We start from the raw sequence: 140,030 nt of genomic DNA, 5'->3' as shown, positions 1-140,030 counted from the left end.
CCCCCCCCCCCCCCCCCCCCCCCCCCCCCCCCCCGGGGGCCCCCCCCCCGATTTTTCTTGTTTTTTTCTTTTTTCTTCATAGGAAACCACAGTTCTTTCACTGCTTGCCTTTTGAAGAGATTTCCCCCAACCATTCAATATTGTTCAACATTGTTGGCTGAAACCTAATCTGCACTTTTTCTTCTTTTTCTGAAAAAAACACTGAAAATCTCCAACATTCCCAGTTTCTACCTCAGTGAGAGATCTGTTACTTCTCCTTTGTGTAAATTGTCCTTGCTGCTCTGACAGACAGGAAAACAGACTGTGGACAAGTCACCACTCTACAGGTTGACCACACCTCCAGGCAGTTTTGATTAATAACCATTAGTCTTGGACCAAGGTCACAATTGCCACTCTGAGTGCTGGAGGTGGAGTGATTTACCCCCAGTGAGAGGCCCATACAGGGCTATGAAGCTCATTTATACTTAGCAGTGGTCCCTGGGTGATCTGTGTTGTGGCCCAAGAAAAACATGTGGAAATTAAAATCTCTGTAGCTTTCCCTCTTCCCAGGTGTTGGGTTTCTCTGCGAGTGATGACTTTATCCCCTTTTATAATCAAAGCCATCTTTTCCCTTTGTCCTTTGTTCTGCCCTCCTGACACTCCCACAGTTACTAATCCAAGGAATAATCCAGTAGCCCAGACAGCAGGATGCGGGGATAGGGAGCATCAGCCACCCTTGCAGATGTATCAGAATGCCTCTGTGAATTATGAATGTTAACGCTTGGTCATCACCTACTGGATACTGTATTTTATCTTGATAGGCTGAACTGGTGAGATATCTCAGGGCTTGGCAGAAGAACGGACAGAATGTTCCTTCCTGAATGGCTGACAAGGTAACAAGTCCATCTGCATACCAGAGAAACACCACCAGCAAACATATCCAGCTGTGGTGGCTCCTGACTTGATTACAAGCAATCCAGTATTCAATTGCTTTTGCTTCATCGGAATCCCTGCTTGAAGAAAATAATACACTTAGTGCTGATATATGTTCCATGGACTCAGCTGTTTGCCAAGTGTGAGCTTTCTTAAGATAGGACACTAAAATATTGGTAAGATGTCCTGGGTTTCTTTCATTCTTCAGCTTTATTCAGCTAATGATTGTATTAAGCAAACTGATCTGACTGTAAGCCTGCACTGTTTAAGAGCTGAGACAGAAAAGTCACATCTATAAGACCTCCCACCCCCTGATTTAGAAGAGAGAAGGACAAGATCTGTCTTAGAAAAGAAAAAACTCCTAAGAATTAAACTTTAATAAATATGGTAGTTCAACTGCTGCAGAATGAACCTGGAAGAAATATACACATTGCCAAGTAAATCTGATTTGAGTACACATGCACAGAAATTGTTCTGGTTTGCAAGCCTTCTTGTCTCCTGTTTCTGTTTTCTGTACTACAACTATTTTTCCAGGCTTGTTTTGATGGATTTTTTATAGTGTTATTTCATTCCTGGACCTAAAAGAAATATGAACGAGAAGCAAATTTCCAGCACTGTTGCAGCTGAGAATTTCACCTTGATGTTGAAAAGCTGCTAGATCCAAACTTGGACTGAGAGAAGTAGGAGGTCTAGCAGGTGCTCAGCCACAGTATTTGTAAACTTTCTTCTCTTCAACCTCATAAAGAAACAGAGTTTGTTCTGTTTCAAATCATAAACAAAAGTGATAATACTGGAGCACCGCCATTTTTTCATTACTCACTGGTAGTAAAGATTCAAGGTAGATGATTATATTCCTTAGAATTGGTTAATAATGTTAATAGCAGTAGCCATAACAGTTGGGATACCTTTTAAATACAGGAGGACCGAAAGTCCCAATGAGAAGCCTCGGGATGGCTCGTTGTATCCAGGTATGGAGGCAGTGCAGAGGCCCAGCAGACCGGTGGAGCTGGCACACTGCCCTGCCCAGGGTCACCACAAGTCCCTCCAGCACTCACACTGTCCTGGCATTTCCCCCAGCCCTAGGAGATTGCATTCAAAGGCAGATTGTCTTTGCAGCTTGGATACAGTCCCTGCAGCAGTGGAATATCCTGATTATTTTTGCAGACTCAGAGCAGTGCTATTTTGCCATCTCGGCAGGCCTGATTTCATGCTGTCTGAAAGGTAGTGCATAGGTTAAATGAGGCTACTGTGCACTGTTTGCCTTTCTCATCAAAGAAACAGTGAGTATTTGTGATCTTGTGCCCCCCAAAAGCTTAGTGGCCCTTTCTGTGGTGATAAATTCCTCAACATCAGCCTCATCAGGATCTAACAGAAACAGAAAAAAAAACAATAATGACCAAAACCTGCCAAAGGCTGTCTTGTGCAATTCCTCCCTGAATCCCCAAGGAAGCAAGATGGGAAACCAAGTTTTTTGCACTGTTTCTTCCATAACTGTACAATACTACAAATAGAATTGAAGATATTTAGCAGCAAAAAATTATTAAAAAAAAAAAAAAAAAAAAAAAAAAGAGGTTTTGTGCTACTGGATTTTTTTTTGTTTTTGTTTGCTTTTTGTTTGGTTGGTTTTTTTTGTTTTTTTCCTTCACTGCACGCTTTAAGGACAGAGATGTTCCTTTCCCAGCTTTATTTTTTTATGTTCAGGTACATGGAGTATCCCCAACTCTACAGCCTCCAGACTGCATCAATGAGGGCAAATGGGATGTCATGAGGGCAATATCTGACAGGCCATTATTGCTGTCTCCACTGAGCCAGAGCTGTCAGGTGCATTACATTGCATTTAGGACACGATAGAGATGGCTCAGGACAGAGGATATGGGCTGCTGGTGTCCAGCAATCAGAAGAGTTGCACTTTCTGCTCATTTCCTGGCAGGTGTGTGCCTATCTTTCACTGTTTGATTTTGTAACTGGGGTGTCTGGTCAGCATCCCAGGTGCCAGATGAAGACGAGCAGCCTTTTTTATGCTTACCACATGGCTGGAGGATTGTGCCCATTTCTGCTGAATATGAACTTTGCAACTATCCCTTGAACTTGTGTCAGCTGGAGATTAGATGACTGCTGCCACAGAGCAGTGTTTGAGACTTGTTTGAGACTGCAGGTACCCAGCTCAGCCTCCCACTTCTGACAAAGCATTTCCTTCCATGAATACATCAAATGTGGACTCTCCGTGGATTTGCTCTGGCAACAGTCTGACTACCCGACTCAATTTTTAAAGTCAGTCATAGATAGCCCCTCTTTCCTAAGAGATGCCCTCTTTTCCCTGAGGAAGCCTGACAGGGCTGCCTTAGCAACGTGCTATGGCTGAGCCCTGCTGTGCTAAGAGTAGAGGCAGAGCAGGAAATTCTCTATTAGGGTTCAGTGTCTTGAAAATTATTTTCCCCCAGAGCCACATGCAGTCAACTGTCTCTGAGAGAGAATTGTGTTCCTCTTCTGTGAGGAGGTGGGTGGGAGGGCAGACAGACAGAAGCACTGCAGATGGCAGAGGGGTGAACTCATTTCCTTCCTCCTCCTCTCCCTGTGTTTTGGGGCTAAGCTCAGGGAAATGCAAAACAATCCACTTAACGTGCTCCTAAAATCTGCCACAGGTGCCAGAGTACAGGAAGGGCTGTCTTTTATGAGCAGCTACATAAAGAAAAAACCCAAGCATGAAAGAAAAGGAGAAGTGGATTCTCAAGACTTTTGGAAACAAATATTGTCTATTCTGGCTGCTACTGCAATTAGTAAGAAAACCTTTCCATAATGCTTTATGCCCAGGTAAGAATTTGCAGCTTTCATTTGTTCCAGTAGAATTTCTGGAATTAAACATTCCAGAGATATTTTTGCCAAGGAACAACACAACTTGTCCTCAGTTTGAACAGTCATTCCTACATTGACTTCAAGATCAGCACAAGATGGGGAAATATAAACTGTAGTTATTAGGGAATATGAATGGTAGGGGTCAGTTATTTAAGCACTATGTTGGTTTAGCTATGAGACTAAAGAAACACAACGGCTAACGTGAAAATTGTAAGAACAGATAAAAAAAATACATCAGGCACTGAAAGGAATAGAAGTAATGATCAGCTAAAATTCCTCTTAGCTCTGTTTTCTCTAATTTCTGGGATGCTCTGTGATTCTTTGATCAAGCACACAAAAAAACTTTTAATTATGGCTGTGACAAATATGGGCATAATTGATAAAACAGAACTGTAACATTTGAGCTGCTTGTATAGCAACTGGCTAGAAAGATGCAGGGAATATATGTGCGTAAGGGAAATATGTGATGTGCTGGGTGGTCTTTGCTCATCCTCCAAAAATGCCTTGTGTTCCTAATTTGTCGACTATCTCTATCAATTATCATATTTATTTGAAACAGTTTTAAAAGCATGAAGCATTATGTCAATGGAAAAAGCTACTAGATGTTCTCTGGAATCTTTCCATTCATGTCTCATCTGTAAAAATTACATCAGACTGAGGAAAAGGAAAATGAGTCAAACAGAAAGGCATGCACAACAGGTGAAGATCAAACAGGGTAGCACATTTCTGATGTGCGCTTCTCAGTTGCAGAACACAGTGAGTGTTCCCTGAAGGTCTGTCCTCACTCATCTCAGACCACAGAGGGGAATGGCACTGCTGAAGGGCCCTTGTGGTAAACGTCCTTCCTTTTATTTCCATATGGCTTCTCTCCACTCACCTTCACTGTTTACATCTTCAACAGCATGGCAACAAATGAGACAATTCAGGCAGGATCACTGAATCACTCTACTTGGAGCTGGAGCTCACTTATTACACCACTGATTTCTCTAGAGTTAAGGTGCAACTGATAGAGTCTCCATGTTACACGTGTCTCTGTCTCTGAGCCAGTCACTACAATCAGCAGTGCCCCAAATGCAGCTGGGCATTCCTACAGTGATGACATTGAGCTGAAGTGACAGGACAAAGTGGCACCTTAGGAGAAGACTCACTTGTAAAGCATAAGAAAATGAATGGGTGCAAGAGATTTGTTTAGAGAAAACTAAGAATCCAAGACCCATTTAAAAAGCCAGTGAAATACAGGTTGGTGTTGACCTCATTTTGGAAGCATCCCTTCTGACTGCTTTACGCAACCTACCAACAAATTGGTGTGCCTCAAAAAATGCACTAATGCTTTTAATCTTCATGGGGTCTCCAAGCTGATTGGTGTTAAATAAAAAGTAAAAAAAAAAAAAAACGAACAAACCACTGCATAGCTGACAGGCATTTAAATAAATGAAACTATAGAACAGTGTGTACTGAGAAACAGAGATATTCAGAAGACTTTTCAAGTTGACAGTTGAGCAACTTAGCAAAGTATGCTGGTGACAGTACGGTAATCATTTGGTCCAGTTCATAAGAAAAAAATATAAGGAAAAAAAAAGTTTAAAAATATTATTTCACCTGGATAAGGAAAAGAAACAAGGATTTATACTGTTCATATTTTCCAAAACCTTTAAATCTGATTATAATACATTGAGCTCAGTTGCTGTTGATAAAAGAGAAGGAAAGAAGAGAATTACTTCAGATGTCTACTGCACAATGCTAAAGTTTGCATTGCCTTTAGCACAGTTGGCAAAAATTGAGGAAGACAAAAGCTATGTCTGAATCTAGTGAAAGTAAGGGAAAATGGTCAGCAAAGCACTGGTTACCCATGATAAACTGTTCAGAGCCCATTACATTTCCAGACCATTGAGATGAGCTACAGGAAAGGTAGGGGGAAAAAAAAAAAAAAAAAAGAAGAAGCATGAAATAAAGATATGATTTCCAATTATGTCTTACAATGAATAGAAAATCCACACAATGGAATTGAATGGAAAGAGAGAAACGAAGAAGAGAATATGAACCACTGGTGGTACGCCAAAATATTAGTCATCTCTTGAGTCTACCCTGAAAGGTTAGTGATATTTTTAACACATTCCTATAAGGAAAAGAATAATTTCCTAGCAGAGGTAATTTCTAGATGGTCATAAACTCTCTCAAGGGAAGCAGAAGTCCCAGCATTGAAGTCAACAAAAGCTCAGCAGAGGAAGAGGAATAGGAAATCTGCACAGGAGTTCTATGGGCAACCCCAAGAGGGAGTTGCTGCAGGATGGGAGGAGATATGGAGAAGCCTGGCCAAAAACACCTGCTCAGTAGGCAAAGATCCGACTGAGAAAATGTCTACAAGGAAAGGAAGTAGAAAACAGATATATGCTCCCTAGAGACTACTTCAGGTTAGACTGCAGTGGTGACTTCACTGTGGTGACAAAGAGAGAAAGCTGTCGAAGGGCATTTTCTTCAGAGAGCTTCAAGTTGCATTGGAACATGACCAATTTACGGAAGAAAACATCACTGCTGCTGCAAACTGAAAACACTGGGTTTTTTTTAATTTTTATTTGCTGAAAGACTGTGTGTTTTATTGTTCCAGAATTGTAAATCACAGCACATTGCCCAGAAGACGAAGGAAAGCTATGGTTCATGAGCTAGATGGCAGGCCTTAATGCCTTTGAAAGGAAATGAGCCTGTGAACAGAACTCATCAGTCTGAGCATGCATTATGCCAACAACTCATCCAGACACTTCCAAAGTCACAAGTTTTTGAGTGCTCCAATGTACTCTGACATGCCTGGGAGTTAAGGCTTCCCAGCATCTCTGGATGAATCTCTGAGTACCACAACAATTTCATCTATTGGCATCTGGAGAGCACATCTCAGTGAACAGCAAAGGCAGGAGGTCTGATACTTGGCTCACTGGGACCGGTTAATATGTTAAACAAGTTTTATTGCTAGGCATTATTTAAAATTGGAAAAAAATTAATAGGCTCAGTCATTCAATATCCTATAAGTAAACACACTGTTTTTCAAGAAAAGGGGGAGAATGCTTCAGAAGAGTTCAGGAGGGAAGAAAGAAATGGGATAATGCTAGTCTATAAACTCAGTCTATCTGTTCCACAGAATGATTCATTGCTATAATCAATAGGCATGGAAACTCTTGAAATTAAGTAAGTAGATATGATTCATTGCAAGATTTGAAGCTAAGTTTTTTCTAGTACCTTTGATTTTCTATTGCTGTCTGCCTTCTCAATAATTAGCCTTCTCTCAGTCTATTTCTCAGTCTATAGACAGTTGAAGGGAGGGACTGTTTTACAAGACAGCATGCATAGCACCAAGCACATTTTTAATACATCATAAGTATATTCATATTGGAGGAATTTGTGTGGGAATCTTCTTTACACAAAGAAATATGGTTTGGAGCTCTATTTCTTTAAATTAATCTGTAGGGTCTTTCCTGAAACTTGATCTATATGATTCCTAGCAAGGATGGAAATATTTTGTTATGCAGGGATAGGCGACAAACTTGAACTAGGAAATTTAATTTAACATACCTCATTCATGTTCTTGGAAAAGCTGACTGTGACTTTACATGGTGTTGATACAACAAAGGGATTGAAACCAGTGTCTAATATACATTTCCTTGGTAATCTGATGAACAAGAGGCAGCCAGAGTTGCTTATTGATAGAACTGTTTTCATGTGCTAAAATTAAAGATGTTTTTAACTGTTTTATGAGTTTGGGGCCATGATTGGGACTAGAACTGATAAACACATAGCAGGACAAAAACAGCTGTTTCTCCTTGGGAGGTTTTAGGCTTGCCTTTTTTTTCAGTATTGCTTCAGAAGATCTTCAGAATCTCAATATTACCTCTCACCAGAATCCAAAGCTTTGTTTGAAATTTAATGCCACCTCTTTCAGTCTTCTTATGACTTTGATGCAGTCTTTCACTTGATTTCTTTGAGGTTTTTGAGCATAATAAAAGATTTTGATTACAATAGGGTATGACTTCTGGATTAATAGTTTTCACTCAGATCAGAAATTTAAAAGGAATTGTTGCAGAAGATTTTTTTAATTCTCAGTTGGAATTTCTGGTCTAAAGAAAATCAGCCTATAAGAGGGTGTGAATAGGCCAAAATTTAAGTATTCATTTGAAGTTCCAGGTTTCTTGTGATGTGGGTTGTAAAACTCAGCCTGACACGTAACGGATGTGTTCAAGACTCCATTATGCTAATCAATTTATAATAATCTTATTCCACATCAAGAGCAATAGGCACAAACTTAATTGGACTCTTCTAAACAATGCCGTGACAAAAACACCAAGTACTATTTTTTCCAATATTATCAAAAGCATTCAAAGAAATGCAAATGCTGCTACCTCCTATCTAGCCTCTGTGATGTCAAAGACTAAATCATTCTTGGGCTTAAGGTAACTTCATTAAACGAGGTCAGGAAGATCATTTCAGGAAAATGACCACAACTCAGTGAATTTGGAATTTGTGAATCAAATCTGAATGTCAGCTTACTGAAATGTTCAAGCATCTACTAGGTGAGTTAGACTTAGCACTTTTTCTACGGTTTCAGTAATTTTTATGGTATTTTCCGTAACTTCATAGTGAATTACAGTTTCTAAGGATAAAATTCTTGCCATAAATAGATTATTACAGTGCAAAGATAAGTAATCATAGAATTGTAGAATCACAGAATCATTAAGGCTGGAAAAGACTTCTAAGGTCATCTAGTCCAGCCATCCACCTACTACCAATCTTGCCTATTAAACCATATCCCTTAGTACAACATCTTCATGTTTCTTGAACACCTCCAGGGATGATGACCTCATCATCATGGATGGTGAGTGCCTGACCACCCTTTCAGAGAAGAAGTTCTTCCTAATATCCAATCTGAACCTCCCCAGGTGCAACTTGAGGCCATTACCTCCTATTGCTAGTTACCTGGGAAAAGAGGCTGACCCCTGTAACCTCAGCACATCCTCCTTTTAAGTAGTTGTAGAGGGCAGTAAGATCTCCCTTGAGCCTCCTCTTCTCCAGACTGAACAATCCTACTTCCCTCTGACACTTCTCATAGAACTTGTGATCCAGTCCCCTCACCAGCTTTGTTATCCTTTCTTGCTTATTTTCCCGTTGTTTAAAAATTCAATCTTTGCAAACAAATGTTCAGCTTCCTTTAGACCACTGAGTTTGTGATAAAACATGAAATGCTCTTAAATAACACCAAAAATTTATCATAAATAGTATTTGCCAGTTCCAGATATTTGTACACATCATATACCAGATACAGAGAAGTACACACAGTCCTCTGAAGTACAGTATTTTTCCCACCCATACAGGAATGTGTGCTACTCTTTGCTCAGACCAAAATATTTCCCAATAAATGGGCTTACAATGATTTTCCCAATCCTTAAATGCTTTGTTTCCTAAGTCCTTGCAATGGGGTCAATCTCTTGGAGGTGTAAAACTGTTGGCTTTATTACAGTACTCAGCAGCATGCACATCTAAGTTGCAGGAGCTCTCTAGAGCTAACTCTGAATCAAGATGCTTTATCATCTCTCCAAGCTCAAAAAGTCAAGTTTTAAAACATGGGAGAAATTGTACAGTGTTGCTTTTCCAAATTTCAGGAGAGAAACTCGGAAACTTTAATGCTCTTCAGGTCTGAAACAAATTTTCCAAAATTACTAGGCCTGGAATCCTCTCTCTCTTCTCCACCCCATCGTTCTCCTGGGCTTCCACTGTTTCTGAATACCTTCTGCATGGCAAGGCAGTGCCAGAATATAGTGGTCAGCCATTCTATTTATGTGAACACGATATTTGCTGAACAGAACACAGAGCCAGATATTTCGGGGTTCTTTTAATTTCTCTCATTTCCCTTTTTCTTGTTTGTTTTTTTTTTTCCACTCATCAGTTATGCACTGAAGAGAGGTGGAACAGCAGCCTTCCAGAAAGGAGCAGAGCTAATCATGGGAGTGTCACGTCTATTTAATTAAGTTTTTCTTTTAAAAAGCAAGACGATCACATCTGCAGGACTCTGACATTCAATTACATTAAAAACCTACTATTTTCCACAGAGAAAATTGAATGCAATGATGAAACTTCTCTTATGGGTAACTTTTTTTTTTTTAACTCACATTAATGATATTTCCAGAGTAAGTATTTTGTTACATGGAGAAGTAATAAAAACAAACGAAGACTTTTTCTTTTTAAAATTTATAACCAAGTGGCAATCTGTCATCTCAAATTTGCAATTACATCAGAAGTTTCTAGATAACTCAAAGAATCATGGTTCCTCTTCTGACACTGAAGGTTTTACACGAAGCAATCTTAACAATCTTTACAAATCTTTAAATACAAATCATGCAAAATACCGTAGCCCAATTTTAATACACTGATAAATTAAATTTATAGCTGTTGATGTTTTGTAGCTCTAGAGATTCAAAGAGGAGGGTAAAACTTCAGGCCCAGAGCATAACATTCACCTGGGCTATGGCAGACATATGCTGTGATAAGAGATTCATGTACCTGCTCTTTCTTATTTTCTCACTGTTTTCTCATGTTCCTTCATCTCTCTGAATCTGTGTTTTTCTCTGTTTGTGTTTTAAATTATTTTTATAATTATATTTAAAAGAAAAATTTTTAAAAATCTTTGTGTTATTAAATACTAAGTTCTTTAATTAATTGATTTGATATATCTAATTTTGAATCAGGAACCTTGCCAAGACTCACTGAAATGCTTGAAGATCATCTGGAAGTTTGAAAGGAAACTTAGTACATTCCTGTGGCTTTGGGACTGTAGAAAGATGGTTTGGGAACCACCAGTGAAAACGGATTGTGCCTGAATGCCCATTTTCTCTGAACTAATAGCATTTCCCAAGAAAGCTAAAAAAGTAGAATTTTCAATTTCAAATTATATGCAAACCTCTTCTTTGTGCATCTTGTTTTTTGTCAAAAGGAGAAAGAGAATTAAAAAAATATTGTAACCTGGTTCTCAGACCTGCCAGGCTCTCTAGGCATTACCCAAGTTACACCAATACCGCATCTGCAGATTTTTTCATTTTCACTATTGACAACGTTTTTTCCAGCCTGAACATACTGGTAAGCCATTACAATAAGTTAGGTCAAAGATAGCACTGGGCACATTTTCAAAGCAGCAGATCACTTACAGCTTGCTAGGACTCTGGGATTTTCAGAAACCAAGAACGGAAATCCATCCCCAGTTCTGATTCTGAAATATTCAACATAAGTGCTTGAAGATGGTCTAACAAGTAGAAGTATGTGCAGCTGGCAGCTGTGCATTGCATCCTTTTAGAAGGTGCCTCTGCCAAAAGGCACTGGTGGCCTTCAGGGAAGATTCCATGCCTGGCTCCATTGGTACTCTATTTGCAAGAAGGCATGCACCAATTTTTGCTGATGTTTAAACTAACATTTTCATCTATAAATGAAAAAATATATATTTTTAAATGGTTAATAACACAACCTTTGATAGTTAAAATGGATGCAATTGTTTACCAGATGATAAAATTAAAATGGCTCAAGGACAGTGTTTCCAATACTTGCTCTGGCTCAGCTTATTTCATGGGCATCTGCACCCCAGAAGAATAGAAATACAAAACATCTAATGAGTCTGCATGCTTCATCAATATTCATTTGGAGATGCTGAGTTGAACCCCTGCCAGGAAAGATATATGACCTACATAATTGGGGATTTCACATCACCCGCAGAGATCTGGGAGAATTTCAGATTTAAAGTGTTTACTCATGCAGCTGAAAGCTGTAGAACAGAAAATGACAAACTGCTGTACTTCTATTCAAGACATACAGAGGCAGATATGCAGTTCTGGCAACTCTACCTACACTTATCATTGCTTCCACATAATCCTGCAGGTTTGGTTGGGTTAATTTCTACTCAACACAAGGAGTAGCAGGTAGTATCCATGATTTTCTCAGTCATTTAAAGTAGGGACTAGCAGCTCTAGCAAGCAGTGCTGCTGAACATCCACAATAGACCTCCTTCTATAAATGCTAAGGAGATAACTGAAGAGCGGGAGAAGTCCCAAAGAATTTTCAAGAGCTAAATGTTTAAAGATGTGAGGACACCCCTACAGCATTTTCTTTCTCTAAGTTGTCTGTGTGAATGTAGTGAATATTCTCACCAAGAATACAGACATGTTCCATTTGTTTTATTACCAGTGCCATTGAACTCCATCTTGCAATTGTGTCGACCTCCCAAGGAACAGTGGATGTTTCTGTTTTCAATAGCCAGGTCACTGGCAACAGCTGCCTCCAGCAGCCTGTGTCCTGTTTGGATTGCAGAGTGAGTGATCACCTCACTACCTGTCTGGGAGGTGTTAAGGTCGGACACCCTACAGTCATTTGTTGCACAGTTGACCTCTTTAAGTTGTGATCTTCAATACAACACTCCCTGGAGAAGGAGTTGGTTGATAAATATGAGATATCCACTGTGCTGTGGATCCTGGCATACCAGGAAATGTATTACTTGTGATAGATATTTAGTCAAATAAGGTACCTTTTTTTCTCCGCTACCCTCAGTGCCAGAGAGCAGCAAAAACAGAGCCGCTCCTTAACAGAGTACAGTCCTCAAAGGCTAAAAACCCCTAAAGGTCTCTGACGCTTGGGATATTGTGTACCCTCTGAGTGCTGGGCTCCCAAGACCTTTGCACAGCCAGCCAACAGCAGTTAAAACACAGCAAAACTGCAAATACAGCAAGAAGTACAATAATAGGTGGCTTTGGGACCATGCCATCTTCATCTATGGATGTATTTTAAAGGTACTGGGTGTAACTGTATTTCTGCCTAAGGTGGCCTTCAGCACACAATTGAACTCAGTGATAAATAGTTCATTTGTTCAACATTTGTTTGAAAGAGAAAAAAGAGCTCTGATTTCATGGGAACATGTAACTAGAAATCAAAAGTGTTCTGGTTATCTTGGCTATCACAACCTTTGTTTTCTCTGTTTGTTATTAAGTGCCCACCATACATTCAGTATTACTGTTCTGGTTTTGTAGCCTCTGATTTTATCCTTGAGAAAGAAAATAGTGAAGAAATAGAAAAGTTCAACAGATATATGATACGAAAGACAACTTGGCACAGCACAGTAGCTCTGAATGAAAACACTCCAGGGTAGCTTGTCCTGTAAAGCTGAATTGGCACACTGTCCTCTAACAACCCAGCTGTGAGCAGAACAGTCACAAAGACATTTTTTATTCCCTTTTGTGACAATGAGTAGCTGGGCTTTGAAACCTATAGAACCTCTGATATGAGTTGGCCTCATCTGAGAAACAGCCTAGGGAAATGTGCCTGATACCTCTCTGGAAGCATTCAAGGCCAGGCTGGATGAGGCTTTGAGCAACCTGGTCTAGAAGGAGAAGTCCCTGCCTATAGCAAGGGGTTGGAACTACATGATCTTAAAGGTCCCTTCCAACTCAAACCATTCTATGATTCTATCATACAAGCTTGTGTAACTCATATCTGTTATTGGATGTCTGTTCACATTTACTGGACACAGGCACCCCTGAAAGACTCATAAGTTTGCATCAACGTCCCTTCCTATACATGCCTGATCCTGTACTTTCAAAAAAGGTATTTTTCAAGACTGAGTGTATCATTCTGCAAATATTGTGAGCCCTTTTAAAAAGCAGAAGTGTGATGTCCCAGTGATTCCACTGTGCACGACTATGGCCTTATGGAGGCAATTAGAAGCTAGATTCTCATTTAAAGTACATAACACCACTGTAACTCCCATGATTTCAAAGTATTTTTTCAGCATTTTCAGCACTTACCTCAGTACCAGAGAGAGAAAGTTGGACCTTGCACATTTCAGTAGTTTCTTAAAAAAGCTGTCTCATTTTGTGTCTTTGCAAAATGAAATCTTACAGATACCAGCTCATAACAAATACTACTGGAAAGGACATCAACAGCCCATGTCCACCACCAAGACAGACACAGGTCAGTATTCGTAGGTTTTTGTCCAATTTACTCTTAAAGAGTGTCCTGTTGAAAAAGAAGGCTGTCATCTGTATCAGCATGTCCCACAGTTTGAACTGTTAGGAATTATTAGAGCTTAAACTGTAACTTACTTTTCTACAATTTGATCACCTACTCCTAATCACAGAATCACAGAATTGTAGGGGTTGGAAGGGACCTCCAGAGATCATCGAATCCAACCCCCATGTCATTGTGTCAGCAAACAAATTAATCTCAATTTTTCAAGAGTTTTGGCTATAGGTAGACACAGAAACATCCCACAGCCCTACCTCTAAGGTCTACAAGAAACTCCAATTCATTTAACCTCCCCATGTTCTAAACAGTCCTCATTGTCTTCCTGTGGGAATTCAGAAGCCAGACCACTGATTTTCTCTTGCAGACCTAAATAAAATAAGGCCGTGACATTCCCAGGAGCTAAGTGGAAGCTTATCCCAAGATGCACTCTTGTTTATACACCACAGTCTGTTGTTTGCCTTTTTCCACTGCATCTTGATATTGTTGACTCTTGCTGGGCTTGTTTATGCTAGCATGTCCTATTCCTTGACATCCCTCACAGGGTAATCCACATTGCACATACATTGCATGTGATGAAGAGCAAGAGACTCACATACAGGCCAATTAAATGCATCTTGAATACATATCAGAATATGTTTTGCAACCTGAAACAAAGGTCACGTTATATCACCTTGAAGGGTGGTCACTGCTGCCAACAGTCCAGAGTCAGTACTGACCTACACAAGGATCTAGTCCCTCTTCCTGTCACTGTGTGCCTGTGGCTGCACTGGCATCCCAGCTGCCTCGGTTTGGGGAGCACAAGGTGGCATTGGGCCTTGCAGCTCACATATCTTGTTTTCCATCACTTGTGGGAAAAGAGCCAGGTACAAATCTCCTGCAAGACAGACCTGCCCCATCAGACACCTGCTAATCCAGGGGGGATCCGGGGCTTCTTGTAATATTTGAGAGTGTTCTTATAATGGATTTTGCAGTCATTTAGCTTCCTCATGCTTCATGTTCAACCAGGCTGATTTTCTTCTCTCCTACACACGATCATTATGTGATGTGGAAGGAAAGGAAGCTCCACATTTCCTTTCCTCCATCTAGATTGTTATTGCCTCTAGTCCTGCTCCCATCATCCTTACACTAAGGGAAGAGATGCATTGCAGCCATTGCAAAGCCCCTGCTTTGCCTCACACTTACTCTTTCATGGATGCAAGAAATGGTACCCACTTCAGAAGTGGAACTAACAGCAGCTGGGCACTGAGAGATCTCAGCCAGTAGTAGTTATTGTTTGTCATATTGCTATTTACAAGGTGAACTTGCCCTATGTCAAGGCTCAAATAAAGGATCAAGCTGTTTGAATTTTATTTAAGTCCACACTACGAGGGAGGTGGACATTAGCAGATTGCAGTGCCCAACGTGAAAGAGTAAGCAGAGTAACAAGGAAGTGATTTGCATCAGACAAGGTAAGTAGTTCAAGACAACCAAAATTAAGCCAATCATTTACATTCACAGTGTTCTTGAGTTCAGATCTTCAACAAATATATACTAAAAATGAATTCAGAGAAAATAATGAATTTTCTTAAGACTAAATCCTATTATTCAATATTGCTAGGAAATATAGACCTCGCTGATGCTGCTAAATGCAAAAAGAAAAGAAAAACAGACTGGGAGACTGATAAAAGATGAAGCAGAGGTGGCACAACATTACCCCAATCTTAATTATTGCAAGGGTAAAAGAATAAAGTCATTATAAGTGAAGAAAAATAGTCAAACTAGAGAATAAGGCATAGATGGGTAGATACCATTTGGCTTTCTTTTCTCAATATTGCACTGTTAAAGGTCTCATGCTTCCTAAGTATTTTGAGACCATACACAGTGCTTCCTCATGAAGAATTCACACTATTTTTTGTTTGCGTTTCCTGTATCCTAACATAAAAATCTTCAAGGCTGTGGTTGGTCTCTTTATTGGAAACATGGTGGGTGGGGAAGGATTTCTGAACAAAGTAGCTCCTCAATTTTAAATGAAGCAAGCAGACTATGAAATAGTGGTAAACTTATTCCTCACAAGTGTTTCAATATTATTTAATGTTAAATATAAATTGTGTTAATATTGTTGTTATTCTGAAGGTAATTAAAATGTGATTTAAACTAAGTAGGGGTAAAAAACAGCCCTTAGCTGCCTGTAAACATCTGACCAAGGACAGTGATCATGCACGGGAGCAAGACACGTTAATCATACTGATTTTCACTTAACATTCAGCAAACTCATTCACCTTTGAATGATGACTGTGGTGATGGTCATTCCTGAAATCAAACTGAAGATAATAAAAGAAAAATCATGTCACATACTTTTGTACTGAACTTAGAATACAATGTACAGAGAGATTGCTGGCTTAATTACTTGGCTACTGAGCTAGAATTTTCTCCATATGAAACCACAGAATTTTCTCAGTACATCATTTCCACATGTGCATGTTTTACTATCCCCATTCCTTGATCCAGCAATTTAAAATACATTCATATGTGAAATAAATAAATAAACAAACAAGGAAATGTCTATCTTCTTACCTTAAAATGTCATTCAGCATGGTTCTCTCACCAGTGTGAGCTAGAAGCACCCCCAGAGAATCCCTGGTAGGGAGCTGTTGGGAATCAGATCAAGAGGCTCTTCTTTTTATATCAATTCATTTCTCTTATTACGGGTACAATTTCTCTTTCCTTGTTCCAGCCATATTAAAAACGTCTCTTCCTTAAGTGTCTAAAGTCTGGGCTGACCTCAAGACATGAGCATCTCACTAGTGTCAGTCAGAGGTGTGCTACCACAGCAAAGAGAATAGCTGCTGAGCTCTGAATTACCGGCTGTACCTCCTCTGCAAGTGCTAATAGGTATTTTAAGGTTGTCCATGGCTCAGAAAAAGAAGTCAATACTTCAATCTCACCTATAAACACATCTGCCTGACACTTCCAGGACTCCTCATGTAGGAAAAGAACATGTCCACACCAGTATTTATACTTAAAGTTTCTCTACATTCAGTCCAACCCGCTCTGGTTGCTTCTACACTTTATCTTGCAGGCTGTACCAAAGCCACCTTTCTAGGAAATTGCCTGAAGATGACATGTCTCTTCTTCTCTGTTTTATTTAGGGATAATAGCAGTGCTGAAACTTAATTATAATGCTTTGATTTACTCCTAAAGTTAATAGAAGATATAGTATTTTTTTGCTTAAATGAGAGAGAGAGAGAGAGAGAAAGGGAGAAAGAAAGAAGGAAAAAAGGAAAGAGAGAGAGAAAAAAAAAAAATTACTGATAGAACTGAAAATTAAGTTTCCATACCAGTGACTCATTACGGATACCACACAAGCAGGTACCTCCAGTCAGGCTTCAAAATCAGCTTCCAGGTATCTACCATCCTGTAGATGTTAAACTGTCTGGAAATGAAACAATACATGGGTTTCTTCTAAAAATGAAATACACTGCATAGCACTATAATAAACTCAGGAGATTCCCATTTTCTTATACGCCTTCTCAAACAATAAATCAGTTTTATTACATTCTCAGTGACTGTAATAAAAGTGAGGAACTTCTAGATGCACTTCTAGGTGAACTAATCCCTTCACATATCAGATAGGAGATTATGGCAAACAGTTGTGCATGAAACTACATAAAATATGTGAGTTAAAAATGCAAAGCAATGCACGTAATCAGCTTGAAAGAAATAAGCTGTATGGATTTCACCGAGACTTAAAATGAAGGCAAATGAAGAAAATGAAACAGGATTCCAAACGCAACCGTACATAAAATGCAAGACAAAAACTAAGCATAAATTGCTGGTAGGAACACTAACACAAAGGAAGTTTCGTAACTCAGTAAGTTTGTTCTATTCTACAGTTGTTTATTCAAGTGATTGCTAGGGCCTTATGGAAGCAGAATCAGCGTTAGGTTTATGGACACACACACAAATGATCATGTGAGGGGCAGGGAGAAACCGTGCCCATGCCTCAGGCAGGATCCTGTGTGACAAGCTCCTGTGTGAACTCCCACACTGTCTCAGATAAGCCTTTGTTAGATTCCCAGTGCACTAGGGGTGTTCCTAGCTCTTTTGTACTTACTGCTTTACATCTCCATTATCAAGCTTTGCATTCCCTCAGTTATCCAGCTTCAACACTTTTCACATTTTAGGTTTCCATTATGCTATTTCTGAGCCTACAAGCTATTTTCAGAAACTTAAGTGTTCAAGACCCTTTGATTCTTTTTATTAGCATCCATGCTAAATACTCCCTGCTGGTATTTAAAGCTCTCTTCTACTTTTACCATCACTTGGATATTAAACACAGCTCACACACTTCTTTCCAACAGCCTACCCCTTATTTGAAAACTTGTCTCATATTAACCTTCACCGTCTCTTCTGCAGATTAAATAAAGGCTGCCTTTAACCCCTTCCTCCTATATCATGTCTCTGAGGACCCTGGTCATTCGGGCAGCCTTTTCTCTATGCAGCCCCCTGTTATTGGTGAGCTGTGCCCAAGCAGAAGCAGTCACTCCGGTTGCAGAAAGCATGGCCTTACAGACAACACTCTTTTTTATACCACCCAGTGTGTTTGCTTCTTGTGCAAGAACTTGGCAAAAGTTGTAAAAAGTAAATAGTTTGGCCTATTTTCAGTGGATTGATCTCTTTGCATCCTGGCTCCTTTTCTGCTGAATATCTACCTTGTTAGTCATTCACTCGGCCTAGATCCGTACAGCCAACTATCGTCTTTCCTGAGTACATAGCTATATTCTTGCTTCTGATTTTAGGCCGTTTCTGCATTTTGTCAAAGTCAACTTGAAAGCTACTCTCTGGAGCTCTGGAAGTCTCTCTGAGGCTGTTGATGCATGCAAATACAATAAGGCTGCATGCTAGTTTTTCAAACTGGGACTCTGATAGGCTCCTGTGAGACTTGATTCAATGTGACTTCCACTTCCAGGGCTTCAAAGGACCTACCAGGCCTGTGTAACTCTTTCTCTACTGCAACTGTCAAGTTTTTTTTAAGGCTTTCAAAGCCCAGAAAACCGTGATAAACAGGTACCAGATCCATCTGGAGGTCCTTGCACCAGAAGGATGCGGGGATTGCTTTACAGTAGATATCAGCAGAAACGCGTCCAATCCAGGACAGAAACCAGCAGAGGAAGCTTCCAAAGAGCAGTATGAAAATCTTGCTGCACAACAGTCTACCCCACACCAAATCTATTCATCTCTCGTAGTTCAAGGTTACCTTAAAATCTGATGTATGAAGTTTTAACTTTTCCTTAACCGACTCTCTCTTCCCCTTACAGGTATGTCTTGTCCCTTCCCTCAGCTTGAGAGCTAAAACGTTTTCACTTTGGAAACCATTCTTCTTAGGCTCACTCTGTAGCAAAAGTGCAAAATAAGTAAATAAATGAAGCTTCTTTTGGCATGTTTCAAAAAGTGCTTTACTTACACTTTTAAGAAGACTGTCTCTTTCCATCAATCAGATGGCACAGGAAGATTTACTTCCTCAGCCTCTCAAGTGTCACATTTGTGTTCCTCCTCATAACTATCTTCTGCTACTGGAATAACAGCAATACGCTAGCTATGATAATTAAGCTGAAAATGAAAGGTATCAAAGGGAAAAAAAAAAAAAAAAAAAAAAAAAAGGATAATTTGCAGAGCAAGCAAAGCCTGCAAAGAAACTCACCATTTCATAGCATTAGAAAAGGCACATTCCCCACATTCAGCAGTCCCTCTTTGCTGCAGTTCTCATTGGCCATCATGCAATGGGGAGAAAGGAGGCAGAAAGGGAGCAAGAACAAATGGTAGACATTTGGCACTAGAATTCTAGAAAAGTATTGTGAAGACACGTGTTCTATTGAGCATCAAGGAATATATTTTTAGAAAGCAGAAAAACCATAACAGCATCTTCCACTGTGGGAAATTCTCTTTTATTAAAGAAACATCAGCATAAGTTATGAGTTAAGGGTAAGAACACACAACTAAAACACGTGGTGATAAGGTTAGGCAGAGTATTTTTACTGCTGTATCATCTTCTCATACTGAGCAAAAATCATAACCCTGCAAACCTGCAGTTCTTTAAGCCGTTACACAAAGGGAGGAAAAACCAAGAAACAAGGCTGAAGTACTCCATGTCTTTTATCAAGTGCTGCCATCTGGATATACATTGGTTTGGGGTTTTTGCTGCAAGATCTGGGGCTGCTGGGAATACTATAGGTGAGAAAAAAAAAGGAAAAAAATAGATGGAAAGTTTGAAGTGATTTTTTTCCAAAGTTGATACAGTAATTTTAATTTGGGGGATTCTTGATCTTTACAACTGAGCCATTTGAAGTTCTATCACAATAAATTCTGGTATTTCCCCATAACAGGACATTATTTGAACCACAATATATGGATAGACACCTCTGCAATAAACTTGTGCAGACATGCCAAAGGGCAGGCTCTGCTTAAATCACAAGAGCCTGCTTTCTCTCAGGAAAGCATGAGATAACACCAGATACACACAGACCAAAGAAGTGAGCGCAGGAGCACAAGGCCTAGCAGTGCTCACACACACTGTCATATGAAAAATCACAGCAAAGGAGAGATTTACACGTGTATGGCCACTGACTGGATTGAAGTTAATTCAAGTTCCTGCTTTCCGGGCAGCCTGTTCAACACCCACCACCCTCTGCTGAAGAACCTTTCCATAACCTGCACGTAACCCTCCCCCTATGTGGTTCCATGCTATTCCCTTGGATTCTGTAGCCCTCCTTTGGATGCTCTCTGACAATTTCATGGCCTTCTCATACTGTGGCACCCAAACCTGCACACAGTGCCCGTGATAAGGCTACACAGCCACAGAGGAGCAGAACAACCCTTTCCCTCACATGGTGGCAGCGCTGGGCCTGTTGTACCCCAGTGTACTTCTGGCTGCTCAGGCACACTGCTAACTCAGGTTAAACTTGCCATCAGCCAGAAGCCCCACATCCTTTTCTGCAGGGCTGCTCTCCAGCCTCTCATTGCCCAGTCTGTAAATAGAGCCAGGATTGCACTTCCTCCTGTTGAACTTTATGCAGTTGCTGATTGCCCACCCCTGCAATTTGCCAAGATCTCTGTGCAAAGCCTCTCCAGCCTCCAGGGATTGAGCAGCTCCTCCCAGGCTAGTCTCTAGCACAATTCACTTAGATGCAGAACTTGAAGATACACCAAGTCATGGATGAAAACGTTGAAGAGAACTGGCTCTAAAATGGAGCCCTGGGGAATCCAACTAGTGACCAGCCACCAGCACGATGTAACCCCATTTACTGTAACCCTCTGAGCCTGACTCCTCAGCCAACTGTTCACCCATCACATTATATTTTGGTCTAGCTGTATGCTAGGTATTTTATTCCAGAAGGATAGAATGAGAGACATTACTAAAACTTTCACTGAAGTCCAAAAATATTACATTAATTGGCTTCTCCTGGTCAACTAGGCTAATCTTGTCATAAAAGAAAATTAAGTTTGTTGAACAGAGCTTCCCCTCACAAAACATATGTTGGCTGTGACTAATGACTGCATTGTCTTTCAGAATACTCTTCAGAATAGTAACTCCCAAAATAATCTTCTCTGTAATTTTACCAGGCATTGAACTGAGAATGTCAGAATGATCTGTAATTGTCAGGGTCTTCTTTCTTGCCCTTCTTGAAAAATGGGACACTTGCCAGTTTCCAGTTGACTGAGGCTTCTCCAAATTCCCAACACTGTTGAAAAATTACTGAGAGAAGTCTAAAGATGACTTTCAGTCGAGTAAAATATGTTTTTAGAATGTGGAGACTCCTCATCAGAAAACTCCCAGATAATGTTCTGCAAGGTCATGTTTAGCAGCCCAACCATGGAAACCACCACTGCAGCTCCATAAAGCTTTAAAATACCTGTGAGGCATCACCTAAGAAGTGCTGAGAATGAGCAGCAGTCCACAGAGTACAGAAACAGTCATGCCCTACAGGCAGCCATATTATTCAACAACCAAACACTGAACATATTATTATTAAAATTCATCTTTAATAAAATTTAAAAATAACTATTGTAATCTTTATTTGAAGAAAAATAAATCAATGACAAATTTTCAAAATCCTGTAAATCAGTTTAATTCCTTAATATTTGTTCTGTTAATTGAAAAGACACAACCATGCTACTTCATCTCCATTTACTCAAAACAGATTATAGAAGGATTACTTTTTTTTTTTACTTTTTTTTTACTATTTCTGTTTTGATCAAAAGTGAAATTATGTATGATGATCGTAATATAGATCAAAGTGCATTTCTGTCTATGTCTCAAGCAGCCAAGAATTTTAGTTTAAATTGCTTAAGGCTTGACATAGAAAAACAAGAGATGCAACGGCCAGTAGGACAGTTAAAGTTTACTTTGTTACATCTGCATTTATGCCACTTCCCTTGAGCCAGCATTTTTATATTTTTCATCATATTAATATTCCACCCAATCTAGCAATACTAGAATTCAACACAAGAAATCCATTTATAATATAACACCTCAAAATCTGAGCTGGCTGATGAAGCTTTTGGATAACACTAAGAAATACATCAACAAAACGCATCATATGAAACTGAAGAGAAATCTTAGCACTGGAGTTCCGGTGATTGAACTATAGCACATATAAAAACGATGCTCCAATGCATCCGATAAGAAAAAGCTACCCACTAGGAAAAATGATCACTGGATTTATCTAACACAGCACAATGGCAGACCTTATTGCATAAAATAGCATTAGTGCAATGATATTTTCAAGTGGCACACAAAAGTACAATAAACTGAATAAGAAATAATATTGAAGTAAAATTTATTTTGGCATAGGGAAAAGGAGAATCTAATACAAACTCAAAAGGCCTGATCACAAAACTGCTGTTTTATTTTTTTTCTATAAATTACTAGTGATAAAATTTTTACCTATAAATTACTGGTGATAAAATTGAAAGTATTCTTTGTACTTACACAAAGATGGTTGACTGAATAAAGATTTGTACTACAAAAACAAAAACTATAAGGAAAATCATTGACCATTAAAATTGAATAATATGGGTGATTTTGTCCTTTTTGGTTAGTGTTTGAGATCTAGAAATGATTCCATTTGGCATCAGTTGCTTTCCACATATATCTTTCCTAAAATTCTAGATGTGTATTTTACAAAACAGAATATCATACAATGTTTGGCTACTTTTTGAAGATCTTGTATGCTTTAATTGCACATAGATTGCACACAGTAGTACACTGGAGCCTATATAACAGCTATCTATATACACACATATGCTTTCTACATAAATCTGCTTGCAACCAAGTATTGTCAAAATTCATACCAACCTGAACACATTTGGAGAAATACTGTTAGGACAGTATTTTGAAAATTTACTGAAAGCAATTCTAAAAACTCAAATCCAATTTTAACAAGCAACTTTCAAGCCAAAAGATAGGCAAGTAATGTTGGATCCTGACTCTTCAGTTTCTCCTGCACTGGTGTGGCTAGTTTTCTCCTTTATCGTGTGCTACTGATGCGCACAACCAGCAAGCTCTTGTTTGAGAAGTAAATGGGACACAAAGATACCAAGCTGGGAAACAAACCAGGCATTTGAGCAGTGCTGGCAAACTTGAAGTTGCTGTGAACCCGTTACACAGCACTTGTCACAGGACAAGCGCTTCCTGTTGTGTACCAGCATTCAGCACAGAAGGCTTCTAGATGACATACACAGAGACATCTGTACAGAAAAGCTCACCTGTGGGATGGAGGATGGCAGTCAAGAGAGGAGAGAGATCCTTTAAAATGCATTAAGGTTTTGCTTTAAAGCCAGTCTTAAATAAATGATTATTTCTTGATGATTTAATATGAGGTTAATGGTTCTACATAGACTATCCATTGGTAACATAGAGCTGAAAAGAGCACTGGATGTACCAGAGAGTACTCAGGTTTCAAACAAGGAGCAACCACACAAAAAATGTTCAGGCAATGCAATAGGAAGACTCCATTATGAAATATCATTTCCCAACTGCTTTTAGCACCACTTTAAAGCTTTTAAAGATCTTGTTCAATGTTTTCCTAAAGACTTTTTACTAAAAGATTTCCTAGTAATTTCTAACATCAAGAACTAACTGTACAGATGAGTGGAAAAAATACACATAATGAGCATTTATGCACAGGCTCCGACAAAGAGGAAAACACTGAGTCATTGTGCCACATAATATTGCCTTTCCTCTGTCCCATTCACTGCCAACATGCAATACAAAATCCTCTGCAACTTACTCAAGAAAGTAGTCACAGTGCAAAGTGACTGAAGGCATCTTTCAAGGCAGCAGTGTATGGAAGTTAAGGCCACCTAACATAAACATTTGTTTAAAGTCATTCTGTACATGGTGCCTTTAAAGTAGCTTACTACAGAGCAGATTTGGATGTCTGAAGTGAAATACTACATTATAGAAAACAAACAAAATAAGAAAGGATGTTTGTTCACTGAATAACAATTTCTGTGACGCAGTGGATTATGACTGATGCCTCTTACTGGGGTGCACAAGACAGCCAAGAGTCATTTAAAAACATATGTTGTTTGTCTCAAAAACAAATGCAAGGTAATGCTAATAAAAGTTGCTCTCTCTGAAATTAGGCAGAGCAGTTTGAGTCTCTTTCTCCAGGGGGTATTCAGGAAGATGGGACTGCATGCAAAATAAAACTATGACTATATTGCTCCTATCTACTGCAAAGGAGTAGGTTATCTCCAGCACATCTGCGGTAAAAAATAAACCTCTTCATTATAACATCAATCAGATATCTATGTCTGCCTTAGAAGCTCTACCTATAGTGTAACTGAAAGCATGTGAGCTTTGTGTTGTTGAAATTATAGCAAAGGAAAGCAAATGAGATGTCAAGGCTGCTGTCCCCAAAGGCAAAAGATTATCTGCTATCCCACTTCATCAGGAATTGAAACCCATAGTGAAAGATATCCTAGGTTAGCATGTGAACGTTTTCCACATCTTACATTTGACACAATTCAATCCTACGAGTAAAGAGTTTGAGACAAAAATACATGTCATTTTTCTATCTTGGCTTCACTTAGCTTTGGATCCCTATAAGCAAGGACATGTCTTACAAGGGGGTTACATCTGCATTCTATCAACTAAATAGTGCTTTGAATTTCAATACATACAATATCACTTTGAGAGGATCAGAGCAGCACAGGAACTCATAAGGCACTAATCAACTACTCAAAGGGCACCAATGACAAGTGAAAAGCACAGACTGACTACAAAAAAAACGTAACTCTGTCAGAGAGACAGAATTCCAAGTTTGTAAAAATATTTCAAATTCTAAGTACAGGTAAAGTAGAACAAATAACAACACCCAAACTAGATTTGTAGTCAAAAAGCTATAACTCATTATTAAAAAGGCACAGGGTTCAAGAAATTCCGACCTCTTCCCATGCTACCATGATCTAATTTCCTTTTCTGAACAAAAATACACATAAGCATAAAATACAAAAATATACATTTTAAGCGGTAGCAAAATTTGAATAAAAATTAGAAATTGCTCAAGGAAAGTGACTACCATATAATTACATGTGTACACATACACACTCCGTCTCTGAAAGATATGAAAGAAAAATAGCCTTAAAATTTCTAACTCTATTATAGTCAGCATAACAATAATTAACTTCATTTCAATAAGCAGAAATGTTATTGGCTTTCTTGTTAAAAAGAAGTAAGCATTAAATATCAAAGGCAGTTTGCAAAAAGGTTAAATTGATTGCCAGACAGTGAAGAGCTTCATTCAGGAAGATGCTCACTGGTAGGGTTCTCAAATGTACTCATTTCCACATCCGTATAATTCTCCCAGTGCACAAAGAGAAAGTTTGGGTGTAAATGCCTGCTGTTCCAAAAAGGTTTCACCATCCTTCTTTTCCCTCCCACTCCAGCAAGGCACTTAAATATACCAGGATGTATGTAAACATACAAATATGTTTAGTGTTTCACTGAACAGAATGCATGTGGAGCTCACAACTCCTAAAAACCTTTCCACCAACAAAAACAGGACTTACACGAACACATGGCACTCAGAGTCAACCAGCTGACATGGCACAGAGCAGCTGTTGAAGAGTTATGGCACTTATATTGTCAAAAAGACTTGTATATTGTCTATGCAAGACATAAACGATCCCCTAAAGAGTGACACTTCTAGAAAACTTCCTGAAGCAGACAAGGATCAAGGCAATCTTCATCCCAGTGGCCATAAATATGCCAGAGAACATAAGTATTCTCACAAGGAAAGAGAACCGTGGAAAAACAAAGTCTCAGACTCCTTCTTTGATGATTTACAGTGAAAGACTTGCAGCGTAAAATCCATGAAAACATCCGGAGGCATTATTTTCAAACATGATTAATTACAGATTGGCAAAAAATTCACCTGGCTTCTCTGTAATCATTTAAAAAAGACTGATAATTTTCTGGAATGTTCAGCAGTTTGTGAACGCAGTTCTTTTTGGCTCATGGATCAGCTCTGAAGCCAGCTCCTTTTATTTTTTATATTTCTCCCCATGAGAGCATACAGAGAAGCTAATTACTAATATTAAGCGTCATGTCTGCAGAACCCAACAATGCAAGCTCTGATACCCAGCTCCCAATGCTCTATTTACCAGGGAAGGAGATGGTTTTTCAGAAGAGCAATGTAAACTAATGTAATGTATATTTCTAAATATATATATATGCAAAAATGAAAGCTAGGATGAAAGGAAGCTGGAGTGGGGAGCTAGGTTTGCATTTTCTCAAACTGCTTTCTCAGTAACTTTGCTTCTTTAGAAAATAACTTCAATATGAAACTAACACTTGGAAAGTATTTCCAGCAGACACTTAAAGAAGTTTTCTGGCACAGCCAGAAATTTACCATATGGGCCAGACCTGCTCTCCTTGAACACAGCAGGAGTTAGGTCACTGTAATCACTGAAGGCAGGCTAGTATCTGAACATAAAATTTTCTTTGGATAATTTATGGAAACATTAGATGTGAAACAATGTTTTCTCTTACAGCACCCAACTGCACATCAAGTTTACATGAAGGACAAACAGCACGCAGAACAAGGAAGCCAAGGAAGAGTGCTGAAGCAGGGCAGGAGAACCAGCTCGCTGGCAAAGGTTGCAGTCACTTTCACAGAAGTCGCAAGGGGTTATGCTTTGCATTACTTCTGAATTGTAGCTTCTCACTGCTCTTCTCCCTGTTTAGAAAGGTTAGTTAACATTAGTTAATGAACTTCTGAGGACTGTCCAACAGTTGGAAATTCAAAGCTTAGTTTTAAAAGGAGTTTGACACAGACTGCCAATTCTTCCAGAAATACTTGTAATGAAACTATTGAAATGCTACGTTTTCTAGAGAAGTCCCATTTGCAGAAAGATATTTATGCCTTTAAACATTAGCTACATTCAAGGTGTTTCATGTAATTAAAAAAAAACATAGTACCTTAACAGCAGTGTATTTTGAGAAAGGAAATACATTTACAGGATTAAATTCACGAAGAGAGCTCTTTTAAAGGAAGCACTAAATTCTAACACACATCTAGCCATACACTGCAAAATAATTTGCAGCATGAATATTTAAGCCTAGACATTAATCTTCGTTCTTTTCACAAAGCTTCAAACATTCTCAATATACTCAGGTGAGAATACTCACACTTAGGTGGTAGGCATACAGTCACAGACTCCTCTCAAAAGTTAGACCCAATCAGTTCAGAAAGCCTAGTCACATGTTTTGAGGGGAATTTTTCTCCTACCTAGTCAGCAACCTCTGTGATAAAGGAATTCTGGATGCTGTACCAGGCACATTACAGACTCTGTCACTTAAAATCAAAGTTTCTCATAACCAAAGCTTATTTTCAGTATTATGTCTGGGAGCTTCAGCTTCCTGAACTTGGGACTGTCCATCTCACCTAGCTGCGTATTTGTCCTCCAGTTTTCTGAGGAGTTGCCACACAGCCAAATGAATTAGAAGCCTGGAAGGTTGTATTCATTTCAAAAATATCAATGCATGCTAATTGCTTGCAGAACAAGCTTTTGCAAAGTTTCTTTCCCTTAATGGGTTTTGTGGTTTGAAGGATTTCATTCCAATAAGGGACACTGCAATCATATTTTTTTTTTCTACATGCAATGATATTCAATTTCAACCATCAGAGATTAAAAACATAAAAATAAAAGACATCTCTGCAGAGCCTAACATTTATCTAACAGTAACACCCAACTGGCTCTGAACAAAGTCAGGTGAAAGAACAGCCCTGTCCTTTGAATGTGCCAACTTGTGGTATGTATTAACCCTGGAGGAGTGTCTTGCTAGCACCACTGTATAGCATCCTGACTAGGTCTCACACCTATGCTAGTTGTAATACCTATGATGTAACCATACCTTTTTTGATAAATGCCAGAGCATAAATACTTTATAGACATCTCAGCTCTGAATATGAAGTAATCAAATCAGATATGACTGTAACCATCACATAAAATATACTCACGCAGCTTGGTTCGCCATCTATGAGAGTGATGGAAAATAACAGAATAAAATAAAAGCACATTCCTGAATTAAAAAGGATGGAATTCCCTCAGAAGAAATCACTTTCGTGGCATATGCGTACATGCTGACTAAAAATACATCTATGCTATGCAGCAATAGAAGTGGAATCTCATAAAATAATATTTGAAGCAATATTTTTCTTAGAGTTAAAGTCTTCTATTGCAACAATGATTACATTACATAAATTTTAGTCCTTAAGGATGTTCATTCTTATATTTAAATGAATATTTATTTATTCTTTGAGAATATATGAATTCTAAATATATTTAAACCAAATAACAGTATTTACACCTATGCATTTATATGGGACTTTTCATACACATATTCATTAGCCTATCTAAAAGATTAGGACTTAAAAGATTAGGCCCACAGTTTTCCTCCCAGAAATGAAAGAGTGTGGAAATTTGTTTCAGCCACGGATTCTAAGTGTTACAAGCTTGTCTCAAATAAAAATTGCTCCAACTTGTTTTGGGTCCTAGTGGCTTAACATGCCCTGGGTTTGGATAGTTTAGATACATTTGTTGCTTCTCTACTTTAACTTAAACTTCTACAGTTGAGTAAACTTCTCAGCCTAAGTAGAATAAATGTGATTTTTATCCATCTGAAGAAGTACACTTTATAGAGTTGTCTTTTGTCTTACGCTAAAACAAATCAAAATGAAGAAGACTGTCAATACAGCTTTTTTATGCCTTATCTCAAACCAGGTCCAAATCCTTAAAATATTCCAGCTGTCTACTATAAAGAAAACCTAAGATCTTCAACAGCCTGTAATCTTTCTTTCCTTTCCACTTTGGTCAAGAGGTTTGTACATTCTTGCTTTTCTCTAAAACACACTCTATTAAAAATAAAAATAAATAAAAAATCCCTTTGAAACTGTTTTTCCCATGTACATCTTTTTTACATAACTATACAAATCAAAACACTGGCTTTTTCTGCAGTGTAGGACTCTTTGATTAAACAAGAAACAGATGGAAAAACTATTTGAAAGACAATCATTAGCTTGGTAAGTGAACCACAGTGAAGTTCCTTTTGGAGAATACATTGGGCCATTCTGAAAACAATTTATACCAGCTGACAAGTTATAACAATTTGCACCTTCTGACAAACCAATCTATTAGGACAGCAAAAATGTATACAAGAAAACACAGCTATTTGTTAGAAAATAAGTAGCAGTTTGATGAAAAAAATGTAAATTTCAGTAAATTTTGCTTTTTCTTCACTGAAATTTGTCCTGTTCCCATGAAAGAAACTTCCTTTTTAGCTTCTGAACAACCAGGATCCATTTGGAATGAATGACACTTACTGGGTTCATAGTAATCCACTACACTCACAGAAGCATCTTGAATATTTGCCACTTTGAAGTCTCTTACAGTCGGAATATCCATACAAAACTGTGTTGCATTTAGCTAGAAAAACAGAAGAAAAACATCCTGAGAACCATGATGATGGTGATTCATGGAGAAAATAAGGACTTCTAGCTCACTGGAAGTCCACTTTATTTATAAGGCTTGGAATCAAGATGTATGTAAAACTGCTCATTAAACTTATTTTGGCCAAAATACAGACCTGTTAAAAAGTCTGCTTTTATCATTTTGCAAGAGGCGCAGTCTAGAAACCCCTTACAAATGGAGTTGTATCTATCCCATCAATCTCCTTTTAAAAATTGGAACAATTCATTCAATGCAAACAGCTGCTGTTGAAAAATACAGTCATATGGTCTTTTTGAATTTAAGTCGAGTCAAGCTTAGGATCATTCTAAAAGCATTCCTCTGTTATTTGCAACTTACAGTGTCTAAGTATAGGTTGACTTTTCCATTTTCCTTTTCCATCTTCTTAACTGTATTGTCTAATGGAATGAAATCTGGTGACACAGAGAAACCACTGAGTAAGCCAACCTCCATGAGGACCATACCACTACTGGGAGATGTATCAGACCCCAAGTACCTTTACAAAATATGAACAAGAAACTTTTAGTAGAAACATAACAGTAAATTCTCTAAATAAACACTTCAATCATTTTATCTCAAGTACAGAAGAAATAATACTCAAGAATACTAAGAAACAAATGGAACGAAATGCCAACAGGAAAATTTCTAACAGTAAAGACATAACCGTGTTTTTTTTCTATGTTTCTGCCTAGTTTCAACCACATATGAAAAATAAGGTTTAGCACTGACAAAACTACAGTATATAAATCATGAGAGACTATGCTGCCACCACTAGGATCTTTTCACTGGCATCTTAAAGTGTAAATTTATCACAAATATGAAGGAACTATTGCAATTAAACACATGTATCAAAGGAGGTAATTAAGAAACCACTTAGGAACTCTCGAACTGAAACATTCATGCTTCCACTTACAGATGCATTGTCTTGCTTTTATTCATTTTTGGAGGGTGAAATAAAGGATTTTTTTATAGGTCCTTGATATAGATTGGTGGCTCCATTAATAAAATCATAATCACATTGTTTCTCAAAGATTGAGATTTAGAATGCAAATCCATGTTATTCATTCAGTTTTGGAAAAATAAAATTTAATAAGTTGAGTTCCTTCATTTTTCCTAAGCAATTCTTTTTATTATATTTTCTTCCAACCTGAACTTAAAAGCATTGCTCTAGTGAGCAGGCCTTGTTTATATACCATGGTGCACAGCGAAACTATCAAAATATATTTACGGTGCCCTGTGTAAGGAATGAGACTAAAGTGACCTGCAAAAGATTGTACTTTTTTCAAATTAAGTAGGTGGTAGAAGAATTCCCCCTCCTCCCTTGGCATGTAAATGACTTTTGCTATACTAGAATAAAAGCATCTCCAACTCTCATTTTGAAGGCTTGACATTAGTTGAAAGTAACTGAAGAAAACTATTTCTTTGTAGATTTGAATGGTTTAAAAAAAGGGAAGACTTGCATTCAAACTAATGCCGTTAAGCCTGGCAGCATGGCTGATTGAACACAGATATGACTGTGAAAGAAATAAAGTATGACTGCTGACTTCAATTGGCTCATGAGATTAGAAACAAATGAAACCATCTGTTGGATGATGGGTTGCACCAAAGTAGCTGCTATTGAAAACAAATAACTGAATTGGAGCTGCATGTAATTATTTCTGCTTAATTACCAATGAGAGGAGAGAAAAATACCCAGCCTGTTAAGGTATCTTGGAGTGCCACCAAAATACCAACAAGTAAATAACCAGTCTGTTATTGCCAAGTAAGATACACCCTAGAAGTTATGAAGCTCTCTAGTTCTAGCTCTCTAAAAAAGAGACACAGCTTTGAGGGTGGCTCACAGTATTACCTCTTGAACTCAATGGTATTATTAAAGAAAAAAAATACCATGAAAAGAGAATGACCAGTGAGAGAAATTAAAAACTACTTGAAACTTGTAACTCAGAAGAACTGAGATTATTTTGTTATGAAAGGTGAAAAGAGGAGAAAAGAACACCAGTTAGTGTAGTAAAAAGCAGAAAGAATAGTGAGTAGAACCATCAATGATCAGCATTGCGTGTCTGAAAATAGCGTGCAGATGATAAGACCAACTGGAGAAGAAAACAGCAACCCTGCATATGTGCCTCCCAGACAGAGAGCAAGTTCCTCTAACCACAAATGAGACATCATCTGATCCAGGGTCAGAATTGACACTCAATTGAGATGACCATAGCCAATCACTATAAAGCTGGTTTAGACGAGGTAGAATAGTCTGCAGGTTAGAGTGAGAAAATCACAGTCAAGCTGGCCTCCGTTACCTGACTCTGCATACCAACAGATAGGTCAATCGGTTGAGATTTCAGCAGTGTTTGTATTTACCTGCTTTGGCTTGCTACCAAAAAGCCATGTCACATTGTAAAGACAGTAAATGGACTAGCTGTAAACTAATTCAGGAATTAATATAAGTAATACGTATACTCTGTACAATGCATGAACTTGGGAGGGAAGAAGATGGCAAGAGAATCAATGACAGGCAACCAGAGATCAAGTCTCAATTTAAATAATAAAAACAGAAAATATTCTGTTCCACTTTTCATGATAGAGCTGATGAGTCTTAACATTTCAAGTATTTTCTTGAAATAATTTTACATCATTGTAACGTAAAGGATATGTTCCCATATCCTTTGAACACTTTGCAATTAAGACATCAGCCTAGAGCCTTCCCAGAGAGATGAATCCCTTCCCGTCTATATTCCTGAGTCAAATCACTGAGCTAGAAATTCAGAATGCTCAGCCAAAGTTTATCCTAGAGCCATTATGTAAGCCCTTAACGTGTCAGAAGTTGGTGCTAGACTTAAAAAAGCTGCTGACACTTCACAGAAAACTTTAAATGAGAAAAAGCTCACTGTTTCAAGAGTTCTTGTGTATTCTAGAGTCCCTGCTCACTATCTGCATCACTGAATTGCTTACCGGAAACACATGAAAACAGGATCTGGCTTTGTGTCTCCTGGATATCTCCATACTGACATCATATTCACTATAGCTGATAATTTGTATGATGGTGTCACCTAGAGGCCTCATCTTCAGTCACAGCTAGCCTGAGCAGACCACAAAAATATTCTAGCCATAATGAGTTCACAGTTCAAATAAATAATAAAAAGAGGATATAAAGGAAAGAAAAGCAAGACTGAACATGGTGGATCAGATAGTACTTTGCAAATACCACATCTACAAGGAACTCATTATAATATCCCAAGAAGTAAACAGGATTTCAAGAAGTAGTACTGACAAAGAGCAGATGAGATGAGATCCTTTAATACAAAGAGAGCTCTTATGTCAAAATGCTAGAAGATAATAAGTAAAGAACACAAAAAAATCTAAATCCATATATAAAGCAAGACACCGAAGGATTTTTGTGAAATACTCAGTGCTCTTTAATAGGACATAAGACAGGACTACTAAGGAAACTGCATAAGAACAGTTTCATATGTTTGGTTTAGATACACATGTAGACAATTTCAAAGCAAACAGAGATGAGACAACAAAGCAGTTAAAGAAATAACCTGTTTAATGACCTAGAAATTTGCAGTATGTTCTCAGCTCTATCACTTGCTACCAATGTAATATCTATACAGATGTTTTGTCTTGAGATGTGTCTTGAGATGATACTTCAGCAATCTCTGTTCAGTTCTTACTGTATGTTTACTGAGCAAGAAACATAATCACAGGTGTTCCCACCTCTACCACCCTCCCTTATTTAGGAGAAAGAATAAAATTAGCTTGAACACAAAACTCATAACCTCTTAACCTCATAACCTCTACAATATTGCTTACATTATACTGTAATACTAGAATCACAAAAATACAGTACATGGGTAAATGAAAGACCACAAAAAATACTTGCAAAGACAAAAAATCCAGTTGAACTTATCATTATCATTATAAAGTTTATTAACAGAGATGCATAAAAAATGAGTACTTCTATTTCATTATGTTTTCAGCACTTCAGAGACTTGTTTCTCCTTTTACAAAAAGGAAGTGTCTACTTCTATATCAAAAGCAAAGCAGTCTGTTCACAAAAGATGAAAGTTACAGCACAATTCTCATAGCCTGGTACTAGAATGTGGAAGATATAGGTTCAGCGTTCAAGTCTATCCATGGTTTTCCATATACCTAAGAAGTATTTGCACCAAAGAAGCTTTCAAGCCTTTACTTGTATTTCACACAAACTCCTCCATATAACTCTGACATTTAGGGAAGCATGATGTTTGTGCATGACACTAAAAAAGCATGTAAGATCAGACCACAGATTATTCTGCACGAAGGATCTATTCAGACCCATCAAACTCTCACTGTATTTACTGACTTATGAATTGTTTCTTAGTTTAACTTTGTCATTTCAGTGAAGTAATTCTTTTACTCTCTCCTTAACTGCATTTTTATTTCCCATACACTAGTAAGTTCATACAAACAAAAGAAAAATTCACCTCATTTTAAGTAACATGACATGCTCCAACAGAATTACCTACCTTGTGCACACATTCAAGGTCAAATGGTTCATATCATCTTTATCATCCTTTACATCAACATTCAAGTCAAAAGCTTTTTGTTTTTGGACAGATCTGAGACTTTGATCAGTGTGTTTTGTGTTGTAAATAACATTGAGCTGTAGATTGCAAATAGAGACATTAGAGGACACATATAAAGCAAATCTACATTTTTAGAACAGCAGCTGTAGAACTGCAGAGGCATGATCACATGAGACAGGATACATGAACTTGTACCTGACATTTGTAAATGTGACATTCCTAGGAAGTTTCTGAAAGATGTTTTCTGAACAATTTTTAATGCAGCCCATCCTATTCAATTATAAGGCAAACACAAGGAAACTCTAGGTAACTTCCTTCCTAGTTGCTCTCTGCTGGTTTATAATGTTTGCTCTTACTTCCCGACAGTATGAAATGGGATGAATGAAGGCAAGCTTCAGAGACTGACACCCACTGGGCTAAAAAGGCTGGAAATGAACGAGCAAAGGCAAATACACAGCATGTGCATAGAATTTGTCTTCAGTCTTCATGTCACAGCATTCATGCACTCAAACCAGGTGAGGAACAGCGTATTACTCCACCCTCAAAACAATACAGTCTTTAAGCACTAAGTAGTTTCATCTCTGCAAAGACAAAGCTACAGTCCTCAATCTACCTTAAGGACAGAGTTCTCACCCTTTCTACTCAGCAGCTGCCAAACTCTGATAAGTGAGCCAAGTAAGAATGACAGGATATCCAACAGAGGACAGTAACTTTAATAAAAAGTAGGCTTATCTATTAAGCACAATTTAAAGAAATTCCAGTTCTTTTAGTGTAGATATGTGTAAGATGCTTGAAACAATACTGGAAGACTGGCAAAATCAGAAGCCCTTAAAGGAGGTGTGAATAATTGAGGGATAGCTGATTATCTCAACATTCTATAAAATTAACAATGCCAACAGCCAAAGCATGAAGTTGAAACTGAGGAACCGACAGAACACTTTCAATGTTATCAGCTATGATAGAATGTTACACATTTAAAAAAAAAAAAAAAAAAAGACGACAGAGAATAATTAAATAGTTAATTTGACAGAATTGACAGAATTGCAATTTTCAACAACAATTGTTCACAGTTTTCATATACAAATTAATAATCACCATCTATACCCCAAGTCATCAAGATAAAACAAATGGCAGGGCATGGGGAAAAGTGTTTTTTTTTTGTACAAAAAACAAAAATAATAAGAGTGACTCAAATAATTCTCCTTGCAAGACCCTGTTATGAACTTAGCTTAGATAAAGAAAATGGAATGAAGAGGGCTTCTGGAAAATTATAGTCCCTTTAGAACAGTTTCTGGCAACAAAAAAACCATCAGTCCAAATTTAAAGGTATGATGAGGGTTGTCCAAGTTACAGGACAACAAGTCAGTGCAAATTGATGAGGTTTTAATTCCTCATTTTTGCTTTTATTGCTACATCTCTCCTTAATATGAAAGTTATGCTCTTTCAATATGCACATATATAATTCCTGTCACCCTGCCCAGCATTTCTCAATTTATCATGCTATGTGAGCATAGAGACAACACTGTACGAGAACTCAGAACAGAGGTGCAACAGCACCATCTCTTTAGCTACACAACCATTTTGCAAAGAAGGCAGTACTAAGGATAAAGCCAGCCTAGAAGCTTGCCAGTTAATGGCATGCAGAAAATTTGGTAAGACAAGCTGGCAGCGCCAGTATGATCTGTCATCACAGAAACAAAGCTGTTTTAACTTTCGCCATGAAAAGTTAATGAACGGGAATTTACTGCCAAAGCAGGATGTCTGAAACAACATACTGAACAGGTCAATCAGCCTGCTTTTTCATGGAGTAAGTTACTGCTGTAACATTTCAACTTTCTTTTCCTGACTTCTCACGACAATGAAGGGAAAATGTTTTTCACAACAAAGCTTAATTAAAGCCTCCTTCTTTATATGCTGTTAGTTTGGGAATAGAAGGCTCTTATCCAGCAACCAGCATTAAGTCAACAAAACAAGCAACTGCATTTCATCTTAACCATTTTTAAAAAGGGCTGACAAAGCTAAAGGCTGAACTGATCCACTCATACTTGCAACCAGTTCTGGTGAGAGGCACAAGAAACAAAGTTTAAAAGCTAATCTGCTTGAAAGAGGTGCTTGTAAATAGCGCGTGATCCAACGAACAGCATTAGACTTCAAAAAATCTGAATTGTTTGTATTACCTTAATGAATGTCCTTTCCCTTTCCTTTTTGTTCTTCAAATAGCAGCATCAACGTGCTTTACTGAGAGCATGAATTCAATGAAATTGTCTCAAATTATTATACTATCCCTTTTTGACCGAATAGTTCATTGCATATCTTTTTTGGTACTCTCACACTCAATTACTCTTAATCCTTTGCCTAAGACTAGTAAAAATACAGTGAATGGAAGAAACAGTCAGTGCTTCTCAGTAATGAGAGTAATGAGTAATTCCCTTCCTCTACCAGAAATAAAACTTATGTCCTCCTCTGCCGTATGAGAACTGCTGGCTTAGCCACCATACACGTAAGTCCAGTTTCTTTCTAAAAGAGTACAAAAAAGAGAAGAAAGGAGAACAATGCTTGCTAATAGTTCCTGCCAGGTAAGGTAAGGTCCTCTCCAGAGTGTTTTCTGTTCAGCCAGTAGATAAGGAGATCTTGCTCACTTTGCCCATATCTATCTTCCTTAAGCCTGCCAGCTCTGCCATTGTGGCTAGTCCTGAATTTCAGTGTCATCCCAGAGGGCATGGGACATGCCATGTTTTTGAGGCATATGCCAAGCTCGGCCCACAGTGGTTCACAGTAGTGAAGAGACTACTTTCAAGACTTTCAGCAGACCTCTTAGTGAAGATCACTTTGTCAACTCCTTTCTCTATGGAACACTTTCATGTATACTCTAGCCCTACAATCATCTCCCCTGCAGAGTAGGTGTCTTAGGACATCTATACTGTATTTAGACAAAAAGAAAGGAGATTCTTTTGACTGCAGGATCACAAGTGTCTGCTTTTGCAGTTACACTGTTGCAGCTCAGAAGGCAAATGGTATCCTGGGCTCCATCACAAGAGGGGCAGCCAGCAGGGACAGAGAGGTGATTTGTCCCCCTCTACTCTGCTCTTGTGAGGCCCCATCTGGAATTCCAGGTGTGGAGCCCCCAGTACAAAAAAGACAGGGAGCTGTTGGAGAGGGTCCAGAGGAGAGCCACATAGATGATCAGGGGACTGGAACACCTCCCCTACAAAGACAGGCTAAGGGACCTGGGCTTGTTCAGCCTGGAGAAAAGAAGGCTGCGGGGTGACCTCATTGCAGCATTTCAGTACCTAAACGGAGCCTACAAACAGGAGGGGAGTCAACTCTTTGAAAGGGTAGATAACTGCAGGACAAGGGGAAATGGTTTTAAGTTGACACAGAAAAAATTTAGGTTGTGTCAGGGAGAAGTTTTTACTATGAGAGTGGTGAGGTGCTGGAACAGGCTACCCAGAGAGGTTGTGGACGCCCTGTCCCTGGAGTTGTTGAAGACCAGGTTGGATGGGGCCCTGGGCAGCCTGGTCTAGTATTAAATGGGGAGGTTGGTGGCCCTGCATGTGGCAGGGGGGTTGGAGATTCATGATCCTTGAGGTCCCTTCCAACCCTGACCATTCTGTGATTCTGTGATATTTGAAAGATCTATTCTTATAGGATCCTGCAGGGTCAAGAGTGAAGGCACTGCCAACCCATACACACAGACAGCAAGGTTTCACCAAAAAGCACTTTTTTTCCCCCTAAGAATCCATTTTATTGGGAAAGCAGCCTTTTCCATTAATGGACTGAATCTTGTCTTTCGTGATATTTAAATGAATTACTGTTTTGACATGCTACATTTGGCCAGAAAATCAAATCCCATAATATTGAATCTCACCACTGTAGTTTGGCAGACCAGAGACAATGAAACCCAGCTGAAGAAATGTGATCGCAATGTCATATGCTATCTGATTTATTAAATGAGACCCAGATCTAGTTTGTGCCTGGGAAAAAGAGAAATCTAATTCAAATGGCATTAATGCACTTTGTTCTGGAATACCAGACCTGCCAAAGGAAGCAGAAGGAAAGAACTGGTCCTAACTAAGAAAAGTTATTGGAGAAACTACTCCAGCATGCTAAGTATATTTTGAATTTCAGACTCAAAGCTCCAAGGAAAAAAAGGCAACAGCACAGTGGCCTCGATGAAGTAGGTAACCTGATGCTGGTTCCTGAATACCAGGCATCTGGAACCATGTTTGCTCATACAAGAAGTCAGAAGCTTAAACCATGGTACAATACTTCCCTAAGGAGCCTTCTAAGCACAGGGTTAACTACGTGTTATCCTGATAACTCTGCTGAAAACATCATTTGCACTTCTGGGGATTAATGAACATGAGTACTGATTTCTAGCACAGTGGGCTTTGCAGAATGGTGCTGGATGAGCAGTATTTGCACCAGGAGATGCTGTTCATCTCTGATAGGCAGTCATTAAGGTTTCTTTATGAAGGTATTTTATCCAAAAGCGTATTTAACAATATGTTAAATATTGTCAGCATGCTTTTGGTGGATTGGAATGAACTAGAGATGGAAACTGACCGAAACTTTGAGACTCTTAAAGGTGGCCTACATTTGGTTTTCCCAAGTATGAATATCAAGAGTCCAGTAAGAACTCTACCCAGTTTTGTGATAGACTCTACAACTGTGAGTTAATCTATATACTTTTATAGTATATAAGTATTCCTGCTTAACAGAGACTAATATTTCTGTATTATTCATAGTTTATCAAAGGTCTTCTCTTTCACCCATGTGGACCACTACAGATCAGACAGTGGGAAAAGGAGATCCAGTAGTGGTCATATAAAGTCAGGCCCAATACTGTCTTCTTCTCATACACTATTTCTTATTAGGATAGGGAAATTTTTGAAAGCATAATTTCATTGGAATTTAATTTTTAATATGTAGAAAGAGCAAGGAGCTGAAATGCATAAAAAGACTGCTTACATTTTGCTAATTTAAAGTACAATATGTGCTGACCCCAGCTTATTTTTTAAAATATAAACATATTTGAAGTTAAACCACTGAAACAGCTTCCTGCAGAATTGGCAGAAAGAGGATCATTAGATTTTCCGTCCACTCTTTGTCACGTCCTCAGTCTGGTTGATACTAAGCAAATAATGTTGGAAGTATGCAAGACTGTTTGATTCTGTCTTCTATGCTATTTTAGAACAGCATAAAAATTGCTGGAAAACCTGGCCACAATACTTTTTTAAATGTTTTCTTCTATTTTTCTTTGCATTAGCTTTTCTGCTATTATTATATTACCCTTCAATAGAAGAAAACACCAGTGCTCTAATAGCTACTAATGTACTCATGCTGTCTACCGATTTGTGCCTTCCATAGTTTATCATAGATGCCTGATGAGCTATCTATGCCTGGCCCATATACTTTTTTAACTGTGACCTTTGGGACTGTCAGTGTACCATTGCAGCTCTTTGTCTTGCAAACTGACTCTGCAATTCTGCAGAAGGATGGGGTCACTTTGATATGACTCTGATCCATTAAGTGCACCAAAACTGTCAGTCCTCCAAAATTATTTAAAGGAACTGACCCTCCAACATACACAATCACATAAATACGAGTGCCCACACAACTTAGGTTCACAGCATTTTTCAAGCAGTAAAGTACCTTGGCATTGGTTTAAAATATTTCAGAAAGTTGTTCTTATTGACATGTTTTATAAAGCTTCCAATACACCTTCTTTTTAGAGAGCATATCCTTAAAAAAAAATAACCACGTTTCATACCTGAAAGACAGCAAATCCTCTTCCCTCTGCTGAAACTGTAACTGTCATCGGTTGCACCGGGGGAATCTGGAAGGACAGATAGCCAAAACAGTATTTTCAGATCACTTTCAGGAACCAGGCTTTACAGAAGTATTTCCCACTTTCTACAGTACCTCCTTGGTTTGAAGCAGAAAACGGTTTTGAGTGTCAATTGAAAATATTTCTGGGATTTCCAAAGATGTTGCAGTAACTGTTACATCCATTTCTGTTTTGTGTGCACTGGTAAGAGCTGCAAATAGACTCAAGGCTTGCAGAGCCACTACAGTGTCCTGTTGAAAGAAATAAATGTTTTTGTGTTAAACAGAAGAACTCTGCATAATGAACTACTTGTGTATAGATAACACCTGTGAGAGCTTACAGGCTCTGTACTGCCCCTTTTGTTGATTACACTATGGTCTTCATACACCTGCATCCACAAGTCCATTGGGATCCCACTGATGTGAAGGATCCCAGAGCAGAAGAGACACAAAACCAGGGAAACCATGTTAGAAACCATGACACACAATGGAAAGTCAGGTGAAAGTTTTGTGCAAGCTATGTGGAAGACTTGACACGCTGGTGTTTACAACAGTCAAAATGACAAACAATGCAGACAGCGAGGAGAAAACTGATGAAGAAAATAATGATTCTGCTACTTTGTAGATTTTTATAGTTACTCAGAACTAAATATCTAGCACTTCAAAGCAATTTTTCAGGATTCCTTGTTGACTGAAATAAAGTTATAGGTCTGTAATCACTCCTTAATTATTAGAATCATCTCTTCTTCCCATACTACATCCTTGCCCAAGATGATTTACCTCTCTGATTTCTTAAAATCCAGAAACATCGGATGATTATCAGCAGTTGCTTGCACATTGAAGCTCTATGGCTATAATCCTAACTCCAGTGTTTAACACAGTATGACAGAAGAGATACAACTAATGGGCTATAAGAACTAATAGTTTGAAATGAAAGACTTTTTCAGTAGAGGCAAATATTTGGCCGAAAAGAATGTCTTGATCTCATACTTACAAATGATTACTCTTTTACAGCAGACAATGACAGAACATCTGAGCAAGTCTGTCTTTACTTGGAACACTCATATGTTGATTCCTGCTGAAAATATATGTCTTCCAAGTTCAAACTTACAAAACATTTTCATATTGGAGTGAATGAAATTACAGCAACCTATCAGACTTACATGTCTAATCTATATAAAAGGCCTTAAAGCCTTTTCTGCCGTACCATCAACATCTACCTCTGACGTCATGGACCAACATAATAAAATAGGAGACATTACTTTTGGAGCAGCCCTTATATTAAGTGTCTAACGTGATAAGCTTATGCAAGAAAACTCTCCAAGTGTTTGTTTTAAAATGATCCTAGATACTAAAAAAAGTGGGAGATAATTTCCATAAATTAATAAAAGGCATCCACAGAGATATGTGGGGTAATTTTGAAATGAAAATACTTCAGATTACAGAAAAACAAAAGGATTAAACTCATCTTTTAATTTCTCCCTCAGCATTAAATTATACACTACTTCAATTTCAAACTTTCAAGTAAAAATTGTCTCTACGAGCAAGGAGAAAAGCTTTTTCAACAATTTATATTTCAGTTAGTCTCTTCAAATAACAAGCATCAGTTAACATGTTAGGAAAGTACTAGAACCAGGCCGGTTCCCAAGAATTACATTTTACTTAACAGAACTATTTTCTCGCATATTAATAGCAACATATGAAAATAAGGAAAAATAGTCTGTATAGAATGGTACTGAGCAGTACAGAGATATGTGACATTTTATTGTGACCAGCATTTGTACTTAATTTAAAAGAAAATTTAAAGTAACACAATCCAGAGTAATATTTAAGTTTTCTGGATGCTAGCACAGCTTACAAGATGTGGCTTCAATAACATGGAAACCTCCTGGAGATAATGAAATCTTCCAAATTTCACGGTCCATCAAATTTCCGTTGCCAACAGAGGCACTAAGATAGGTTGTTCCTCCAAAACCTTTTCTTATCTTAGCTAACAGCCTTTCAGGAATTTAGGAGCCCACATATGGAAAGAACAGAAAGACATTTCTCTCCTTGGAAGCCACATAAGCACAGATATTTATCATACTTGCTTGGAAAATCTGATTAAGTACTTTTCCATGGGCATCTTCTTAGCATCTTTTGGTTTTTGTGTTTTAAATAATTAAGGGACTCCCTACTTTTGTTTTTTATTAAACATTAATTACATTGGTAGTGTATGTTTAAGATGCCAATCCTGCAAAGAATGCAAACATGCACCCAACCAAGGCTGATACAGCAAAATAAAACTCAGCAATCACTATTTAAAAACAAATGTTTGGGCTTTTTTTTGGAAGATATTTCTCATTCTGAAAGTACAACAAAGCCTCTTGAGATATTACCTGTGTAGATGAAAATCCTCCAAGATGATTTCTTTGCTGACTTAGCCATTTCATAATAGGTATCCCTTCCTCCAGCCTGTCCTGATGAAAATGTGAGAGCAGAGCATATGCTGCAAGTTCAATATCAATGGACCGTGGCTGCCAGGAATCAGAAATTTCAGAAGCAGGTGTTATCCAGAAACGAAATTCTCCTGAAAAATAAACCAAAATAATCTCAGATCCACAGACTGAAGTTCTTTGGACTTCTAGAAAAGTCTTATTTAAGACTTAATTTATGCTTACGTAAGGGATCTAGCAATGTTCTTTAAAATTAAGTGAATGTTTAGGTGTGCGCCCAGTAAATATCTTAGGTACATACTCAGCACTTTTTGAATGTAGTTATAAATAAAGCTGGAGTCCAGATAGTCAACTCCAATTAAATTCAATTAACTTTATACATAACTTCATATGACCCTTCTATTGTCAATATGAAGTGCTTAGGTCAATGAGCCCTTGTAGAAAAGCCATCTCATTGCTGGGATGCTCACTAGAGAAAGAACTTCAGGCATTACAGCTGCCCAACGGGTTCGTTCTTGAAGAAAGTGCAAATTCTCCCTTCTGAAAAGCCTAACTCAGAAAACACGAAAGGAGGACACTCAAGAGGCTCTGTTTCCAGTCTAATGAAATCCTTCAGTTTTTTCAAGAGGATAGTTATTATTTTCAACAACAAAAAAAAACAACCAAAAAACTTTGATCTCTTTGATTACTATGATATAGTCTGCTCTTCATCCAAAATAGCAAACAAAATTTAGTCATATTGAACATGGAAGAGGCTAAATATGATGAGATTATTGGTCACTACAGAAAATGCAATACACTTTTTTATCAGCTCACAGGATGTCATTCATCTCTTCATTCCAATACTTATTTCAACTAACCATCCTCCAACCCTGCTCCTGGAATCGTACTGATCAATCAGAACCACTCTGAAATAATTAACTTCAATTGTCTAATTAGACAAACCTTACAAGTTCACACAACATGAGAGAACTAACAAGTCATGCTCTTTGACAGCATCATGGTTTTCCCATCAAGAACGCAGAAATTAAAACAGAAAGTCTTAGCTTTGCTATGAATTAAAGCTTTATTTGAAGTTCCTAAGCTATTTTATCTAGCAAGATGTGAATATATTTTAATTTTGAAGGATTATCTTTTTCTCTAATTCTATATGCATATATATGTGTGTGTGTGTGTGTATATATATATATATATGTAAAATTGAAAAAAATTCATTTGTACAACCATAGAAGACTGTTGTGCAATACCTTGTTGTTCTGCTCTCTCATTCAGCATACTCAAGGCTTCCTTTGCTTTTGTACTTTTCGCCCACGACAAAGCATATGTCACAACTGCTAATGTATAATTATCCGAAATGCCTTTTAATTTATCTTCCAGAAAGTTTGTAGCTCTCTTAATGACATAAGCATGCTGAAAATGAAGATCATACACTGAATATATATTATTATAATGTAAAAAGAAGCTTGTAAAGAAGTAGAAACTACTATCTTTAAACAACAACCAACAAGTACTGAAAATCTCAGAATAACAGGCACAAACCTCAGAGGCAAAGCTTTTAACCTTGCACTGTCTTTTATGAATGCTAGTAATCTCAAGAAAATTGATTGAATGACTGAATGCTTCTATGGATAGTTATCCCTATAAATTCCTTTTTACGTTCCTGGACTGAAGGCATGACAATATTCTTGCTAAATGCAATTGCCTTTTTTTTTTTTTTAAAGGTATGCAAAAATGGATGGCCTCACAACACATACTGTCTTAATTAGTAAGCCAAAATACAAGGAAATTTTACCGAATAAGGTTACATTTTGTCTCTATTCAGGATGTTCTTCTATTTCTTTAAGCTACCAGGTGTTTGCCAGGTAGTATGAGAATTTATGAAGTATTCCAGGATCTGTAAATTCTATTTATGAACTCCAATACCTCTTTATCTTGGAACCCAAGGAGAGAAGACATGACATATGCTGTGAGGGTGATTGGATTATTGGTGCCTCCTTGAAGGTCACTGTGTAAAACTTTGCCAGGTTCCTGAAATTCTCCATTTGATTTCTGATGTCCAACAATCCATTTAGCTGTATCCATGAGTACATCTTTGTCTATATCTATGAATGGACGAGCTTGAAAAAAACATCTTAATACAAAAGCCGATAACCTGGAGGAAAACGTTAATGAAATATGACAAAATTAACTTCTGTTAAACATAATGTAAGAATATGATGATGCATAAAATACTCAACACGCAGCTTCCAAGCACAGAGGAAAATATGTACTTTATCCAGACAAGAAAGGAGACTAAGCTTAATCCACAAAAAAATGAAGCTATTTCCTTGTTCCTAAAGATAATTCCTTTTGCAGCTGTTACATTTCAAAAATAAGTACAGACTATATATGCTCCAAGTCTTTGTTTGTCTTTATTTATCCAAGTCTCTGCCAGTATTTGTTTAACTTTATTCAAATATTACTCTCTTGCCTTCTGTTGCTAAGCTAAAGTGGCAAAATCATAACTGCATTACTGCAAACTGTAAGTGTGATAGTAGTTATCACAATTATCCCTCTAACAGCATCATCGAAACAGCACTTGTTTTATTCATTAATAATCTGAAGTTCTACTTTGACTCCTTTCTTTGCTAAATGTGCATTTATGTAACCTGCTACTGCATTATATATTTAGCAGGGTTGCTGATAAATTATCTTCATTTTCCACTCCATCAATATTGCATCTAACACAAATCCCACTGAAACTGGTGAATGGAGCAAGTAAGTGAAAGAGTAATTGAAACAGTTTTATTTGAAGCTGGTAACACGCTGAAGCACAAACACACATATAAACTAATCAAATGTAGATTAGCTAAACAAAGTGTTGGAACTTGTATCTGTTTATCTTTCTAGCTTCCACAATTATGTTTACTATGTTTCTTAAGGTGGAATTCTACACTGAATTTACAGTCTCAAAAACAAGGTGTAGAAGACAAGTGGGATAATTTTTTTATTATTATTGATTGATTGATTGATTGATTACCATCAGTAGCTCTAATCACCTCACAGAGAATTCCTCATAGAGTCCTCAGTATCCCGACTGGAGAAAAGTGAAAATCTATTTGAGGCAACACTAAGCACTACTAAGTGAACACTAAGCCTAAATTGTTTCAACCACAATTATAAGCAACGTAATTAATGTTATTCTTCCTTTGAGAAACTTTCAGACAAAGCTGCCTGCTCTCTGTGGAGTCGCATTTAATATATAATGCTTTAAGTGGTCTCAATTCCTGATAAATTACTAGAGAACTAAAAATGCATCTATGGCACTTAAATACTGGTTTTTAAGCAGGCAGAAAACAGGCTGTTCTATTACTCAAAAACCTTAGAGCAGCTGGACATATTCAACACATCTATATTGGTAGGTCAAATGTGCCTAGAATTTGCTTCATAGAATCATAGAACGGCTTGGGTTGGAAGGGACCTCAAGGATCATTAAGCCCTCTGCTACACGCAGGGCCACCACCAACCTCAGCACTTAATACTAGATCCAGCTGCCCAGGGCCCCATCCAACCTGGTCTGAAGACATCTACCACCAATCAGCTAGTACCTACACCAGTGAACTACTTTCTAAATCAGGGTTCTTCCCAAACAACATGCGGGGATAACCTGGAAGGAGTCAAGAGAGTGTCAGGTCAGAAGGCTACCAAAGACTATGCTGATATTTAAGCTGCAGCGTGGTTTATACTTCCAGGGCCAGAAATATACCAGGGCACTTTCTCAATATATGCATAAATATGATGCACCCGAGAGTAAAACTGGAACGTGTTTCCACTGCTCAAGAGTTCTGGTTTGCAGAGATTGCAATAGTGATTTAAACAAATGCTTACTTGACATTCTGCTTTTATACAGTTAATAATGTTTCACCTTTGTTGCGACAAGAAACCAAACTGAATAGTCTTAACTAGCTTTTCTTTTTTCCAAAGGAGTTTTAAGTTTCCTCCATGCTGGTAAGCTATCCTCTCTAACAGAACATCTCAAGGCATTTCATTCAGCTATTCCCATGGGTAAAATAATTCATTGTTCATCTTTTGTAAAATTAAAAAGACCTGTCCTAATATTGGCCTTGACAGCAAGCTATCCAGAAGAACGACCTTAGAGCTGGCCTAAACGCCTAATGAAAACCAGGCAGAAGGCTAATACAACTGGAAAATTTTAGCAGCTTCACAAAAAAATCTAGTCTTTGGAAGTATCTAAAACAGTCAAATTCCAAAGTGAATCTGGCAGAACTACTTACCACGTGCTCCCAGAGGGATCTTCATTTCCAAAGGCACTAAAAGAGCCATCATCTCTCTGGAAAAGCAGCTCTCTTTGATATCCTGGAGTGAAAGAGCAGATAGGTATTGAACACATTCCTCTTTTGTGGGTTCTTCCCACAAAAAAAACTTCCTACTGACATGAAGCAAGGCACTTTCTAAGGATGTGAAGAGTAGAACCTGAATAAAATATCCCTCAAATCTATAAAAATACACAAAACCATGTAGCAAACTATAAGAAAGCAGGTAACAAAATCTATCTACAAAAATAGACCTAGAGGGCTGCCATTCCCACTGAACTCATTGACCCTTCTATGTTTCTTCCCAAACAGGATGTTCTATGATTCCCACTTATCCACCACCCAGATGGGACAGTGCAGGGTAGAGGCACAGCCTCGTAACTCAGTGGCTCCAGAAGCACAGCAGCAAGTGCAGACTGCATCTATAGCTCAACTCCTCCAAGAGCTGAAATAGTGAAGTCACATAACTAAAGAAACATTTTATCTTTCCAGTAGACAAAAGAACAAGCAGAAAATAAGAATTTTCCAACCGGAAAGGCATGAGAGCAGCTACAAGTTACAAATGCTGCTGAAAAGCAGATACTTTCATCAACTTATTTTGGGCAAACCAAAGGACTAGCTATCAGAAAGCATACTGGAAGAGGCTGTTCTGAAAATGAACAAAATGTTTGATCAGTAACTAAAAGAACTTCACAAGGGGGACCTGGTTAAGCAGCATCAAAGATTTCTCAATATCCAGAACAAGTGTATTTTACCTTGATTGCTGAACACCTATAAATAAAAGGGTCACAAAAGCCAACTACCTGCTCATGACCAGGCACAATGTCCTTTTTCAGGAGCTGACTTTAGTGCAGATCCAACGTTCGTTAATATTATTAATAAAGAGCTCCACAAATATTCTACTCAATGTAGCTTCTGATCTGTAAAACCTTCCTTCCTGTACATTTTGCTTAGTATTTGTGCATTCAGAATAACAATAGTATTTAATAATAGCATTTCTCAATATGTATTTTCTTCTCTTCCCTCCTTGTTTATTTCTTGGCTGTTTTATTTTGGTTATTATAATTAAGAAAAAATATTCATTAGTTTAACATCTGACATTCATACACAGAATACTGACCCAGTCAGACAGAAGGAAAAGCCTAAGCAAGATTTTATTTATTTACATCATTAAGTTATACAGAAAGAACTGACAAGCAAATACTAGGTATCTTAATAAATAGGACCCATAAGACTCATCCTAGACACTGAGGCCCTGGAGCGTGTTCACAGAAGGGCAATGAAGCTGGTGAGGGATCTGGAGCACAAGCCTTATGAGGAGCAGTTGAGGAAATTGAGATTGCTCAGTCTGGACAGACTCAGGGGAGACTTTATCACTCTCTACAACTACCTGAAGGGAGGTTGTGGCAAGGTATGGGTTGGCCTCTTCTCCCATGTAACTAATAATAGGACAAGAGGGAATGCCCTTACATTGTGCCAGAGAAGATTCAGGTTGGACATTAAGAAAAAAATCTTTCTCCAAAAGAGTAGTTAGGTGCTGGAATAGGCTGCCCAAGGTTGTGGAGTAACCGTCCCTGCAGCTGTTCAAGAAACATTTAGATGTTGCACTGAGCAACATGGTTTAGTGGAAAATATTGGTGACAGGGAAATGGTTGGAGTGGTTGATCCTGGAAGTCTTTTTCAACCTTGGTGATTCTATGATTCTATGAATCTGAACTGCTACGTTTTACCAGTATAGTAGTATCAAGTTTCTTTATTGTCTCCTTAAAACTGTTTGAAATTTCAACTTCCACTTAAACAGGTTTTCTAAATGTATTTAGTAGAACAACAGTGGTGAACTAAATAAGTAAAATTTGTGATGCCTTCCCATACTCATGGATCTGTCAACTCAGTTAGTGATCTTGAAAAGTCAAGCAATCTTGAGTGAGAGAAAGAAAGCAATTAAGTGGCAAAACTTTCTGCCAAAGTTTTAGCCTCAAAACAATATGCCATGAGGGGCATAATTATACGTACATATACAAACAGATCACTTTCTCTTCAAAAACACCTGACTACAAGGCCCAAAGCTGAGGTCTTCTGCTTCTTCACCGAACAGGCAATATGCAGTAATAAGGATTACAGCCCACTACCCCAATGGCAGTGTAAAATGATGAACTAAGACCAACAGCTTACTCAACAAAGATTGCTGAGCAGGCATAACACAAGAAAAAAAAAAAAATCATCTCTGAATTTACTAGGATTGGGAAAGATTGGAAAGATTAGCAGAACCAGATGGAGGTTCCTCTATTTCCCATAGTCTTTTTGCTTTCCTCTTAAGGTCAAGCTCCATGCAGTCACGCAAAAAAAAATCTTCAAACATGAGCATATCTAACACAAAAAAGCCTGTAGAAATGTAAAAACAATAGATCTGAGGGCTGTGAACCACTGCATTCATTCCAACGGACGCTCAATCAAATGTGAAAAACAATACTTTAAATGTCAACACATACAACTGGAAAGGCAAGGAAAAGAAGGATCCCATTACAAAGATGTATGCTAGTACTTCCAGAGGACTGGCTGAAACCCAGAAGATGTAGGTTAGCTAAGCCAAGCTAAAAGAAGAGTACATCAGGATGGAAAGGAGTTCAGTAATATGTGAAAGACTTAAAGGCCTCATGTTTCGAACAGCTTGAAAATACAGCTCCAGCTCAGTGCTTGCCTGGGTCTAGCTCCTAAGCTTTCAGGACAAAAAGGACTTCTTATTTCTGAAGAAGTGATTTCAAGATGAGATCTGTCATTTCGAGAACTGAAGGAATTTATTTTAAATTCAACTTTTCTTTTGTTTTGCCTTTGTTCTAGGTAAACAAAATCTGATAAAAGGAAAGAAGCCACTGCTAGCCATGGTTCCTTCCTCCCACTAACATTTAGTTTTAAAATTAATTATATTTACTTCAGATTATGTGGTCACTGTTTCAGATATTTATTGTATTTTGATATGTGAAATAAATTAGGTTTAAATTCACCTTCATTATAATCCTCTTGAAAACTGATTTTATGAAAGTTACAGCTCAAACTAAGGATAAGTAATACATCATGGATACTGTCTGACCCAGTAGGCACAACGAAGCACAATACAACTATGTTCTCCACACTTCGTGATGCTCTGGAGTATTTTCAAATCAAAATATACAACCATTTTCCTTTAAAATATTCCACTTTCCGATGTCCAGCACAGAGTTCATTTCTGATCAAGTCTAAAACTTGGGTGGGCAAACATCAATCACAAGAACATAATTCCTAGAGTTCTGCAAGGACATGGCAGGATGAGAATGTGTCTAATTTTGCCTAATGAGCACTGCTAATTTTGACCCACTGTACCTCACATACAGCAGTGTTTGTTCATACACAGTTTAAACAAAAAAGAGCTAGCAAGTATCAATAACAACAACAAAAAAGCACAAAAATCATCTTCTAAAATGCAGTTTACCTCTGAAAAATAGCTACATAGAAACAGTTATATTTTGGAGAAAATTTTCCTTGTAAACAGAATTGTCTGCTCCTCAATTCTGTTATCCCAGAAGAAAGAGAAAAATGAGTTTATTTCCAGGTTGCATGACACCAGCAAAGTAGTCTTTCAAATGCTAAGTACAAAGTCACAGGTACTCTAGCTAGGAAGAGTTCTTGAAAACATAAAATGTCCTTTAAGCATACAGACCTTTTCTCATAAATGATAATGCTTTTGATTGAATATCCTCTCTCAGCTGTCTCGTTTTAGTAAGGTATTGCAAAATATAAACATTTGGAGCAAAATTGATCATATTCTGTTCACCACAGCCATAAGGCATCTTAATCAATGATGACAAACCATTGATCGAAGGTCCAAGTAAATCACCTGGAAGATAAAATTAAAACTTAATACAAATAAACACATGTCTAACACATGAAGGATGGTATCAGCTAAACTATGAAAAAATTTAATACATTGGGAATACTTGTGCTCAACACCAGTAGCCAGGCAGAAAACTGCATTAACCACACACAGTCTTATTATTAGCTTTTTGCTCACTGACTAATCTCCTCATAGAACTTTACTGACCTTCCCAACTACACGATAATTAAAAGAGACACCATATGAAAAAGCCAAAAGATATTCCTTCCAGGAGAATGTTTCAGCAACTGTTCATATTTCAAATTTCCTGTATTTCTCCTCTCACACGCAGTTATCAAAGTCTAGGACAAACTATGAGTCAAGTTTTAGGCTTTATTCTTCAAGCAAGCAGAATTTAAACAGAATATTAACAAACTTTGCAGGACTTCCCTGTAAAGTCCTGACAGTCTCTTTAACTCTGAAAAAGGATACTTAATACCACAATATTGTAAATAAAATAAATAAATAATGTACACCATCTATATACAGTCATCTTATGATCAGTCAATGGATGAGAAATTATTATTAACTAATGATTCATGCCATTAACATAGGGATTAAATTAAATTAATAGTTTCCTAAAAACCTATGAAGCAACAGCTATACAGGGCAAGATCTTAGAAAGGCCTTTCAGTACAGAAGTTCTGGCAAACCCTGTTATGATAGTTCAGGATATTATACCAACATCCCTGCTCTACTTGACAGTCTACTGCTTCCACTTACTACTCGCATCTATGCAGTACAGAAGAAACCAGCAACTGAATTATGTTAAATGTGGTGACCACTTGCAACAGGATATCACAGATGTCAAATTGCTAATGGAGACCAATCCTTTCACATCTATGTGGAATACAGGTACTCTCAAATTCCAAAAGCAGTGGCAGTGGCATACTGTATCTTCATGCTACATCTTAAATACTGAGTTCAGAAAAAGTCCAGCAGACAGCAAACTATACTTAAAACAACAAAAAACAACTGACCAGTAACAGAGATGGAATCAGAACAAAATAATTCTTACCTATAGCAGTGACCTGCACTCTTTCACTACCACTTACAACATCAGAAGGAAAAGTGAAATCCAAAGTTTTTCTCATTGCTTGTTGTTTACCCCCAGTTAAATCCAAAAGGAGTGTCTGAGAATATGTTTGTTCCAATCCTTCAGCCTACCAAAATAAACAGGATTGTTATAATTTCCAATAGGTTGCTGCTTTTAGAACTGGAACTACATGCTTACTGTGCTGATGCATCTAAAACTCTGTGAGATACTTTGTGCTGCTTCTTAACACATCAAGAACCTGAAAAATTGGCCCACCTGAACTGACACATAAATGTTTTTATAATAAAGACCTGCTTCCACTAATTTCTTCTATCAACCATGTGTTAATTATAAAAATACACACAAAGTCATTGAAAGCATCTTTGATTCTAGTGAGCTCAATGACAAGCACAGAGCTCCATGATCAAGAATATGCCAACGCCAGAAGTGCTATTTGCAATCCTCCAGCCTGTCATACAAAGAAGACTTACACCAGTTAAGTTAATCACTGTAGGTTCAAAGGTTCTGTTCATTCATGCATGCAAGTCTCTTGGAGAGAAAAAATGTCTTCAAAGTAGAGAAAACGAATGGATTGCTTTTCTCTGCCTAGATTTAGTTCAACAGGATTTTATTCTCTTCAGCACAACTGAGCTTCAATTGGAAGGGCAATAAGTGGCTCCTTCCAGAATTAACTTGCAGGACAGTTATTTTGAGATGTCCAACAAAAGGGCTGTGCTATAAAAGAAAAGCTTTCTGGTGGTTCCAAAAATGGGCCCTTAAAACGAAAAGGGAATCAGCAGAATCCAGCTGGCCAGAGCTTGCTCATGATGGACAAGGCTGAGTCAGTTGTGGGTAAGTATGGATATAAAAATGCAGATGCAAATAACAAAATCTAGAAGAACCTCAACTTTCAACATTCAGATTCTATAAACAGCTGTGCTAGAATTCACATCACTTATTTCATATGTTTATTGAACTCTGAAATAGTGCAATTTTATGATCCTGTCTCATAAGAGAGGTAAATCAGCACCCTTAGAGCATAATTCAGTTAACCTGTCATCCTCGAGAAATGTGCTATCAGTATGGAAATCCTAAACAACAGATAAGAAATAAGCAGAAAGAAAAATCTATGAAATCTGAAAACAAAGGCATAGATGAAGGGAGCTTACAAGCAGGCTAGGGACCCATTTTTTACATGGTCCAATAGTGATAGGAAAAGGAAGAATGGCTTTAAACTAAAAGAGGTGAAATTTAAGTTAGATATTAGAAAGAAATTCTTCACTCGGGGTAGTGAAGCACTGGAGCAGGTTCTATCATTCTATGAAGATCAGCACAAGGAAATGACAAGTCCTGTACCTGCAGAGGAACAACTCCATGCACTTCTACATGCTAAGGTCTGCCCAGCTGGAAAGCAGCCTTTCAGAAAAGAACCGGAGAGAGCTGCTGGACACCAACTTGAGCATAAGCCAGAAAAGGGACTTTGCAGCAAGGGCATCCAACTTTATCCTGTATCATGATACATCATGTAAAGCCTGGCCAGCAGGTTGAGGGAGATGACCCTTCTGGGTCCAGGTGAGGGCAAATTGCCTAGACAGGCTGAGAAGTCTCCATCCTTGGATACATTCAAAACCTAACTGGGCAGAGTCCTGAGCCTCTGCTCATTGCTCAATTGATTGCTCAATTGATCCTCCTCTGACCAGGAAAACTGGACTACACAATATCCAGAAGTCCCTTCTAAATTCAACTATTTCCTGATTCTAGGATCTTAAGTAGCTATTTTAGGATGAGATGTAAAAGTGCTTATCACCTTTCACTGAAATGGAGCTCAACATGATTCAAACTGTTAGATGCCAAAAGTTAGGCAAATCTCATCCAAAAGACACTAGTTCATCAAGAAAGTCTGGGGGCTAAACTTTCATCACTAACACAGTAGAGAAATGTTCATAAAAGTAGGCTTTGAACTAAGCTAGGTGCACTAAGAAATTCATTGCACTTATCCATAATAGAGTTACATGGTCCACTTTACCATCCTAGATTGTTAAGCTAACTGTAGCACCATTAATTCATTGATGTAAAAATAGGTTTTGCCTTGCCTTCAGAAGCATTTGACACATGATCAGCTATAGAACAGATCTATATTTTCAATTCTGGAAGGAGATCTAAAGAATTTGATTTAAAAGTGCTTTCAACTTCAAGCCATCTGACCAGAAACCAATCTGAGAAAATGAGAAGCAGACAAGTATACTGGTTTGCCTCTTTGTAACAGTCCATTGTCTATTTTACAAAGCAATTTATTTGTAGAACAAGCCAAGCTGCAGACTGTTTACCTTTACTAAAACTTTTTGGATGATAGCATCAGAAGCAGCAGATGATATTGCTGTCACTTTGATGGGAATCTCTCCCAGCTGTTTTGGTTTGATTGGAAATTGAACAGTTTTTCCATCTTCACTTGGTACAAATATAGACTGTTGATTTCCTGTAGCATTTATTTCATTGGATGTTAGAATAATTTCAAAAGCATCATTCATATCCAGGATCACATTAACCTGTAAAATACAGTAACATTTGCAATAATGTGTAAATTTTGAAGAAAATTTAAGCTGCCTTTTTAAGCTTTCTATAGAGATATAGCCTTACAATACATTCACTGAAGATCTCACAAGAGAAAGTTATGATTTTCATCAGTAACGCACTCCCTTCAGTGTATGCTAAAATTCAAGTACAGAGAACAGAGAGACTGTCACTTTACCTCGGCTTCTTCTTTCAAATAATTAAAGATATTCACTTCCAAAATGAACTGCTCTCCTCTGATGACAGAGTATGGAAGGTTCAGGAAAACAAAGAAAGGTTGAAAAGCTTCTAGCTGCAAAACAAGGTCAGCACAAAACAGTGAATCCCTACAATCAGATACCAGTGAGAAAATAACTACACAGCATGTCTTCTGATTAGACTCTCACTTTTAAATTCTTATTGAGAGTATCATTACTCACAATCACACTCTAGGACACTCAACTCAATTACACTCAACTACATTACTCTACAACTAACAAAAAGCGTTACTACAGGGCTGAATCAGAAGCCAAGAATCCCTTCTGCATACAAGCACCTTTGCTGGAACTCTGTAATGCCATAATGCCACTAAGATGAAAGCTGCTGGACTCCTGGCAGCTTCGACATGGCAAATTCTGACAGGAGAAGATGAACTGAGATCAAGAAACTATCATCCTGCAAATTGGAAAGCTGCAGTCTGTCCAAAGATACCATTAAAGCTACTATGAACTATTTTGGACACACAAGTAAAGGAAGATTCTGAACCTGCCCACTGACCTATACCCATGTCAGTACAGACGTGTGTTGGAATCCAAAATAACTAACTTTCCCTAATTCTGTAATTCACCAGCACATAAGTATGATATGTTACTTTGTGTGGTTAATCTTGGCCTAAGTCTTTGGTTATACTTCTAATAGTACATCTTTTCTTAATTAAAACAGTAACAACTTGCAGGAATCTGTCAGAAACTGATTATTTTATCTGTTAACAGAGACTTTGGACCAAGTCTTGGCTCTAGGAAGGCAGTGGTAAGCTCACATCAAGCTCAATGGGATTTCACCACTTATGAACATCTGCACATTAAGAATGACTGAAGCATGATATCTATTATTAGAGAAATGTCAACTAAAAATGGCTTTAATTCAGTTTTCATTAAAAAATTCTTCTAAGTATTTTGAGTTTCAGATCCAGAAAATACTCAGATTTCTTTCTAGCCAACAAATATCCAAAAAATATTTTGTTTGCTAAAGCTTCCAGTGATTAAAAAAAAGTCTTTTATCATTAGAAAAGTTTTAATGAATAATTTTTTGTTAGTTGTTACTCAGTGTTTTCACTAGATGCCTATTTCCTTTGATTTTTTTTTTCCTCTTAACCTCTTGCAATACTAAATTTTAACAATCAGAAATATTTCAGTATCTTAAAATAAAACACCAGGTGAAATTATCAATACTTTGTGTACTAAAAGACATGTAAAAACAAGATGCAAAGCAGTAAATGACACTAAGCATACAGATATCACTTATTTATTTCTCCATCACAGTTTTTGTGCATTTCTTTTATTTGTCTCTTTGTATGGTACTGATTAACATGTTTCAGCCATATGTAACTCCAAGCGCAATCTAAACATCCCAATGAGGGTGAAGCACTGAGCAGTGTATGTTGGTGATTATAGTTAAGGAATAAGCACAACATCTGTTTTACTTGTAGCTTTCTCATATTTGAGAGTGAGGGACCAAGTATATATTTTCATATAGTTTGAATCAGAAAACAATTCCTCTTTCCGTCCCTTCTCTGCCAAGCTAAGTGGAAGAAACAAGAATTGTGATTATAGTCTCAGAGGACTCTCAGCCACAAAATATAGATCTGTTTCCAAATTTTGTGGTGTTTTGACCAGGATGTTCAAAGCATATGGTTTGTATCTGGTATATCAGCCAACTACAAATCTGAGTCTGTATCTGGGCTTACATCCTGAAAGATACTCCTCCACAAAAATTTGAAGGGATGAAAATTTCAGTGGGTGAAGAGTTGTCTCCAAGTTAAATTCTAATTAGTGCATGCATCCAGTTGGAAATCTGTGACCTAGTACTACAGACTTTCAATCTTTCTAACCTTCGGCACTTAAAAGTGGAGATGTCCCAATTAGGAATGTAGTTTCTCTAGGATTTTTTTACATTATGCATGAAAAGAGATAGCTACAATGACACTTCAAAAAGTAATTCTTATTCTAAACAAACCAAATAGCATTCTCTAAGAAGCTGTTTCCACGAATACAGAGTGAGCCAAGGACAACTGCATGTCTATTCCGGAAATTTCAAGTTTTAGGTCTAAACTGACAAGTGCTGAATTTAGTTTAAATTGCTAAATTCTCCTTAAAAGAGCCATGGAGACAGGAACCTGGCAGCAAAACCACTTCATCCTGGTGCCCAACCTCCACGTCCACATAAGATTTCACTGTAATATTTTCCTAACAGTTTGTGCATGAAATTTCTTCACTGATATAAGGAGAAGGCTGTTATTAGAAGTAAAATGCAGGTTCCAATTAATAATCTACAGTGTTATCAGTATTTAAAGGAGAAACATCAAGCAATGTGCTACCTCTGCTGGAACAGTTGTCACTCCAAGACCGCTGTTTTTAGAAAGCACAAAAGCACTGGCTACCCAGGACGTGATGGTATCAGGTACAGTGACTTCCATTGTGGTATCTGCATCAGATCTGATAGCAAAAGGACATAGATGACTTTCAAAAGCATCTATTTACGGACATGAGTAAGTAAAGATGTGTGTTAATAATACATCAAAAACAAAGTTCAAACTCTTGGCAGGAAAAACTTTTGGTTATCTGTTTTCCTCTTCTTAATCATTTAGAAATATTTGTGATGGGATCAAAATGATTAAAACAAATTATTAAATTATTTTGAATTCCATAACTTTAAGATAATTACACATAATCAACTTCTACGGATCCTGTAAAATAATCTTCAGTGAAGTCTGTTTCCCTAACTTGTTAGCTATGAAAGAATACAAGATTCGTGCCTCACAACACAGGTCAGATTTCACTATTAGTTTAACAGTTTGAAATGCTTCTTGAATTAGGTGCAGATGAGAACCGATTTTAGCTTCTGGGTCACAATCTTCTCGTGCACTTAACAGAAAAACACTAAGTCTCCCTACAAGTCAGATCTCCTTACATAAAAGGAAAACAGTTTCCTATCCTAGAAATCTTTGTCTCCAGGGTTTTATTTTGTTCCATTTGAAACTGAAAGTCAGGGATTACTCTGCTTTGTGCAGTTGTAAAATGCCTCATTTGGTGGACTTCCAACCTCACTTGTGGCCTCTAGGTGGTAGCAGAATATAAATAACACCACATTTTTAAGCTGTTTTTCAGTACCAATGCAGAATAATACTAAAACAAAAAAATAAAAACAGTAAATCAGTTTCAATTTCCTTTTAATTTCATACCTAGTTTTGGTATCAATCCAAAGCCAAGTCTCTGGAAAATGTGTCCTTACATACGGAGTGCTAAAATCTAGAGGTCCATCTCTAGCTACTGGCAGATCATCACCAAAGCCATCCTCTATGGGTATCATTCCATCATCTACAAAACAAAAATTATTGTCCTACCTACAAATGTCTATGTTTAAGAAAAATCAAATTAATACAGTGTTTGCAGTATAATCTACAGTGTTGTTACATATGTTAATTCTACTCCACAACATCAGGAACTTTGCATAATACTTTTTCCCTTGTGTTTTTGATTGCTAATTTATTTTCTTAAGTAAATGAAATTTCAGAAGAACATTAAGGTTATACATAGCCTTTCCAGACTGCTTCTAGAACTGATATAATATAGTGTCATACAACTAAGTGACAAACCACTGATATGAAACTGCATCCAAAATTGCAAATAAGAATGTCATTCATTGATTCTCAGTCCCTTAAAGAGTAGGGTCACTCAGGACATCAGCAAAAGTGAAGTTCTCAAAACAGTACCCAAAGGAGTTTTGCTTGTTTTGAACCTTAAAAACAGTTCTCTTTTGCTAGGTTGGAAGTTGCCTTTATGTATACTACAGTGAGAAGACTTAAGAGGGGCCCTAACCCACAAATCTCCTTCCCCACTCAGTAAATTAGATTTGGCTTCATTTATTTTTATTACTTACAAAGAAAATGTTCTTTATCCTCCTCAAGAATGGCATCAGTTGATACCCAAAGGCTGCATTTCTGGATAAAATTTATACAGTTTATCTCAATACAGGACATTCAGGACATCAACAGTGCTCATCTATTTTATTTTTTTTTCTTGTCTTTCTTTTTAAGAAAATAAAGTCATAATTCTAGAGTAATTATAGACCTAAAACAAGTAATACACAGGAACCAACAGATGTCACAGTTATTTGAATCTGAATGTTGCCATAATGACAGAAAAAATTTTAAAAGGGATGACACTATAACACAAGCCATACTTACGAAAATATAAACATATATCACTGTATCCAGATTATTTACATGCTGCTAAATTACAATTCAAAACCCATATAAACCATGAAAACTGTAGACTGTTGTCTACAGCCCCAAGCTTTAAAAGGAACATTAATAACCTTTTATTTTAGTAAGCCATACACAAACCACAAAGTTGAGCCCCGCCCTGGCCGCCCCCCCCCCCCCAAAAAAAAAAAAAAAAAAAAAGATCAGAGTTTCTTATTTTAAACATACCTGAAAGACACCAAAGGAACCTCTGACAAGGGGGAAATACTGTGCTGTATTGTATAAATTGAGTTCATGAAATACCTAGGACAAAGAAAAAGAAAACCACCATAATATCACCCAAACAGTAAATGCAAATACTTTCTTTTTCCCAGGTCTGTCACTGTTAACAGATGCTCATTTGTAGGGCAAGCAGCAGCAGCTCTGTTAGCTCTCACATAAAGGAGAAAAGAATCAATGACAAGATGAATGGGCTTAGATTGCAATAATTTCATAATTAACAGATGAGTGACTAAGACTACATAAACCTAAAACAGGAGTCTACAGCCCACTATTATTCCATGGCACTTAGGCTACTTTGTCATTTGGTTGCTTTAGGAACAATGCATATTGTCAGCTCTTTCAAACTGTTGGTGCACCAGAGCTTCTGCAAGTAAAGAGATTTCAAAAAGATGATTAATTACAGCATTTCACTCCTTAAAAAATAGAATTCTTTGTATTATTTTACATAACTGATATTAAAGAGCATGAATCAAAAAGTTTCAGTGATTTTTGTCTTTTCCAAAAGAAGAAACAGCCAGGCATTAACAGAGAGTTTATTGAATAGAAAAACAATACAGTATTAATTGGAATCAGAAGTGCTGGGACTGTTACCTTGTAAGCTTTAGAGTCTTTTCTGCAAAAGTAGATAAGCTACTTGCTGATGTAAAAAAAAATCTGCACAGCTAAGAACATTATGCCCAAAGAACATTACTCATTCAGCTTATAAGCTGTAATACCTATGTAAACACACATATTTCATACAAACAATAAAGAAAATCTTTTTTTCCCTGTATACTTACAGAATCTTCAGTTATATCACTACTGTCTCCTAGAAGCTTTGTACTTTTATCAACAACTGCAAGTCCAACTACTGATTCTGGATCTGTTGTACTGATCTTAAGGGACACTTTCTCAGACGGTTTGACTTTATCTTTGCTCCAAGAAATTTTAATCTAGAAAAAAAGTTAAAGTAAATTATAAAAAAAAGACACTAGTTTAAATTATACATTGATATTTGTAGTCAGTCAGCAACTCTGAGATTTTCTTAGTCTCTATTAAGACTGCATTTCCTAGACTTTGGGGAAAATACTATGGCCTTCCTTTTGCTCTTGCTCTCCCAGCTGATCCTTGGCCTGAGTATAGTTACTTCAAACAATCAAACAACCCCTGGATTTGAAGTAGCAGTCTCTTAAACCACAATACACTGGTTTCTACATCTAAGGGCAGTAAATGAAATTCACTCTCTCTATCAATGTGCAGCACAGCATGTAATGTATTTTGGGAAATACATTTTTGGGAGAAACTTCATCCTTGAAAGATTTTAATGAAGCATGCCACAGTGAGATCAACACAGAAAAAAGGATATATATAGTGGGTGCACAGGTAAGGAATAAGGAAGTGAATAGATAAATACAGTACCAGTATGCACTTCCTACAGGTAGTGAAATGAGGAAGGGTCATCCACTGTAAGGCAGTTCTGATGTGCCCCATCCACGCAACATCAGGTAACAATGCAGTGAACAATGCTACTCTTTTTACTCACCAAAATAACATTTCTATGAAGTCTGGAGACCCAATTCAGCATCATACTAATGTTGCTTACATTTAGCTGTCTGCGTTTCTGTTTAGTGTCTAAGCTTGACAGGTGTCTAAAGGAAGTTGTGGTGACTGGATAGCAGTTTTGCTCATCATGGAGCAGAAATCCAAATTGCAGTGGAGAAAAAAGTTCTGTAGGCTCCACTGACTGCACTGAGAGAGAGTAGGTGAGATTCACTTATATATCAACTGGCACTTTTTGTTATCTAAGATGCTCAAAGTTATCTGAGTCATCCGCAGTGGTGCAGAATTTCCCTTTCTGGAACAAACTCTGGAGTCCAGGCAGAATATCCTTAATACCACACTCAGTTTGGGCAACTGAATATCTTTAAATGGAGCTTGGCTGCGTAATTCCCGTACAGCTATCAGATCAGACTCAGTCAGCTGAAGTCATCTGGAATCACTTGAGATGTCCCTCCAGCACACTGTCTGGCCCTCAGCTCCCATTCCAGAAGTGGATAGGATACCTACATGACCTCCTACTGGTCCTAGGACATATCTATAGGTTACAGAGAAAGTAGTCTTCATAGCAAATACATTGAATTTGATACTAAATTCTTATAATTTACCTTCTCAATTTTTCATCCTACCTGTACACAAACTAGGATGGTGGCTTTCATTTGTTAGCTAGATTTAATTGAACTGGTATTTTCAAGATCATGCCTCACTTCTTTGCCACAATATATACTATAATCTTACATTGAAATCAGTGGCCAAACTTGCTTTTTTTCCAGAAGGATGAACAAAATTGTTATGCTTTCTCACTAGAAATATCCTCTTGTCTCTACCCTAGAACTCCCAAGTTTTAGCTAAATTATAATATTCGTTTTCTGTTTAGATTCTCAGAATGGATTAGATGGATAGTGAATAAGGAATTGGCTGGATGGTCGCACTCCAAGATTTGCAATCAAACACAATGTCCAAATGGAGACCAATAATAAGTAGTGTCCCTCACAAGTCATTTTGGTATCAGCACTGTTGAACATCTTTATCAGTGACACAGACAGCAGGACTGAGTTCTGTGGAAGAGACAAAGCTGAGAGTAGCAGTTGACAAGCAGGAGGGAAGGGATGTGATCCAGAGTGACCCTGACAGGCTTCAGAACCTGACTAGGGTGAATAACTCTGCAAACTTCTAGAATTGCATACTTAGAGAACTTAGGAGTATTTTTCTACTATGTTGTCCAAGCAATCTTTGTCTCAGTATTTGGCCATACTGTTAAAAGTATAATTATTATGTTATCTGTGTATTTATGGGGAATATGTTCAGATATAGAATAACCCCACATTTAAAGCCAGATCCTAATTATCCTGGCATTATCAGAAAGTTCCAGAGACTTACACAAACCTCAGATCAGATGCACAATGAGGAAGGTTTTACATTTACAAGCTTGTGATCTAAACTACTCTTTACCATACAACAGACAAAAACATGGTCTCAGGCTCGTGTTCAATATAATTACCTTGTTGTCCAAAGCAGGCTGAACAGGGATTGTAAGAGCATCATTTACAACTGCTCCATGTTCATCAACATAGAATACAAGTATACATGCCAGAGGAGCCCAGGAATTTTCTGCTGTTAAATTGAATGTTTTTTCAACCATTGTGCCAGAAGTCATAATTTGTTCCTTAGATAACACCTGAAAGGGAAAAATTAAATACTCAATCTGTTGACATCTCAATACATCCTAAGCTCTGTCATTCCTTCAATAAAAGGCTTTTAAGAGAAGAGGCAAAGAGCTATAATTTGTGATTAATTCTACAAGACTGGGCATGAAATAAAGGGATAATACTTAATAAAGGGATAAATATTTAAATATTAGAAATAGGTTTTTTTCTCTAGGCTTTAACTCCTGCCTGTATCACTCTGGGTAACACTGAACTATAAAAATGAGTGCACAGCACAATATGTTCTGCAAGTACATAAAAATATAACAGTAATATAACTGTAGCAATAGAGCAAGGGGTAACAGGCAGAAAGTGAAACACAGGAAGTTGCATAATAAAACAAGGAAGAACTTCTTTACTGTCAGTGACAGAGCTCTGGAACAGGCTGCCCAGAGAGGCTGTGGAGTCTTCTTCTCCAGAGATACTCATGACTCATATGAATGCCTTCCTGTGTAGTCTGCTGTATGGAATTAGCTCTAGCAGGGGAGTTGGACTTAACAATTTCTTGAGGTCCCTTTCAAGCCCTATGATTCTGTCAAGTTGATAAAAGTCATCTTGGATTGTTCATATATGAAATAGCAACTTACCAGGTAATGGAACTCTCTTACTGGCTTGTTGCTTTCAATATTTAGTTCAAAAGGTTTCCCAGCCTAGAAAAAGAATATGATTGATAATGATGATTATGGAAACATGATGAATAACTTGACTTTTTTTTCCTATCTTAGCAAGTTTTGTCTCAGACTGTACCTTCACTTCTTGGCTCTTTGTTTTAACCTGGAGGTAAGTTTCACTGGGAGAGCTGAACACATCATAAACGCCTATGTCAGTCTTACTGTTGAGGAACTCTGCCTGTAAGACAATGCAAAACAAAGCTCTTAACACAACAGCAAAAAGTGTGTACTCTGTAAGCAGCAATATCTATGTTGCTGTTTAGAACGTGGCAACCTTAGTTGCAGTAGAAGACAACTTCTTGCTTTGGGTATCTGTTTCTTTTTTTTTTCCTATTGCTAATTTGATGCACTTATTTAGATCACATTTACACAGGATCTGCTACTTTCCTTCCAGCTCTAATATGGATAAGAAAAAATACAATAGCAAGTGGTATATAGGCTGTTACAGATGGCAGAAACAGCATACCACTAATTACAGCCTTCTCAATTCAGTGTGTCATTCTTTCAAATCAACATATTACAGAGCAATACCTGAACTCTCAAAGTTTTTGTATTGGATAGGATTGGAAACTCAATATCAATAATTCCATTTTCTGGGACTGTGTAATTCAGGACATGGACCGTCTTATTTCTCTCCTCTGTTGCCTCATTCTCAAAGTGAGAAAGTGAAGAGTGGTGAAAAAACAGGTCCGACTGTTGTGCAGTGACTGTGACAAGATTTTGCCTCTCTTCAGTTGTCAGCTGGTTGCTGTCAGAACGTGTCACCTTTAGCTAAAAACCAAAAGAAAGAAAATGTCCATCAAACAGGACAAAACTACATACAACATTATAATTTAAAAAAGGCCAGGTTTCTCACATATCAGCAGAATTACTCCCTTGAGAGTACTGCAAGTAGGCAAGTCAGTCAAAAACAAAACTATTCACAATTCTACCCAATAGAGAATTTTTATTTTATTTATTTATTTATTTTTAAAGAGAACAGGTAAAATAGAAAAAGGTGATCTACCTTTCAGCTCAGTTACAGCTCCTCTTCTGCATATGCTTATCTATCAGGCAAAATAAGCATATCTAACCTGCTGCCTGAATACTCATTTTATTACCTTTTGAGTGAGATGTATTTATGGATTCACAGAAATAAATGAAAAGACACAAAACAAGCCTCAACTTGATGCAATCTCTAAATTCTTCACACCAATATCCACCAGTCAGCACTATAACTTATATCAACCTTTATTTCTATGGATTCTCATCCACAGTAAAACCATTCTCGCTCTTTATTTTATATTCCAAAAATTCAACCTCTACATTTAATAACACTGAACAAATGTTTCCTTGTTCTTTTTCAGTCCAAAAGTGCGTCACTCTTCTCCTCTGCCATTATTTTCCTTTTATCTCTCTGTACAGCACACAGAGATCTTCACCTCCAGTAACAGCTACTGCTGTTCCCTCATCCCCTCCTCTGGAGCCTGACTGGTATCTCCTCTGTCAGCTGCAGTATTGCTAAGTCCTCAGTTCCCTCTCAGCTCTTCAGCAGGTCAGAGCTGGAGTCAAACTAAGCTGTGGGCAAAGAAAACGAAAAGGACGAAAACCAAAGTCCCAGTGGTAAAGCTAGCAAAATGATAAGACCTGCACCGATCTAAAACTGCACAATCAGTCCATTTTATTGATATTTAGTTATACCATATATTATTCATACAGTATTTAGGTATTTCTACATAGCAAAGGCTCTGGCTGTCTTCAAAAATTATGAAGTCTATTACTCCTTTAAGACAATTTTCAAGGGTGCAATACACAATCTCTCTTAAATGCAGAAATACTGACCACAGACCAGGAGAGCATGAAGAATATGAAAGGCTTCTGAGAGGAGTATAGGTGGTATGAAAAAGACATGACAGGATGCAAAAAAGAGACACTTTCATTTCAGAGCAATGTGGTTTGAGTTGTACTTGAGTTTACTTAGACTAACAGCTTGTTAGTCTTAGATATGCATATTTAAAATAAATACTATTTTCACATTCATACATTCCATTTTTTATACAAGTATTAAGAGAGTTGGGACTCAGTAACTACTAAAACACAGTCAACTTACTGGAAAACATTAGCTAGAGATTGAAAAGTTTTACTTAACAATGCTGAGACTCTAGTATATTCTGTCAACACAGCATTTCCTATCATTTTATCCTTTGCTAGAGTAAAAACTGTAAGCTTAGAACTTCCTGATATGTAGAACTTCATATATCATGAAAAAATAATTTGAAAATAAACTTGTAAATTACTCCTAGAAGTCTGAGACAAATTCTGGTATCTAAGGAAAAACACAGGAAAAAAAGTCACATTTGTTTATGCACAAACCACAATGAATCAAAAGAACTTACAGTAGCGATGAAATTCAGAGAAGGTTTTATGACTCTAGAGTAGTCCACAAATTCAATGAAATAGTCACTTTGCTTTGGAAATATGATAGTACTTGAATTCTGAGAGATTCCTGTTGAAAAATTGCTTTCATTTAGACATATACACACTCCTTTAGCAGTAATTTACTTGATTTTTTGATAATTCTATCATGTTTTTCACCATTTCCACTCTGACTGCTCTCCATCCTTCCTAAGATAAGGAAAGTATCAGTAAAAAGATGATATGGCGCTGTTATCCAAGACAATAAATAAGTCATATCACAACGTGCTCTACTCTATGAATACTATTTCAGAATGACAAAATGAAGAATCCCAAATCTGTCAACTTCCACCTTACTGGGCTTCTAACAGAAATTCTGTAATTAAATCTTGTTAATGGAACTGCCAGAGAACTCTTTCTACTGATGTTTACAAGCGAATAAATAAAATACATTTATGACTAAACTAAAGTTTATAAGGCAACCTAATGCTATTTTTACACCTGCTCTTCTCATCAAAACAAGCTGTTACTGAGTTTAAGCCCTCAGTAAGTTTAGAAGAACGTGGTAACCTCAACTGCAGTAGAAGAAAACTTCTCACTTTGGGTATCTGTTTCTTTTTTTTAAACAAATCCCTTGGTTACTTAATAAATCACTTACTGCAGACCTGCATTCAACAGAGCTAACAGTTACTTAAACTATTTAATAACTAGGCAAGTAACAGTTCAAATAATATATTTGCATGCAAAAGATTCATATTTCCTTCAGTACATGATACTTTGCCATCACTTCCAAGCCACTCTGCATTGCACTAAGGTCTTCTAGCATGATCTGCTCCTTGGATTTCTCTTGGAAAACCTCAAACAGCAAAATACCTGTAAGTGACTCAGTAACCACAGCAATGATTTCTACTGGCTCAGTGTAATCATCGTCACCATGGTGCCACGACTGATCCCCATTCAAGTTTTGCAACATGAGCTTGTTACAAGTAATATTCACAGAACCATTTATCTGCAATGTGGAAAGAAAAAAAAAAAAAAAAAAGGATTACTTTATATAAAATTGTCCTATTCTACACTGCCAGAGCACTAGTGCCTATGCTTTACAGAAAAAGACAACAAATTGGAAGCTGCCTGAAGGAGCATCGATTTTACCCAAATTCAGTTCTGTTTCTGAAGATTAATTGCTGTTGAGGCCTTCGAGCCAGTCAACAGGAAATGACAGACATCACTTAGCTGAAATGAAATTTTGTTCACAGCTCAAAATTAAAAGACCTGATTTTGAAAAAGATTACATCAATTTCTCACCACCTGTAAGTCTTGAAATCAACACGGAAGACTTTTTTACATGTCATGCCCTAGATCATCTCTAGCACATCAACTCCAATGCAATTACTACAGAATTAGTAGGCAAAACTCTTGATACCACCATGCTAGAATTCTACATGGACAATTGCAATGCCTTTGTAACAAAGAGTTGAGTGTGTAATGGCACGCATAGTGCCAAGGAACACTCCCGGGCACTGGCCCTCCATCACCTACACTGCTAGAAGGTCTTTAGGAATGTTTTTCTACTTGGGCCAGCTACTGCTCTCCAGGCATAGTTCAAGGGATTGCAGTGGCCAACTGTCACCCCCAATAGGCAGTCTGAATGTAGCCACTTTGTACGAGAAAATAGAGTTAAACACTATTCATGCAAGTCACTCCACAGACTACGCCAGCAGAACACAGCACTTGAGGATGGTCCCAGGCATATTTAACCTTCAAAAGCAGATACAGCTTTAGAGTCTACAACACTACTGAACTGCTAACAAAAGACTCACCTCCATTGTTTTTGTTATGTTCCTCTTGTTTGTCCAGTAAGAGACAGACAGACAGGTGACTGTCACATTTCCCTTCACTGGCTTTCCATATGTATACCTGAAACACACCAAGCAAAGCAAAACAGTGCCTCATCTCAAGAGCCTAGGCTCCTGAAGAGTAAGGTAAAAAGGTTCACTGAAATACTTTTTCCTGAGTTTCAAATATAGATAGAATGTATTTGTACTTTGAACCATGACGTTTTCAGTGCTTCATTGACATTAAAGTCAGAAGCCCAAAACTTAGAGAATATACAGAGAAGTGGGAAGTGCTGCCCTTTCCTGAACATGAGTTTTACAAGTCTGTTACTATAGGCTGTACAATTTAAGCAAATTAACTATGTTAGACTAAGCTAGAAGCAAGTTACTGAACAGAACATATAGCACCATAGTTAGTACACAGTAGGGTTAAAATGGGATGTGGGAAGTGCAAGTGTTCTGCTTCCCAAACGCTGAATGTATAAAATGAGTGATTTCAAGATATTTTTGTATATTCATATTATTTAGTAATCACAGAGCAAAGAAATCATGGCATTATTGCACAGCAAACACAATTGGCAGTTGTAGCTAATTTATAAACAATAATCAGTGATTAGTAATAAATCAAAGATTTTCTCAACATTTCCAACCTTAGTCAGATTTTGTAAATTAGGAAATAGGAACAAAATAACATTATCATCCAACAGTATTAATACATTCAGATGTGATAACTAAGTAGTTTGGGTCAGTATGGATATGACGGGAAGTCACTTAAGAAACATGAAAGCAGAGCAAAAGGATTATCAAATAGCATAGTTACAGGAACATTTCTGACAGTGCTGTCTTGCACCTGAGCTGCAGTCTTTGCTGTTAAATCTAATTACAGAAAGAAGCTGCTATTAAGCTTGAAATATTACTGTCATTGGATAACATCCCGTAGTTAATCTAACAATAGTGCAGAAATGAGAAAGGAAAAAGGATTTATGACATCTAGAAGTTTAAAGGACACGTAAAGTCCTTGTATATAGAGACATTTTGCCTATAAAAACAGTCACCAGGAATGAAGTCATTCCCTATAAATAATTATGACATATCAGTAAAACCTTGGCACTGCTGGGATTCAATCCCAGACTATTCACTGGCGCCCAAGTCTGGATTTATTGCAGCAGACAGGTATGCTTTCAAATACCTTAACAAAGGAGACAAGTATCTTGAGGCAGACCAAAACAAATTAGGAAACCAAATTCATATTGGCATATACTCCAAAAGAGAAATAGGAAGAAGAAAAAAAAACAAGTGAAAAATCCTTTTTCTTTTTTTTTTTTTTAATTACACCTAATGAGAAACCTACATAGTTTACAGTATTGGGTTTTGGGTTGCATTGCCTCCAGGAAAAGAAGCTTTTTCTCAGAAGTCCAAACATCACATTTAAACAGATTGTTAATCAATCACTTTGAATTGACTGTTTTGAAGGTATGCATTTTAATGTAATGAAATAGCTCCAGAAAGACTTTCACTTTCAGGTCTTCTTGTTTACCAAGTAGCTTTACTTGGCTCTCATCTTCCCAAAATAAAATTCATTTTTATCTGAGATTAAAAAATAAAATATTATTTGTACAGCAGTCTACAATGATGAATAGTAATCTACAGTAAAGTCTGTTTTGAACTACTCAAGAGTTTTCAATTCTTCATCAATTTACAGGTATAGGTATTTTGTAAGCCAGTAGAAGCCTGTAGTTCAAATCCATAACATGGGTAAATCAGTATAAGAAGGATGTGAATAGAAGCTTGAATAATTTTCCTGTTGGTATGGTAAAACATAGTTACTCTATCTAAAGAACTTCATGTGATATCTTGGAGAGCATAATGAAAGAGACATAATAACCGGAAAAAAAAAGTCTCAAAGTTTACATACAAACAAAAGATTCAAGAAATTTTATGAATAAGTCAGTTGAAAATAGCATGGCTGTAGTCTAGAAATACCTATACCTAACCAAAAGCGTACAACTAAAAGTCTGAAGATCCATCTAACATTGTTACACAAAAATCCAGTAACTAGGAACATAAGCTAGCCAGCTAATGCACAGCAGAGGACACTTTTTTTTTTTTTTAGCATTTTAGCATGTTTTTACTTTAATATTTACAGACAATTATCTTAACAGAGAGCATGACAACAGTATCAGTGTTTTACTTACTTTGCAGTGACAACACCACTTACATCTTTCTCTCTCAAGGAGTAGTACAATGGTGTTGTTATCGTAACATCAAATTTTGGTAAAACTGAAAAAAAATAAAAATAAAAAAAAATATGTAAAGTATTTAATTCACATAAAAATAACATTTACATATTTTGAATATGTAATATGGTACTGACTATTGCAGTTTCCTGAGGACTATAATGTAAGATATTTTTAACACAGTTCTATGCATGCTTCAATCTGAGATAGTTTGTCAAAAGGTGGCACCAAGCATCACAAGAGCAGCCTGTGCACAGCCTTGTATGGATAAAATATGTTTGTTTCTTCTCTCTCAAAGCAAGCTTGTAGAGGAAGCAGTAAATGTTCGGCCTGTTTAACCTTTACAGAATTACCAGGAAGCGTCATGATCAAATATTATACAGATCTGTTGTGATGAACACATTGCTTGGAAGCTCCTGGGAAAATAGGGACCAGACAACTTTCAAACACTATAGCAGTAGGTCATTAAAGCTACCAGAAATAAGTAGGGCAGCTGATAAGATGATGTTTCTCCCCAGAACAGCCAGTTTCAGAGAAGCAGATGTGGAAATTAAACTTTCTAGGAGTATTCAAAAAGTTTGTGTTAGCCAAGATTAGTTAGTTTCTCTAAACTCTAAATTAATGGAGACTCAGTTACTAATTTTGGTCAGTACTAAACATCCTTGAATAACACTTACCATATTCTATCACTTTAAAACTTTGATAATGTACTTGACCCTAATGAAAAAAAAAAAAAACAAAAAAACATAAGTACAAACAGCTGCAGTTAGAGTGGCACATTTAATGTATTTTTTAGGCCCAATCCCACCCATTCTCATCTTAAATTATAATTGCTGAAATTATGTAATTTTAAATTACAGATCAACCGCCATCAGCTCCTGTTACAGAGTTCCTGCAAGAACCAGCTGAAGATATTTGCACCAAAAAAGCATGCAGGGAGTTCACATATAGTAGATTCATTACATGTATAATGGAGTCCTCAGAGAGCCGTTAGTCTACAAACATCTACACATGGCTGGTTTCTGTATATAGATATATCTGAGTCAGCTAGCTTAAAACTATCAAGCATTAAGCATTCACAGTGATTAAGATGAAAGATGACAGAACTACCAGCAGTATCTTTGCTAACTCATTTAGAATTAACTCTTATCTCTATGCAAGTGGAAGCCCCTGTAGAGTATCTAGAAGACAAGACCACTTCAAAAACATGCATATAATCTTTAGGCTTTTCATTCACTTAAGAAAAAAACCAAAACCTAAGATTTAATTATAGTCTGTGTTACATACTTACTTTAGCAGAGATGTCTTGAGTTATATCTTTCTGACTTTTATTTATTGGTTATAAATCAAAGGAAGAAATAAGCAACTGTAAAGAATCTTAAGTTTTTTCTATTTTCCTGTTTTTCTGTTTGTTTTTACATTTCTTCATTTTTCTCAAAATATCTAAAAGCCTATTCTGGAATATTAATTGAGATTTGGTATCTCAGGCCATACACAGCACATTCTTAGGAAATTAATTTTACACTTTGTTTTTGTTCAGTTTTTTACCCTGCTCTCTTAATATTAAAAAAAGTTTAAGAAATTAGCAGCTATTTTTGTTCACTGGTGCAATTACAGTTGACCCAAAAAGTCAGGGTAGTGAGACATTCATCTTGCTTCTGTGGTCTTACTCAACTATTCTTCCTTGTTAGAGTGCGAGTAATTTTGAGCAAGCATGCAAGTCATTTGTCCTCTGGCACATAACCCTTAATTCTCATTTTTACAGTGCCCTGTCAAAAAGCTGCCATCAGCAGGGAAATGGCATGAGTTACCTGGAACTAGAGCTCTAAATATCAGCTGATCTGCCTAACACCAGGATTACATTGGAGCAATGATCAAATTATCTTTCACAAGGCTTTTTTGTAATCATTAATCAATCAGACTGTGCCTCACTAGGCCATATGGGACATGTAAGCACATTCTATAATGATTAGCAATGTATCAATGACAAAAATAAAGACTGGAAATATTGCTAGCATAAATACATCTTATGTCCATATCTTGCTAACTGTTTGATATTCTCAGTGTCAAGAAATACATGATGTGGACATAAAGTTAGATTATTAGACAAAAACAACAAGAATCACTCCTCAAGAGTTTTGTTTGAGGAGAAAGAATATCACTAAGTTACTTTTGAAATATTTATGTCAGCCTTCATATAAAAATGTGAATAACATAAGGTTTAGGCGCACACACATTTTTAAAATGTTTGGCTTTAATACTCATAAATAATAAATAGTAGTAAAATAATAATTGTTATAATAGAATGAATAATCCAATAGAACCATGCCACAAATAAAATGAATCAGTCAAAAACATTTTTGCTTGGTTCAGCAGGAGCCAACATGGATGGCCTCCCTAGCCCCCCCACTGAATGCATGAGAGGAAGGGACAGCAACAGCCATTCTGGCAACCAGCAGTGCTCCTGTGCTCAGATGGGACATTTGGAGGAGCTTCTGTGCTCAAATGGGACATCTCAACATGAGAGCTTCCTCCTTCTCTGACAGGGCTCCAGGTCACAAAGGAAAAACAGCCAAAAATAAACTCAAGCCTTAAGCAACACAAGAGCAGCAGGATGAAAGAGTTACATTCCCTTTCTTTTTTCTTTAAAAAAATAAAAAACAAAACTTTCAAGAAGAAAATCTGAACTCAGCTGGACTAGAAGAACAAACTAAGAAAATGAAAGAGTTTCCAAATCCCAAAGGACAGGAAGGGGAAGATTCCTTTCGACAGCCTGTTTGCTTCTTTGATTAAGACCCTTCAGAGAAATAGGAAAGACCATTGTAGACAACAATCTGTCACTAGGAGGTGGCTGTTTTTCATATCACTGGATGCTGTTCAACTGCACGATGAGGTTATGACAGTGTGGAGCTCAGAAGCCTGCTTGCTTTGCTTATTTTCAAGAAATTTTTCATTTTCCTACAAGTACCATTTTTGCTAGAGAACTTCCATGAATATGGTTTGAAATATGAGGCAAAAGAGATTGGATATGGACAATTGGTTGTGAGGTAGCGCACAGAAACATGACTGGCATGTAAGAAAACTGCCAGATGTCCCTAGGCCCTGTGGTTCTTCAAAGATCCTCACTGAAAATCACAGTAATATCATTATTTAGATATTTCACTTTTTAAGTAGGAATTAGTTATCCTCTCAGAGGTAAGTGAAATCTGTAGTTTGACTGATCAGCAGATGGCTTCTTTACTTCATCAAGGTGTGTCAGGTGGGAATGAGTGTGGCAGGAGAAGATGAGAGCATGAACAGAGAACACTTGTGAGAAAAACACCTGGACCAAGACTCAGGCTGCAAACAACTATAATGGTTACCCATCTCTCTTACCTCATCAAAAAGAAGAGCAAATTAAGCATCTAAGACCAAGCTCCTGATGAATAAATGTTAAAACTTCTCCTAGCAAAAAAACTTCCATCAAAGAAAAATCAGATTAGAGCTGGTTTTATGAGTAAGTCACTGATCACTACAGCAACTGCCATATTCATATTCCCATTTTGAAAACATACATGCTTAATCTGCTATTTTCACATTTATGCATATCATAATTCTTATGATCCAAAATACAACGGTACAAAATGCTACATGCAATCCATAATCAGATTACTATTGATTAATCTTGGCAACAGGTATCTTTAGGAGAATGACATTCAGCAAATTTATCCCATGTCTGGTTGATGTACGTTTTCTATTTTCACAATCAAGCGTGTATATGTCACCTTTGCTGTCAAGCAAACCATGAGCAGAACGTTGCTCGAGGTGGTAGGATGAAAAAGTACCTCCTTGAAAACGACTTTTTATTTCACCTTAGGAATTAAAACAAAATAATTATTTGTTAAGGGAACTGAAAGCAGTAGAAAACAGGTATTAAAGAGAGACAAGAGCTCTTGGCTGCAACTTCTCTAAAATAACAACCTTTATTACAGAAAGCAAGCCATGAATTGACAGTGTAGGGAAAGGAAAAGATCCCAATAGGTCAACTGGGTGATTTGACTGCCAAGCCAGATTTCTCCCTAATGCACACTTTCCTGCCAAGCTAGTTTGCAATAGGCCAAGTAACAACATTTCAATCCCTTTGCACCATTTTAGTTCTTCAGGGCAGGGCTTTCTCTCAGGTAAATATTATTGAAATATTTTAAAGTGTACACAGTTCAATTAGTTTCTAGGAGCAGTGACTTTTAAGAGCTTAGTTATATACACAGTCCAAAAGAGAATCTTTTCAGTTCAGATACAAAAACAAGCACCATGCTTATTCCACTTAGGCTGCTTTATTCTGTTTTTATGATCTCTCCAGAAACCAGCATTTCTTAAACCACAAGAGATCTACAACATTCTGTGCACATTGCTCAGAGTATATCTACAGATTAAAAAAAAAAAAAAGTGCCAAAAAGAGATCCATATAAGATGGATGCTACAGATCTTGACATCTAAGAATGACAGTTCAGCTTCTGCTCTGCTGTGATGAACCAGCTCTGTTTGAAATCATTCAGTCCAACTGAAAGTTGTTTTGTCTCTGAAACTTTTAAAAATAGAATACTCTTCAAAAATATTTTAGAAAGCCTTCATTGCTCCTGAATCATCACTATTCCTGTGTCAAAAATTTCCAAACAAGAACTTCCATCAATTAGATTGCAAAATGCCTTAGAAGAAAAACTTTTAGACTGAGATATCTCCTGCTAAAACTCAGCAACTAAAAGCCTTTCAGCAGCAGGCTCCATAACAGGAAATATAAAATATCCAACTAAAATACAAGGTGGAGACTTGAGAACCAGACTGTAATTATACTGTCTTCAGCTTTCTTGGAAGAGTTCTACTAACACCTGTACGCTTATTAGAAGTACTACAGGATGTTTAATAGCAGCAAGCAGCCAGAACCTGATTTAAAACAGGATTCAGAGGCACTACTTCCAAGAATCCAAATTCTGCACACTTGGTAACTGATCTGTAACCACTGGAAGGGAAGTGTCATTCAGTGATTTTGTGGCACTTTAAAGACAAGATAAGAAACATAGAAATGTTGAACTGCTGACACTAAATGAGAAAGCTCAGGTCCTGGCATCAGGATAGCTAAGTCACCCAGAGATCACCCCATTTGCAATCTGAAGATGTTCCTAAAGCCCTGAGTAGATCCAAAAGATACTATGGATACTGTGGACTCAGTCAAACAGTACCAGTTACAGACAAGAAAGCATAGCTACAAAAATGCCAAGCCTATCAAAATGCAGGACAGACACGCTAAGCACATCTTAGCATTAAATTCAAGTTCATAGTGACCCCTGCTCTCAGGACAGGATTAGTGAATCTGCAACTTCATATATAATACAGAAAAACTTGTACCTCCATTAATGACAGCTGCAGCACAGGAATACCTACTCAGAGTGATCTGAGCTACTCATTTGCTTTAACTGAACACTGACTCAACCTCCACTGACTAAAACAGGAACTTCAATACCCACTATAACTTATGTATAGACATGCTATAAACCTGAAAAAAACCTCCCATATGATCTTGACATTCAAAGCATAAGCTCATTTCTGACTAAGAACCAAAAGAAATTTCCCATCAGTTAAGTATTCCTTTTCCTTTATTCTGCAAGGTTTCTTGCATCTTTCATTAATCAAACAGTATGATATGCTGTCAGAAAAATAAGTGTGGAACAACCCAGTAGACAGACTTAGCAAAATAGTGCATAGCTCCATAATATACTTCTGTGCATGATATTATCATCCAGTGTAAGACATTGTGCAGATACATGCTATGCCATACAGAAATAACGCGTATTGCTTTGTCATTAAATTCTTTTAACACCAAATTTGAAGATCAAAGAGGTGTACATTCTGAAGGAAAAGGCATCTGAAAGGAAACAAACTTCTACATGTGGTGTTTTCCCCCCCACCATTTAAACATCATATGAATAACCAGGTTTTTCCGGACCCCAAAGCCTACTACATTTTTACTTAGATACACCATTCCTTCTCTCCTCTATTTGTATTTTCATTTTATATATTTATTGACAGAAGAAACCATTCAACCTGACCTCCTTTTGTCACAGGTTTAGTTACTCTAGAATTCAGCTACTCCAGCAGTCTGCTTGATTTCAATGCATCTACTCAAAAGGCAATCATTCTTGATGTAAAACATCAGGCAAAAGAGAAGCCCTCAATCTCATTTTTTTGTTTGTTTGTTCAGGTGATTAATAACCTTATTGATGAAACAAACATCCCTGCAGAAAAGAAACTCTCCAGTTCCAATTTCTAATAGCTGGTTCATACCATGCCTTCCTCTAATACATTAAGAAGCTTTTTAAAACCTGTAATGGCACCCAGAGATTGTAATCAATAAATCCACTGATTCATTTTATCCTTCAGTGTACAGTCAGCATTGAACTTCTGCAAGTCCCCAGCAATAAGCTTTCTTTCCCATCTCCATTTGCAAACTCTATCATCAGTTTGTACTGGAAACACCCTGGTGACTGACATTTGCCATTTGCCCAACACTCAAGCCACTCTCCCTTGACAGACTTCACGTATATTGCATTGACATTTTTTCATTAGAATTTTATACAATAAAAAAAATCCTTTACACAAATCTGCTACGTGAATAAAGCTACCTACCTATTACATCCAAAATAACCCAAAAGAATTTAATTCTTTGATGTGAATTCCCACATCACCTTAATTGACATTTTACTCAGAATTCATACCATATGACAGGTCTCCCTTCCTACCTCACTTTCTCTTTCCTGTCAAGGACATACTCATCTTCTGCTTGTCAAGAAGACAACCATAGAGCTCAAGAAGTCTTCTCACAGTGAAATTCACTAAACCACATAGAGCTATCATAATACATACTAAATATTCCCATCTCTGCCACAGATTCACTGTTTCTTCATGCTACTGGGCTCTGCCTCCTCCTGGAATTTCTTTTGTTTCTAGCTAACTTTAAGAACTCTTTCATACTTTTATTAACCATCAAGTTCTCTTCAGAATCCTTACATTTCCTATAAATCTGCAAGAGTTCAGAGTTTCTCGTTGGAATGGTATCTATCTATTACCCTCTTTTTTTTTTTCCCCACTTATTAAATGTCGTCTTTCTTAAGTATGAACTGTATCCTTCATCAGTAAAAACAAAATAATCCTGTTTCTGTTCTGATCAAGTTTATCTTTTCCTAAGAGAGTATTTTGTTAAATGCAGGAAAAGCATTTTGCAGTGCTTTTCACCTTGAATTGTCTCCTGAAACAATGATGAATTAGAAGGGCATTATTTCAGACTCTGGATATCCTTCATGTCACTGAAGCATTTGGAACTCTATTTAAAGGATCCCAATCCTGGCATTCAAGGCTACACTCAATGCTAGAACATTAAGATTTACAAATTAATAATCAGGAAAATTGGGTGTTCTTAGTGAAAAAGAACAAAGACAACTCACAGATCTAACATGAATCTAACATTGCCCCGTCCTTGGACGTGTTCAAGGCCAGGTTGGATGGGGTCCTGGGCAACCTGATCTGAATGTGTATGTTTGGTGGCCCTGCTAGGCAGGGGGGTTAGAACTACATGATCCTTGAGGTCCCTTCCAACCCGGGTGATTCTGTGATTCTGAATCCAGCCCAGTGTACAACCTTTGGCAGCAGTCAACTTTCCGACAGCTTGAGACTGGGGAATCTCCTGAACAAGGGGTCAGAGTTTTTAGTTTACAATTCTTAACAGCCTTTACCTCTGTGAATTTGCCCAGCCATTGCCTTTGAACCATTGGGAATTTCACAACAAATGCTTGTGATGAGCTCTATGGTTTACCTGCTCCATTTTAATTGATTTGAAATTGCCCTCTAGCCAAGTTTCAGAAGAGACAGTGAACAAAATGTTCCATGTTTATCTTCTCCTTCTTGCTACTCATGACTTGAGAGACTTGTTTTCATGGCTTAATGACATGTATGCAGTACTTATTGCGCAGTTAAAATCTGAAGTATAATTTCCTATCATCTACTGAAATTTTACTTGACTATAGACTGTTTTCTCAGCTACTTCACTAGCCTAGATGAATCTGTGGCATTTTTCTTTCAATTTCACAATTTTTTCCCCTTATTTATTTAGTTATTTCAAGAGAGAATGCCATTTACATTCAGATCCTGAGAACAGCTGCTGTCTTTCCTTCAGCAGTGTTTCCTGACTTCAGGATTATTCATGACTTAGCAGAAAATCCTATCACAACTTCACACTAATGTTTTTTCCTCTAGCAGAGCTGTTGAAGAAGCCTACCCCCATTTCAAGACTTTTCCTTTGTCTGAGCCATGCTTCCCCCCATCCTAAAAAGTGCCTGTGCATTTGTGAGTGGTGCTGTGCTGAGAACCAGATCAGGGAACTGGACTAGGTCAAACAAAATAAAATAGTGCCTTAATCTTCAAACTTTTCAAATTCCCTGATGCACTTTAAATCTCAGCCTCATTACAGATGCCCCAGCACTACTAAGAAGATGCTAAGCAGCAGCACAGGGATGGGAAGGAGCAGCCAAGCCTAAGAACAATTTAAAGCATTTTTCCCAACGAGGACAATAGTATTGAACCCACACCCACATGAAAATGTGTTGCAAGAACCCAGTCTTGATCATCAGTTGAACATCTCATCTATCTTACCCTATAGAAAATCTATGAAGACATTACTTCTACTGGCAGATATCATTCTGAAGTTATACATAACTAAATGAGGTTTTCTGCTTCTGCCTCATGTTATTAGAAAACATTACACGGTTCTGTTTGTACTTGCTAAATGTCTCTGAACAGTCATTGCAAGCCAATTCGGAAATGCAGTTCCCATACTACGGGGATGTAGAGCAGTCTGAATAAACTTGACACACACAGTCTTGAACAACTAAGCCTCCAGCCATTTCGACAATGCATCTACCAGGGTATGAGAATCTTAAAGGATTTGGACTGATAGGACTGTTACCAAAGCAACATGCCAAATAAATTCTACCAGCTTTATTATGAAATAGTTCTGCTTCAGTATTCATTATTACTATTTTGCATAGTTTTTATTTCCTCAGTAAGAATTGAGTCACTATCAATTGCTGAAACACCACTAAGACTGAACAGGCATTTATAAATGACAGTATTGGATGCCACACCCTTGAGACAGTGACTGGCTGCACACCAGAGAACAGTGAATTTCTGTGTATTAGCTTTCAAAATAAAGGTAAGGATGTTTCACTCTAAAAAATAGTATTTCCTATGTTCTTTCTTCAATACACTTTCAAATAACACATTTTAGAATCAAAATGCAGTCCTTAGGATAAAATAAGCATGCTTGCTTCAATTTTTTTTAACATTTTTTTTCTTAATGTATTTATTTACAAAACCATTCACTACTAAAAAACTTGTGTGGTTTGCATATGTTTGATTTCTCCTCATGACCCATATTTATTTCTGGCCTTACTTTAGCAAAGCAAACACTATTTTATTCACATCTATCAGGACATCTATCAGAAGAAATGAAATTTCACTGTAAGCTGACATTGCTAATACTCACATTTACTTCCACATCTATGGACCAGTCTCCTAGTGGAGGATTCTTTGATAACTGAAATTTTTTTGAAACTACACCTAAATCACCCTCCTCCAGCAACCACTGCTGAATCAACTTCTTCCGAGGGTCCTAGGAAAAAAAAAAAAAAAAAGTCAGGGTCCATGTTAAATGCAAGTGGCTTTGCTAGCAAGATTTAGGCATCAATATATATCACCTGTGTTTGGCATGTACAGTTGGAATATACGAAAAATTCCAATGTATAACAAGATTCCTGTGGATACTTACCCGTACATATATATTTAGAGAAGCTTTGTAAGGTTTGAGATCAGGATAGACAGTGACAATCCGAAACATGACATCCTGTCCTGGTTTGTACGTAGATTTATCAGTTTGAATGAATACAGAGATACTCTTTGCTGTGTATATCAAGCTGGTACGGTTAGAGAAGACACGCTGGCCATCAGCATGGCCTTCCACCAGTAATTCATAAGTCCCAGAAGCACTTTCCAATGGCAACTGAAAAGAGAACAGTGCATCACTGTTAATTATCCAAGATATAACTGAAGAATCACAGAATGGCCTGGGTGGAAAAGGACCACAATGATCATCTAGTTTCAACTCCCCTGCTCTGTACAGGGTCGCCAACCACCAGACCAGGCTGACCAGAGCCACATCCAGCCTGGCTTTGAATGCCTCCAGGGATGGGGCATCCACAGCCTCCTTGGGCAACCTGTTCCAGTGCATCACCACCTTCTGTGTGAAAATTACTCCATAAAACACTTGCCATTAAGGTCTCTGCCCTGTCAACTTACGTAAACACTCAGAAAGAGAAATAGGACTTCAGGACTCACTTTAACAATTACACAGAAATGTATTCTCAGAGGCAATCTTCCAAAATACTTGTGATTTTTGCTAGTAATCAGATTTTCAATAACATAAGTAGGTATGTATTTATACACCATTAATGGACATTCTGCTCTCTTTTCTTTTTACAGTTACAGAGAAATTTCTTGCATTTGATTTTGGGGGCTTTTTTTTTTTTTCAGACTTTGTCATTTTCTAGCAATTTATTTTCCAGAAATATGAGAGCTGAAGAAGATACATATAGGCAAGATGAGCAGGAGAGAAAGAAAACGTTCCGTATCTCTTTATAAGGTTCAGCTCCATACCTTTTAGAGTAGAAAAATTAAATTCAGTATAGAAGTCTCCTGAGAAGCTGAGTATTGCTTTTCAATGGAAACCGACTAATTTTTTTCTCATTTCAGTGCTTTTAATGATTCATAATTACAGTAAGTACTGCAGTTCAACCAGTAAGATAAGTATTCTTCCCAAAGTATGAAGAGTAAATGTAGAGAGACTATACAGTTAGCTGAGATGCCTTGTTAAGGACAGATTCTGAAAGCTCCATCAGTGCTGGCAGCAAACACGCACAGACACTGCTAGCAAGGAAAGTTGGACCACATAAGACAATAATAACCACACACAGGTGTATTCCTCCAGTGAGTAGAGAAAATCTAGAGCTCACAATTTAGATAGACCAGTTCATTTCCTGCACTTAGATGGTGAAACCTCAGCTACAAGAGTTCTAAAGGCTCTAAGCAGAACAGCTGCAGGACATGGAGATGTCACCTTGAGCAGAGCCTGCACAGACAAGGAATGACCCTAGGTGCATTCCAGCCCAGATGCAAACTTCTGTCCTGCCATCTGCTTGGAAGTCTTTCTTTGAAGATGGAGAGGGTTTAACAAAGCACGCAGCTGGTTCCAGCAAGTAGTGCTGCTAAAAAGCTTAGGAGTCGCATGCTTCTGTTTGTAGTTAGAACAGTAAATCTGGAGTAAAGCCTCTGAAGTCAGGACAACTAAAACACACAGGCTAACATTTTTCAGCATAACCTATGGAAATTAAGCTCTCTTCTCGCACTGGTAATGAAAATTACATCTGCTAACTCACCAGGCACAGCACTTCAAAATTATCCTACCAAGCTCTATAATGAAACATTGCCTTGCTGTCAAAACTCATTTTAAGAACATACAGTGAAGTAATGGATTTTTTCCCAAACGAGGAAGAATACGACAGTGACAAATACCACAAATGCAAATGTCTCTATCAAATACATTTCCTTCTCCGTCTGCTTACCTATAAACAGTCTAACTACAGTTTCATCCCTCTCCGTTGAGTTTGTTTTGAAAAACAAGTTAAAAGGAAAAACCATTGAGAGGAAAAATAAATAGGCTTTCTTTTTCCACCCACAAACAGGCATATGATGACACAGGAGAAACAGTACCATTTAAAAGCTGGACTTATATAACCAAATTCTAGGTGCAAAACACTAGACTGAAATTGACTCTGCATTTCCTTCAACTACAGGTCAGTGTATACGCATTGCCAAGAACATATGATTCACATATTTCAACACTCAAACTTTCTCACCAAGTATTCTGGAATATATTAGACAGGAGGAACAGCCTTAGTTACTACGTCTGTCAAATATAGCCCCACAATTAATTCATTTAAGAATACTATTGTTTATTACAACATTATTTTAAAACACTTCTTTAAAAGTCTGCAATCATCGTTTACAGACCTTCTTTTTCTGTAGCCCTTTTCTATCATGAGTAAAGCTACATGGGATTTTGCCCTGATTTTTATGTCTTGATACTTTTTATATCATAACGTGGTGACAAAGCTGCCTATTGTACCTTTGCGGATGTAAAATCCAAAGACAACAGAAGTTTGCATCGTTCTGTAGTGTATTGGGACATCTGAGGTGTAAAGTAACCCAAATTTTGTTGCATGTAGCCATGCTAATGGAAACTGAATTAACACAATGTTTCTGGAAATTCACTGCTAAAATAATGGTAACCATTTGCCTCAGCCCCATCAATTTCATCTCCGAAGAATATTTCTCAACCTATGTATGAATTATGCATTTTTTAAACAGTACCTACCAGAAACTTACTGCAAAATAGAGTTTATCTTAGTTGATACACTCCCCAACTATATGGTATTACTATTCTTGTTCTGGCACCCCTAACACAAGAGAGACGATGGCCATTTCAAGCCCTTCTCCTAACCACATCAGCCACCCTCACGAGCACCTCAGACAAGGAAGCTCTTGTCTCCTCTGGAAAACATGACAAGTGAAACCATTACCCATTTTGTGCTACCAGCCAAGTATACTTTGGGCAGTACAGAAGTCTACCATAGCTACATGAACAACAAAAAAATATCTCTTAAAAATATGAGTCAGTTCTTCTAACCTGACATGTTACATCCAAACAGTGTCCTACCACTCCCCTCCCATCCCTACAACACGCCCTGAATGTTCGAGAAACGTGTAAAGGGTGCTCAAGGAAGGCATTGTTTCATTCAAGCAGTAGTAAAGCAGGCTAGCAAATTTAGATTGAGCTGGATATAGGGTCCCCTATTTTGTTTATTGCATGCTTGAAATGTTCTAGAAGAAAATGGACTCTTAGTACTACTGAAGTGATTATGGAATTCAATTTTATAGAAGCCTAGTAAGACATAAGGATGCTCTTAGACTGGACAAATTATATTAAAGAACTTGCTAATCTAACTTGTTTGGGTTTTTGTGGTTTTGGTTTGTTTGTTTGTTTGCTTGTTTTAATTGAATTTTTAATGTTTTGTAATTTATGTTTTGTATAGATACATTTTAACCTAGAATTCTTTACAATGTTGAACTGCTAATCATTACTGATTATCCATTTATCAAATACTTCCTGAGTATTTCATAAGACATACATTTAACCTATGATCAAAACCTAAGCCTACTGCTTTTAAGGATATTCAGGCTTACAGATGTTAAAAAAAAAAAAAAATAAAATAAAGAATTTGATAAAAACCTTTTTTCCTGACTCAAAGACCTAATTCTTTAGATCAAAGTTTTAAGATAAGCATACAGGATTAGAAATCCAGAATGCCTACTTAGTAAATATTATGAACTTTTGCATTATGTATAATGCATTTTTGTTGACTAGTTAGTTTACTATGTACCTCCACTGAATGTATGATTTACAAATCATCAAGAAAACTATGTATAAACTATGTATAAAGAAGAGCGATACTTTTACTTTAATATTTCTCAGTTATTAGAACAACAAAGATGATAAAGAGTCTGTAGTATCTCCTGTTCAAGGAAAGGTTGGGAGACCTGGGTCTGTTCAGCTTGGAGAAGAGAAGACTGAGTGAGGATCTGATCGATGTGAATAAATATCTAAAATGCCCAAGGCAACTGGGTGAGGCCAGACTATTTTCAGTGGTGCGCAGTAATAGGACAAGGAACAGTGGCCAAAAACTGGAACATAGGAAGTTCCACAAAAATATGCAGAAGAACTTCTTTAGTGAGAGTAACAGAGCACTGGAAGGGATTGCCCAGACAGGTTGTGGATTCTCCTTTGGAGATGCTTAAGACCCATCTGGACACCTATCTGTGCAAGCTACTGTGGGGAACCTGATTTAGCAAGGGGGGTTAGACTCAATGAGCTCTAGAGGTCCCTTCCAACACCTGCAATTCTTTGATTACTTTGCACAATTATTTCAGCTCTAGTAAGCCTTCAAAATGAAATAGTGGTGTAGAAATAGAGGTAGTAGCTAGTAAAAAAAATCATAAAGCAAAGTTCTGGGCTCAGTCTTTATGATAGCTTGTGATGATGCTGGAAGTGAGCTCACAAATTCTGTAAGTACTTGCAATAAGCTGTGGAGCACTTGATGTGAAAGTTCTTAGAGTAATGGTTAGCAAACGCATTCACACATCTCATCAACAATGACTTCTGAAAAATCCCAGGCAGTCAATATTTTCTTTGAAGGAAAGGAAATAAATACTTACTATTGGAAGAACAAGAGTCCCAAAGGAATCTGAATAATAAAAAAAGAAAGAAAGAAAGAAAACAGCGTCACAAACAAGCTTTATAAAAATTGAACATCAACACAACCAGGTTAATTTGCAGATCAGCTCTCCTCCCCATTCCCACAGTGCCCAAAATACCCACTGGACACTTGATCCCCTTGCTGTGGCTCCTCCTGCACTCAGTGTGCATGGACAGCCCATGCAGTCCTCATGCACAGGGTGCAACCTGTGGCCCACATGCTGGCCCACATGCACATGCTGTTCAGCCAGCTGGTTGCTGCCAAACACTGCCTGGAATGAAACTGAGAAATAGTCTGATGTGACTGCTGCACCGGTAGATATAGATACGTCATACTTGTATTTCCTTCAGCTCCACCAGGAATCTACAAGGGATCACTGTCAGGGGAGTGGGACTCATCATAAGACACAGGAGAAGAGCATCCTGGGATTATCAGAGAATCACAGAACATCCCAAGTTGGAAGGGACCCACAAGGATCACTGCATCCAACTCCCAGCTCCACACAGCATCAATCAACACTCAAACCCTATGTCTGAGAATGTTGTCCAAATGCTAATTGGACACCAACAGCTTGGTGCCATACCCACTGACCCGGGCAGTCTGTTCCATGCCCACCACCCTCTGTTGCAGAACCTGTCCTTAACCCCAGCTGCCCCTTCCCTGACACAGCTCCATGCCATTCCCTCAGGCCCTGTCACTGTCACAGAGAGCAGAGCTCAGTGCTGCCCTTCTGCTCCCTGTGAGCAGCTGCTACGAGGCCACCCCTCAGCTCCCCTGGGCTGAGCACACCAAGGGACCTCAGCCACACCTCACGTGTCCTGCCCTCTAGATCTTTCACCATTATGCAAGTCCTACAACAGAACGTTTAGAGAAGGAACCAAAGATTGGAAAAGGGATGGATGTAGGTGATTTAAGAAGGAACAAGTGATTAAGGGGACAAAGCAGCTGGCCAAGCAAAAAAAAAGAGGTTGGTCAAAACATTTGTCTTGCCATGCCTTGTGCCTGATCAGTACATTCTGTCCTGTACTCTTCTTAAACTCAACTTTAATTGTTTGTAGTTTTTTTTTAAATGCAAGAGACTAATCTATATGCATGTGTGTGTCTGGAGATCTAGCCACTAGTAATAGGAACAGGCTTATAGATTAGAGGACTCACGTTTAGGTGCCAGCTGGAGAGACAGGAGTGCGCAAATACAGAGTTGGCGTGCGTGTCAGTATGTGATCACTGATAACAACAGGACTTGATAAGTCAGCAATGGGTTAAGTTCCCTGCAAGCCAGGGAGATTGTCCCTGAGGTTGAGGAGCACCTGGAGGAGTTGGCATTGGAGGGACCAGGAGAGCCATGAGGCCTAGGGGAACACCAAAAGACCTGTGTTTGTGTTGGGAGCATGTGGGTTGCATTTCTTCTTCTCTGTGGAGGACACAACTGAGAGGATGATTTAGTGAAGGGTTGTTAGATAGGGTAGTATGGTTAGGTTGTAATTGGGCTAGGTGATCTTTAAGGTCTTTTCCTACCTGAGCAATTCTATGATTCTACAGATGCAGGACCACCTAGTGAATAGACTGGGCCTCCATGGCCACCTTAATGGTGGGATCCGCAGTGGGTGCAAGTACGCATGCTTATGTGTGCACAGAGGTCTCTGTATCAGCAGCTGGAGCAAGGCTTGCATGCCCAGATACTGGGAAGATCAATATTCAGTGCCAACTACTGGGCAGATTGTCTAAGCCCAGCTATGGCAGGGACCCAAATTGTGGGCATGTGTGTATATATACATATACATACTTTTTTTTTCTCCTGTCAACTAGGCCTTCATTCTGATCAACCGGAGGTGAGATAAAGGTGTTGCTTGTGTGAGCATGCCTGTCTGTGCTAATCTGTGTAACAATCCATGTAGATGTACGTAGCACATATGTATACCTGCGTGTCTGTGTGCCTACTGGGAACACATATTTGGCCTTGCTACTGGTTGGGACTGGGGCATGGAGCCACATCAGCCTCTGCCTTGCCAGACTGCTAGATTTAGCAACTCCCTAACAGTCACAGCTGTCTCAAATCTGCTAGAAGAACTAGACAACAGTACAGCCCAGGAAAATTGAAATGCAATGCTCCACTAGAATAATGGCTTCCAAGATGTTAACAGACTCCCAGCTGGGACCTACCTGAACAAGGAGGATAAGGTTTGGCATTGCTCTCCTTGAAAACAAATCCCCTCTCAGGTACATTTGTTCCTGGACCAAAGCATTCCTCTGTTTCTGAAAAGAAGCTGATTCTGCACCTCCTTCACGTTTAAGAGAAACCCAGGATATTCTGCATTAACCTCTTCTACAGCTAAGTATGTTGACTACTTTTTGCATCAAAACAACTTTTATGAAAGGAATGAAAAAGGGAAAAAACATTAAACTGCATCCCATCAGAGAAAAAGAAAAGAAAGGCAACTGGCAAAAAATTCCCTAATCCTAGTCCTTCCCTCTGGCTTGGTGCTTCTACTGCCATGGGAACAAACATGGAACAAAGTCAGCAACATGACTATCTAAGCTGTGCCTCTATGACAAACTAAACCTACTTCTTCACTGAGCATTGACTCTCATCTACATACATCCAACCCCACTCCTTTCTTATTATGTGGCTGATGGAAGACATTATACCTTTTCCAGGGTTGCAAAAGTACAAACCCAGAGCAGTACTGCAGAAATGTTACTTCTACATTTGGTGGGAGCAGACCTCTGTGTTCTCCACTGTTTCCCCCGCATTCACATACCCTGAAACATCTTTATTCAGTCTTCTATTCCCCCTGAGTTACTATTTTCTATTAATTCTGCAGCTAGAGAAAGTTTTCAAAGCCTCGTACAGCATTTACCACCCTCAAACAACAGAGCACACAGAATTAACCATTCGCACTGTATTACATCACCTTGGGAACACTTAACTATTATATCATTATGCAGGGCTTAATATAACTTAATATTTTAACTATTTCAAATAGCGTGACCTCAAATTTTCTCACAATACTGAAATTGCTACAGCTTTTATTTTAATTAACTTTTTTTTTATTTTTGTTTTTTTTTTTTTTGACTTTAATGGTGCTGCCTTTCACTGCCATCACCTCTCTTATCTCAGCATCGCTAGCCAATTTTTTCTTGGTTTAACAGAATTTTTTTTAACAGAGGTTGGAAAAGAAGTTGCCATATTGGGGTTAACAAAACCTATAGCTATTAGCATTCAGACATACTTGACAGTTTTAATGGCAAAAAATGCATTTTAATAATTTTCTTATTAGTACCATATAATTTAAATGAGTAGTACAACCACTGCAGGGGTCACTTTTCATGTGTATCAACAGAATAATTTTGTAATTTCCACTCAGTTACATCTTTTTATAATTCCTAGGATGATATGGGTTCACATCTATTTTTCACTCAACTGTTCACCCAGCATATGGGTTACATACATTCTACATAGAATTGCTGCCCTGACAGAGTTGCCTTCTATAGGCAACTGAATATTACCTCTGAGATAATTAAAAAAGAAAAAAAAAAAAATCACTGTATTGCCTTTTATAGAATCATAGAATCATAAAATTGTTTGGGACCTTTAAGATCATCCATTTCCAATCCCCCCACTATAGGCAAGGACATCTCCCTCTAGACCAGGTTGCTCAAAGCCCCATCCAGCCTGGCCTTTCAGAGAGGAAGCATTCACAACCTTTCTGGGCAACCTGTTCCAGTGTCTCACCACCCTCACAGTAAAGAATTTATTCCTAATATCTAGTCTAAATCTACCCTCTTCCAGTTTAAAACCATTTCCACTCGTTCTGTCACTACATGCCCTTATAAAAAGTCCCTCATCAGCTTTCCTGTAGGCCCTCTTTTAGGTACTGGAAGGCAGCTGTAAGGTCTCCCCAGAGCCTTCTCTTCTCCAGACTGAACAGCCTCAATCTCTCAGCCTCACCTTGTAGGAGAGGTTCTCAAGCCCACTGACCACCTTCATGGCCCTCTTCTGGACCTGCTTCAACACTGTGCTCATTGTGTTGGGGACCCAGAACTGAATGCAGTTCTCCAGGTGGGGTGTCACAAGAGCAGAATAGAGGAGCAGAATCAAGTCCCTTGACCTGCTGGTGACACTTCTCCTGATGCAACCCAGGATACAGTTGGCCTTCTGGGCTACAAGTGCACATTGCCTGCTCCTGCTGAATCTTTCATCAACCAACACTCCCAGCTCCTCAGGGCTGCTTTCTAGCCATTCTCCACCCAATTGTACCTGTGCTTGAGATTGCTCTGACCCAGATGCAGAACTTTGAACTTATCTGCCTCTTACAATACATGCTGCAATTCTGAAAGTCACTGCGGCAAATTTGCTATTGACTTCCAGGGTTTTTTACTTCCCCAGAACATCAAGCCTAGCCTTCTTACAGGTGGGAAAATGTAATGACCCCCTTGATCCAGAACTTCATTGCATTCGAAAACAAAACACTTATTTGATATCTGAACTCCAGTAAACATTGATTTAAAACATTTTTTTCCTTTGACATTAGCAAGTAGAAGGCAGTCTAGATGGATAGAAAGCAGTATGTCCCTGCTGCTGTCAGTGTGCTAAAGGAAAACTCCCATTCAGCATGTGCCATCCATTCAAATTATAACTTGGGTTAAATCAAGTGACTCACATCCTGCTAATGGTGCTTGCAGGCAGCACACTTAATTACTTCATTCTGGTATTCAATGGTTTAATAAGGATGGGTAGCATCTGGCCCTGAACAGCACAGTTTTTTCAACATGTTTATGCTACTGTTGAAGCCACAGTTTTTCCTGCCATTCCTCCATCCTCTTCATTTGAGAAGCAGTCCAGGCAATCCTTGACTCTCAGCAACCTCACTGACCTTGCAGGTTTTTACAGCCAGGAAACCCAGGCAAAACACACAAGCAGAGCAGGCATTCCCACTACATAGTGTCATAGAGACCAAGGAACAGCTAAGCTTGCCTGGCACATGAGGCTCCTGGAAAGGAATTACACAGTGCTGCAGAGTACCTGGTGCATAAGTATATTACTTGACTTCATTTCCAGCATCTACCCAAAGAACTCCATGCCCAAATAATCCTATTGAGAAGGGACATCATTTTGGCTAGAGGAAACTTATGTCCTTCTAACTCACAAAAGACAGTTACTGCTAACTGGGAAAAAAAAAAATAAGGGACTATATGTCACTGGTACAGGAGGTTGGCTGCAGAATAAACCAGCAACAACAGAGATGGTACAAAGCTACCTCCTGAAATTTTTCTCAATTGTATACTGAAAGTAGAAGTACTAAAAGTAAAATTAGAGAAGTAATGTTCCTCTAATTCCCATCACTCTGCATGGGAATGTGTGAATAAGGTCGTGCTAAAACTTAGTTTTGTACAACCACAAACTATGACATCACTTCATCAGAAAAAAAAAAACACCTTTGTCACTACTGAAAATCAGTTAATCACAGAATCAGAATCACAGAATTATTAAGAGTTATTAAGAGAAGAACAGCTTTACTTACATGCATGCAAGTAGATGTGCACACAGTTAAGTATTGCTAGCTAAATATAGCACTGGCTATAGCAGTGGCTTCAGTATGCAGTGAAGCACCAAGAACAGAAGTTATATTCATAGAGAATCATACCATAGTCTATTCCTCTGGGTTTCTACTTCCATCTTTACCCATACTAATACATACATGCACTGCATGCACTTCGCAGCTCTTTAATCAGAACAGTGCCTGCTTGCACCATCACTTGATAATGAGTATCATGCAGAACACAGCTATTTCAAAGTACTTCCCATACTTCAACTAGGTCTTATTATTAAGCCTGTTTTCCATATGCTGAAGCTCAAACAGCGTGAGGTATGATGATGTTGCAGAGTCAGAAGCAACACAACAAGTTTTCTCATATCTAGGAAGTAAAATTAAAGAATGCTAAGCTATAGGAAATGCTGTTTCGGATACAATTATGATAACCAGAGTAAAAGCCCAGCTACAAACAGAGGTGGTTTCCACAAGTTATTTCCAGCACATCCATTCATAGTATATTCCCTGAGCAAATACGGCTGTGGCAACTACTTCCTCATCAGTCACAGGTACTGCTAGCAGCGGGGAAGACAGGATGGTGCTAGAAATATTGGGTTTCACACATTCCCAAGCCTGGAAGACCTAAGAGCAGGTCTGAGCCAGGTACAGCTGTGCTGCAGATGGGAAACAGCTGGGGAGGAGGGAGATTTAAACCGAAGTCACTTCTCAGTTGTGTGACTCAGAAAGCATTCCCTCCCAAAAGCACTGTTAGAGAGCTGCCTGGCTTCCTTGATCAAGTCCATAGTGTCATCTTGTTCCCAGACAGTGAAAATTTATAGAAGAGGCACTGGGGCATTAGTAATCCACTGGTTTATGTAATTATTTTGATGGGAACTGACGCCTGGGCAGATCTGAAAGTCTCTGGTGTTGTAGTAAGTCTGTCTCACTGTCATGCATGTTTTTCCCACATTCTCAGAGCTTCTGAGCTGAGCCCTGGAAGTTCCACTTAGCTGCACCAAAAGGTGGCCAAAGCCCCTCTCAATCAGGAGCAACAGCCCAAATACTCCCTTTATGTTACTGCTGAATTGCTGAAATTCACTATATTTTTCTAATCCACTTGATGAATTAATGGTGCAGAAACCTCATGTTTTTAAGTAGCTATCCAGAATCCAGCAGCTAGCACAAAGCGCAGCTCTTGTGGATCCTCTGCCACCATGCAGCTGGATACCTTTACCTGCACAAAATGTGTAACACTTGCATGTGACTTACACATGACATCAGATGAGTCCTCGCTACATCTAATCAGGGGAATTTTTCTCCCTCCTGCAGATGGGAGGAGATATGGAAATCCCGTGGAAACAAATTCATATTCTCCATCCTCCTTTCTCATAGACTCATTGCTATTTAGGACAAACCAGAAAAAGAGGAAGAAAAGGCAGTAGGGTAGTGCAATGTCACTAGCACAGAGGGCAGTGGGAAATTAAATCATCTTTTTAAATGAACATTGCTACTGTACCATTTTTAGCAGTCTATCCTTTTAGCAAAGCAAACAGTTAGAAAGCAAGGGAACAATACAAAGCTGCACCAGAGGTTCAGACTAGACTTTAGGAAAGATTTCTTTACCATGAGGGTAGTCAAAAACTGAAACAGGCTTCCCAGAGAGGTGGTTGCTGCTCCATGCCTATCAATGTTCAAGAGGAATGTGGGCAATGCCCTCAGCAATATGCTGTAATTTTTGGTTAGCCCTGAAGTGGTCAGGCAGATGAACTCAGTGGTCTTTGAAGGTCCCTTCCAACTGAACTAAAAGTTATGCTACCTGTTATTAAGCTGACAACAACAGCACTAGGACCAGATGTAAATGTTACTTCAAAGTGATTTAAATATATATATATATATATATGTTTCCAGTGGTTCGTCACAAATAATTTCAGCATTACACGACTTTTCCCTTGTATAACAAAGCCTGTGGCCCAGGTCTACATGCCCTGCAAGGCATACTCACAGACCTCCCAAGTCTTCCCTCTGCCAAACAGCCAGGCCCCATCTACATCTGTACAGACATAAATACTCCTGTTTCAGCTTCCACTCCCAAAAAAGGATCGACGTTCCAGAAAAATGACTTTATGACTTGGCATGATTAACCAGAATTCATGCCAACATAAATCAGCACAACAGCAGTTAGCAGCTAACTTAAATTCAGGTCTTAAAGCTAAGTTCTAGCCTATTTAGCAGGCACTGCTGCAAACAGACTTTCTCACTTAACCTTTCCTATCTACGTCCTCATTTCTTCTCAGATCCATTAGAGAATGTGAAAATATAACTGGAATCACTTCACACTGAAGTGATGTCATAGCTTTCTTCTGGCAGCAGTGTTCACATATACACATTTAGGAAATGCTTACAAAAAAGTATTTTCTTTACAGTGGCAAATGGAATTTTTTCACCTGATTGGTCTATTAAAAAAAAAAAAAAAATACTTCTAATATCAGAGAAATGAAAAGTATTGCTCTTCATTGTCCTTCCAGTTTTTCCTTCCTATCCAAAATATACACTATTTTTGTGATTTCCAAAAAAAAGAAAGAAGTATAAATTCCAAGAGCTAAACTGTCCAAAGAGTAAAAAATTTTTACTCATGAAAGAAGGCCTACAAATCCGTGAAGTTTAAATTCTTTAAATGTGATATACTTCTCACCTGTTATCCTAAATTAGCACTTCCTAGTTATGCTAGCAGCCTGAAATAGACCATGTGAGCCACTGCTGTTCAACTATGGCTAAATTTGGGCCAGGTGTTAGTTGGAGATACAGTACAGTGATCAAATACGCACTCAAATACACACTCAGGCTGCCATCCAAAGCCCAGTGAAGACAAGAAACTTGTAGTAAAGGCTCCAGAAAGCATCCTGCTTGCCAGCACCACACGCCATTTCCTTCACAGCCACTCATTACTCCCCACTGCCCATTTCTACTGCTCCCTTTCAGCCTTTTTTGCAATTCTGGAGGCTGAAAGCACTAAAAATTTATAAATGGAATGAGGCAGGACAGCAGTTCTGCCTACAGATAAAGCAGAAAAGGATAGAAGGAAAAATGTGAACGAGACCAGAACTCATCTGAGGTGCATGACGAGATGGAGCACTGCAGCTTTGGAGGACAGAAGAAAGCAACATGCACAGATGCGTCTGTGATTAAAGCCCATTACCTCCCTATTTCTCCCACTTAGTTCAGCCCTGCACCCACTCCTGAGGACACCACTCTGTCCCCATCTCATAGACAGACAGATGGACCACTGCTGATGTTGGGCATCTCTGCTCTTGTGCTACTGTACCCACCAGCCCCTTCCACAAGCCAACATTAGGTTTTCTGCTCTTTCCACAGCATTATTCACCAGCTTTTCAGGGGCAGATACATGGGCGTTTCTCCCTTCATTTTCGAGCTGGGGCCTCATTCAGATATTTAATTATCTGCTCAGTTTTCTAAAGTACAACAACCAATTTTGTAGATGACATTATTACCACTTTCAGCCAAGTGGTCAGAGAGAGGCCAGTAGCAAGAACACAGTACACAAAACCCTCTGTGGTTTATCTGAAACACTGCATGCTGGGTAGGAAAAGGGAACAGCTTCATATTTTTAAAACTAAATCATCCCTTTAGCCACCCCGCAGCTACCAGCCCAGAGACTGAAACTCAAGCACAGGCTCTTTCCAAATTTTTCTTGAGACCTTCCATAGGTTTTTTGTCACGTATGCTCCACATCTGAGTTATTGCTGCCTACTACAGCCAAACAACATTATTCTCAGCAATTATAACTCTTCAGTTGTTAGGAAGACTAGTCTGGAATATTACAAAGCAATCTTTCTTGATGTCAGATCCAGTCTTCAAAACCATGCATACAATTCAAAAGAATCTCAGACTTAAGCCTCTTCACAAGAAAATGGGAAATTAATTTAATTAACTGACTTTTCCCTTGGTGTCTGCACACATATGCAAACTGATGGACATGCCCTGCTTTCTCGGCACTGCTGGCCATCATTACTTCACGGAAATTGCAATGGATCATAAACACAAAGCCTCTATTACTGCAAGTTAGAGCAGCTGCAGTTTTTATTCTGATTTAAAACACAGGGAAGTCATAGCAGGACAGAATATGGCTTAGCCTGTCTACACTAGATGCTTGGTGGTATTACTACCACCCCCATGCCATTAATTGCTGCAGCTGGAATAAAATTTCAAGGTCACTCCTTCACTGAAAATAAAACACTCGAGTACTATTTAAGTTTCCTCCAAGAGGCAATGAATGAAGAGGGTTTGTTTTTACAATGGTTTTCTTCCATTTTCTGGAAGGCACTCCGAGTCTGCGATGACAAATCCACATAATTTTTCTGAGACCACAAAATTGTTTAGATATATAAAAATAATACCAGAGCCTTCCCTCATCAGTGTGTAAGGGCAATACAATTCCTTAACCACTCAAAATAAATTCATGGGCCTCCCAGCTGCACCTCCAGGGAACTGGAGAAGTCGGGGAAAAGGTATCAGTCACTCTGGCACTTTTCTATGCAGACACTGGGGCAGCAATGAAACTAGATGGACCAGCAGTGTTGCTTGCCATGTGCTATTCAACCTCTGCACACAGGTTCTCATCTCCGTCTTCACAAACAAGTACCCAAGGACAGTAGGGCATGGTGCCAGTGCAGATAAAGAGTCATTGAAAGAGAAGCCACCTGTGTATGACTTGGAGACTCAACTATTTCCCAGCTGTTGCTTACCTCTGCAGGTACTTCTCTATTCCTCAGCGCATCAGCTTGGATTTCTTTCTAATCATTCCAGATCCATTTTGAGGCCCACTCTCAGCTCCCACTCCTTTCTCTTTAAAGCTAACTTTTATCTTCCTGAGGATTAGTAACCAGGTCTATCAGACACTTGCCCTGACAATTCACACCAATTCCTCCAATGTCTCCTTACACGTTTTCCAGAATGTGAAAGAGATTCCAAAAGTCTATTTAGCCCATGGTTCTGTCTCCAGCAATGACCAAGGACAGACACCTGAGTAATGCAAAGCACAAGCATATAAAATGACCCTTCCTTGGGTACTCTCCCAGCCTATATGTAATGTGAGGCTCAGAGCTCAAAAAGTCAACACGTCTTCATGCAAGCAGAGCCATAGACAGACTTTTCAATGTTGCACTTTTTCGATCTTCCAGACCCTTCTCTTCATTCATGCTTTCAAAAATCCACTAGCAGTTTTTAAATTTCCACCCATTCATTAAATATTCTGCAGATATTTTTATCCAACCTAAATCCCTACTTTACCAAGTACTCTTCAACCTGTTCCCCTCTTGTTGCCTTACTTCCTTGGCACTGCAGCTAGTTGCATTATAGATTGTATAATAGCTGATCCTCTCCATGAAGACTGAGCACTCATCTGCCTCTCAGCTTCACTGAGAAAGGTCCTTCTAGCAAGCCACACCCGTTGGTAGTCTTCCTGCTACTTATACAGTATTTTAAATCCTACCCTGCACATTCTTTCCTATTCACGGTTTGGCCTTTCCAATTTCATCCCTTCATACCCATGCTGCTCTTTTATGTTCAACCTTTGTAATCTGATCTCATTTTCCATTTCCACAACTTATTTTCTTTTTCCTTTTTTTTTTTTTTTTTTTTTAAATCAGTAGTAAGACTGTAAGACTGTTTCTTACTCTTCTGCTATGTTAAGTAATGTACACTTACAGCATTAACATTAATCACTCAAGAGATTTCTCCCATTGTTTAACTCATTATTTCTGATAACACCTCTCTCCCCAGTTTCAACTGTTCACTGGCATTTCTTTTTTCTTTCCAAAATTCACAGTCTTTACTTCATTTATTCCCTCTCTCCTCCCTTTCCTAAAAGATGCAAAGATCCTTCTGTTCACACAAGCAATAGGCAATCCCATGCAGACAAGTTGCCATTCACTTCTCTGTAAGATACAACCCCCTGCAACCAATCCTACTATGAACCAATTACAGAATCATAGAATCATCAATGTTGGAAAAGACCTTCAAGACCATCTAGTCTAACTGTCCACCTACCACCAATATTTCCTCTCTAAACCATGTCCCTTCATAACACATCTGAATTTCTTGAATACCTGCAGGGACAGTGTCTCAACTACATCCTTGAGCAGCCCATTCCAGCACCTGACCACTCTTTTGGAGAAAAAGTTTTTCCTAATATCCAATCTGAACCTCCCCTGCTGAAACTTGAGGCCATTCCCTCATCCTATTGCTAGTTATGCAGAGAACAGGAACACCCATCTCACCACAGCCTTCCTTCAGATAGTTGTAGAAAGCTATAAGGCCTCCCCTGAGCCTTCTTTTGTCCAGACTAAATAATCCCAGTTCCCTCAGCTGTTCCTCACAAGACTTGTGCTCCACATCCCTCACTAGCTTCACTGCCCACCTCTGGACACACTCCAGGGCCTTGATGTCTTTCTTGTAGTAAGGGGCCCAAAACTGAGCACAGTACTTGAGGTGCAGCCTCATCAGAGCTGAGTACAGGGGTATGATCACCTCTCTATTCCCGCTGGTTGTAGTATTTCTGATACAAATCAGGATGCCATTGGCCTGCTTGGCCACCCGGACACACTGCTTAGTCATGCTCAGCTGAATGTTAACCAACACACCCAGGTCCATTTGTTCCACGCTGTCTCCCAGCCACTCTGCCTGAAGCCTGTAGTCTTGCACAAGGTTGTTATGATCAAAGTGCAGGCCCCAGCACTTGGTCTTGTTGAACTTCATCTCACTGGCCTCAAACCAGTGACTCAGACTGTCCAGATCCCTCCATAGGGCCTGCCTATCCTCAGCGTGATGACCACTTCTTCCCAACTTAGTGTCATCTACAGACTTACTGATAGCACACTCAATCCCCTTGTCCAGGTCATCAATAAATATAATGAACAGCAGTGATCCCTAAGGAACTTCACTGGAGACCAGTTGCCAGCTGGATTTAACTCCATTCACCACCACTCTCTGGGCCCAGCTTTCCAGCTTGTTCTTTACCCAGCAAAGAGTGTACCTGTTCAAGACACAGGCTATCAGCTTCTCCAAGAGAATACTGTAGGTGACAGTGACAAAGTCTTTGTTGAAGTCTTGGTAGACTATGTTAACAGCCTTCCCTTCATTCACCTCATGGGTCATTCAATCATAGAAAGAGATCAGGTTGGTCAAGCAGGACTTGCCTTTATTCCACCCTTTCCCTGCTTCAAGGTCCCGCAAAGCAGGCTGCTGTGCTCATTTTGCCTCACACTGCTCAGTTTGATGGCATTGAAAGATGTGGTGACCAGAATGGCCTCATACAAACAATTTGAGCCAAAGAAGGATTCTCTCCCTCGACCCTCAAACACCATACAGTCAATCAGATAAAGCTCAAGTATTGGTTGGTATTGATGTTTTGATTTCTCTGCAGTTTACTTGACAGGACAGTTACAAATAAACTGGAATTAATCATAGAATTACAGTCGGAAAAGACCTCTAAGGTCATCAAGTCCAAACGCCAATTCATCACCATCATGTCCACTAACTCATGTCCCTCAGTGCCTCATCTCCACATTTCTTGAACACCTCCAGGGACAGTGACTCCATCTCCATGGGCAGCCTGCTCCAACACATCACCACACTCTCTGAGAAGAAATCTCAAACAGGTTGAACAACAGCCACAGAAACTTGTGTTTTTTAATTAGATGTGCTCCAACAATAGAGAAGTCTGTAAGTCTGCACTCTTCTCAGCTAGCTAGCTCCCTTGCCTCTGGATTCAGCCCCATCATCTCTTTCCACCAAACCTTCCCTTATCTGATTTTGCATCAGTTGTCTGCACGTGCTGAATATTGATAACTTTCGTGCAATTGTTCATCATGAAAAACAATTACACATACATTTGGAGGTTACACATGTGAAAACATGGTGCTCCTGCTCTACTGCTGCTTCACTTTTTAGGCTTTCACACATAGTTAGGAAGAAAGGAGCTTTCCCAGCAAACTCAGCAAAATGATTTACACTCCAGACTCATATTTTTCAGGATATATGTTGCAGTCATGGAGGAATCAGCCATAAATATTCAGAAATAGGGCACAGAGGCAAGGTTAACAAAAGGGACCAAGGCCATTCATTCTCATTTAGCTGTTACTTTACAACTCATAGTCCCTAGTCTTCTTCAGTTTCATATACTAACGTGGTCAGAACCATATTATTAAGTATGCAAAGCATGCCTCCTGGTAAAAGCAGATTTTCCGTTGTCTGTATGGACGATTGCTGCAAGTCTATACCTGACAGACATTCTCACAAAGTCTGTAATGTTTCATAAACCCTGGCTGAGTTTTTACCATGTTCTAATTCAGAGTTCCTTCTGCCAACAAGTTAACTGCACACTTGAAGAAACAGAAAAGCAGTGCAAATTAATTAACATTTACAAGCAAGTGACAAGGAACCTGAAGTATTTTAAATCAGATTCTTCAGTTCTCAAAAGTGCTTCTCACTCACCATGCCTTAAATGCATTGTGTTGTGTCTTAATTACCAGCTTTAACCAGATCTCACTCCTGAGAATTAAAATTGTTCATGAAGTCACTTAATGATGCCACCCCATTATACATGAAAGCCTTTCTTTAATTAGTTTTCTCAACTTCTCTGCTATTTGTATTTTCCGAAGTATTTCACCACAAATAAAAAACAGTGTTCAGAAGCTTTCTCAATTAAGGCGTAACTAACACTGCAATGTCTAAGTAGCAAACCTGGCAAGACAACAATACTTGCCAATTCAAATTACATCCTTATTGATCAATCAGAGGATTAATATGCATGGTGTGAACCACCCTTCTCTGTAATCACTGAAAATCAAGCTATTCATGCATAAAATTTAACTTGCTTTTCTGTTATTCTCATCATTTTTATTTGTTGACCCAGAAAACCCAACAGCTCAGATTGCATGTAAGTCACTGTTTTCTTCTGCAGTCATTTTCAATCAGTGAGGATTTTTCTGATACTGCAACTCCATAGAAAATGTGTCAAGGCTCGGTATGGTACGCAGAATCAGCTTGAATTACTGCTTTTGTGTTCTCCTTGAGCCTCCTGCAGATGATGGAAACATATTCTCTCCTAGTGACACACTGACAATTTTTGTTGCATTTGCTCATACAAAGTTAATCTGTAGCAGCAATACTCTGCTTGCAGACATTCACTGGGTTTGTTTTCATTACAATTAAACTGAGTAACTTCTGTACCAAAACACTGACCTTCAAACAATCTCCCTTGCTACAATACATCTGGATTCTGCTATGTTGAGCCAAGCTTAAAGCATCAGAGCTTGTTTAAATGGATGTATGCACACACTCTCACTCCAGTGTTTATAAACTTGCCACTTGTTAATGAACATAATTCATGATTATGTTATATTGTGAATATATTGCAACTGCTAATTTCCATCCCCATTGTCACATGAAAAAGCAGGCAGGAGATGTGAACCAAGATCCACTCCCACAGTCTTTAGTGGTCGGTTTTCCACAAATCACTCAGAAATCAAAACTCCACTTCCTGTAATAACATTAAACCAGTGAATGTTCAATCAACCATTAGAGGGCAAGTGCTCCATTTCTCATATAAAGCTGGAGTTATGTTATATGAAGAAAGAATAGCAGTGCCTCCAATTCAACAAGATCCTTTAATGGAGTTGACTCAAAAATCCAAAGACAAGCATGTTACTATGCTGAGCTGCTGCTAGAGGGCTAGAGCACATCCTTAACTTCAAGCAACTGCAGATGCATTTTATCAGATAGGGACACAAAAGGTCTTGCCTTTACATAACCAGCTGAGCTCTGTCTGCAAGATTAAACTAACAAAAAGTTGTCCACAGCCTGTCCTCCAGCCTTAGCCTCTAATGGCAGCTCTGCACCAGCTCAGTTCTAGCAGCACAGATGTTTGCACACCAAATCAGAGAACTTGTCTGCCTAAATTCAGCAAAATAACAATGATTCCCTCAGATCAGATCTCAGTTATTCAAGGCAATAACCCTCCCACTCTCGCTAACACCTCACGAGAAAAATTACAGAGCACAATGCTGCCAGCTTAGGCAATATGAATGTTGTGCCCTGCCCAAGGCAGGGAATCAGTCCCAGCTTTTGGGTATCCAGCACAGTCAACAACCGCAGGTACACGCTGCCTTCTTTCATACTTATTTAGCACAGGCATGGGGGAATAACACCAAACTCATGTGCACCGCAGGAACAGTAGCACCACTGTGTAACCTAATGGGCACAAATGACAGATAAAGCAGTATTTTCTGGCCACTAATATATGCACCGGTGATGTCATTTAAAGAAGATTTTGTGTGTCTGGAGATGTTTGGATTTTTTTCTTCAGCTGCGGCAGCTGGCCTAATAAAACTTGCACAGAATTTGATTCAGCTAAATTCTCAGATCAGCACAGTTACAGCACCATTGCTACGTATCTTACCTCAAAGCCTTTTTAGCCTCCAGGAAACAAGGTAAAGCCTTAAAGCTTTCATCCGACAAACTGCTTTCCCTCTGAGTAATTCTATTCCTGCAGCATCTGAGGAAACGCCCCTAACATCACAGCCTCTGTTATAAGGCAGTTTCTTATTCTTGGCTTACATATTTGCTCAGAGAAAAAACGACTAACAAATTATATTACTTCACTTTGAAGAACGGATGGCCACGGAGTTTTTTGGGGTTTTTTTTGTTTGTTTGTTTTCACATATATGTCATGCTTAGTAGGAATTTCACTTCAAGTAATGCACTACACCATTCTTTTTCCTCAGTCTGACTGTTCCTTTACTCACTCCTTCTTTATGTCAAGCCTAATAGACTTGAACGGTACTTTTCACTAAACAACAGCTAAGTATAGGATACAGTATACTATGATGAATTAAGTACCATAAGCATGACTGGCAGCCTATTTTACTCCCATGCAGGCTTTAGGTGCTAGCAAATTGGTCTGCCTAAAGTAATAGCCTCAGGCATACATCACAGCTCTTAGTATTAGATTCCAGGGCTATCAGATTAGTGGTATAAATTTGGTTTGAATTGGGAATTAACACTTTTTTTTTCTTTTTTTTTCTTTTTTAATTAGGCACGGCACAACGGGAACATTGTTTCAGCTGTATACTTTTATATTGGATGCTGGAGGACATACCTGACACCACCATAAAATTAGAATGGATAAACAACATCCAAGCCAAAGTAAGACCTGAGAGTACGTAACTCCGCAAAACATTTGTTTTTACAGAAAAGCTGAAGTGGCAAAAAGGGTTTTGATAAGATACATTTCTGCATCATGTGGGCATGACATCTTTGATCCAATCAAAAGCACTCTGTCACACTCACAGCCTATCTTCTACATGGATTGTGAAGAGAAGCAGTCTCTGTTTGAAATGATGGTATGATGTTTACAATTAAGTCATCCATATTAATGACAGTTAGCAACAAGAAAGTTCATTACAGCAGGGTGGATTTTTCTAGGACTTCATGCTGCCCTGTGACTCTACTTTAGACAAATAAAAAGCCAGAGTTAGTATAAGGTGATATAAATAACACTCAAAGAGCACTCTGAAAGCTGGCTGATCTTCCTTCCCTTGAGGGCAGTTCTCAGGGAGCACATTGCTATTTCCTGCTCACAGCTGGCAGTTACCACGAGCACTGACCAGGATGTCAGTTCTCCAAATACTCATACATGTCACAATGTCCCCTACCACTCCTCGGAGGAGCAATTAAACCAGGTTGCTTCAGAGTTGACTTAGTCCCAAAGCTGTCCCACCATTCAGTTTTTGACTCTTAAAAATGTCTCTTTCCACAGACACACTGAGCTTCTGCATGGCAGCACTTGGGGCGCGTCAGGTGGGAGATCAGGAAAAGGTTCTTTTTCTCAGAGGGCAGCAGGCATGTAACAAGCTCCCAGAGCAGTGGGCATGGCCCTGAGATGCTGGAGTTTTTGCAGGAGCATTTGGACAATGTTCTCAGATATAGTATTTGAATTTTGGGTGGTTCTGTGTGAAGGCAGGATTCAGTGATCCTTGCGGATCCATTCCAAACCTGGATATTCTGTGATTCTATGATGAAGATCCTCACTTTCTTAGAAGTCAAGCTCTCCCTTTCTCAGAGTATTTGCAGCCACCAGGCATAGATGCTTTATCAACCATTTGTTCCACACTTGCTATCCTCACACTTTGCACCTTTGCAATAAGCCTACCAACAAAAATCTCTTCTTTGGTGACGCCATGACAATGACCTGAGCACTTCCAGGCATGTTGAAGATGCCACATCATATAACACCTCACTGACATCTGATTGCTTTCTAAGTTTACAGTGAGTAAAAAAATCATTTGTTACCCAGCCTGGTTAGAGAGCCACAACACAAGACTACATCCCATAGCAGCCCCCAGTTGGAAACATCAAGTTTGTATTTCAGCACTTTCCAGCAGCTGCGGCGCTGTTAGAATAACAGAATATGGGAGAAGGCAGGTGTAAGGCCCCTACCTCTCTCGAAGATCAGCTCCCTGCTGAGCACGGTCTGATTGTCCCTGAGCAGCGCTCCCCGCACGGCGACCTGCGCGGGGCTGCCGGGCAGTAGGGCCACCCCGACGGTGACACTGGCTCCGGGCCTGATGTTCCAGGGAGCCGCCACCAGGAACGTAGGTCTGCAAAAGAGAGAGCGGGAGAGATGCGTTAGCCCAGACAGCGGCATGCGTCCAGCCAACGGGACGCGTTCCGAGCCGTCCTCTCGCAGACTCCGGGTCGGGGGCGATGTTCCCCGGGCAGCCCGGCCGCCCACCCCGGCCCCACGTACCCAGCCGCGGCGGAGCCGCACATGAGGAAGAAGAGGAGAAGGCGAACAGCGGCGCGGCTCCGCGCCATGGCTCTCTGCGCGCTACGCGTCCGCTGCGCTGCGCCGGGCGGGGAGGGGGAGGAGAGGCCCCGCCGTGAGTCACGCCGCGACGGCTGCCGCCCGAGTACCCTGCGGGGCGTTCCCGAGGCCGGCCTGGGGGAGAGGCGGGGGCAGGCGGACGGCTGAGGGCAGCCCGCAGGGCCGCCGCTATGTGCCGAGCTCCGGTCGCGTCTGAGAGAGGCGGAGGTGGCTCGGAGGCTGCGATCACCGCAGCTCCCGAACGTGAAGCGATTGGTAACGGCGCTCTGGGTGGGTTGGCCTCGGTGCCCGGTGTCTGCAAAATAAGGTCATGTCGGCGTGCTCTCATGGACCCAGCCCTATGCTTTTTGCAGCCCTGACAGCCCGGGTGCTGCTTGTAACCGTGTGGGATAAGCACAGCTAACGATGCTTTGATTCATCTGAACCTTTGCATTCCTGCACAACGCACTGTGAAGTTCCTGAAGTCAGAAGTGCCAAGCTGGTGTGTCCTGTACATGCAGACACAGCTGGAGCCCAGAAGGGAAACCCCCCTCGCTGCTCTGTTCTTATGAAAAACAGATACAAACAGCACACGTACACAAACACTGCACACTCTAACAGGATCCCAGACAGCTGCAGCACCTTTTACATCTTTTAAATGTGATTGCATACATCTTCACACCACTGGTGATTCCAGAATACATCTCTGCAGTGGCAGGAGCAGATAGGTTGGTCTCAGAGCAACTGGTGCCATGAAGGTAGCTCCTGGCAGCTCCTCACTTGCAGAGGTACATGCCATGGCAAAGGCTTGCTGCTGTGTGCAAACCTTTCACTTGCTGCTTGTGGAAATCATGCAGGGAAGATGAACGCTCCCTGGCACTCCAGTGGAGATGGTAGGAAGATGTGCTAATGAATTCTGCAGCCCAGGCACCCTGGGCTTGGTGCTCAGGCTTCCGGTAGTTCACATTTCTACAGTCGCTGTAGCTGAAACCAGCATTGCTCAACCACGCCTGTCACACCGGTGAGCTCTCTCAGCCTCCAAAACAGTGCAGCCACCTGCAGCCCTCCTGCTGGGTACGGCCCTTGGACCACACTGACCCTCACACCACACCAGAAAATCTGAAGGAGAGCACTTTCTGGCCAGGACATAACCATGCCAAGGACAGCTCGAGGGCAGAGACAATGAACTTGCAGTCCCAAGAACATTTGCTGGCACCGTTTGATTCATTAGTATGGATGTATCCTGAAAGCCCGTTAGCAAAAGTGCTTGCAAATGTCACAGATTCTGCCCAGTATGCAACAGTGTTTGTGGACCTGTACCTTTCTTTTTTCTTTTCTCCCATGGGCTTATTATTTAAAAGATATTTTTGTGTACGTATTGATCTTTCTTCTACAGAAACGCCAACAAAGAAATCCTACAGCAGAAAGGGATACTACAACTTAGTAATTAATATTACAATTTGACTTGGCCCAAGTAAAATTAACACTGATAAGAAACAGATAAACAGAAGTGAAGTGTTTGATCCCATCCCACAGCAACATTGAAGCTCCATTTCTTAAAGACACTGCACTTCGTTAATCTGCTCAGTATCGTTTATGTCTGTGTATGGTAGGCTCTCGTTATGCACTTACATGTCATTAATTAGTTTGATCTAGCTCAGACAGCTAACTCAAACGAAAACAACAGCACTTCAGCGTGTGCTAAATTGCTCAAATGCAAACAGAAGAACGCCTGTATTTTAAAAGCCTTCCTATACCCACCAGCTTCTGGGATACAAAATAATCTCAGCTGAAAAAAAAAAAAAAAAAAAAAAAAAAGTCCATCCAGAACAAGCCCATTAAAGTGATGACCTTAATCTTATTAAACTGCTAGGATATCTGTCTTCAGCTGAACAGAATACCTTAGCCCAGGCAACATCATTTGCAGTGTCACAGCAGCAGCCAGTTGGCACTGTCTCAGGGCTAAGTAGGTTTTAAATGCCTGGCTCTGACAAACACCTGAGAGACCAATTTGTGCACAGAACTGGAAGCAGAGGACTGCACAGCAACTTACTGAGATCACCATGTGAGGGAAATTTGTTTTGGACCAGACTTGTGCGTATTAGAAATAATTCTGAAAGCATATAACCTAGAATGAAAGGATTTAATAATCTTTGACTGCTCCAAGCCAGTGAAGTGGATACTCTGGAGACACAATTTGGGTGGTGAAACAGGTAGTCGTTGTGCTCAGCATGCCCAACAGGAAAGCCAGCTGAAAAATCCTCCTCTGTTCATTGTCACTTTCTGGAGTTAAGCAAGTGTTACCAGACTCGAGTTTTACACTCATCTCTGATATGTTACCACAAGGGAAATTTCAATTTTAACACCTTCCTTGTTCACCGGTAATCTGATTTTGCTAATCTTCCACATTCTCTGACAGAGCCTGTAAGGCTGCAAAACCCATCTAGCACTCGAGCTACATTCTCAGGCGGCAAACAATTACACTGCAGTCTGTTCCTGTGCTATCTAGTTTAAATCTAACCTGAATATATGCATCAGTATGAGCTGAAATTACACCTTTGAGCCTAGAAGTACTCCAAACAAGAACATGTTGAAGTACAGAAAACCAGAATGATTCCTGAATGGGACTAGAAAGCAACTTCTGCCTTAATAAATCAAGGATCTGGCACATACTAAATACTACTAACTGTGTTAAGAGAGGCTGGAAATAAACAAGTGCACAGCAAAGTCTGCTTTTCTCTAATATCACCTGAAGAAAACTGCACTTTTTGTAAAGGTAGAAACCTAAGCATTACGGTATAGAATACTGGCAAAAATCTCTACAAAATATATCAGCAAGGACTTGAGTGGTTAGTGCCCTGTCCTGCTTTTAGCATCAGACAGTGAATTTGGCTGGTCAGAATAGGTTCAGCCAGATTCAGCAGGCACTCAACCAGATTTTGGTGCAAGCAAAGCATTTTTCCACGAAATGAGGCAAATTCGAGGAAATCTGAAGAGCTATGTTATATGGAAATTCGAATTAGAAGATCATCATTGCCTCTTCCAGCACAATATTCTATCTTTTCATAAGCTTAGCCAGTTGTCTTATGCATCACTGATCCCAAGGCCTGCAACAAAGCTCATTTTGTTGATGAAAAAAAAATCTTTTAATTACTCTCAATAGGCTTTGGATGAGGTCCTGAAAGAAACTGTGATTCAGCAACTCTTGGAACTAAGAAGGAAGCAAAAGTCTGTTTCATCGCTCACAGCAAGCAAACAAGAATTATATCGAATATTAAAAAGAGGGAGGTGGAAGATCATGCCATGGTATTAGGAGGATACATTCTTTGCTTGTATGTGAGTCTGAAGAATCTGCATTCTCAGGAGAGTACTGACAGGAATGTAGGCTACAAAACTCTTGCTGAAGTGCACAGGAATAATACTTCTGATGCAGACTCTGGTGATGGAATTTGTCAAAGTGTTTTACGCTGTGCTGAGGCAGGGTGTGCCACACATTGAAACTCGCCCGGAGCTACAGGGTGGAGTGTCATGAAAAACTGGTCTGCACTGCAATTAAGATTCTCTTCCTACTACCTGAAGACACTTCTCTCGACAAACACTGTCATTTGCTAAGTTGCTTCCAACTTGAACTGTTACTCCAGGCACCACAGGTAGGATTCACCTTGTCCAACATGGGCTCTATTGTCTTTGTCTTGTTATTCACATTTGCTGAATAGACAATGGGGAGAAGCATGTCTCTTCATACCAGATTTATATGGCACATTACAATACCTACATTTGAAGGAGAAGACATTTAAAAGTGGCTTTCTAAATTAATCAGGTGAATTCCATTGTACAAGTACCAATTCCTATTAAATGTTAAAAAGGAAGGCAGGACAAGTAGATAATACATCACTAACTCCAGAACACATAAGATAAGCGTAACATAAGTGTAATAAATGAGAATGCAAAGAATCAAACCTAAAAAGATGTAATATTTGAACAAGTTTGGGCTCAGGGTCTGTCTGAAGATACCAGGCTTTGGTTTTGTTTGTTCCAGGCTGGCATGAGAACAAGCAAACAGTGATGTTCAAATAGAAGAGAAGCTTCTTTATAGTTAATATAGCATAAAAAGAGCCTATTATCCTGGAATTATGTGTTTACACTGTCATATTTGTGTTAATAAATTACTTGTGTATACCTTAATCACACCCATCAAAAACATGATCAAAGCTGAAAATATTATATTGTTGCATTACATTAAATGTGTTCTTTGAAATGCCCCCAAAACCTTTAGTGCTGAGGGTTATGAAATGCATCGAATCTCTTATGAAATGCATCAAATGTGTCAGGGTATGAGGACTAAAAGTTCATGAAGTTTTGAGAGATTTACTTTTAGGAATAAGATTAAAAGGAATGGGGAATTAAAGAAGAAATAACCAAATTGTACTGTGGGAAAGGTGGAAGTCTGATGAGCAGATCTACAAGTGAGTATTTACTGCCTATTGCAAAACCTGCCACTAAAGCAAAGTAGATGCCGAAAAATAAAAGCTTAATCTTTCATCCAACATTTCCTTCAAAGTTAAGCTTCTCCAAGCTAAATTGTTGAGTACCAAAATACCAGAAGGAATTCGCTACACAGTAACTGTTAACAACGAACATTTTTAAATCTTCAGGACAGAACAGCTTCTACTAGGAGTACATTAAATAGCTCTATTTGAACCTTGAAAAAACAGACTTTGTTCCAGCTGTTTGGAAAAAAACAAACTTTAACATTGTAACCGTACTTGGGAAAGTTCCCAACAAAATTCAAATCATTGAGGATAATCATTACATTTTAATAATGAACTATTTGGAGACACATCTCCCCTTAAAACAAAAGCTCTGAGAACTGTGTAAAACAGGTCAAAGCTGTCCATACTCAAAATAGGCCTACAGGCTGCCTATTTAAGATAAACCTGGCACTAGCACAGAGCTAGCAGAGGAGCAGATTATTTTCACAATGTTTTCCCATGTACTCCTTCTCTAGACTTTACCTTGAGAACAGATGAATCTCCAGAGGAAAAAAAGCTGGAGAAAGCTGAGGGCTATTCTAAGCATCAGTCTGCTCACAGCCATTTCCCCGAGCCACACCAGCATCCTGAACAAGATTATTTCTAGAAACAATCCTTCTTAGCCATGGATCCAGCACAGGAATGAAAGGGCTGTGCACTGGACAGTTTCAGGACACTTAGGAATTTCCCTGCATCCAAGATCATCCTCAGTTACCAGCTCCCTGCCCTTACAACCCTTTTGAATAGAGTGAGCAGCGCATAAAGAACCATAACAGAGTGAAAATGAGGCCCTGTCCCATTTTTTTCCCCCAGAACAACAGTTCTTGCTTGGCAGCTGGTGATTCTTATGGAACCACAATGAAGCACAACCAAATGAACCTATCTCCTTGTTGCTGACATGTTGAGGGTTCACAGAACAGATAACTGTACTGTCCGTAGCAGGTTTCTACACACACCTGAGTTCTCACGTTTCTTTTTTGGGTCTCCCGAAAGCAGACCCTTGGACTGAAAGAAATGAATGGCACTGAAATCACTGCCTTCAGCAGGATCAGAACTCATCCACGATTTTATTCTCCATGTCACTCAAATCTCTGAGGTTCTGATACAAAGAACCAATTTTCTCACGACGTTTGCTGCCTTTAGCCCATTACCTCTCACAGATATGCTGTATCTTATCTGATATACATAAGCAGAATGGATTTCTGGAAACATGTTCACACAATGCCTTTTTATTTAATAGTAGTAGTTACACCTTCATTTTTCTTGTCTGTTAAATGTTCAGCCACACTGCAGGGACAAGCTAAAACACGTATAACCATGCTATTTCAGTGAAAGTGAGAGAAAGTACAAACATTCACAAACATTCACAAATGATGCCAAGATGTCCTCAAAAATCTGTTGTCCTAAGGCAGTATTTGTTACAATTACATATAATGAAATCACATTTACCTATCTGTATTAATCATTTTATCTTAGCCACCCTTATTTCCTTTACTTTTGAAGGGTTTTTGAGAGGTCAGTGCCACCTCTACCTCCTTTTTGTAAACGCTGCTTAAACATCCAAGAAAAACTCATTTTTAATTAAGCAATTTAGTGTGCATTAACTCTGTTTCAGTTTAAAGGAGAGAATTCCCTGAGGATTCAATTACCTTAAACTAGATCCTACAATTAAACTGTAAGTGTAGACTGCAGCTTTTAACAAAGTTAGTTTTAAAACCAGTTTCCACAATGTCATCACAGAGTAGTAGCAAATCATTGCTTGCTGTAACACATGCACTTATACATTATAACTTCACTTCTAATTACGTACATAAAACCTGCCATCTTTAATGAATGTGTGTTCCTGTGCTAGCTATGTACTGCAATCATCCAGAGAGGGAAGAAAGGGGATTTTCACACAGCAGCCTGTTTTATAGACTGCTGTGTATGCTTGTAGGCAAAGGCAGCTTCTCTTTAAAAGGAGACTGGCCTAAAAGCAACTCAAAGCAAAGATAAACCTAATTTCCCACGTTTTACACAAAAGCAATTCAAGATGTGGAGACGATACCCTAAACTAACAGACTAAATAGATACATATTTTGACTAAGAAGACTGAGAGGGGCCTTTGTGACACTTTTGTGGGAAGAAAAAGAAAAATCAGATACTAAGCTTTAGAAGAAAAGAGTAAAAAGACAGGTATTTGGAAGTTAGAAATGAGGCATGTGCTACCACTAGGGGCAGATTTGCTTCCTGGGCACAACACCAAGGAAAGTGGTGGCTGCTGCTTAATATCATGTATTTCTATCAAACCTGACTGGCTTTTTGAAAGTTTAAATCAAGTAATCAGGCTGCATAGAGGCAGAGCTATTTGAAATGCTGTATTCCACAAAACACAGCTTAGGCTAGGTGATTGCCAAGAGATACGACCAAAAAAACATGAAGTTGCTCTGGAGCCAAGAGACCAAAATCACACACAGAAACAAGAATCTATCCCAGAAAGGACAGAGATGCAAAAGGAATTGAACAGAATTGACAGGAAGGAAAGACAAGCACCTAACAATGGTGGCGACTGTATTATTTCAGTCCTGGTTTCCTCTATCTCAGCATTTCCAGAAAAGATCAACACCAGAAAAAAACAAAAAACAAAATGAAAAGTTTTCTAGGACATGGTCTCCTGCACACCGTTTCCCCCCCCCCCCCCACCCACCCACCCAAAAATAAAACAAACTTTCTCATTGGAAATTGGCCAAAGGCTAAAACTGTGACTGTGTTTTAGTTTGGGTTTTTTTCTGCAAGAAAAGATTCAAATTTATTAAAGAAAAAGACATCCTTCACTTTCAAACCAACCAGCTACTATGAAGAAATAGCTGCTGAGCAGAGGTAGGCAGATGATAAATATGCAGGTAAAACATCTGAGAACAGTCTATCTCAGATGGCACCCATATTACAATTACATAATTTCACGTTATACAAGTTGTCCTCCACAGAATCAGTCTCTATAGTGGCTGAAACAGCTCCTTATAGACACAAGTGATTAAAAAATGATTTTTGAAAAACTACACACAAACTATTTATAAAACTTACATAAAACTTTATGTTTAGCTTAGACGTAGGTAAATACCGGTTGCTCTCCCTGAAGACTCACTCTCACCACACTGCCTACAGGAAAGGGGGGTGGCGAGGTGTCCAATCAGGGTGATTAAGGACTTGAGTAAATGTTTCATGTTTCAGGTCACCAAATAAGCCAACATCTAAATAAACTTAGCCCTTCAGAAATGCCACCATAGGAAATTCATTCACGCTGTTCAAAAAGCAACTGCTTGTTCAGTTGCCAACCACCCAAAGCGGCAGTTGTGTTTATTTAAATGAAGAGGGTGCGGACCCAAGAGCTGTATCTTTCCAAATCTTACTGCAGCAACAGAACGTTTGGAAATCCCTGTAATATCCCTGAAATGCGTCCTATAATGGACAATTTTCTAAGGCCACCTACCCATGCTTTTAGACTAAAGATTCACCCTGTGATTTTTCCAACCGCTAACAGCGTTTGTGGGAGTTTCTTCTTTTCTCCTCATTTACTTCCTTAGCAATAATTTACTTCAAACACATTCAAACAAACAAGGAAAACCTATATTTAAAACATCTAGTGCACACGATGATGGTTTTCCCTCCTGAAAAGGGTTACAGGATCACAGGACCACGGTGAAACTCAAGGAGGAAGGCGGCTCAGGAGGTCAAGCCCAAAGCAGTGCCATCATTGAGGTCAGGCAAGATTCCTTAGGGCTTTATCTAAAAGGGTCTTGAAAACCTCAAGGACAGAGACAGCAAAACCTGATGGTACAGAGCGCAAAGGTTTGCAATTGTATTTCTTATTACATTTGAAACACTTAGAATTTTCTAACTGCATTTCATTTATGCTTAACTGCAATGCTCATGTACTTTCATCTTAATTAAAAGTCACATAAATAATAACCAGGAGGCTATCTGAATGACTGTAGTAATTCCTGTTGCCCTTGTTTCCCTTTCTCTAGTGAACAGAGTATTTCGACGATAGGACAAACAGCTTTTTTACAGCATATAATACAATCAACATGAGACTTAGTGGTAAGGAAGTACAAGTTGCATTTACATGTTGTAATACTTTTTTGGCTCCCTCAGTGAGGTACAACGAAAATTTACATCCAGTGTACCTATAGGAGATTCACTAACCATAATCAGTTAGTTGTTCATCTACTAGCAGGAGTATACGTTTGTCAAATCCCACAGGGTGACCTCCAGCTCTTCCTGACATTTCTGCAGGGCAAGTGGGAACTCCTATGCCTTAAACACAAGTCATAATGTATTTTATGTAAAGTTTTTAATGTATATTTTACGTACATTTCTCAGATGTAAATATTTGCAGGTTGACTCCGTTATGAAAACATTACATGACCTTTAGAAGTCCCTTCCGACTCAAATGATACTGTAATTCTACGATAATTACTACAAATTATGTTTATTTTCAAACAAAGCATGACTAATTGGAGGCTTAATTTTGAACTACATTATAATAAGTTGCTTTAGAAAAAAACATCACATTTGCTCTTTCACAATTCAATATTTTTCAAGTCAACATCAAAGGAGATGTGCCTTTTTTGTAGCAAACGTATTTTCTAGGCACATCTGAATACCATCTTCAGTAAACTTTTTCTGAGAATCTTCAGATTTATTTACATCCTCCTTAGACACCTGCTGGTAAAAACTAGCAAAGCCATTCTCTATTCCTTCAAACAGTCTAAGAGATCCTGCACTATTAGACATAATTTCAAATTAATTAGATTCACTGCTGTGAATGAGTCCACATTTGTGGACACCACTGGAATTCATAAGATAGTCTTTCAAACCCGCAGACTCCTCATATTTTAGCATCTGAGCCTCCACTGGTAAAACACCTTAAAGCCTAACGTATCTGTGAACAGACAAGTGCATAAGGAGAGAAAAGTCTTCACAAAGGGTTCAGAGACCATACCCATTTCTGGAGGAGATAGTTCAGTTGTGGAACTCCTTGATGAAGAATCCTATATAGGTTCCAAAATTGATAGTGTAAAATAGGGAAAGACAAACCTGTCAGGGATACTGAGCATAGACGTGTAGTCACATAGAAGTGACTACTGTTAAAAAGAAGGATTTCACAAAGCCCCAATGCATTGCCTTGTCTGAGGTTCACTTCAGAGGTAGAACAGACAGAAGAGAACTAAGAATCCTTGTTGCCATATGCTGGTTAGTGCCCTCAACACAGGCCAGCTGTTTAATAAGAGATGTCCAGAGTCATTGCTTCTTGTATTTCCATCAGGAAGAATATCTCAAAGTAAGGAAGTCTAGACAACAAGGTTGCCTTGCTTCCTTCAGATACTCCAACCGGCTGCCACAGCACCACAATTTAAGCTATGCAAAGCCTAAGTCACTTCTCTGACTCCAGTTCAGCACTGCTCTATAACCCAGAGGAGTGCTTTGTAGAGGATGCAATACGTTTCCTCTCTTCTAACTGAAAGCAGTGCTGCTTGTGGGAAGTCCCAGGCTTTCTGCAGCCACAGTCAATACCCAAAATTAAACTGCATGGACTGCCTCTCCTAGCCAGTGATAGAAGGAGTAGCCATGATAACAGACCTCCATGCAAGGATAGCCATGGCAACAGGAAGCCCTAAGGCACTTGCCACAGGCAGAATATTTTCAAACAGATGAAAACACGCTGTACTGCCAGAGTCCCAAACACCAATTCTGATCTGGTCAACATCATCTTACGCATGATTTAGTAATAACTTTGTATTCAACTTTATAGCAAGGAGAAGAATTCTTTTTTTCCTTTTTGATTGACTGTAACCTCTTCTTTTGTGGGAAACCCAAGACATTTTTTGCTTGGATGCATTTGCATTTCTGATATTTTTTTTTTCAGTCTAATTGATCTCACACCTTAACATTCTTTCATTTTGTAAGTTCTCTAAGGCATAAACACCCTTATTAACCATTTAAAACATAAAAATGCTATACACTCATTACAATCAGAAAGATTAACACAGTAAAAGGGCAATAGAGGAGCATAATAGCAAAGGGACTAGCACAGGTAGACTGGTGTTTCAAAGAAAAAGTGCTCACCCATCTCTGAATATCTAGGTTCACAGAAAAGACTCCCGCAAGAACAGATCTCCAACCAGAGATTCTTCCCCACTAGCAGTCAGCCCTTAGATGGGATCTAAGAGAGGTGCAGCCAGGCTCCAACCCTTCCGGTCACACAGCTGAATTGCCTTCACCTGTGCTCCCAGGGCTGCTGGGTCCTTTCCCAGGTGCTCAATCAGTGGTTCAGGCCATGACTCAACAGTTACCATAGAACACTGCACTGAGTATAAGAAGAGTTAGACAACTTTGAAGTAAATATTTCAATTTTCAGTCTTCTTGAGTAAAGACTGAACTCTGTTTATGTCACTTCCAGTTATTTAGGAGTAATCAGTTGATTCTTACAGCTAAAGGCTGTACTTCTCTATTCTTCTCTTCTACTTATCTTTTAAAAGATGGTTTGAAAGTGAAGATCTTGCAGTATTAGTAACAAGAGATCAATAAAAGATGCAAATAACTCGGAATCAGACAACTTTTTAAATATATCCTATAAAAGTTCATAACTCTTCAGAATGTTCCATGAAGAAATGCTGCAGCTCAGGTTAGCACTGCTGATGTATTTTCTCAGACCTTTTTCCTATCTTCATTTTCTAAGCAATCCATGGCAAGCACAGTATTTACTATACACGGTGTTAAACCATTTAAAACAGGCAATAAAAGAAAACAGCCCACTTCCTATGACAACACCAGAAACATGCCTGTACTGCTGAATGAGCCCTGGCACTGGAAGGAACGAGGCCAGATTTTCTCTCTCCAGCCAGACTTCAGAGGAAAGGGAGCCACCTGCTGCTCGAAGTAAGGCAGGCTGCAGGGTCTTTTCAGTTTCATTGCGTGAAACAACACCAAGGTGAGATTCAGCAAAAAAAAACTCAAAGCGTTGCTATTTTTCCTCACGCTGCGGGTCCAGGTGGCAAAGGATGCAGGCTGCTGAGCACTGCTGGTCCCTCATCTCCCCAGCCTGGCTCAGACAGCTGCAGCCAACACTGCCAGCAGCCAGTAGTTAAGCACAAATAGCATCCCTTTCTAAAAGTAAAAAGAAATGAAAACAGAAAATACAAAAAACCCTTCACATTAGGTGTGCATAACAAGTATGACACAAGCGACAACCAGCACCGAGTGGTAGACTGGGTGCAAGGAAACCACCCATTTATGTACATCTATACATTAAGTCATTCTTCAGTAAATAAGGACGGATCGAGTGCACCACACACACTCCTAAATCTGTATTTTACAGATGTCATCTTTTGACTCTGTGGCTGCAGCCTTGCAATCAAGCTGCTCTCAGAGCAGTGTCTCTCACTGGGGAGATTTGCTCACCAATGAATCAGCAAGTCCTGGGAAGGAGGAAGCTGCACAGAGAAAGGCACATTCCTTGCCACTGAAAGGTTTATTGGTATTGTCTCATAGCAGCTTCAAGATACAACTGGCCTCGGTGGGAAGAAACAAGTGAGATAGACCAAAAAAGAGAAAGCTTAAGAAAAACTCTGCTGGTCGATCTACTTCCTGAAGCCCCGTTGCTGTGTTGTAATGAGGGGATTCTAGCGAGAATCTGGGGTTCAGCTTACAGGTGGAAGCGATCCCCCATGGCCCCACCCTGTGGCGTGGCTCTGGTGATACTCGAGAAGACACCAGGGAGAACTGCGGCTTGTGCGCATTTGACGTAAATAAGAGTAACTTTTTCCCCAAAACGACAAATGACACCACACGTCTGCACCGAACCCCCACCCAGCCTCTTCCTCCTGCCCGCCCCGCCCGCCTAGCGCTGCCCTTACCAAAGATGGCGGCAGCGGACGGGCCGGGAGCGGCGCCAAGCTGCGGCTGAGGCCGCTTCCGCCCGTCAGCTCCCATCACGTGACCACCGGGCTGCGGCGGCCGCTGCCCAGCGCCAGCGGGGCAGAGCGCGGCGCGGCACGGCGGGGCAGTGCCGGTGGGCTGCGGCGCTGCCAGCCGTGTTTGGGCCTCTCTGCGGTGGCGGCCGGCAAGCTGGCGCTGGGCTCGCTGCGCGGAGCGGGCAGCAGAAACGAGATGGAGCCCGAGGAAAGAGAGGATCGCACCCCGCTGCTGAAGGACTCCCAGCTCGGCGCGGGTGAGATACGCGGGCTGCGGCGCCGCGGGCAGCACTGCCACCGGCCATGCCCCGCCGCAGGGCCGGCAGGGGGCGCACCTCCCCGGCGTCGCGTTGCCATGGCGCCCCCAGGGCTCGCTTCGCTCTGGCCGGGCCCCTACCGCTGTCCTTGGAGGGAGAGGCGGCCTCGTTCTCAGCGCGGTGACAGGGAGATGCATCCCAGTGGTTTCTTTTGCACGTAAATAGCTCGAACCTCGGGTCGGTGTCTGCTCGGCGGGATCTGCTGAGGGTGCGGCAAACCTTCAAGACCGAGCGTGACTAAGGCGGGTAGCTGGCAGCGGGGGGCAGAGGAGGGCGTGTGGGGAGACAGCATGAGGATAAGATGTAAAACTGATTCAGGGGGTGAAATGCCTCCCCTAAGAGGGCAGGCTGAGAGCTGGGGCTGGTCAGCCTGGAGGAGAGAAGGCTCCGGGGAGACCCGAGAGCAGCTTCTCAGGATCTAAAGGGAGGCTGTAAGAAAGAATGGGACGTGCTCTCCATCTGTGTATGGACAAGGGGAAATGGCTTCAGATTAAAAGAGGGGAGATTTAGATTGGATATAAGGAAGGAGTTTTTTACATCAAGGATAGTGAAGCGTTGGAACATGTTGGCTGGAGATGTGGTGGATGCCCATCCTTGGAGATGTTCAAGGTCAGGCTGGACGGGGCTCTGAGCAACCTGATCTAGCTGTGCTGTCCCTGTTCATTGCAGGGAAGCTGGCCTAGATGACCTCTAAGGATCCCTTCCAACTCAATTCTATGATTCTATGAAAGTGAGAAGGCGATCATTAAAGGTCAGGGCCCAGCTGAGATGAGGCAGATCAGGGTGTTCTGTGGGCTCTCCCAGGACAGGCTGTACGGACAGCTGTGAGACTTTGAGTTCCTTCACTGTTTGTGCTTCTGAGATATGTAGTACAGCAAAACAACTGAAAAGCGCCAGCGGGGAATTAAGAGTTCAGGTCGTTTACCAAAGCAGTACATTCTTGGGCTTGCACAATCCATCGTGATGCACCTCACCCAAAAGGAAAACGCGGTAGAAAAGCAACTTCCTACAACTGCCATGCGACCTTCAACACAGACCTAATTCTGCAATTTAAGACTCTTGTTCAGTTATAGCTTTAGTGCTATAAAACATGCCCCTGCAATCAGCGTTATCCCTAGATGTGGGACCCGAGGCTGGCGGTCAAGGTAAGATCTTCAACATCGTGAAGTTTTGGGGGATGATGGCAGTATCTCTTTGCCAGTAAATATGGTGATGTTCTGAGGAGGTGCGTAACCTTGGGAAACTCATCTAGAATCTTCTTGAATCTTCTGTTCCTTTAATGTGACCTCATATTCTCAAGTATTACAGATATACTCAGTGGGAAGATAGGGAAGCAATAATTTAGCAGACTTTTGTTTCAACCTTATAAATCTGTGTGTTCATTAGACTTCTGTGATAAGTTATTTACAGCAGGAAGAAAAAAAAAAAAAGACAATAGTGGCTTGGAGTTGTTCCATATTTGTGTTGTGAAGATTGCTCTCCGAAGTGTATACCGGTAAGAGATGTCCAGAAGTAGAATTAATGGTTAAACTGTATCTGAGAAGGTTACAGCATAGTACAGTATTAAATCTTCTGTTATTGTGTAACTCCAGCTAATACAGGTACAACATTAGGAAGGCTGAATAACTCTTCTTGTGATTATGTTCAGTGTTACTAATTTGAAGACTATACATTTTCTACTTAAAGGAAATTGCATTTTGAATAACAATGAAGGTCTCGGCTTGTTTTTGTGCAGTAAGCACTTCCTGCTCTTGGTGCCTGCTTTTTTTGTAAAGCATGCAATAAATTATTGGCTGCTGTCACTTATATCATTTAAAAGTGAGATAAGCCTATTTTTCAAATGCTGCTCCTGTCATTGCTGTTGGTCTGGAAGATGCTTTATGTATTTGCTTAGCAGCCTATCATGTTACTCATTTACTAAAGAAAGAACAAATACTGCCTTGCTGTCCTTTTAACAGCTTGCATTAACAATAGTGAACTTCAGATGAAGTTGATCAGTGATAGAGACCTCAAAAATGAGAACGTTCTACAACTTTCATGAAAACTACAGTTTTATAGGAAGGTTCTGTTGGTGCCCCTACAACCAAGGGTTCCTTGTTTCTGGGATAAGAAAGAGTCTTTAGATATCTTATCCACAGGGAATGCTTTTTTGCTTCTTATTGCAGATCAGAAAATGTAGTCAAGAGACATGCTGCAGCTGCAGATCGGGCTCTAGTCAGTCCTGTTATTCATAGATCTCACAAAAGGAAACTCTACTCTGTAACTATTTGTAAATCCGTGGCTTTTCTTAGCAATTCAATGTTTGGGTAGGTTCAGCCATCCCCATACGAAGAGTATCTGCAGAACTACTAAGTGTGCTTGTGTGCAGCCTTCCTATGGCCACCAGTGATGTGCTGGCCAAGATGCAGCTTGACTCTGCTTCTGACTTCCTGGCATGGGTGGGTAATCTCTGCCAAAGGCTGTGGTGTTCTACCATTAGGGGAAATCGATACCTGTGACAGTGCAAAGTCTGAAAGCTGATTATAAATGGCTGATAGTCATCTTAATGCCACAGTGCAAGTTTAATGCCAAATCTAAAACCTATTTTCCTTTGTCAGCTTCAGCTGTTGAAGAGGGGAAAGAGTGGGCATCTGGGAACTGCTGCTGTTATGCAGTGCATTGGCAGTATTTGCTATCAGATTTCCTGCAAGTTTTCTTGCTTAGGCAGTTGTTAGCAAATGCATATTGCTTTATAAACAAATTTATAGAAGGGAAACTTGTCCTAGAAAACTATCTGGAATCTCATTGGCTGTTCATTAATGCTCCCATAAAAGTTTCTGTCCATCTTGAACCATTTTCAATAGGATGAGAGATAATGGCCTTAAGTTGCTCCAGGGGAGGCTCAGGTTGAGTAGTAGATAGATTTCTTCTCGGAAACAATGAGTGAAGCATTGGCATAAGCTGCACAGGGAGGTGGTGAAGTCACCATCCCCGGAGATGTTCAAGGAACGTGTAGATATGGTACTGAGGAACATGGTTCAGTGGGCGTGATGGGGATGGGTTGACAATTGGGCTAGATAATCATAGTAATTTTTTTCCAACCTTCATGATTCTATGGTTGTTTTTTTTAGTTACTTAACAAACTTCTCACTAGTCCCTCTCTCTTTTTTTTTTCCTGCATTTTTTTTTTTTATGTGAAATTCCAATTTCAGTAATTATTACTGTATTTTCCAGAGAGCTTTCAAAACCACTTTTCTAAACCAGCACTTCCACTGCAGCCCCTACACTTGTGTACATAACCACCACATAGCCTAAACCAGAATTACTTTTCCTTTGCACTCCAACAGAAAAATGAACATTATTTTTCTATCCCGATCCTCTGTCCCTGCTGATATGCCCCTTGAGACTGGAACAATCAACTTTTCTTGACTTATTTTTTCTAATCCACAAATTTCTGAGATTATTAGCTTCAAAAAAAAAAAAAAAAAATTCTCACTTGTTTTGGGGTTTTTTGCTTGTTTGTTAGGTTGTGTTAAAACAAAACCTTCTTATTTATTCTCATTTCAGTCCCTGCATGCTGCTCAGCTCGCTACAATCTGGCACTGCTGGCCTTTTTTGGGTTCTTCCTTCTGTATGCGTTACGTGTGAACCTAAGCGTTGCTCTGGTGGACATGGTGGAACCTAACACAAGCTTAGCAAAGAATACAACTTCCAATGTGTGTCCAGAGCATTCCTCCACCATAAATGTTCCTCGCAACACAACGGTGAGGTCTCAAGCGTATTGTTCTGAAACGTAGCACGTAAAGTTGTTTTTAATAAAGTTTGCAATAGGTGACTCATACTTAAATGACGGGAGAACTGGCTGATCTGTACCAGATGGCCCTTACAGTGGTTCTTTTAAAGCAATTCTGAAACATAATGTCTCTAAATAACCAGCTGATTTAGAAGTGCTCTGCTCATGGTCAGATGTGTTGTTTTTTAATGCATATCCTTTCTTCACCCTTCTTTACAAATTGGCTGATCTGACCTTGTAGATCTATTATGACGCACTTTTATATGCCAGTGATCAACCATTAGTGTTACATGTGCGTCAGAGCTCACATCACTCTCTGTATTTAACTGTTTTCCACAGTCTTGATGGCATGAAATTTTATTACAAATTAATGTGCAGTATTTTTTCCCTCGCTTCTTTGATCCCCTTCCCAGATCATGGTTCTTGTCTTTGTATCCTTCATCTATTGACTTTCCACACAGTAATCCTTAAAATCCCATTTCTTACCTATGAAGTTACATTAAAAAAAAAAAAAAAAAAAAGTTCTGTTGATTTGGACTTGCGTAGATCTCACATCATAATTAAATTTATTAATGAGCACTCTTGCCCACTTCTTGCCTTCATTTTGTTTGTTTAGAGGTCATTTATTATTTATTGGGAACAAATTATAACAACATGTGGAACGGGAAGAAGTGTTTTCCTTCATTGCTTCTGTGAAATGGATGCTGCTCATTTAGAGGACTTCTGGGAGTGATCCCAGACTTCAAAATCACTTCTTGGGCAATGATTGATGTCCTCTTGTTGACTCTAACTTCCTTATCTCAATTATCTGTGCCTTTAATGTCTCATCTGCTAGACTTACCTTCGCTCTGCCATCCTTATTCTGTTCTTCCACATCTCTCTGTCTTTGTCTATCACCTATCCTCTCCTTGTCTACTCTTTCTTCATTTTAAATTTAGACATCTGCATCTCTTTGCTTGCTTTTCTCTCTGTAAGTTTTCTCCAGGAAAATCGGTTTTTCAGTGTGACAGAATGTGATATGGAATTGAGATCCACTTTCATGTAAGCACATCCCTGCACCCAGCACCTGTATCACTTAACCAAGAAAAGAATAATCACCTGATGACTTCTATTTAATGTTGTGATGATTTTTGTACTTGGCCTGGATACGTTTGTGCAGTGTGAACTACTTCCAGTGCAACTTTGATTGCCTCCCTAGGGGGGAGGCCATGAAAGATTTGTGATTTAGCTATGAAGGATTAAAAAAGGGATTGAATTTGTGTAAAATGTGGTCAGAGAAACTATTTTGAACTTACTGTATTTTGGGTTTTGTTTTCTCTTTTTAGGGGAAAAAGTATTCTTGGGATGCTGATACTCAGGGATGGATCCTTGGTTCTTTTTTCTATGGCTATATCATTACTCAGATTCCAGGTGGATATCTTGCAAACAGAATTGGAGGGAAGCTCTTGTTGGGGTTTGGCATCTTTGGTACCTCTGTGTTCACCTTGCTTACTCCACTAGCTGCAGATTTGGGAGTTGGCTACCTCATTGCTGTCAGAGCCTTGGAAGGACTGGGAGAGGTAACGGTTTTCCTCTATGTAACTTGAACATATATCTGAATAATGTATTGGCACGTCATAGTAATTAGACCCTGTGAATATTGGTATGCTGTAGTAGCATGTGGATTGTTTTATTTCGAGTAGCTTAATTTTACTTTTTTGAATAATTAACAAGTACATCTTATTTTTTATTTATAAGGACACTTAAGACAAAACTGGAGTTATCCATCATTTAGTCAGAACCCAGGAGTTCAAAAGAATATTGTTTGTATTCTTGCAGCTTTTCCGGTATATGTGGAATCAAAAGCAGAAGAAATTGATTCTGCTTCTTGATTTTCATACACTGCATGCTGTTGTTTTTTGTTTTCCCCAAGTGGTTTCATTCTAAACAAGAGCCTAACAAATCTTTCTACTGCTTTTTAATGAAATGCAGTTTGAAACACGAAAACTTGAAAGAAATTATAAAACTGCTACTTTTTAACAGAATTGATTCTTTTTTATCTAGGGTGTTACCTTCCCAGCTATGCATTCAATGTGGTCTTCTTGGGCTCCTCCCCTGGAACGCAGCAAGCTCCTTAGTATTTCATATGCAGGTGAGAAATTCCCACGCTAATAACAGGCTTATGCATTTTTACTGCTGTAACAGGGAGGATTGACTTAAATCAAAGGGATTTATATTATCAGTATTAATCAGGATTTAATCTGGAAAGCGTAGCATTGAGTTAAATCTTGCTTTGCATTCATTATCGTTGCTTTTTATGGCTTTTGTAGCCTTGAGAAAAGGTATTCATCTGCAATGATGTATAAACTTCAAGCTGCAGTATCAAGTGGTGCAAGGAGTTACTGTGAAGCTGATTAATAGAAGATACTGTGAACAAAGGAGATGCAATAGCAGAAACAAAATAGGGCAATAATGCAAAATCACAGGATATGGCTTCTTTTTTTTTTTTTTTAAGGTGTTTTGGGGGGAACTCAAGGTAGATCTCAGTAGTGCTTCAAGCTGCTTGAAGAAGATTCAGAGATCAGTTCCATGTTCTTTTAGGCATTCCGTGTGTGGAGGATGTAATGTTTCATAGGAAATTTATTACTTTGAAGATACTTGATGTTACATAGAACTTTTGATTTACAGCATATTCTGAGAACATAAGACAGATACAATTTACATTTTGCAAAGTGTGGAAGTTACAATACCCAGTTCAATCACAATATCAGTGTGATTCCCCTTCTCTGTATATGCTCGTGATGCTGGGCAATTCCACTTGCTGGGAAGCAGTATGTGGGTTGAAGCCAGCTCAAGCCTGATGCTCTTTTCAAAATTATTTTCAAGATTGTTCAATTTTTATACTCTGAGAGGTGTCTTGTATTCACTCCCCTGGTACTGGTACAGCAATCTAAAAGAGACAGCCATTCACATGCTTGTAGGGAGAAACATCTACACTATCAATTGATCTACTCAACTGATGACAGGGCTGTTTGTTCAAGGCAAAGGCTACCTCCAGTCCCCTTTGTGTTGAGATACTCAGGGTTTTTGTTTTGTTTTGTTTTTTTAACAGTGGCTCTAATTAGTGACACCCTGCATTATTCCCTGAGCTTCCTGGGTGCATTGCTTTTGCCCATACACACTGAGCCTTCTTTTGTTTTCAAGTTCTACTTGTCTGACAGACTACTCAATCCACTATGTGTGGAGCGAGTGAAAAATAGAGTTTTCTGAATTTACCAGTCCAAGTATGTTTGTGCTCTAAGGGTTACAAATTTTAAATTCAGTTAATGGCTCATTTAACTTTCTGTTAGTATTAATTCTGTGACAGCTTACTTCTTGGACCTGGGCTTCATCAAGAAGACAGGGCTATACCATGTAAGCACCAGCTGCAGTCTAGTAGCAGACTTCTGCCAGCAGGAATGAAGCCTTAGTTCTCTCATCTTCCTATTTTCACACTTCCCTTGTAGCCACATGCTTCGTTCCTTCCTGTATGCTATTTCAGACCCTCACATGAGCCACTTTAACCCACCTAGTGCATCAGGCGGTTTCTTCTCTTTTTTGTATGTTTTCTCCCACACTAGTGAATTAAATCTGCTTTTACAAAAAGTCTGCATGTGAGAGCCAGCACACAAAAGTGGAGAGCAAGGAGCTGGGATTGTCACTTATTGCTTTTAGCTTTAGGAGCTTTTAAATTGTTCCTTTGTGAAGCCACATTCCAAAGTGTAAGTGAGAAGAGACCTTGGCCTTGAACAACTGATAGTAAGCAGGCATGGATGGATAAGGCATCTTGCATAATCTCAGCAAAGTGTTTCCTTTTCCTCCTTTTCCTCGCATTTCCATAGTTGGCAGTCATGTGGTCTGCAGCTTAGAAAGTCGTGACAGTACTGACTTTCCAAGGGAGCGCATGACTGAGTTGCATATAATTGTCTTTTTGGTGGGTATTTAACAGAGTACTCGGTTTTGTTGTTTTGTAGCTGAAGCTTTTCTGCCTCAAACAAAAACCGTTCCAAAAAGATGGCATCTAGGCAGCCGCCATGTTAATGTAATCTAATGTTTTCTGAATTGAGATTGGATTTGGAAAAGCAATTGTATAATTAACATGAAGAGATAAGCTTCACTATTTGTCCCCAGTTGAGTGTTCCTAATTACGTAAACAATATGGGTGCCACCTCCACCCTTTCCACAATACTTCTTTAATTATGATTCAAGAGCTGCTCTTTCCTGCTAATATCTGAACTGGAATCTGCTCATCTTTCCCTTCTTTGCCTGAAGATCAAATTTAAGGACCCAAATTTAGGGACTGTGTAGTTAGAACCTGCTGGTTATATGGATACCTTCTGGCTCTTGTTTCCAGCGTTCCTGTTTCAGTACTGCTAGCAGGAGCTATAAGCAATGTAAATTAATTACATAACATCAGAATATTATTTCCTCCCCTTCCTTCCCTCCAAGGTCTGTAATTGTACTGTGGTCAGTTTCCTCAGCAGTGTCTGTTGAGTTGTATCATTTTGAATGTATTGTAGCCACCACTTGTTTGGAGGTGAATGTGCCAGGAATTTTTTTTTTTAATTGCTCTTTGCTTATTATTTTGGATGTTTATGACCTCTATTTCTTTGGATTTGGCAAAGCAGTTTGTTGTGCCATTTTTCTGGTAGTAAGTGGCAAATCTTACTTGCATGATTTTTGCAGGAAAACAAAAGTCAAAACAATACTTAATTTAAAGAGTCTAATGATGAACTAACGATTGTTTTTATACTTTGGTTTGCTTTCCTCTGCTAGGTGCACAGCTGGGAACTGTTGTCTCTCTGCCACTGTCTGGTTTAATTTGCTACTATATGAACTGGGTTTATGTGTTTTACATATTTGGTAAGAGTTTTTATTATTAAAGTTATGATCCATATTCTTTTTGTAAGCCACGGTATATTGTTTATTACCTCTTGTATGAAACTTATTTTAAGTTTTTAAAAATATGTTTGATGTAGGGGCTGTCATTGCTTTTCCTCCTGGGGAGTAGAGATATTTAAAGCAAGTGAATTCCTTTGCATGGATATGTGAGCTTTGCTTCCAATGAGCAAAGATGTCTCCGAGTGGGACAAAAGCTGGTACAAGTCAAATGTTTCCAGCATTTCCCTCCACACAGAAATAACAGGCTGGAATTACTTACTTGAAGTGTGAAATTGAGTTAATAATGTTAATCCCAGGAGTGAATTTCTACTCTGCGTGAAATAACATGTGAAAAGTTACTGCTGCTTTAAATGGAGACTGTGTGTAATATTTCTCTAGCAGCCACAGGAACTCTGAAAGAATGTCCAAAATGCAAAGCATAGCATGTTTACTGTGAGCTGTGTTCTAGAAGGAGCTCAAACATAATAAATTTTCTGATAAGATGTCATAGATCAAACTGATGCTTTTTATTGGACTGTTTACATTTCTAAGCTGTTTCATGTTCTGCATAGGGAAAAGAATCAGAATAAAATGGAAAGCTTACACTTTGTTCATCAAGACATGCTCTTGATTTTTGTGTAATTAAAAAAGAAGGAAATGGAACTAGACAAGTGGAAAAAGTTACACTGGTTGTTAAGTAAAAATGCAGCCAATTTGGCTTGATTATTGAAAAGTTAACTTTTTCAAATGATAGTTCTGGAAGCTTTGCTTAAAAAGGAAAATAGATGCTGGTATACATCAGTTAAGCTACATATAGTGATACATATCATGCTAAGGGTTTTTTGAGGTTAAATTCCTCTGTGTGAGCTGTATTCTTCATGGCTGTTCTATGTGACAAATAAAAATACAATATGTATATGTATGCATTTTCCTTGCTCTACAAGGCACTTGCTAGAGGAGAGGACAAACCAAAACAAAAACAGAACAAACATCACTTTCCTAAAGTCATCCTTTACTACTTACTGTATTGTTAAGCCGCTTGGGGGAGCTACTGTTTGTAAGTAGAGAAAGTTTTTCCAGATGCTTTAATTTTAATGGATATTAATTCTCAGTTGTCTGAGAATATTATTCACTCAACAGAACTTATTCTGTTTTTATTTATACCTCCTCATCCATGTTTTTCCAATAACAGGTGCCCTTGGTGTATTGTGGTTCTTCTTCTGGATGTGGCTTGTTAGTGATAAGCCAGAAACTCACAAGAGTATTTCACGTGCTGAAAGAGAATATATTCTTTCTTCTTTAAAAGACCAGGTATAGCACATTATTGTAATCATGTTTTCTTAAGTAATAACATAAACTACAAGTATTGTTACTAGCATAATGCTCTGATGTCTAGAAAAACATCATTAACCTGCAATAAAGACAGTGTATGTCAAGAAAAGAAAAATACGATGCAATTGTGTAAATGAGAAAAACTGGTAGTCAAAACATTTATGATAATGCTTTTTGTCACTGCTATTATTGTGATGTTATTTTAATGACAAGTAATACAACCTGAGCTTTTTTTATTACCAGAAACAGACCTGTATGATGTCTTAAAAATTTGTAAAACAATGTTTTCAACATGTGTCTTCTATGGTGGAGAAGAGAGAGATTACTATTTGCAGAGAAAATGTCTTGGAGATTCCATTATGAGCCATTTGACTGAGGATACACGTTTCTAAGCTGTGAAGCAGTCCGAGTTAATATCTAGGACTGAGTAGGAAAGATTCAGCCAAATGCATAAGACTGACCTTAAATGTTTAATCGTTTGTGGTAAAAACTAGAGGCAACACATCATGGTAAGGGAAGGCATATATTATATTTTATCTATATACTTCAAAAAAATTCCCATTACAAAGTGATTGGTTTAAGTTGCAATAATTAATAGCAGAGCAGTAACATGCATGAGTGTATCTTTAGTGAGAAGGTAACAGTAATTTCATCATTGCCGTTTAATTCATCTTTTGCTATGAATTCACATTGTGCTCTTCTGAATGAGTGATCAGTGTGGATTTGGGTAGGATAACAGCATCTGTAGTTTAAGTTTATCTTGACGTTCTAGTATTTTTTTTTTTTCTCCTCTTCTTGCTAGCTCACTACACAGAAATCTGTTCCCTGGAGACCTATACTGGAGTCCCTTCCCCTCTGGGCTATTGTTGTAGCCCATTTCTCCTATAACTGGACTTTCTATACACTTCTCACACTCTTACCCACATACATGAAGGAGATCCTGCGGTTTGATGCACAGGAGGTGAGATAAATAATTAAGAAAATAGTTACTGTAATTAACTATAGTTATATAGTTGTAGTAACTATACATAGATATAGCTGTAATATTTAACCATGGTTAATAGTTTCTATATTAACCTGTTTAAGAAAACTTGTGATGTAAGTTTTTAATTTGGAATTGGTGAAATAATTCCCCATAATTAAGCAGCTACATCTACAAGATTATCTGCATTGAAGTTTCCATTGGATTTCAGAAATTATTTGACATTTAACTTAGCAATAGCATTTTGGATCATTTTCTCTGTTTAAAGATGGAGTAAAAACAATAAGTATATTAAAAAATATATATTTCTATTACAAAACAGTAACTATAAAAAAAAATCCCATATTTCTGTTACTTTGTTTGCATGATTGCCTCAAAACTTAGAGCTTATTTTGTAGCTTCAGAAACGCAATCTACTTTTTTGCTCACTCATGAAAAGCACTGTTTTTCTTTTAATTGGAAATTAACAGTATCATTGGGTAAGTGACATTGTAAACATTTTAAGGAGAGGGTGGAGAAAACACTTCAGTCTGATTGAATCCCCTTCCAAATAATTACTTTTTCTTTCTTCAGTGAGTGGCAGATACAACGCTGTGTCTTTGCACAGTGCTTCAATTAAATTGCTTCTTTTTTGTTGTTATTAAGACTAGCTTATGTTTTTCAGAATTTTAATTGTTACTTTTGAAAGCTTAGCATTGAAAACCAGCAGACAGCATCTTTGAATGTTGAAAGAGCGGAACATGTTTATGGCCTCGTGTCAGATTTAATGTCCTAGGGAACCTCTTACATTTTTGTATAATCAATGGATATTAAGATATTATAATCATACAATAAACAAGAGAGTTAGGCAAAGTAGACTATGATAACAAAAGAGAATAAATGGAAGGCTTACCCTTATGCTGGGCTCACCCACAAAACACCAGGAGGGATCTCTAGACAAGATCCTTCCCCTCTGGTAGCCAGCCCTTAAATAGGTCTAGGAGGGGTGCAGCCTGGCTCCAGCCCTTCCAGCAGCACAGATGAATTGCCTTCACCTGTGCTCCTCTGGCTGACTCATGGCTCACCTCAGGTGATCAATCAGAGGTTCATACAATCTTCTTTGCCAAATATACTTGTCTATCCAGATACTTCATTTTAACCACAGTTTAGGTTAAGTTCTACTATGCCACTTAGTAGAACTTTTTTTTCCTTCTTCAGAAGAAAAACATGCAGTTTCAGGCAGAAGTCACTACCAAACAACTTTCCTTTAAGGAAAGGGAAGTTAGTAGGTGACAGCAGTGTAAATAATGGCAGATCCTGAATAATAGGACCATAGGATGTTCAAACTGAATCTAATGAAAGCTCTAATTCTGTATCTTGTCTGATTATAACCAGTATCAGATGTGTCAGCATATAGTTGTGGGATAACACACTGTTGAAAGTATTGAATCTGAGATCATAGATTCCATAACTGCTTTCAAAATTCTGACTAGTAGTTACAGCTCTCACTTACTTTAAGCAACTTGTGCCATATCTAATCTGAAGCTGCTCTTTCAAAATACTTGCATGATCAAGTTCATGACCACACAATATTTTGCAGTTTCCTTTTTCCTGATCCCAGTCACTGATTTAAACCTTTGAGTTCTTCAGCTGGCTGTATTGGTAGTTCCAGATTACATTATACAATCAAGAGTTTACACATCAGTAACTAAAATGCTTTATCTTTTCTATCCTTACGTTTCTGTCTCATAGGAAAGCCAACTGTAGTTGCGTAGATGAATGGTCTTGACACTCCTGACTCAGACTTTCTTAATGCTCCAAGTCAGATGATTTTTTTCATCACATTGAATTTTAGTATTTTAACTGTCTTTTCTTTTTGTCTCAACAGAATGGCTTTTTATCTGCGCTGCCTTATTTTGGCTGCTGGCTTTGTATAATTCTGTCTGGGCAAATTGCTGATCATTTACGAGAAAAACAGAACTTCTCCACTGTTTGTGTTCGCAAATGTTTTACCCTAATAGGTAAGTGCAAGGATTGTCTCTAGTTAGGAAGACATCATGGGACCAGTCTGGGAAAAGTTAAAGCTTTGAGAGACAGAAGTGTGGCAGTTTGCTGTGAGATGAAGCCAGATTGTACATGGCTAGAGAAGGAGATGCTATTCAATTGTATTAATTTTGATAGGGTGTGGAGGAGGAACTGCAGTATGTCTAGGCATCTATTTGTTTGGTTAGTAATCTGGCATCACCTTGTTTTCTAGTACATAGTATTCCTTTGAATTCCTATGTCTTAAGCCTCACTCACACTTTTCTGACTGACTTTGGTGGATATAATTTGTCTTGTAATGTTTAGTGTTGTTTTAACTGATGGACATACTTTACCCTCAGCTCTGCCCAGCCCTCAGGATTTGTCAAGAGTAAATCCTGCCTTTTTTTTGTAATGAAGTAGAAATACTGGAGAAAGAAATAACCAGAGATAGCCAGAAGATTCATTTAGGCCACGTCATTATTACAAACATATCATCTCTCAGTTAGAGGATATCATTCAAAGTGAGCCTGTGTTGCTCAGTGTTTTGTTTATTTAAGACTTAGGTAACTGAATAGGAATATACTTGCCAGATTTACAGTGCTACCAGGATGAAAAGACAAAGTAGAATCCAAGACCAAAGTGGTCTTGACTGATGGGAAGGAGAGGTGATTTGAAGTCAGAAAGATAAAACCTTTACTAAAAATGAATAAAAGGATGCATTTAGAGAGAGCAGTTGATAGATGATTAAAAGAGAAGGAAAAGGGGAAAGATCAGGCACAATATCCACACAAGTTGCAGCCTACTTGATATATGTCCATCACTGCACTTAATTCCCTGCTTCTCCAATTCTGCTGATTGAGTTGCTTGCTTTAAAGCATCTCAACTAATAAACTCTCAAGTATTTTTGTTTTCATAGGCCTGTTCAGTTCTGATGATCTGGTTTTACAGCTGGCCTTCACGCCTATGTCTGTAAAACCAAGGGGAAAACATGCTGTTGTGCAAGGAAAAAGTGGGTTTTTAAGGGTTTTGTTGATGAAGCCAGCATTTTTTGGCATGTATTTGGAGCTGGTTTTGGAGTTTGTGATGAAGTCATGTAACTAGCCAGCTGGTGGTATGGGGAAATGGGGTGCCAAAGTTAACTGAAGAAAGGATGGTGGCTACTATGCCAACTAAATTGTTTCCAGTACCTGAAGTTGTGAACTGGACTTGTTTATCTTAGAGAAGAGAATGCTCTGGTGAGATCTCATGGTAGCCTTCCAGTAGTTGAAGGGAACGTATAAACAGGAGGGGGAACAGCTGTTTTACTAGGGTTGATAGTGATAGGACAAGGGAGAATGGTTTTAAACTGAGATGGGAGGTTTGGGTTAGATATTAGGAGGATGTTTGTCACTCAGAGGGTGGTGACGCACTGGAACAGGTTGCCCAAGGAGGCTGTGGATGCCCCATCCCTGGAGGCATTCAAGGCCAGGCTGGATGTGGCTCTGGGCAGCCTGGTCTGGTGGTTGGTGACCCTGCACATAGTAGAGGGGTTGAAACTAGATGGTCATTGTGGTGCTTTTCAACCCAGGCCATTCTATGTTTCTAAGTCTCAAAAGCTAGCCTGGTTCTCTAAGATGTACAGCAGGCTCTGGTGTAGACATACCCGATGTTCAGATATTAAACATAGCACTCATTCTAGAAGGTGTATGTGGAAGAGCTATGTATGTATGTATTTATATGAAATCTTCCAGCTCTACTGTGTTATGATTTGCAGAAGTCCCTGTTGGCTCCTGAAACAGAGACTTAAATGGGAGTAACTTCCTCACTGTGTATTGTTCACCTGTCAGTCTCAGTGCAGAGTTTAGTGTTTATATAATGATAAATAAAATGAACTTGTCACATTACTTTCACTGTCCATTGATTTTTAGTTTTCCAGATGTAGTTCTTTCAAGCTAGAGTAGGATTTTACTGGTTTGTGCAATGTTTATCAAGACCGCCAGAGGTTTGCCACTGATCTGCTCTTCTTTGCCGCTCACTGTGATGCACGTAGTGCAGTGCTGGATTCTGTGCACTAGGTGGTGTTGGAGATTGTATGTACACACAGCTCAGAACATGTTAATTTTCTGGCATAAAGTCCCTTAATTGTAAAATTTCTGTTTTAAAGGAATGATTGGACCTGCAGTGTTCTTAGTAGCAGCTGGGTTCATAGGATGCAACTATGAGCTGGCTGTTGCATTTGTGACCATATCGACAACACTAGGAGGGTTCTGTACATCTGGTTATAGCATCAACCATCTGGACATAGCACCTTCGTAAGTATTGCTGAAGCTTTTGTTACTGATTGGATACATTTATGATCATTTCTTCTGTGTTCCTGGAGTGCCTCGCAGCTTGTATTTGAGTGGGGGGGGGAATAAATATTGGCAGAAGAATACCTTAGAATACCTCAGATTTTGATCCTGGAATAATAAATAACTGCTGGAACTGTATTTACTAGGATTTTGCACTATTTGATTCACAATATTAGTTGAATTGCACTGTTACAAACATGCTGTCCTATTAAATGGTTCACCCTTCAAAACTTTTCTATCAGAACTGCCAAATTTTAATATGAGTAAACCATTATAAGTTCCAAAATTCAGGCAAAATTTTTTTGAAAATCGTGTTCAATGTAGTGGTGTTAAAAGTATGGTGTTAAAAGGACCTGTTATCACTAGATTAATCCTGTGTGTACTATTACTCCTAAGTGATGAAAAGATGGACTTCAGTTTGAATCTTCTCTTGCGTTACAAATTCCGAACCTGACTGATCCATCAATTTCCTGAAAAGCACGTGTATATTCTTTTGAACTTCTAAGTGATAAAAGTCCAATACTTTGCTCTGTTGTTAATTTACCTGTTTGCAATACTACTTGTGTCTGAGCAGGATCAAATAACTTATGACTTCATGACCAATGAACAGTGTTTATATTCTAATGCGTAAGATGGAAATAGTTTATCTCTGAGCAGAGAGGAAAAAGAATTGTAGAGATTTTAACTAGAAAAAATCCTTGGAACTGGGCCACTTATAGGAGACCTCAGTTCCAAGGTGAAAATGGCATCTAAGCTTTGGCAATTAAAAAGGTGGTCATTGGGGGCTACAAGGATGGACAAGATTTGACTGAAATACACGAAATAGTGGGAGTCAAATTAATCTTGGCAGATTAGATGAGATAGCAAGCAAGAAGGAAGGCACCAGTATCCATATATGTATAGTATATGTATAGTGTTTACAGTGAATTGAACAGGAAAGTATGAAAAACAGCATCTGTGATGCTTTGTTTCATATCAAATAGAATTATGAATACAGAAGATCTAGTTAAATCACCATACCTGGCATACTACGGGGCCATAATGTAACATCTGTTGCAAGTTTAACTTTGCTAAAAATGTAAAACACTGGCTAGGATTTTGTCTGTGTTTAAAACCACGAAACATAATCATTAAAGGGAAATTACTTCTGTGAGTTATTTAATGGCAGAACTTGGATGTCTGTGCAGTTTTGATTTGTCTCCTCATGTCTGTGCATTTTGAATCTCTTTGTGTTTATAGAGGAAAACTGGTATCTGTTCCTAAGCCCTCTACCTTTTCTAGTATGTAATGGCTGAGGCTGGGCATTGCAGAAGAAAAGAAGGGTCACATTTAAGGTAGCTGATTATTACCAGGAATTCATTCCTTTCACTGCTCTGTCACAGTCTGCATGTAGTAAGTCAGTTGGTCAAACTCTTCTGTGACAGTCTATTTAAACCCTATAACTTCAGGAAGCTGCTCTTTTAAGTGTTCTTCAGCTATAAAGAGGGATGGGCTCTTCTTGAAGGTGTTTCAGACCACTGTAATATGTAAAGGGAATCTGCAGCAATTTGAGTCTGAACTTTAAAAATATCTATTGAAAGGCTTAATGTGGACCCAGTGACATAACTGAGGCCGAGCTGATTTATCGCTTCTTTTCTGGGTACGTCTCTTCAAGCTCTGAAGTCTAGCTTGCAAAAATGAAAATACTGAGTCTTGACCAAAGTCAGTAAGAGCTGTACTTCGAATATAAGAACAGTGTTGTTAAATATTCTTCAGATTAAATCCCGAGGACCTCAAATCAGTCATTCAGTAGGTGCGTGTGTTATTGGCCTATGTTATCATTCTTAGTTTATAGGAGGTGTATCACACTGTGACCTCTGTCTCTCAAGAGTGTTGTGGAAATAAACTGATCTTGTGAAAAGTGCTACTCAAAAGACCTTTGATCGGTTAAAATTCTGTTTGCAACAATTGAATAAGATGCAGAAACTAAGAGAGAAAAGCTTTACTGGGCAGGAATGTGGCCAGTGTAGATACTGTTTTATTGAAATCAGTAATTCTGTATTAAGCACATGTATGCTTTCATTTGGGGCAAACAAGCCCAAATGACGACAGAAAGGATGGGGCATGCTCTTGTAATAAAAGTCATAGGAAAAAAAATGCAGAAATACCGGAAAATCTAAGATGAAATAATAATGATTTTAAAAGAGCTTTTTCCCCCCTACTTAACTTTTTGCAAATGTCTGAGCTTTCTTGGATGAAATGGCCAAAGCAAGCATTTTCAACTGAGGTGAAAAAACTGACATAGCAGTGGAAATCTCAGAACAGGATGTACATGAAAGTGTAAAAGAAACCTCTGTTAAGAGTTTACCCAGAACTTGATACTTTTTTTCCTTTAAAACATATTAGAATAACTAGAGGTGATTCATAACTATTTCAAAATGCACTTTGATTCCTGTTTTGTTGGCTTTTTTGTGTGTGTGTGTGTTTTTGTTTTTTTTTTTTGTTTTTAAGGCAAGCTGATTAGAATAGCAAAGGTCCTTTCTTGGTACTAAAATTTGTGTTACACCAAAGAAATAATGATTATATTCTCAGGAAAAAATAATGAATGAAAATACTAATGCTGCAGAAAAAAAATATTTGCTCTGTATTTTTGTTTTTTTTTTTTTTTTAACACACATTTATGAGGCCATAAGTAGACTGAATTGTTGAGTATGGAGCAAAGGGGTAAGATAGTTCTACTGAGATTTCCTATTCTAGCTCTCTGAATGTCTAGACTACTCTGCAAGTCAGTTTGACTTCGGTTAGACTACTATGCCATAAGATTTCAACCAAGAGCTTACTATAAGCCTTGCTATACAGATGTGTCACATTTTCTTTCCTGTTCCGTATTGGAGTCTTCACTGTGCTGACGGAGTGGCATAGCTGTTATCTGTGTTAAACACAAAGTGCTATCAAAATGCAACCCATGTCAGAAACAGCAGGCAAAAACAGAGGCATTTAGCCAGCAGTTAATTGTCAAACCTCTATTAAGACCAGAGAAACTATTAAACTGTGGTTTTGAAAATTTGTATTAGCAGCTCTCTAGTGCTTAAAGGTGATGAAAGCAACACGTGTTTGGTTCTGTTTAAGGGCTTTAAAAGGAAGCTTTTCACATTTTCACATTCAGGCTTCTGAAAGCATATTAAGCACTTTCAGAGAGAAATATGTTACATGTTCATTTATTTAATAAAATAATAATAATGTAATTACAGGAGTGGAACTCAATTTAAAATATGTAGCAGTATGTATCAGTTTGGAGTATGGCAGGCTTTCGAGGCAAGTCAACTAAATGGCTTGATAATTGACTCTTGTCAGGAAAAGCACCTGTTTTCATAATGTTATTGGGCTGGATACATGCCACAACCTGTTATAACCATGTGTAGTTGAATTTCCCTACTCCAGAAAATAAAATGTCAAAGCTATGTCTCTCTTTAGAGTTACAATTTTGTATTTCTGTTGTGTTGTCATTGTTAAAACAAGGAGAACACTATTGCACTCTGAACAGCTGAAAGCAGTAACAGAGAGATTTCCCTTTTCATAGAATGATAGAATGGCTTGGGTTGGAAGGGACCTCAAGGATCATGAATCTCCAACCCCCCTGCCACATGCAGGGCCACCAACCTCCCCATTTAATACTAGACCAGGCTGCCCAGGGCCCTATCCAACCTGGTCTTCAACAACTCCAGGGACAGGGCGTCCACAACCTCTCTGGGCAGCCTGTTCCAGCACCTCACCACTCCCTCTGTAAATAATTTCCCCCTGACATCCAACATAAATCTTCCCTCCCTCAACTTAAAACCATTTCCCCTTGTCCTGCAGTTATCAACCCTTTCCAAGAGTTGATTCCCCTCCTGTTTGTAGGCTCCCTTTAGGTACTGAAATGCTGCAATGAGGTCACCCTGCAGCCTTCTTTTCTCCAGGCTGAACAAGCCCAGGTCCCTCAGCCTGTCTTCATAGGGAAGGTGCTCCAGTCCCCTGATCATCTTCGTGGCTCTCCTCTGGACCCTCTCCAACAGCTCCCTGTCTTTCTTATACTGGGGGCTCCACACCTGGATGCAGTACTCCAGGTGGGGCCTCACAAGAGCAGAGTAGAGGGGGACAAATCACCTCCCTGTCCCTGCTGGCCGCCCCTCTTCTGATTGAACCCAGGACCCCTATTCTGATTGAACCATTTGCTTTCCAAGCTCCAAGTGCATTGCTGGCTTGTGTTAAGTTTTTCATTCACCAGGATCCCCAGGTCCTTGTCTGCAGAGCTGCTCTCAAGGATTGCTCCTCTCAGTCTGTATGGATGCCTGGGATTCCTCTGGCCCAAGTGCAAACTTTGCACTTTGCTGTGTGAACCTCATTAGATTCACCTGGGCCCACCTTTTGAGTCTGCTGAGGTTTTCCTGTAGTAAAGTACAACTGATAATAATATTTTATGCAATTGTTCAAATAACAAACCTACCTTGAAGATCTTGAATCACAGAAATCTCTCTCTGGTGGCTGGAAGGTTGAGTTCAGATGTAAAATGTCTTGCTCTTTTTTTCTCTTGAGTCTGTGACAAGTCTGTACTTGTGCTGCTGTTTCAAACATGACTTTTTGGTATTGCAACATTCCTGTTCTATGTTTAATTGCACAGAGATGAGGTGTTGAGACTTAGATGTTAAGCAAGTTACCACTTTTTTTCCCAGCAAGTTTGTATGGCCACTGGTGCATGTGCATGCACGTGTGTGCTAAAGCAGAAGGAGGAGGGAGCCTCAGAATGGAGCTGCAAGAATGGCAACAAGTAGAACAGGTTGAGTCAGACGTGTTTCCCATTGGCTTAACCCACAGAAAGCTGAAGGAGAGGACCAGTGCAGAGCTCTGTGAACTCTTGCCTTCAGAACAGCACTCTGTAGCACAGTGGGGATATCCATCCAGATTAGGGGTAATTGCTTTTTTGGCAGTGTTACCTGAAGCATCTCTCACTGTTGACAAACAGTGCTCTGTCATATTCTTTCTTTTCTACTTCAAGGCATGCAGTGTGTCTTTTTTAACTTTTCTGGTGGATCCATTCCAGACAGTTTGTTTGTGGCTTAGCAAGGGGGATGTGGTTTCTGGATTATGGATTCTAAGCAAAGTGTGAGTAATTCAAGTAAATTCCCTAACTGGCCCATGGAAAATGGAGACGTATGTCATGAATTATCAGAGACATTACTAGAACAGAAACAACCGATTCCCACTTCTGTTTTAACTTGCATGTGTGATCAGAGCGAAACCTGTGTGATCCAATTAGGCAAAATTATTTCTGTGACTGATCAGCAAGATAAGTTCATAAGCAATGTTGTCAATTTTCCTTACAGGTATGCTGGAATTCTTCTTGGGATCACAAATTCTTTTGCTACTATCCCAGGAATGGTGGGGCCAGTTATTGCTAAGAACCTCACTCATAATGTAAGTCAATTTACTGTTTGGGGTTTTTTTTTCTTTATTACATTATTATTATCATCACTGAATGGCAATCCTCTTCTCTCAAGTCTACAGCTATTAAGTTATATTTGGCATATACATGCAAAATAAGACAAGCTCTTACTTGTTTTCCAGAATTGTTCTCTCACATGAGGTTGGGACTTGCAAACTCAGCACTTGTCAGATAAGCCATAGATTCAAATGTGTAGTTTTCATAATGCACTCCTTTGTATGAACATTGTGTGATTACGATGCTCTATGCTGTGCTATCTTTCTTCTAAATTAAACAGCATTCAATCTGACCTCCAACATTGCTTAGTCAGACAAAGGGTGATATCAAGTAGAAAGCATGATTGAAAAGTTATTTGAATACTTTTCTAAATAAACGATATAATTTTTTTCTAAAATGTTTTAAGAAAAAGTGAAGAGTAAGTTTATTGATACTGATAAACTTTTGGAGTTGGTAGTCAGTCATTTCCTTAAAAAAAATATTAAAAAAATATAAAAAATACTAGTTAAAGTGTGAATCCAAACAAATTAGCTTCTTCCAAATTCATAACAAGTGGTGGTGTTATTTGTGTTGGGGTTTTTTTTTGCCTGCTTTTCCTCTCATCCTAATGCTCTGATATTATTCTGTTTTTTGTAGTAGGATCATTTATGGTTTTGGTAGAATATACATCTGTTATTTAAAAACATAATAAAAATTGAAAACAAACAAGCTTCCTAAGACATCTGTATATGTAGCTTCTTTGTTACTACAAACACAGCTCTTCACTGTCTTGTTTGAGTAAAATTCACACATGGCTAAAAAAAACCTTACCGTTCTGGAATAGAGATATTGTACTCATTAAGAATAAGTTACTGCTTTGCTTACTTCAGCTCTTGGGTCATCTGATCAGAAAGCAAGGACATGTTTCTTGTTACAATAATGTTCTCTGAGTTTGCAAAGCCTTCATGCAGCTGTGAATTTAGATGTGAAGGCTGTGCATCTCAGTGATAATCTGATCCAGAAAGACAGAAGTATCTGTCAGAAGTATGTTTACTATGTAAGATGTATTGTTAAACTGAAGTAGACTAAAATGATAATTTGTTTATAATGTCATATTGCTATGAAGTCACATTGCGTGGCATTTATGTTTAAGTAGGTAAGGCATATAGCATCTCTTTTAAAAGTATATTTTTTTCTTGAGTGTGGAGCTGCAAATTAACTGTATCTTTTTCTGTTTTTTTAATTCCTCTTTTTGACAGAATACTGTGGGAGAATGGCAGACAGTTTTCTATATTGCTGCTTCCATTAATCTATTTGGAGCAATTTTCTTTGCATTATTTGCAAGTGGAGAAGTTCAGGACTGGGCAGTCAGCGGTTATCACTTCCATAGAAACTGAAGGAGGCATTGAAATACCAAAGCTGTTCTGAATCCCAATGTGCCAGAACTACGTGACCAGAAAAGTGCCTTCCCAACTGATGCCTAGGAATCTTTAGAGCTTTTAAGTTAAACTATTTTATCTGTGCATCTTTTGTACTGAAAATCATTTGACAATGTATGTGTGTGCTATTTCCAGACAAGAGACTACTTAGATTAAATTGAATTTAGCTTCATGCTAGAACTTGATATCAAATGTATGATCAGAGACAGTATTTCAAATCAGTGTGCTAAGATCCATTTCCTTCCAGTTTTTAATTAATGTCTTCTGAATTAATGTTTAGGCAGATAATTGCTGACACCGAAATAAGAGGAAAAAACCAAGGTGATTATGTAGCACTGTGAGGAGGAGTGACGTGCAAATAATTGTACACAAAAAGCAACATATTGATTTCTGTGATGATACTGATAGGTTTTTGCTTTTTAAAATGCTAAAAGATTTCTAGTGTTCTACAATCTTTTCTAAGCTTTTATTTTGTTAGTATTCTAATTGATGTCTAAGAAATGCACACTTGATTGTTACTCTATTTTATGCACAAGTTTTCAAATGGAAACATTCCCTGTTTAGGACTACAGCTTCACAATTAATACAGAGCAGTGAGGAAGTGAAATAATGATTGTGACTGACAGAATACGCCATGTGTTACTGTTCTCTGTGGTGCAGGTGTTTTTAAATAGGCCTTATTTTTATTCAAAAATGTGCAAAGAAGAAGCAGTGCAACTCTATACGCTGCCTAGACTTAAACCTAGATTTAAAAGAGTGAACTAGAAATAGAATATTGACACGTTTACATGATAATAACTTTCGATTCGGCAGTTCACTTTTTTGTCAGTTAAAATCAATGCAGTGGAATTATTTCTTCTTTCACGTATATTTATATATATATATGTATTTGTCAGCTTCTCAGTGTAAATGCAATCAAATAAGGCTATTGTAGGGAATAAATAAGGAAAATCAGTTCACTTCTGCAATAGCATTGTTAGTCAGGTAAAAGTAGAATAGAAAGAATTAGTGCAATATCCTGATGCTATTAGTCTCCCCTCAGCATAGAATTTGACACTCAAGAGCATTCTTTGCACAACATACAACATACAATTAAATGCCATACTAGGATTAAATGAAGTCTGTTAAAACAGTGGCCTAGATAAGAACAAATGGCTGAATAATCTTGTAGTCACAAAGCAAAAGAAAATTCCTGTGCCAAAGATTCCTGGATTGGAGCAACTAGGTAAAAAAAAAAATCACTGGGCTCTGGGCTTTTCATTTACCACCAGTGCAAAAGAAAAGCCCAGTACTAACACTGCTCCGGTGGAGCCTACCTTCCTTCATTTCTAGGAAATGGCATCTGCCTCTTCTTTTTAGCTTTAAGAGCCATTTTGTTTTGACCTTCCTTGAAGTGTCGTGTTCTCTGATGGTGAAACTATGTTTAAATCTGTTTGTCTGCGGCATTTCCACAATAAACAATGTGAACTTCAGATGAAATCAGTAGTCGTTCAGTGGGAAAATGTTAAAGCTATGTTGTATCTTCAGCATTTCCACAGTAAGTGGAACAAATATTTACATATGCATCCATTGAAAATAACCATCTCCCTGAAGTTAGAACTCCATCCTCAAAGTACTCAGAGCAAGATTGCTAACTGGATTAAGAGATGATTAATATTTCCCTGGGAAATTACCTGCTTCTGGAATTTCTTGTCTAGCTTTACAAGTGAGTACTATCTTCTTCCTGATAATATATTAAAAATGGTAACTTTGCTTTGTGTCCACAGAAGTTTATGCTTTTTAATCATTTAATTTACTTATTAAAGTCAAGGTTACCGAAAAAGCTAAATGAGGTATGGTTAATTTATGGTGTCAAAATATTTTCAGTTAATACTTTCAGTTTGGCTTTCTGAGCTGCATGCACATACTGCTGGCTTGTGTTGAGCTTTTATCCATTAGTATCCCCAAGTTCTTCTGCACAGAGCTGCTAATGGTGTTTCTGTCACATTGTCAAGATCCTGTTGGCACAGTCCTCTCATTCAGTTTCATCTCTGATCAGAAACATTTCCCATGTTCTGCATTTTCAGATGTGCCAATGTTTCTTGAGTGCCTCTGTTCTCATTGACAAGGGATCTTGATTAAAAGGGCAGTTTCTTGTGGTGACTGATTTTTTTTTTTTTCCTGAAAACAACCTGAATTATTATTTTTTGCTGCATTTCCTTAACAGATATACCAGAGTAAGAGGGTGTGTTCTCCATTCCATCAAGAATCTTAATTAGGATGTCTACCTGGAATGAGGGAAGTTGTATCAAAAAACAGATAGTGCCAATTTCAAAGCAGAAACTGAATCACTGCTTTGGAAGCTTGTCTTAGTGTTGCCAGGTACTTCTCCTCAGTGTCTCCTTCTGACACAGTTTTGCTTTAATATTTCATGGAACATTCGATACAAACCTTTACCAATGTCAGTAACAGATGCAGTAGCACTTAGCAAAATATCCTACAGCACAAGTTCTCAGTATTGATCTGAGATCTGATCTATGGCCTTTTTCAACCTGGAAAAGTGCCTTCATCACTTTTCTCAAAAAA

General features: G+C 38.7%; 2 protein-coding genes across 2 annotated transcripts; one reads left to right on the top strand and one right to left on the bottom strand.

Moving 5' to 3' along the window:
* Positions 1–19,737: 19,737 nt before the first annotated feature.
* Positions 19,738–102,477, bottom strand: CD109 (CD109 molecule). The gene is made up of 33 exons (XM_042892536.1): positions 102,410–102,477; positions 102,100–102,260; positions 84,012–84,040; positions 79,453–79,683; positions 79,171–79,296; positions 70,277–70,316; positions 69,558–69,642; positions 67,348–67,444; positions 66,401–66,536; positions 65,509–65,618; positions 63,665–63,904; positions 63,210–63,311; positions 63,050–63,112; positions 62,258–62,434; positions 60,000–60,152; positions 59,167–59,241; positions 58,614–58,674; positions 57,916–58,051; positions 57,052–57,169; positions 54,655–54,768; positions 54,233–54,451; positions 51,888–52,032; positions 50,657–50,833; positions 46,924–47,005; positions 44,573–44,801; positions 43,897–44,059; positions 42,593–42,783; positions 40,311–40,466; positions 40,159–40,224; positions 34,326–34,462; positions 30,157–30,313; positions 29,673–29,775; positions 19,738–27,026 (listed from the first exon to the last, which is right to left on the bottom strand). The coding sequence occupies exons 1-33, from the start codon at positions 102,475–102,477 to the stop codon at positions 26,836–26,838; spliced, it is 4,338 nt and encodes a 1,445-aa protein (XP_042748470.1). The 3' UTR covers positions 19,738–26,835.
* A 12,586-nt stretch (positions 102,478–115,063) lies between these two features.
* On the top strand, positions 115,064–138,937 carry SLC17A5 (solute carrier family 17 member 5). Its single transcript, XM_042893980.1, has 11 exons — positions 115,064–115,210; positions 118,817–119,013; positions 120,368–120,601; positions 121,086–121,173; positions 123,837–123,923; positions 125,134–125,252; positions 126,076–126,234; positions 128,123–128,255; positions 130,403–130,550; positions 135,932–136,022; positions 137,286–138,937. The coding sequence occupies exons 1-11, from the start codon at positions 115,150–115,152 to the stop codon at positions 137,421–137,423; spliced, it is 1,455 nt and encodes a 484-aa protein (XP_042749914.1). The 5' UTR covers positions 115,064–115,149; the 3' UTR covers positions 137,424–138,937.
* The last annotated feature ends 1,093 nt before the right edge of the window (positions 138,938–140,030 follow it).

This window comes from Lagopus leucura, unplaced genomic scaffold, assembly GCF_019238085.1.
Source record: "Lagopus leucura isolate 7727_CA_CO unplaced genomic scaffold, USGS_WTPT01 Super-Scaffold_73, whole genome shotgun sequence".
Lineage (NCBI taxonomy): Eukaryota > Metazoa > Chordata > Aves > Galliformes > Phasianidae > Lagopus > Lagopus leucura.
This window is presented reverse-complemented; position numbering and strand designations above follow the sequence as displayed.

Bases quoted from the DNA above. Each gene is read 5' to 3' on its own strand.
- CD109 (XM_042892536.1), bottom strand. From the start codon at position 102,477: ATGGCGCGGAGCCGCGCCGCTGTTCGCCTTCTCCTCTTCTTCCTCATG. The intron at 84,041-102,099 runs GTAGGGGCCTTA...TTTATTATTCAG, and splicing joins GGAGCTGATCTTCGAGAGAG to ATTCCTTTGGGACTCTTGTT. The intron at 65,619-66,400 runs GTATTTTGCTGT...ATTTTTCAACAG, and splicing joins GGTTACTGAGTCACTTACAG to GAATCTCTCAGAATTCAAGT.
- SLC17A5 (XM_042893980.1), top strand. From the start codon at position 115,150: ATGGAGCCCGAGGAAAGAGAGGATCGCACCCCGCTGCTGAAGGACTCC. The intron at 119,014-120,367 runs GTGAGGTCTCAA...TTCTCTTTTTAG, and splicing joins ATGTTCCTCGCAACACAACG to GGGAAAAAGTATTCTTGGGA. The intron at 130,551-135,931 runs GTAAGTATTGCT...TTTTCCTTACAG, and splicing joins CATCTGGACATAGCACCTTC to GTATGCTGGAATTCTTCTTG.